Here is a 133658-nt window from a genome sequence, read left to right as displayed (position 1 = left end):
TTCATGGGAATTTCTGTTAGCAAAGCAAAACAAAACAAAAGGGAAACCAAAACAAATAGTGAAGCAGTTTCAGTGGGTGTCGATGGACGAGTTCCTCTGATGTCAGGGGAGGAGCTGATGAAGAAGACAGAGAGAAATTTCAGTCTTGACTAAGCTGCAAAATCTGAAGGATGCGTGCTTGACTTCTGTGTGTGCTGCACACATCTGTGTGCCCAATGTCATCTGAGACGTGCCTGACACTATTTCGTATGGATTAAAGATTAGTGATACCAGGCTATGGGTGCAAAAAACCCCGGTGAAATATAAGTCCTTGGGGCAGAAAGGAATCTGAGGCAATTGGCATAGAGATTGTAAACTTTCTTTTCCTACTGCAGGATATACAGCCTTTATTTTAGGCTCCCTTTTGTAGTTTAAGGCAATCTATGTTAAGAGCTGACAATGAATGTACATTAATCTAGTGCAGAGGGCCAAGCATGATAATAGATGCAGTAGGAGGACTCTACAGTGTTTTGGGAAAAGGAAGCCAATTCAGTATTCAGTGTTCCTGAAAGGGAACATTTAATAAAGCAGCCAGAGAGAAGCATAAAATTGGGTGGCAACTAAATGGGAGAGCAATTCTGTGGAATTGTAATCTCTGTGAGGGTTGCTCATGTGGGTTGGACCCTGGCTTTTCTAGGGGAGAGGGTTTAGAAGCAAGCCCTACATGCTTTGTCAGTGACATATGGGGAAAAAAAGTTTATGGCTTCTATTTTTCTGATAAAAATAATCAGTGTCCATTAGCAAGGGGTATATTTAGCAGATCCTAAACAGATACTACACTACAAAAAATAAAATGGTACTGTCCTTTTTTTGCTTTCTATTTTTGCTCACTGGTGTGTATACATATACATCTAATAAAAAGCCATGAAAGATATCTAGAGATTCTTATATGTTTTATTTTAGTGTATATTATAAAGATATCATCTAAAGACAACAGAGATGTCCCAGTGTAGCTATTCTGAAACAGAGCAGTTTAGAAACCTGAGAATTCCTGTCAGTGTAGAACTTTTATTTATTTCAGTTAATTCACAGTTAGTAGTTAAATCTACTAATCAGGTACATTTATCTTTATAGGTTTATTAATTACACAAATGTAAATATGATGTAAGACTTTCTTCATCTGGAAGTGACGTATTCCCCGATGGTAAGACTTGGGACTTCAGGCATATGGAGTGTGATAGTAATTTACCCGTCCTTTTTTGTTAGCATTAGGAACTAGCTGAAATAACGAATGATGCGAGTGATTCTGTATCGTGCTCTTTGAACACAGCGATGCACTAGATGGCACTGTTGGTTTTAGTTTTACTGCTGTCTTCCTCTTCTAGGGAACTTGTCTTAATTAGCTTCCTTTTGAAAACAAACATGCTGTTTCAACAGAGGGTCAGTGTACATTGTTCTGGGCTGCTGCTTTTATGTTTATAGTCATGTAATCAATATGTTGGAAGGGTAATTAATTTTTAACTTCAAGCCAATTGTAGATCAAATGCCAGTAGAGTTACTGGGTGGAGACAGTTTAATTTCTTTTGAAGCAATGATACTGATTAGCTGTAAAGGGTTTGCAGTGAGTTGCTAGAGATGCAGAAGACCTTCTGCTTTGAAATACTGGTGTTAACTTTAAAGTAACATTATTACTGTGATACAGATTAATGAGTTGTGGTATAATTCTGATAAAGTTCCTGTCATGTACTTGCTATATTTTGTCCTGTCAATTCCTATTTCAAAGCAGCTTTATTTGCTTTGACTATTCTGTTCCTATCAAAGGAATGGTACAAAGTCAACATTAAATTGATCAAACTCACTTTCTGCTTTTTATCCCTTTTCTCTCATTATCTGTCTTCAAGGGACTCTAGAGGGCCCACGGCTAAGGATGAGATGTGACCCTCTGTACAGCAGCGTATAGGATACTGTAAGAAGCTGGGGGATTTTACAATCTCTCCAACCCATGCTTGTGGAGCACACTGGTGTCCTGGCCTCCCTTCCCTTTCTCCTGCTGGCTAGGGCAGCTCTGGCTGTCTCTCAGGTTCCTTACTTGGAGATACTTGCTAGCTCAATACTTCCAGTGTTTTCAGCCCATCCCCTTGATGCTTCCTTGTCCTCTGAGCTGACCTTTCTGGATGATATTTTCATCTATTCTCTCTCTTTAATCTTCTTCCTTGCCTCTGTTCTTCAACATTCAAACAAATTAGAATCTCAACACTCAGCTCTCCATCCCTGTCTTACGACTTTAACATCTTTTTCCCGCTCCTTTTTTTACAATCAATAAATGGGCCATTTTCATGGATAGGCTATTGATCACTTCTCCAGGTGTCTGCTTTCTTTCTGATCTAGTGTCTGTGCTTTCCATTACATTAAAATTTCACTACAGGCTCTGGCTATCCATTCTTGGGCAAGTCTCAGAGCCTCTCTGCTGTCCTCATCTTCCTTGATCTCTTGGCCAACTTTTGATACTTTGATCATTTAATTGGATTTCATGCCAAGTAAAACCATGAGCACTGGTTTAATCTGAAATTAAACTTTTGTTTAGTCTAACATTAAAAAAAAAAAAGGTCAATTTCAAAACAAAAAATATTTCCCTTTCTCTGAAAAAAAGCCAGCCTCTCGTAGTTTTGGGCTTAAACTATTAAATAAATTCAGTCTGGACTGAACAACAATTTCTGTCCTTTTGAGTCATACTTTTGAGTAAATCTTATCAGTTAATGGGACTGTGTTACTGAGCTGTGCTGCAAACGTCTCTGATTTCTGCTGGAACCAAGAATAGCCCTCAGTATGGATGGGCACAGCCATCAGCTATTGAGACTTGTCAGATTTTTAACCTTTTCAGGAAGACAAAACATCGTAAGTAGGATAATGATCAGCAGAGGTTAGGATCCACGGCATTACATTTTCTGTCAGAAATGAATATTGTGACTAATAAAGGCAAGACTGCAGTTACTGCAGCAGACTGCTCTGTAGACTGTAGTCTACAGTTGTTTGTAAGATATTAGATTAAGATCATGAAATTTATTCTAGTTTTGAGACAAACTAGAGATGGATATTTGCAGCATACAAGAAGATTGAAAACCCAATTATCGTAACCACAAGAACTGAAAAGAAAAATCCACCCTGTCTTTCTGTCTGTCGGTTCTGCAGGATGCATTTTGGCAGTCATCTTAGTCACAGTGCTTCAGAGTAGTACTTTTATCAAAACTGACCATTTTGGGAGGTGATGGGGTGGCAGAGTAACGTATACCGATGTATTTACAGTAGAGGGAGCTGATGTTCAATGAGTGCGTGCATGAGTTTTTACTGCCGTGCCAGTCTTTGTACACTATGAGCCATTACCAGTGTGTGTGTCAGCACTGCTGATGAAGTGTCTTCTTCTCTCACCAGTTTGAGGGGGATACCTCTGCATCCCTCGCCCGCTAGCTGCAGTCATGTCGGATCCCTCTGGTAGGGCAAGTGGCCTCAGCTGGTAGGAAGAGGCACCTCCTGGGGCCCCGGGGCATTTTTCCATGCGTCAGGTTTGACACGAGGGAGAGAGTAGCAATAGTGTTAGTATAACATTGCAAACACGGAGCCTCAGCGCACCTCCTCCCTTACCTACCGAAGTCTGATGTTTCCATCTTTCCAAATATCATAACTTCCTATTACACCGCAAACAATGACTCTTCTGTGCTCTTACCTTTGCTCTGCTCCCTGGGCTTGGCCTGGTTTCTGCCTGACCCATCTCACGAATAAGTGCTCAAGAAATTCTTTGATTTACAGCACTCTTTTTAGAAGCCGGAGATCTCTAGTTCTCTGGCACTGCCTAGCTGGATTATGCAAGTTATTCAAAGTTAATTGATCAAAGTTAGTTAAAATAGAGATAAAGTAAGTGTGAAACAACAGAATACGTATGCACTCAAAAATATGAAGAGTTATCATTCTTTTAAGTGAATTTCATTGGGTAATGCAGGCTAAGGGATTGAAGGGTTGGGGTTCCAACTAACTTGAGTTCCTGCTCCTGGCTTTGCCGTAGCTCTTTGGGTGAAAGCTGTCCTTCTGGTGAGGCAGCTTTCCTGACTGCAATGGTTCAGCTAAGGTAATCATAAAAGAAATAGTTAGGGAAGGGACATTGTCCCAAGACAAATGTAGGATATACGCTTAAAAAAGAGAGGACTCGGAGAATTGCAGACCCATCTAACTTGTATAACCGGAAGGATCCTCGAGCAAGTTACTAATTTGCTTTGTTAGCACCTAGAGCTGTAGTTCTCAATCTACATCTGTTTGTGGACAAATCCTCTAAGCATGTAATGTGCTGTAGTGCCTTGCTTTTCCAGACAACTTGGATTATATTACTGGTGGCTTTCTTTAGCCATGAGCAACAGAGCTGCTGACCTAATCACTCCACAAAGTAGTACACTTTGAGAGTACCGAGTTCATCCTTGGCACCACACTTAAGAAATGTGGATAGACTGGGAAGAACCAGCAAGAAGAAAGTTACGATGTTTAGAAAATAAAGGATCATAGATCATAGAATCATAGAATGGTTTGGATTAGGAGGGACCTTAAAGATCATCTAGTTCCAATCCCCCTGCCATGGTGTCCTGGTTTCAGCTGGGATAGAGTTAACTGTCTTCCTAGTAGCTGGTACAGTGCTATGTTTTGAGTTCAGAGCGAAGAATGTTGATAACACTGATGTTTTCAGTTGTTGCTCAGTAGTGTTTAGACTAATGTCAAGGATTTTTCAGCTTCTCATGCCCAGCCAGTGAGAAAGCTGGAGGGGCACAAGAAGTTGGCACAGGACACAGCCAGGGCACCTGACCCAAACTGGCCAACGGTGTATTCCATACCATGTGACGTCCCATCCAGTATAGGATCGGGGAAGTGGGGGGGGCAGGGATTCGCCGCTCGGGGACTGGCTGGGTGTCGGTCGGCGGGTGGTGAGCAATTGCACTGCGCACCATTTGTACATTCCAATCCTTTCATTATTGCTGTTGTCATTTTATTAGTGTTATCATTATTAATTTCTTCTTTTCTGTTCTATTAAACCGTTCTTATCTCAACCCACAGGTTTTGCTTCTTTTCCCGATTTTCTCCCCCATCCCACTGGGTGGGGGGGGAGTGAGTGAGCGGCTGTGTGGTGTTTAGTTGCTGGCTGGGGTTAAACCACGACACATGGGCAGGGACACCTTCCACTAGACCAGGTTGCTCAAAGCCCCATCCAACCTGGCCTGAACACTTCCAGGGATGGGGCATCCACAGTTTCTCCGGGCAACCTGTTCCAGTGCCTCACCAACCTCACAGTGAAGAACTTCCTCCTTACATCTAATCTAGATCTACACTCTTTCAGTTTAAAACCGTTACCCCTCATCCTGTCACTACACTCCCTGATAAAGAGTCCCTCTCCAGCTTTCTTATAAGGCCCCGTTAGCTACTGGAAGGCTGCTATAAGGTCTCCCCAGAGCCTTCTCTTCTCCAGACTGAACAACCCCAACTCTCTCAGTCTGTCTTCATAGGAGAGGTGCTCCAGCCCTCTGATCATCTTCGTGGCCCTTCTCTGGACTCACTCCAACAGGTCCATGTCCTCCTTATGTTGGGGGCCCCAGAGCTGAACACAGTACTCCAGGCGGAGTCTCGCGAGAGCAGAGTAGAGGGGGAGAATCACCTCCCTTGACCTGCTGGTCACACTTCTTTTGATGCAGCCCAGGATACAGTTGGCTTTCTGGGCTGCAGATGGACATTGCCGGGTCATATTGGGCTTCTCATCAACCACCACCCCCAAGTCCTTCTCCTCAGGGCTGTTCTCAGTCCATTCTCTGCCCAGCCTGTATTTGTGCTTGGGATTGCCCCGACCCAAGAGCAGGACCTTGCGCTTGGCCTTGTTGAACTTCATGAGGTTCTCACAGGCCCACCTCTCAAGCCTGTCAGGGTCCCCCTGGATGGCATCCCTTCCCTCCAGCTTGCAGAGGGTGCACTCAAACTCACTAAGGGTTGAAAATAACTTTTTAGCTTAGAAAAGATGAGATTAAGGTGGGACATCTTTGCTTACATTTTTTCTATAAATAACGTGACAGTCATTTGTTGGCTATGTAGCCAGCGTTGCGGCAAAAAGAAGGGGGTTGGGTCTTGTGCTGCAGCAAGGAGAACTTTAGCACTGTACAGATAATGAAGCCCTGAAATCCTTGTAGCTTGTACAAGTGTTTTTTAAAGAAAATGTTAGACAAATGTTTGCCAAGGCAGCTTGGGTGCATTCACCCTATCTTAGTGACATGGGATGGACCAAATGATCTCCTGACATTTCTTCCAGCTGTATATTTCTGTGCAAGTGCTTTGAAATTTATTGATAAAACGCACTCTTTCCAAACTGAGTAGTACTATTCATTATACTTCTTAGCATAGTTACAAAGGAAAACTTATCTCCAAAATTGGTTCTTTCTGCTCATTCTCTGGTCAGCTTTCCTTCTCAGGCCTTGGCGCTAGGCATTATCATAGCAGGCTGAAGTTATCACTGGCTGTTTAAACAGAGGAGTGTTTGATTAGAAGCATCAAGAAAGGAAACAAGGAGGCTTTTATGATGACATTTCTATTAGGGAATTCTCTCAATGTTTCAGTATTTCCTAATCACGAGTAATTTTGGTATTAATTTCCTTAACCAGTCTCCTCGGAGTGATTGATTTTTGAGCTGTATGCTATGGTCCCTGTTACTGGATAATAGCTTCATGTTGCACAATGTACTGATGTTATCTCAGCTGATCACAGAGGTAGGATGGATTTGCCTCTTTTTCAACAGTCTTTTATCAGTTTTCCCTTGTCTTGAAATATAAATTATTGTAGGCTGAGGAACATCTCTCATATTCTCTAAGTGTAGCTTGGGTCTGTGGGAAGATGTATGATATATGCAATTTGTATCTAAAGAAAAGCCACTCCACAGCATAAGTGTCTGAAGTTGTGGATACCTTTCACGTGCATGAAAAAATACAACACTGGCATTGCAAAACATAGATAATCCAAAGCAGCAGCCCTCCTCATTCAGATCCCTTATATCCGACTGACACAGCTTACCTCTCAGTTGTGCTTTACCACTAAATAGAAGTTCCCTTGCAACTGTGTAAGTCTGTCACTTTATGCTCAGATATTTGGAACTTGCAATACATCTGGGAAGCGAAAAAACACTGGGAAGCATTTCAGATCTTGAAGGAGTTGAATGCTTCAAACAGATGGCTTCTTTCCAGAGAAAGCTCTTCCAGCTTTCAGAAATACTCCTCATAAAATTTGACCTAGCTGTTAGGAGTAGTATATAACTAAGTAAGGGGGGCGGGGAGGAGTGATATTAAACTTGTAGAAAATAGTGTTGGGTACCTTGAGCAGTAAAATTCTTTGATCTCATTGCAGTCTCTAATTTCCTGATTGCGGCTGAATGTATGAATGATGGACAAAATTTCTGTGTTCTCATTTGGATGGTAAAGGAAGTTTATTTGTTTTAGTTTCTACTGAAATTAGACCTTGTTAGTCTGAATTCAGGTTGAAAATACCAGAGGCTTGCTTCTGTATGTTGTACTTCGTGAATGAATCTGTTTTATAATATCTGCTTGGTGGACTAGTGTGTAAGTATAGTATGACAACTATGATCTAAACCAAGCATTTCATTAAGGAAGGACATTTGTTATTGGCTTTCAGTATGGGCTGTTAACCTTCACGGACACCAATTTCCCTGCAATGAAGTTACTATTTTAACACCATTCAAGGTTTTATGCAGTAAAATATAGGACTACATGAATTTTAATGCAGTCGTGGTAAGTACTATAGGGGCTTTGGAAGGGCTTGCATGGGAAAAGTGCTGTGTAGGTAATGATTTGTTCAGTGCAGCAATAAGGATTTGTTTATATTGATCATCAGCATCCAGACATTATCTTCCTATTCAGGATTGTCTGCAGAAAATAATATTGGATAGATATTTGCACACAGAACCTCCATATCATGATGCCTTCTGGTAGTGTAAAGATACTAGAGACAAGAAAAGAGATTAAATATTTGGTAAATCAGTTCTGGTGGACAGAAGAACCCTCAAGTACTGCAGAGAACTCTAGTTTCTGCCAAATAATCCAAAACCAGTTTCCCTGGACTCCTCCCCAACCAACTCAGCTTTGAGAAGAAACAAAACCTATTTCAAGATGCCCAGAATGGCTGATAGAATTCGCTTCATCTATCCAAATAGGCTGGCAGATGTGTTTTGAAGGCATTCACTCTCCGAGATGTATGACATAGAATTAAACATATTTTAAAATAATTTACTTTCTATTTTTGTGACAGTCTTAAGAAAACCCTGCTGCTATAAATTAGTATCAAGATACCTAGCAAATATATTTTATCATTGTTGTTGCAGATGTACAAGTATTCTTCCAGGATATTTTTGAGTAAACTTAATATTCACAAAAAGTAGAAATAGTCCTGACATAGATGCCATTTATTTACCTGCATTTCATACAGCAGCCCAGGTTTACACTTGTCAACGAGGTGAGTTTGTTTTCATCACTTCAGTGACATAATTCAAAGTTCATGGGGACTGTGTGGGCCTGACAAACTTTTACTTTCTTCCTATCCAATTCAGAGCTACTGTTCGAAAGTTCTGCCAACAGCTGCAACAATTTGGTGCTCAGAGGTGTACAGAGGACACAAGCAATGCTGGAGCATTTTTACAATTATTGAGCCGTTGACCTTTGAGGGAAGTACTTTGAATGCTGCTATGGCTCTTGTGGCCCAGTGGCAGGTATATTACATAGGCATGGCTAGTAATTTAAGAGAAGCTAGTTTCAGTAGATACGTTTCTAGTAACTGAAAGTGAATGAAGAAGCTATTCATATAATTACATTTCTCTACAAAATGCAAAAGTTACATGGTGAGAGTGTTTTTGACTTATGAAGGCAGTTGTCCTTCCTGTAGCAGTAACCTGTTCTACGAAAGAGCTTTTCTTAAGAAAACCATTAGCATACAATTGGAGTTGGAAGTGATTCGCCCCTTGTTATGTCCCCTTGCTGACTAGGGTATATGTGTTGTCACATCATCACACGTGTTTGCCATGAATTCTGCACCACGAGATCCAACAGACTGCAGCTCTGCTGTCTTTCTTAAATTGCCTTTATTTTTTTCTGAGCCACCAATAGAGAGTGTACCGCTGTTGTCTGAAGGCCTTTTTTCCTTCCTAATTAAAGCTCAAACTGTATTTTTAGCGTTTGTGCTGAGTCTCATTGCACTTGCGAAGCATGCCAACTGCCCCAGTGAGCTGCAGCCTCATGGCAGCTGAGGTGTCCATGTTTGGTCATGCACCCTAAAGTTTTTGGCAATAACACTTTTCACATCCTAAAGGAGGATATTCAGCTGTCATTTGTACCAGAGAGGGGCTCAACGTGTGCTTGGTAATCAGAACTCTGGCAAGTGTTAATACATAGCGTTTGTAGAAACACACAGGGCCTCACAGGCCTGAGAGAGGATGACTTCCCTGTTAAGTTGTCGTAATGAACGTGAGAAGACGTTCGGCAGATACTAACGAACCTCCTAATGGCACTGGGCTGTGGCAAAGTACTTACTACTCAAAGAGAAAAGCGTATGGAAACCAGATTAAATAAATTGCCCTTCTTTGGTATTCTACCTTGGATTGTGCAAACAAGATCCTATCAAGCCTGACCTACAGTTTCTGGCGATATTCACGTAAATCCCTAGCTACAACCATGCTCCTTTGTTGAACTTGGGACCCTCGTAAGGCTGCAGACCCAGAAGGTCAGTCTGCTGCCCTGAGGCTTTCTGTGCCAACTCCAGACCCAGGGAGGAAGGAATGAGGTGACAGCAGGGGGAAAAGAAATCTGAGCGTGCCTCTCCGCCTCCCTTTAACCCCAAATAAGCTAACAACTGAGAAACTAAAAGCCCAGCGTGGTCTGCATGTCAGAGTCTCCCGTTTAAGCCTGATTCAGCTGGACTGCACCTGATGATTGCCATTCAGCCAGGAGGGTCTCCCTGGGCTGACCCTGGCAGGGATTTACCCTTGGCTGAGGGTCTCTTCCCCAGGCACGGTGTGTGGTGAGGAGGCTGCCGGCTCTGGAAAGGAAAACTCCAAAGTTAATAGTAACACCAGCCAGGGAAGCAGTGTGTCTTACAACAGAGAAACCTTTTCTCTCTGTCCCCCAGGAGGTCATGGAGTGGCTACAAGTGCTTGACCTTAATCAGAAAAAGAGACTTTTGGCATCTTCATTGGAAGTGATTACACCTTGCTCATTAGCAGGTGGATGGGGATTTCAAAAGGCAAATTCAGGTTTAATGTCAGAGCGTGCAGTTCCAGGGCGAGAGACTGATCTCCTCCAGGCTGATGTCTGCTGAGTCAATCAAGTTGCTCTGAATTCTCCCTGCTGTCTGTGAGATCACAGTTTCTTGTAAATGTTTTTACTAATCCATCTGGCAAAATCCTAAGATTTCCTGTGTCTTTCTTCGATGCTCGGAATACTCAGTTCATGACCTATTTGTTAAAAATAATGGAAATTGGAATTTCTCAGGAATGGATGTTTTGTTTAGTGAGTAGAAAACCCATTAGGATTTGTATTTCATTTATCTGCTATGACCTTTTCCCGTGATACAGTGTTATGGCTGAATTCTAGAAATGAAATTTCTGAAGGGGGAGTTTCATGTTTAGGTTTGAAATTATTTTGATGCCCTTTTGCAGTTGTTCACCTGTACTGCTTCAGCCACTATAACAAAAATTGCAACCTATTTTTCCTCTTCATTTATTTACATAAGGCATGTAGGTCCATTCTTCATGATTGAATTTAACACCAGAGACAGAAAATTAGCAATATGCAAAGCCTTAGCGACCCAATGGTATAGTGTACCGTTTTCCTTGATTTTAGAAACCTTTAATATTGTTGGATGTATTAAAAATCTTTCTTAATATAGGCAAATTATTTAAAATGGTTGAGTTAATAGCACACTAAAAAAAGTTTGTGTGAAATCAATAGGAAAATTTCTATGGGGTGAGGATATCCCTCCCTATTTTTTTGATCTCTTGGCTTTTGTGTAGGGTGTCTGTTATGCAACACTTTGACCATGGGCCACATCCACTGTTAATATTCATGCGGAGGGGGGAAGGCTGCCAATGTCAGTCAGTCAGCTGAAGATCGGCTGCAGCGTGTACCCGCTATAAACAAAGTTACTAGGATGAAAAACTGAGCATGGGAAGCTTGTGATTCTGTTGACCCTTTCAAAAATGCAATATATAGCATACCTTAGAAATCATGAGAAGTAATCACAGGAATGTGTTACAAATCTGGTATTTAAGTAAGTTCAGACTATCATTTGGCTGTGTTATGCCGGTTTAGATTGAAGACCCTGGTCATTAATAGCGGACTGTGGTAAAACCTTGGACATTTTTTTACTGACTTTTCAGGGAAATTCTGAAAATGTATCAGAAAATAAATTAGATGTAAATAGTTAGAATAAAAAATGTCAGACCTTTTAGCTGGATTGGGCTTGTGACACAACAGAAGAATGTTTTCATCCTTAGCTGCTATTTCCAATGCCTTTTTTCCCCCAAATACTCTTTGAATTGAAACTGAGCATATACATTTTCTGTTAAGTAAGTGTGTCTGGAGAAAATGTGTTTTGATGTTGGTTTGCTTGGTATTTTGAAATTATGAGAGCATATAAATGCTGTTTTTAATCAGCTGAGACTTTGTGCATTAAAAAATATTTCTGACTGAGTTAAGTATAAAATGTCCCTGAGGTAAGCTGCTGGAGAAATGAGCTTGTAGCGTCGTCTGGCTTAAGTGGCACAGGACAGTGCCTGTTGCAGCGTTTGTGGGGTACCCGCTTAAAATACACTTCCCAGAAGTGAACTTGTGAATTCGGTGGGAGGTGTCTAATGTAACTGGGAGGAAATGCGTGGGAGAAGAGCAGGGCTGGGTCCTGTTCCCCTAGAAGAACCAGGACCCCTGGGGACTGCAATGCCTTCTCTCTTCAGGTGTCAGATACAAAGCACCTCGCAGAGATGAAACGTGTGATGGATGACCATGAGGGACATAGGTTCAGGTGCTTGAAGTTTCTTGTAGATCATGACTGATTAGGGAGCTTGGATGCTAAACACAAGCGCTGGCATCCTTGTTGAGCCACGCAGGTACTCTTTACAATGCCTAAATTGCGAGCTTCAAATGTCACCCCCAACTCTTAAGTGCATGAAGAATTTTAAGGCTCTGCATGGGCGCAGCCTGTGGTTAGGCAAGAGGCTTCCTATTCAAACAGACTATGCCATAGTTGTTCACAACAAATATTCTGCACCTTTCTCTGATCTATTAATGGGTTGGAGGCTGACAAACTGCATGTTTGATTTATTGGTGCACTCTCCATATTTTTACGTTTCTGAGTTGCTGCTTCTCTCTCGCACAGTTCCACAGGTTGCTCTTCCCATGTTAGTCAGAAAAAGCATACAGACTTTTATCAGCTTAACAGTCAAATGTTAACAGTCATTACAGCACTTGGAGCGTAAACTATCACAATAATTCATTTTAATAACATGTTTATTAGGTCATAACAACAACTATAAACGTAAGTACCATTCAGCTCTTTGCAGATATATGAACTTACTAACATCAAATCTTTACCAGAATCATGTATTCTTACAGGTGTCCCAGACACAACATTATCAAGCAAAAGTTCATAAATAGTAAAAACGTCCTCTGTTTCACATTGCAGCGTTCCTCAAGCATGTATGTACAAGTTTGGAGTATCTTCTCCAAATCTATGTGTCATAAACTTCCTTAGCTGTTTTAACAACCATAGAGATGATTTTTTTTTTGCCTGCAGCAAAGCCTTTTGTCCTTGAGCAATTTACAATTAGTATTGCTCTCAGCAGACATGAAAGTTTGTTTCTGAAATGAAAGTGGTGACGAAACACAATACAATAGTATCTGCTCATAGTTTGCCTACACACTCTGCCCTCATTATAAATCTTTCAGTTATAACACTGTCTCCCAAGAACAATGTATCTCCCTTATATCAGCTCTTTATCTGCACTACCTCTCTTTGAAGATCTTAAAATGGTTGGCTTGCAGCAACGGAGATATTATACTTAGGGTGGAGTGTGTTTACAGTTGGTTCTTTTCCTTTTTAATATTTACACAGTATTTTTTTAAGGTTGCTACAATTTATGAATCATGTACGTTGACATACATTTTCTGAAATGTTCACAGTGCAGTATTTTGTGGCCTAACCAAACTTTGTAAATGTCATTAAAAATAAACTTTTTTTTAATATAAAAATAGAATACTTTATGTGTTTACACCAACAAACCCAGTTCTATCCTATACTAAACAAGCTATACAGTAGTATGCACGGAATTCCACAGGAACAGAAATGACATGTGATGCTTGCCCTAAAGCTATAGTACTCTTCTCTAATGAATGAAAGTTTTACTGTCTCTTTTTAGAACTGTTTCTCTGGTCATAATTTAGAAATAAAAGTAGGTATCATAATTCACTGGGTTGTGTGATCCAAGAAGAGGCTGGGGGGGCCTAAAGCTGTTTCTTCTTTTGATCGGTCTTCTCAGCTCTTTAGGGCTGGCATGAAGAAGTTATCAACATTCCTGCTCTGGCAGTGTCTTTTTAGGTCAGGGCTGGCTGCAACGCCTCCACTCTTTACTCACCTTTGGCGGCAGCTCCACCCAAGGGTAGGTGGCAGAGCTTCAGCTACTTGCCGTGTGACTCACCAGACAGCAGCTCCGTAAGGTTGCCAGCCTGCCTGTCTCCTCTTCCTCTCTAGAATAATGCCGCCCATATTACTACATCCCAGGGATTAGCCTGGCATTTAATATGGATGCCTTCAAGTTTTTATTCTCAGAGAGTGGTTAATTCTTTACTGAAAGAAATGGAGGCTTTGCATTTTTCAGCAAAAGATCTGTCAATACGGGCTGTTTGACTCAAAGGAGTGGTTGAATGTTGGAATAAAGCTGACACTAGGAATGCTATAAGCTAGATGATTTTCCCCTCATTTTATGTACCGTCTGACTATACCAGAGGACTGGCAAGGCTGACATACCTATTTTACTGCACATCATTTTTAGATGTTGATTTCTGTTAAGACATTTACCATGAGGCTGGGTGTCTTGGCTGCCTATGTTCTAAGAAACCTTGTTGATGTAGTGCAAAAATCCAAAATTTGGACTGTGCGGGAGGAAAATACATTTTAAACTCTTGCAACTCTCATTGTTTGTCTTAGCCTTTTGTGTGAAAACCATTTCTGCACTGCTCATTATCCTAAAGTACATGCAACAGTAATCGTCCTTCCAGCCGTACTGATTGGTATTCTACTTTCTCCTTCGTGGCATTAATGATGAATCTTTGTTCTTGGGTCTGAGCACACATTAATGAGAGCTAGTGGGAACTAGCTCTGGATGGTAGCACACAACGTTTCCATTTGGTAAATTGATGCAGTTGTCCAAATACTTGGAAATTACTGTGATGGTTTATAGAATCCCATAGCCTTAAACAATATGATATCATGTCCTTGTACTAGTGCAACTTGGGCAACAACATAAACATGTGCAACAGTGTTCTCACAAAGACCGGGCAGTAAAAACTAGTGGACAAAATGTTTTGCTTTTTGTTCATACAACTAAGAATGGATTTTCCTCTACTTCAGACACCCGTCATGTGTCAACATCCATGTCTGTGTTGTCTTGTGATGATAAAAGAGAAGGATACGGAGCAATGCACTTCACGTTGACATAAGTAGCATTGACGTGAACGTAGTGTTCCCCAATAAAAGTGGAGAAGATTGTTGATATTTTTGAAACAAGTTCAGAAAATGCTGGACGCATCTCAGGTTTTGGATGCCAGCACTTAAGCATGACTTCATACCTGCCATTCAAATAAAAGAAGCGATCAATTATGAAATAATGTAAAAAGAAAAAAAAAACCAACCCTCTTTCTTCCCACAGTCTCGCTTACTATAATAGCAGAATCAGCAGCATTGGCAGAAGGCTTTGCAAACTATTTACTTACAGTGGGTCGGGGCAGTATTCAGGTTGTAGCAGCCTTCTTCCTTGTAATAGGTAAACAGTTATATCAAAAGAATTTACATCAGGATAAGGTGGTGCCCCTCTTGTCATAAGTTCCCATAACAACACACCAAAGGACCACTAAGAAAACAAAGAAAATAAATAATAAGTTATAGGGTTGGAGGGCTTTACATTCCAGTTTTAGAAGATGGTTTGACAGATTTAAGCATTCAAATGCATGGATTTTCCCTTTGAAAAGTTATTTTACTGCATTCAGCTTTCTTTTAAGTGGGCTAATAAATGCTGTAGGAACTTGAAGAGCCACTTAAATTAGAGCCAGAGAAACTTAACTAAGTAAATGAAAGAAAATAAAAGCCTATAGGCCTGCTACTTAGCTGGTATAAATTGGCAGACCTCCTTTGAGGTTAATGGAGCTCTGCCAATTTACATGAGCTGATGATCTGACTAACCCTGTGTAAATACATACTGAAGAGAATATACATGGTGAAAATTCTATGCATCACAGGCTAATTTGAATCTGGATTGAAAGGAGAGCTAAAATACAAAGTGATCCAGCCAACTAATGACTTCATCTTATAATTTTTTCTTCATAAATGGCCAGGTAATACTTGATATTGCTGTAGGCAGTCAGTAAGTATTTATAAAGCAAATAAAGTATTTTGGAGAACTATTAAATTTTATGAGTCTCAAAGTTAACCTGTTTTGTCAAGCTTTCCAGAGCCCCTCCTATAGCAGGGTTCAGCTCCAATTTGGCTTCTTGGAATGTCCTTAGTCTCTCTTGGAGTGGGATTAAACTCCTAATTCTTCCCTGAGCAGTAACAGATAATCAGGTCAACAACTTGTTGCTTTGTGATTGGGACAAATACATTTTCTGGATGTAGAAACAGTCTCTTATTCTTATGTGAACTAAAGTTAGATTCAAATGGAAGTTTTGGTTTGGAGTTAGTCCATTCATTACATACTAGAGAGATGCCCCAGGCAATGTAAGAGAAATTAATAGGTGATACAAATATGTTTGTACATTACCACATCTGACTTTGTTGTGAACTTCTGAGTTTGTAAACTTTCTAAAGCCATCCATTTCACTGGCAGTTTCGCTCCTGTTTTATTGTGCACACTGTAGTATTCTTTATCATAGACATCTCTAGCAAGACCAAAATCAGCAACCTTGACAGTGAATTTTTCATCCAACCTAGAGAAATGACAAAAAGTATTATCTGCAACTGAGCGGGCAAGATTTACAGTGATGGTGGATTATGAGTGACTTGCATTTCTGAGACCGTGACTTTGGAAGGCAGTACTTTATCTTGGATCTATTAACGAATGTAACAGTGAAACAAAAAGTGCAGCAAAGTATATTTGACACCCATTTAACACAGTGAATGAACTCAGGAAATTACTGATACTGTTTTGATAATATAATTTGAATTACAGTTCTTTTAAAAAATTGCTCTGTATAAAAAGATTTTTGCTAATAGCCTATACATCCTGATTGAGTGCTACATCATTTCTTCCACAGCTGTTTCTTCTTCTGTATCCTTGGAAACCTCTCATTTTTATTTCCAAGTCAAGGCATCACCTTTCCTATTCACTCTCAGTTTTGATAAGGAAGGACCTATCATTATCTCAGTGACTGCCCGTATATAATAATGTAGTCCTGTAACTAAGGATGTGTTTGGTGTCGGTACTGGGAAAGAATGGTGGCATAAGGAAAGTTCTGCTGGGGTTACAGCTCAGCCATACCAGAAGATCTCCCTAGCCTGGCTCCTCCTAAGCTTGTTGTTTGTCCTGATAAGCGGTATCATTGTCAGAAAACAGATAGAGCATGGGTGTTGGCATGCTTAAGCCTATCCTTCATTACATGTGCAGACCTAGCCACAGCAAACACCTGCTTTTGGGTTTCTTTACAGAATCATACAATCACAGAATGGGTGAGGTTGGAAGGGACCTCTGAAGATCATCTAGTTCACGACCACCTCCCGTGCTCAAAGCAGGGTCAGCTACTGCAGGTTGCCCAGGACCATGACCAGTTGGGTTTTGAATATTTGCAAGGATGGAGAATCCACAACCTCTCTGGGCCAGTCATCCTTACAATAAAAGCATTTCTTCTTACGTTTGAATGCAATTTTCTCTATTTCAATTTGTGCCCACTGCCTCTTGGCCTGTCTCCGGGCACCACTTAGAAGAATCTAGCTTCATCTTCTTTATTCCACCACATCAGGTATTTATACACTTGGGTAAGATCCTCCTGAGCCTTCTCAAGGCTAAACAATCCTGTCTCTCTCAGCCTCTACACGTGGCATTTCCCTGTCTTGAATTTATGAGGTTTCTGTCTGGACAACTCTCTGGGCTGTTGAAGTCCCTCTGAATGGCACACAACCATCTGCTGTATTTACTGATGTAATAACTAAGCCAATACCAATGGAGGGAGTAGGAGGGAACTTTGATGGGTCAACAGGGGACAGTTTATGTCATAGCAGCTTCCTGCACCTTTTCAAGGATAGTGGAATAGAGTCAAGAGTCCACGGGGACTGTATTTGCACCCTGGCTTCCTTTCTGATGGACATCGCCATTGTGGCAGGGGCTGTGCTTCTGAGTGCTGGATCACACATGGCCACTGGGGAATGTGGGTCTTCAATCATGCATTTTCCTCTCACGTGGCAGCAGCTCTCCATGCTCTGAAGTACTTAGCCACACAGAAGTACAAAAGCAGCCATTCAGTTAGCAATGTGAGACATCCCAATAGCTGTTCTCTCCTCACCCAAGGAAGAGACAGTAGGCCAGAGGGAATGTCCTGTTGCCACTATTTGGACTTTGATTAGATGAACCAGGACTTTTATCCAATAACCTAATTACTTTCTTCTTAGGACACCTGAAAATCATGTTGCTTGTGGCTTTTCTCCTCCCTTCAAAAACCAGCAGCTGTAAGAAAACATTCTTTTTCAGAGGCTGTTCAGCTGCACGAGTGTGCGCCCTTTGAAAAAAGAATAAGAAATCTGATGTCACAGGTGAATAACCTTTTTGCAGCCAGAGTTCCAGATTATGATGTGCTAACGTTTAATCCTGTACCTCATTTATTCACTACACAGGTGATGAATCAGCGTAATAGTATCGGCAACTCCTATAACAGTTAGTCTTTGTGTGAACTGAACCGTCTGGCTACCCAGACACTAGTAAGATTCTTTGCATGCTCTGATTTTTTAACGTTAATTTGTGTGTGCAATTGAGCCAAAGTAAGCTCATACTCATGTAATGAAAGATTACTGTCAAGAGGTCTCACTGGTGCTTCTTTGTGTTCTTGTTTTTCTCACAAAGTTCCCCTGTGTTCCTCTCCCTCCTGCTAGGTGCGGCAGCAGAGACGTGCTGCTTCTGAAGACGTTGGGTAGAAGCACAGCAAGTTGAGACAACAGCAGTTTAACTTCCCTTAGGAGATGCCTTTTAAACTCTCTAACCAATGATTTTGAGAGGCTACACTTTCACCTCAGCTTTTCTTATTTCCCACACTCAAAAAAAGCTTATGTGTAAGAAGTGAGCCCTTAGCAAGCTGAGTAGCTCATCAGTATGCAAGACAAACATCAGTATAATTACATAACAATGAAAAAACCACCCTATTATGACTAAAAAAGCAGAATCCTGCAAACTTTCATTTATCTTATCTCACTGTCTTACACAGAAGAGTGTGATAACATGGCTAGAATTAGGTGTTTGTACTTACATACAGTTTCTTGCTGCCAAGTCTCTATGGACAAACTTTTTGCTTGCAAGGTACTTCATCCCTTTTGCGACCTGAAGGCCAAATCCAATTAAATCTTTTACTGTTGGGTTCTGTAAAATACAAACATTTGTGATACAATGAATGCAGAAGCCCAAGGAGCAGACTGTTTTTTGCTGTGACGCTCAGTTTTTGATACACTTATCTTGCCACCAGAATGACCGAGACAGGTTGATGCTTGTAGTAAAATTGGCATAAGTTTAGGTCAAGTTCTTACCTCCAGTGAGGAAATAATACACTTTAAGAAATCAAAAAAGCTGAGAGACTCCAGAAGAGTAGAGTTTGCAGCATAAGCAGCATGACCTGGGCTGGGAAGTGGAACAGTATGCTGAAAACCCAGCATCACAGCTGATACACAAAATTCACATTTGTGAACTTGAGAGTAATAGCATGTAACTCAGTAGAAGGTGCTAACTATGAACTTGGAGCTCATCAGCTGGAAATGACCAAGAAAGGAGAGAGTCCTCTTTGGGGCAAAATAAGTGCAAGCTATCATCAGTATGATGCCATGGAAAAGGTAAATGAGACCTTAGCAGTTACCAGAGGAAGATTTTCCGCAAAGATTGGTAACTCTTTCTGCTAGTCTACAAGGTGAGACCTTACTGAAAATGTTAAATATCAAAATAAGTGTAAACATAAACCTGTAATTCTTTTATCCAACAGCATGAATTGCTATGTAGTAGTAAGGTCCCACAGATTTTTGTGTTGCTGACATTGCTCTGTGTCATTTTCTTCTGCGGAACAATCTTGTTCAACTGTGGTCATTACTGTATTTACTTCAGGAAGGACCACGGCACTTTTCACAGACAAGGGCCCTGGTGCTTGTAAAATGAAAGAAGCTCACAAGGGAGGAGGTCCCTACCTCAGAAAGCTTAACTCCCCCAACAACTTGTCAAGATGCGTTTGGTTTTTTTAAAAATTGTACTGGCTGTTGTTGATTGCCATAGAGGCAGGGGCAAAATCCTATTGGCGCAGAAGTCACTTTATATTGTCCTAGCACTGTGAAATGGGTGAAATACTACAGTATAAAGTGGGCTTACACTACTTGAGGCAAGACCTGTGGTCTCATACTTGAGAGAAAGCAGTGAGGCACATTTGAGAAATCTGCAGTCTTTCAATGGAAACGGGAAATCTCTGATAATAGAGTACTCATAGTTTGTATAACAATTGCTGGTTTTCTTTCTTAAGATAAGAAGAAAAAATATTGATAATAATGGGACTGTGACACTAGCTGGACATGAAGATCCCTTACCTAGGAGTTGGAAGAGCAGATGGTGACAACTAGCACAGCTGTGCTGAAGTCAACAGAGAGATGCCAGTTCAAACCGGCAGATGGTTGGGGCCCTTGACTTAGATCTCATAAACACATTTGTTTATAAAAAGGCTTATGGATGGGAAATGAGAAATACTTATTGCTGATAATTTCTGGGAAACATTCTAGAGAGGAATTTGAGGGGGAAGGGAAGGAGTGGCAGCGCTGTGGTCAGGCTCAGTGCCAGCCTAAGCAAGTGCTAAAGGTTAAGGTGTAGTAACAGCAGCAAGTTACAGACATAATGTAATTATCAGAGCTTATAACCTGTGGTGTTGGAGCAGGGTGTGGCTAGACTTGCATTACCGTTTGGTAGACCTCACCACGTACTTACATGAGTCTCATTCCTAATGAAGTTTCGAAGATCTCCGTGTTTCATGTATGGAAGAACAACTAAGGGGGATCCTTCATTGGGCAAACAGATTCCCAGGAGTGACAGAACATTGGGATGAGTGAAATCTTTCATGATTATTCCTTCTTTCAGAAACTGAGCTACTTCTTCCAGGTCGGTAATCCCTGAGAAATCCAGTAATAAAATGAGTTAATTAAAAGAAATCCAAACAAACTACAGTTCATTTCTGTACAGCATGTCACTGCACAACAAAGTGATAATGAGAAGCTACAAACATGCTCCTCACCTCCCACATTACAACTAGGTTATGTGCATTGGTTTTCTTACAATGACGAAATACAGTTTGCTGGTGATTTTAATTCTGTTTCTCCTTTTCTTATTATGAATTGTTTAGAATTGAATAACAAGACTTGAGTAAAGCCTTTAATAAATGTTATAGTTTCTTCCTGTTTTTCCAGCATCTTTGCCCACTCTTTAGCAATTTAACTTCCAAACCCAAATCTTCAGTAGTCAGTTGAGTAAAAAAATGACACTGCCTTTCCCTCATTTTCCTGTGTCTTTTTCTTTGTAGAGGAAATATATGGGTATTTCATCTGATGTACAAATATATACCAATGCCTTGTGGTAATCTGGAAATGCTCCAGGGAGAAATCTGATCCAGGTGCAACTAAGAATCTTTATTTGTGAAAGTACACTTCACTGCAATTAATTAGTTCACCCCAGTTATCTTTGGAATTATGGTAACGTCTCACTATTAAACATGTAACTCACTATTCAGTGACTTCACAGCACAATGAATTTTCCTGCCATCGTTATCCAGCAATGTCCCATGGTACACACACCCAAAATGTCCTGCGTAAAAAATGAGCAAGATTAGCTTTAATGAGTAAAATTAGCTTTCTGGTATTTTCCACAGGGTAACAATTATGCTTTAAGAAAGTGATCACACTCTGTTTCTGTCCAATTCCCAACACTTGTAATGTATACTTCATAACTAACACGTAAAACTACCATTACATAAAACCATCATTACATAAAATGAAAACTCTATTTGCAGCATAATTGATATTTCTTGACCTAGATGGAGATTATAAATAATGACAAGGCTGGCGCCACAACTGCTTCATGTTCCTGTAATGACTATGCACACAAAAACCATGTCAGCCCATTCCCACCATACTCTTCTGTGAGATACATGTTAAAGGATGGCACTGGAAGGCACACGGGAGCAGTTAGAAGCTGACATGACCACTGGAGCGGTGGTTCCCAGTGGTCTGCAAGCCCCTGCTAAGTGGTCCACTGGATTGTACAACCTTGATGCATCTTCACTGGAAAGTTGCATAAGGATGGTCACTGTGGGCTTACAGTCTCTCAGGTCTTGCTATTCCATGGAAAATGTTGAGTGCTACAAGTGGTGTGTTGGCCATGAACACTTTGGGAATTGCTCTACTGATCACAGACTCACCACATCGCTAGGCGGCAGTCTATGGTCTCTGCTATGGCATAGTTCCGAGTGCAAAATGTCACTAAAAGATGATGAGCAAAATTTGCCTTCTTTCTCATGGTCTCAGCAGTGAAATAAACTGTCAGGGACACAGAAGTCCTTCCTGATCCTGTGCATCCTGCCAAGCAAATGGGGTAGCCTACAGAAACCTACTATGGGGAAACCCACTATGACAAGTCAGGTGGACCTGTTTGGGAAACAAAGAACTGTGACCTCCAGGCACGTGCATTAATTTATCTGAATCAAATTATGTACATGTAATGGTGGCTTTCCTTCACAGATGTACTATTTACTGGACACTTTAAAAATACTAATATTTGCAGTTAGAAAGCAAAATAGTTTTTTGCCAAGTGTGAGTTCTGCAGAGAACAAGACTATCTGATTAATTCTACCAGGTTCCAGTCATAAGTGCTGGTCAGAGCCCAGCTGGCTTTGCTTTTGGCTTGGGGTAAAATTAATGCAAAGTTTGTTTTATAAAAGCAACTAAAATCCCATCAGACCACAGATTGTTTGGAGCCTGGGCACAAATCCTAAAGCTTGGATTGGGTGTGTCTAAAATATTTTTGGGTTTGGCCCATTTCTAGTTATGGAGGAGAAAATTAAAAATGGTTAATTATATTGGTGTCATTCCTGATATTTTTCAACATTTAAAAAATGGGAAATTACTTGGACTTCCCTGAAACAAGAAAGAAAAGAAAAAGGCCCACCCTTGCTTTGGGGATGAAGAAGTGTAATACACGGAAGGGAAACACACTGACTGTTTGTTTGATTTGTGGCTATTTTCCTGCAGAAGAGGCATTAGCAATGTCATTTATGGCCAAATTCTTATCAGTATTCTGATAGTCAACAAGAGACCTCTCATGCATGATGTGTCAAAGTACTGAAAATCCAGTTTCTGCTTGGGTTACTAATAGGTATTCAATAGTACAGAGTTTAATAAATGCTCCTAACAGAAATACTGGCTTGGGCTATGAAACAAGGGTGGAACCTACTTACAGAAATGTAGAGGAATAGGAGTGATGGGAGAAATTCAGAAAAATAGGCAACTTGCTATATCAGGGACAAAAATAAGGGGAAGTGAATCAGGAGCCACACATTACTGCAGCTGGAGTGAGAGAGGAATGAGGGGGAACAGAGAGCCTGTGGTGGGAGGAAACAAACAGCGAATTCCTCAGAGCTGGGGAAAACTTGTGGAGGGAAAAGGGTTGTGTGCATTTCACTTGGCCCATGGGGGTCTTTTACTGAATGCACTAGTGACTGCAGGAGTTTTCTCTGTCCTGTAGCAATCCTGCCAGCTCTCAGGCTCTGAATTTAACATTGCTGGTGCCTCCGCCTCAGAATCCCCTGCCATTTAGGTGTGTGCCTTAGGCTTGTGCAATATTCTGCAGCAGCCTCACTCCTGCACCGCAGCCTCATGCATCAGAAGCCCTGGCTGAGCTTTTCTGTAGCCTGGAGAAGGGTGCGAGTGAGATAGCTGAGGGTGAACCAGCAAGTCTCTGAGTTCAAAGGAGCCCCATTAATCGACAGACTCCTTCCTCCCTCTGGTGTCTTCTCTGATCAAATGCACTACCCTTCATCTGACTTCAGAGGAGATCCCCTTGGTTCCCCCCTTGATTTGGTGCATGGGATGCAGTGCTGTAAGAGGTAAAAAGCTTGAAAAACCTCCGTGTAGACACCTTATTCAGAATGGTTTATAATGAATGCGTGTGCAAAAAGAATTGTGGTTTGCAAGGTAAGAGTTGCAGTACTCACCTCTTCCTATTACTTCACTGAAGTGCACAATCAGGCTGTCAGCACCAATAACCACATGCTGCACTTCTTTGACCAGGTCAGGATTTAAGGCACTGATGTCAATGTGGACATTAGTTTGGAGAAGTGGACTGGCTAAATCGGAGTCCCCGCTAGACAGAATTGGGGAGAGGTCAGAGTGAGGATACTGGGCAGGTCTGCATGATCCATTCTGAGACATGCTTGGAAACTGATCTGCAAGATGAACAGAAACCGTTATAATCCTATCAGATTTCTCCTTGGAAAATGAATAGTTTTATTGCATTGGTAAGCAAGGTTTGAGTTTATCAGTTTGGAAGTGGCTTGGCTTTGCAGAAGTTTTGGTCACAAAGGGAAAATGAAAATATGCATTGCTAATCTGCCAGACTCCAGGAAAACCATGTCACTAGAAACTTATGCTTGTCTCAGCTCTACTTTTATGAAAGTAAATGGCAAAACTTCCACATTCCTGAGGGGATGGTTACTTCTTGCCAAGTGTAGGTTATAGCATTTCTAGTAATTGGGAGTAACAAGAGTAAAATGGAAAAATGACAGTGATATGGGAGGAGGAAGTAGTGAACAATTAAAAACATGAAACCTTTTATTATTGTCATGTTCTAATTTGGTAGGGAACTTCACATTTCATGAAGGTTTCCAAATGGCTGGTGACTAGCTATATTTATCCAATGGTAAATATTCAACCAGGGAAATGCCTAGAGGTGATTCATATCCTGTAACTGCTGAAGATAATACAGTTGGTGCTACTCATGAAAATAACATGAGCCAGCTGATTTAAAATAGCAGAAATTAAAATGGTTAAGTCAAGTAAGGAGTATTTATTTGAGAAAATTATTTTTGTCAACAACATATTGTTCAGGTATTTTAAATTGCTTTTGTTTAAAAGATTCTTTTCTAGTATTTTGTGTAATAGAATCAAAGAACTAAGTTTAATTTACACCAGTTTGAGTCTGGGATTATTCCAGTGGAGTCAATGAGCAGAATTTAGGCCAGGGTCAAAAAGAAAAAAGGGAATAAATTTAACAACAGAAATTATCAGATACTTTATCACAAAGAATAAAAGATGTTGTACAGACATGCTTTATATATTTATGCATAAAACCTGGAAAATTTTCATATATTGCTGTTATCACTCTAGGTGCTGAGAAAAACACAGCGCTGCTCTATCTAGAAGTAAAAATACAAACTCTTACATTTACAAAGCCACATTTATGTCACCAAGGGCAAATATCTATTTCATAATCATGGTAAAATACTCTAGCCATGGCTGCAAAATAATTTTTACAGCTGCTACATGTAAATCTGCATGTTTTCTAATGTTCCTGTTATTTTATTCTTTCACAGTAATTAACATAAACATTCCTACAGGAACATTAAGTGACCACACCTTCTTGGGTGCACTCTCTGCTGTGCTTTGCCAGTGCGCAGTGGCCCCAGGGCCACTGTGGATTTACCTTCCACCAAGGATCTCTGCACCGTTTTGTCTCATGTACCACTATCCCTTCTAACCAGTGACACAGGCTTTCCTTTTCCTTTGGGAATCTTTCAATCAAGAAACTTCCCGTGCGACCTTGCGGCAGCAATTAAAGGATAATAACAGAAGCTGGGAATGGGCCTGGCTCTCAAAGGCTCCATGATTGGGGATTACAAAGGTGGAATAAGGATTTGGAGTGATTTCTGTTGAGTTGTATATGGCAGTACACATGGACGTCTACTCAAATTGTCACAGTTTTCACATCCCTTTAGCTTAGTTTTTTAAGTCAACATTTCTGCGTCATACAGTGTGCCATTTTATAGGAGGGGCATGAACAGACAAAAGAATATCAGTTTACCAAGCTCCATGTCCCATGCTGGGCTGAAAGAACTGCTTTATAATGACTGTATGAAGTCACTGAGACACACTAAACCTACAGCCACTCCGTGCTATCCTTAAAATCACTTTTTTTCAAAGCGGATTTGCAGTTGGTGTGATGGACCTTATGACAACACAGAATCGTTACATCCACTATCTCCTAATAAATTGTGGAGCATACTTAAAGAGAGTTTTTACTAATAGTATTTTATATATTCCTCCAACCTGAGTAAAAGTAAAAATCCTTTATCTTGGGAAGCACCTGAGAAGCTCAGTTCAAATAGCAAGCCTGTGAACACATGAAAGTCCCAAACAATGCAGACACAGACAAACCAGATGCAAAATTGAAATTAAGATACTGGTCAAAATAGCTATCTGAAGACATATGAAAAGCAAGATGTATAAAATATCATCCGTGCAGATTCATAGCAGAGCTGTACCTTCTAGAAAAGTTGATCTGTAGTCTACAGATTCACTTGAAACCATTTCTGTTGTTGGACTTACACTCCTCGCGCTCACCAGCCTGTCCAGGTGAGGAGTGTGCACTCTGCCATCATAGCGCACTAGGTCACTTCCCAGATCTGAACGGGACAGAGAAAGAAATATTAGAAAACCCTCATGTTTACTGTGTGCCAACATTCATTTAGTTATTTATTGAAGTTTAGGCGTTCTGCTCTGCTGGGAAGAGGGTTGGGTTGTTGCTGAAGCAGACATGGGCAGGACTTGAACTTGAGCTATTTGTACAGCCCAGGATTTGCTGTAACTTGGGTTAAGCCCCACTCTTGGCCACACCAGAAGACTGAAGAGAGCTTTGAAGCCTCTGGGGTCAGCTTCATGATCTGACTGTGATACTGTGTCAGAACAAGACCTGCTTATATACTAGCTCCCCTCCTCCTCCCCCCTTGGGTAGTGCGGCAGTTCCCACTGGAAGGAAACCCAGACATGGGGGCCAGAGAGGAGGCACACTCTGACCAAGTTCCTGATTTGGGTGAACAGGAGACCAGGACACTGCAGTGCTCTGTGTCTTGCACAACTTAGGCACAGCTGGGAGGACTACAAGGCAACGGGATGAAGCTGAAGTACTCATGATTCCACGCATGTCATTTACTCGTCCCCTCTTCCAAGGCTGATTGGGGAAGAGAAGTTACTAAGTTTTCCTAATAGCTCAGAGTTCCTCTGAAATCCTTCTCCTTTAGGCATAGTGTGGCCCTTCACCCAGCTCAGGCAAGAGCCAAGGGCTGAAATGCAACTAAACATTGGACTTGATTGTGAAACCTCTGCTGACAGGTTATAACAGGGCATTGCATGGCAGTTAAGCAAACCATAAATTGATGTCAGTTTTTAAAATCTAAGATATAATGGAGTTATTTGATGGAATTAACTATGATGGACCTTTAATTTGTTTCTTCTTCCTTCTCCAGAGGAAAAACACCAAAAAGATGAAAATTAAAACTGATGTTGAAACAACTCCAGCAATTAGTCCCGTGAAATTCTGATCTTGCCGGATCAGCACTTTTCCGATAACTGTTGACAAAACTTCTTGCTTCCACTGAAAAAAACCAAAGAAAAGTAATAGTGTAATGATTTCAAAAGACAAGTAAGAAGTAGATTATTAGTACTAAAGTATGAGCTGGTATGTCCCACATGTATTAAATCTTGATTTTGTGATGCTGTACTACGATAAGACACTGGGAGTGGAGAAACTGTTCTATTGGTGCATGCAAAAGCTGATCTACATTTTAATGATTTATTACATGCCTTCAAGAGCTCTGGTACTGACACAGCTATGTATGTGCTACACCACACACATAGCACGCATTCACACACACACTTTGGATAATGGGGTTTCACTGCTACCAGATGTTAATTCAAAATGCTAAATTCATATTTTTACTCAAATGGTGCACAGAAATGTATGGGCCTATGAATATATGGGCTGAGATGTACATTAAAAAAACATAGCCCAAATGTCTTTAATATGTGTCCTTCTGGCATAAATACGCTGTAACATCAAACTCTCTCTGTTGACAGCATGCCTGCATTTTAGTTCCCAAGGTCACGTGAGCCAGTCCCTTGCCAGCTTCTAGCTTGTCAACAGTTTAAAGAAACAAAACAAAAAAACAACCCCAAAAAATCAACAACCAAACAAACACCAAGCAGCTAACAGGGAAAAACTGTTTTAGGTCACACAGCACTAGCTCAGTCAGTTGGAATGCATTTGGCCATCTTTTCTCTTCCTCCTGTGGAATTCATTCCTCTGGGTACTGTAATGATGGATTTGCCCGTCAAAAGAGCAAATTTTCTTCTTCGCTGGGCAGACTGCAATTTCTGAGGCTCCTTGCCAGTAAACAAGCAGAAACCTTATTTAACCCCTTTATGTTGTGTTCTTTTCTATGCACAAAATACATGTCATGCATATCTGTTTCTTAGAGGTTAAGGAAATATCACATAGTAGAAATGATTGAATGTAGTGCCAGTCCCGGTTGCGCATGTAAAAATACGAACAGGTACAGAATGCAACATGTGCACAAATATTATATGAAACTAGGCATTTACAGTTCTGGGAAACAGATACACCAAAAGGAGAGCTGCATCTAATTTTATACTTTGCCTGATACATCCAAGAAATTTAATTTGTACTTTTCAAAATAAATTAATATTAAAATAAATTAATATTTACTGTATTAATAAAGCCAATTAGTTATTACTATTTACTTAGATTGCAGTAGCACATAGGAATACCATTCCCAGCCCAGGATCCTATTGAGATGAATGCCATAAAGACACAGAAAAAATAGATGGCCCCTGCTCCAAAGATCTTACATAGACTTTGATCCTTATCACACTTACATGACTGGCAAAGTCTCCACTGTTTTCAGTGAATCAGAGTCCATGATCAGCAAATTTCATAGTTTAAAGGTAATCCCATTCCGCTGTGATTTTCTTTTTTTATACTTAAAGAAAATACAGATACTGAAAGATTTGTGTCTTATTCTATGAATCAGTAGGTTAAAACTGTCTACAATTTGCAGTAGTACTCTGAATGACTCTAGTGAGACCACCTTTAAAACAATAGTGGAACTCAAACATTTGTCCTAAGTGTCTGCATCTTACAAAATTAATTGAAATGGAATTATAAAAAGCAGACAAAAAATTCTTTCAGAAAGAATCGGTCCTCTTGATGGCAGCAAGTTTTTTTGCTGAAAAAAGGGCTTGTGAGCTCCAAAGTAAACCTACTCCATTATAGCTTCCTGTTCTTCCCCATATGATTCCTCTTGTGTTTGGATTAATAACTATCATTTTATTTCTGTGCTTAGTTTAGGTCCTACTTTGTGCCTAAGGCTCCAGAAGGTCTTTGTACAAATAGGTAATAACAACGACGATAATATTTCTTTTAAAATAGTCAATATTATTTGAATTTCTATCCCAAACAAACAGGGATAGAGATATCTCTGTAAATACAGGCTTAGGCTTAAATTTAAAGTTTATAGGTTCAATAGTGACATTGGTAATGATAATAAAAATGGCATTAATATCTCATGTCTGGTGTAGCTGCCTCACCTCTATATTTAGCTCGCTGTTGGATTTCAGGAGATCGCTGGGAACCGTACACAGAATTGATTCTGACTGCAGGAGGAGGTTTTCGCAGCTTTTATTTCCAACTTTTAGCACCTCTCCTTTAACAGCTTCTGAATCAATATAATTTCCCTTGGAAAAAAAAAAAAAATCAATTTCATATTACATAACATCTCATAAAAGTTAAGAAGTCCTTTTATTACCTTGGAAAATGTTTTTAATGGAAAAACAATTGTGAAATAAAAGACTAATGCAAATTTACATTGCCCTGTCAATATGTGTGTATCAGGTTTTTTTAATGTAAATGGGAGTTTGACAGACAGCCCAGAAGGGGATGATAAAGTTTACGGATAAAATCTGCTGTCACTAATACTCATACAACCCATACAGACTTCTAAAAATGTAGATGTTCGAGGGATAAATCCTGTTGGTCTTGTTTAGATTTTTGCATAATTTGCACAAGAAGGGAGGCATTATGTGACCCTGTTGTTTATACAAAACTGGCATTATATTATCCACAAACTAAAGGCATCTCAAAAATTTTGTTTTGCAAGTGGTTATGGTAGCAGGAGTGAAGCTTTCAAAAAGAACTAATTAATTATAATCACAAAAATGCACAAATCTGTAAAAATCACATTCCACAAACCAGAAAGGAACAAACCCTGGTAAAGATGACAGCACGAAAAGTGCATTCCCTCCTCAGAAACCCTGCTTTCACATCCCAGATTTGGATGAAATATTATTCCTTCCGGTATTGTGATAGTAGTGTCCAAAGGCCAAGTTGGGATCTTTTGTGCTCAGGACTGCACCAGTATTTAAGAAGCTACCCTACCCCATGTACAGCCCAGCTTAAGATTAAAAAACAGGCATATTAAGCAGGTTTAAAAGGGGAGAAAGGAGGATGGGGAGTAACGTTAATACAGGCTATTTATGTGGGCTGGATCTGGGAGGTTTTCATGAGAAGGGAGGAAGGTATCATGGCTGACACTGCTATGAGGCCTCATATACTGGAAAGAAAACAAGAATCCCATTCTGAGGGGCTAAAAAAATCTTATTTTGGCATATGTTTTAGGTCTGCTGCAGAATCAGACTGAGCCCTGGGAAAATTTTAATAAACATACAGGAGAGCCAGTTTAATGTCCTATTTTGACTGGCAAAGCCACACCCCAGGTAAATGCTCTTTAATCGCTGGCCAAAAAAAGTCCATTTTGCACCCATCTTCTGTCTACTTGGAGACATTCTCTTTGGTGTTAATTAAGTAAATATTCAGTGGGCCAGGGAGCATGTGATTGACTGCTTATTGCTTATTAGTATGGAGACTTGCTGCAGATTGTGAGCCATTCATGTCCAAATCTTTCCTCTGAATGATGTACCTCAAAAGACTTGAATTTGAGTTTTCCATCTTCAGGATAAATATATTATCCTGGAGAGTGTGGGTAAGTGGCCTCTTTTCCTTCTACACCAAATCTTACCATTTTTTTCTCCACCAAAACTGATACTTACCCAAAGGGGAAAAAAAATCATACTGATGTTTCCTAAGGTGGTCCTTAGTCAGTTTTAATGATGATAGTAGCTTTTACTTACTACCATTACCATTACGTTAGCATTAATATATTATAGTTTCAAATATATTCACTATAATATCTCTATATTAAGAGTTTCAAAACTCTTTCAGCAGTGGTTTTGCTCTCCTCAGGACCACAGAATTTGCCTATGATTTTAAGAAAAGGAGGAAACTGGCTCTTGTGAGAACTGGGAAACAATATTTCCTATTCTAAAATGCATATTACCCCTTCCTTGCTAAGCAATGCACTTGTATGCGAGCTAGAGAAGCTCATTACTGGACTGAGTAGTTGTTGCAAACCAATCTGATAGATCAACTACCACACAACTTTAGAGAGAGGGGAGTAATTTAGGTGAAAGTCTAGAAGCAGTAGAAGGACCACAAACCAAGGCATGGAAATTCTGAGATTGGTGTCAGAAGAATTTCTGAGGTTCCTAAGCAGAGCCGGTTGACTTGGGAAGAATGAGGAGTTACTGCAGCTGCAAAGCTTCCACTTCAGCTTGCTCAGAAATACCAGGGTTTCCATATTGCACTCTCTTGGACCAGACATTGAGAGAAACATAATTTTCTATGTAATGTGGAAGAAGATTGAAAATAGAGTGACCTATAAATACAAGAACAATTCCTTAAGATTGTCTCATAAAGAATGTGTTGTACTGGCTTAGGAATAGAGTAAGTAATTTAGTAAGTCTTGTCCTACTCTGAGTTTTAGGACAAATGTACCAGAGGAGAGCCAAGATCTCAGAAGTTCTGTGTAACATGAAATGACAATTGTACTACTTATTTTTCTAGTGGAAGATTTGTATTTATAAATACACTTTAGTCACCTAGAGGTCCATTCCTAGGCCTCCTCTGGAAGCATGCAGAGAGTCCCCACACTGGCTTGGTGCATAAGCACAACCCCAGACCAGGCCAGGCCTCTGGGCAGACTGAAGCAGGATGCTGTTTCTTTCCTTATTTATTTGTTTGGGTTTTTTTTCACAGCTAGGACACATTGGGCTGTCAGCAGGCCAGCTTGCAGATCTTGGGTCAGTGACTCCTGTGGGAGGCAGCAAGTAGACTCTGTCCTCTTCAGTAGATTCAGGTCTTTGGTTGTCCCCAACAGTGAAACACCAGAATTTCTCCTGCCCTGAGAGCTTCCCGTGTTGGTGGGAGACAGGAGCACTTCTGAAATGCTGTCTTCACAGTATTGAAGCAGAGAAGTGCCTCAAGCTACTCTGCCATGACCCCTCTGACTAGGGCATGGTGGGCACTGAGAGACTTCAAAGAGCCACATACTTGGCAGAGGAAGACAGTGATGATGTGGGACCTTGAGAGGCTTGGTAGTGCGGAAGACAAAAGGGCTGGCACTGAAGACAAGAAGGGCTGGCATTTGTGGCACACAGTGCCCTGACTGTGTTTTAGACAGAAGACTTAATGTTTTCTTGTGTGTAACATTTTCTTACAAAAACATCTTATGGTCATCAGGGGAAACCAAACAGAACCTTTCAATTGGTACCTACTGTCATTTGATGAAAGCCAAATATGTCACACTAGATTAGTTTGATTGAAAAACTTGTGATAAAAGCTCCCTCCACCCCTCTGAAACTAATTAAGAAAAAGATAAAAGAACTTTGGTTTGGTAGAACAGACTGTTCACTGAAGCAAGCTGCCATTTAATTTCATGCTGAGCTTGCTTAATTACTGCACAAAATATGACCATGAGGCATGTAAACTTGTGTGTCTATATTTTTGAATGTGGGTATGGGGCAAGAGAAAAGAGTTGCCAATATGGCTTGTAATGATCTTTTGGCTCCCGACTATAATTTCTGAAAGTCGCCTCACTGTTTTGGTAGAAGCATCCCACTATAACTAATTCTATTTAGAGGAAGATGTTAAATTGGTGCTTGTTCATGCTTTGTTCTAGGAGACCAGCTTTCACTAATGTTATCCTCCAGTCGGTTGCCAGGAAATAATCAGGGCATTAGGCTTAGGTAGACATCTGCCTTGGGTGCCATGGCTACAGGTGACATCAATGCTACAAAATTGTGACATTGGTCAGTTGTCAGTGGGACAGTCCTCAGCCAGCCTTTCTCATCTGAATGGCTTCTTCCCAGCAATAAATAGCACTAGGAACTTCTCCTTAAGGGAGAATAAAAGGTTCAAGAGTAAAAGAAAGAAGAGAGTTAAAAAACACCTAATTTTTAACCTCAGTGCCTGGGAAGATTGTGGAGCAAGTCTTCATGGAAGCTTTTCCAGGGAGAGGAAGGACAAGAATGCAATTGGGAACAGCCAGCATCGGTTCCTAAGGGTGCATTTTGCCTGAGCGGCCTGATTGCCTTCTACGAGGAGATGACTGGTTCTGTAGATGAAGGGCGAGCACTGGACAACGTTTAGCTTGATTTTAGCAAGGTTTGCAACACAGTCTCTCCTAGCACTGAAAACAAATTGGGATGATAGGGACTGGATGGATGGACCATAAGGTGGGTGAAAAACTGACTGGCCATCAGCTCTAAGGTTAGAAGTCTAACAAGTGGCATTCCGCAATGGCTGATACTGGGACCAATACTGCTTAAAATCTTTATCAACAACCTGGACAAAGGGACAGGATGCACTGTCCTTGCACTTTCAGATGTCATCAAATTTAGGAAAATTACTAAGATACTGGAGGGCAGGACCACCACTCAGAGTGACTGTGGCAAGCTGGAGGAGTGGGCCAGCAGGAACCTCATAAATTCATAAACCTCATAAATTCAACAGACACAGATGCAAAGTCCTGCACCTGGGGTGGAATAACCCCCAGGACAGGCTAGGGACAGCAGGGTAGCAAGACACTCTGCAGAAAAGGACTTGTGGTCCTCATGGACCACAAGGTGAAATGAGGCAGCAGTGTGCCATTGTAGTGAGGAAGGCTCACCACGTACTGCAGCAGCAGCAAAGCCAGTAGATTGAAGCTGATTGTTTTCCTCTGCTTGGCACTTGTGAGACCACACCTGGAGAACTGTGTCATTTCGAACCCCACAGAACAAGAGAGATACTGACAAACTGGATGAAGTACAGCGGGGGGCCACTGAGCTAGGAAGGGAGCTGAAGCAGAGGATGCATGATGCAAGGCTAGTGGAGCTGGGTTTTTTTAAGCTGTAAAATCTCCATTCTTGGAGATCTTCAAAACTCATCTAGACAAGGCCATAGGCAACCTGATCTAATTTTTAACTTAGCCCTGTTTTGAGCAAGGGGGTTAGACTACGAAGACCTCCAGAGGTTCCTTCCAATCTAAGTTATTCTATGATTCTTCTCAAATTAGTCTTCTTTCCAATTGGTTTATATGCATGACCTGGAAAATACTGGAAAACACTGCTGTCACTGCACAGAGGCAATGAGCCATGCAGCAGCTATATATTCCCAGCTGTCCGTTGACACACACACCAGAACTCTTTCTAGCATTTCTCCGAAACCAAACAGGACAATTGCTCTGCATTGAGGAAAAGGTGATTGTACGGCCACAAGTTCCAAGTAGAAAAACCAAACAAAAAATAAAAATCAGACTGATTATTCTTTGTAATTTCCCCAAAACACTGTGTGGAGACAGATCAATATTAAGAGAGTTTGACTGGAACCCAGCATGGCTGACAGAGGCTCTGAGGTAACTCCCTCTGATTTCCTGCACCTCAGGAGCTGGCCCACTGGACCATCTTGGGAGTCAAAGACCTCAGGGCTTCAAGATTTCATGACTGTCATAGGGGAAAACAGCTTTGTCTTACAGAACTATGGAGGAGCTACACAAAGAGATGACCCCAGCATTAAGACTGACTCTCTTCTGTAAAGCATTTTTTATAATTATATTCTATATAAATTACAGATATTCTATATAAATTACTTGTACATAATAATACATTTTCATAAACATCCATTGTAAATTAGAAATATCTGTATTTACACTGTTTCTATTTGATACTCTCAGAAAAGCACTAGATTTCAGGAAATCGGACTCTCATGAAATGGATTTAACTTTCTCCGCAGCACTGTAGTAGAGAGCAGCCTGTGCCTGCAAGGGCCCTGAATTCCTAAGAGATGTTTCTCAGTGCCATGTAGGCTATTCTCAATGCTCTTTTAAAAAAGCACTCAGCATCAACTTTGCATTTTTCATGGATCCATAAATATTTAGGCTACAGTGGTGACTGATCCTCATGAGTGACTTTGTGCACAGGCCAGAGTTTCCCTCAGCTCTAGAGAGCCAAAGCCACTAGGCCACTTTCTAAAGGCAACTCCACGTCTTTCATGAGGAAGGACACAAACCCATGTGACAGTAAGAGCCAGGACTCGCACGCAGACCACACACTTCAGGTTCTGGGCTGTTGGCCATGTTTGATACTGAACTGGTGACGCAACTCATTGCAATCAGAAGCTGATGCAGCATGGTCCTCCCACGAGGACCAGGAAAGCCCCTCTTTCACCTCACCTCATGCCAACAATGACCCTGGTATATAAATTTTTTTTCAGCTCTGCATCTTTTAAGTTGTGACATCTGGGGGCTTGGGTGAACACAGTACTGAACACACTGCTCTCTCTGCCCTTGCTTCCTTGGGGCTTCTGTTATTTCATCAAAATATCTGTTCCACTCTGTGCTGCTGATATGTGCTTGCAAATAATTGAAAAACTTATTTCAACATTTCTTACCTTAATTTCCAGAATGTTTTGGTTGCCTCTTGAGATGAACACCGGCTTTTCAAAATGCTTAAATACAGGATTATTTACATAATCAAAATCAAAGTACAAAGAGCTGACACCATCAAAAATAAAGAACACTTTGGTTACAAAGGGTGGTTGGAGATTGAAGGCTTTCAGTGAAGGAGTTGTGCAGCAGATTATCTCTGAGCTAGAGCGGTGGCTACATGCCTATAAGAAAGAAAGAAAGAGGTAATTGCAGTAAGTACGTGCATAGGAAGTCACTGATGAACATTACTGTTCTTTAACAATATGCGTATATTGAAAAAATAAACACCAGGGGTCTTGTTCTTCTTTAACCAAAGCAAAATCTTGATCACTGCTACACAGCGTTTATTTAGAGCTGGGAGAAAAGTATAAAAGCTTCATGTCAATGGTGTTTGCACTCTTGTTGAGGAAATGTTCAAGTAAACAAGCTTCCTGGCCTGATTGTTCACAGCACTTTTAAAGTAAATATTTTGCAGATAATTAATGGAAAATTATTTCCAAAGCCAAGGACCGTTAGGAGGCTAGCCTGATGTACTGAGCAGCCATAATTCAACTTATCCAGCCTATATCAGAGTGACTGCCACATGGGTTTTTCTTCCTTTTTTACTACCAAAGCAATAGCAAGGGACCAGAGGAGAAGGTAAAGACAGGGCCAGTGAATCTGACTGAAATAGCGGAAAACAGAAGTAAAGCACCATTTACCCACAGCATAGCTAAATTGCTATGCTTCCAGAAAGGCACTACAGAGTCTGTGAGAAAGTGCTTTAAAGCCAAAGCCCCTGTGGGATTCTGGGCCACGAAGGCTCAGCAAAGTGTATCTTCTTTCTAAAAATGTATGTGTAAGACCCCGGACATGCAGCATTTGGTACTTAGTTACGCAGGTGTCATGCAAGTCCCTCCTGGGAGTGTTGACTGCGGGACGTGCTTCACATTGTCTCTCGGATCAGCGGGGATGAGATGTTTGCCCCTCACTGCAGTGCAGGAGCTGCCTGACAACAGGCATGAAGCCACGCTTGCCCCTCACTCTGCCATTACTCCTCATGAGGGCCTGCTCTGGAGGTGCGTCCTGGGGGAAAGCTGCTGGTGCACCCCACGCTCGCCCCTCACTCTGCCATTACTCCTCATGAGGGCCTGCTCTGGAGGTGCGTCCTGGGGGAAAGCTGCTGGTGCACCCCACGCTCCAGAAGACCTGCCAGAGCATGGTTTGTGCCGTGGGGGTGTGATCCAGTGTGAAATGTCTGGCCCGGGTGCTTCCCTCTACCCCATACTGCCTTGACACAGGACTTGTGAGACGGACAAGACGGACCCAGGTACTTCCTAAAAGGACTGCTGTGTTGCAAGCAAGGACAGAGGGGATTTGCAGGCAGCCTGATCTGAAGCTGAGTTTAGGCAGTTTGCAGGGATAATATGAATCCTTGCAGATGGGATTCATCCAGCCTGCATCCAGACACCTGCACTGGAGTTAGTTGTCTAAACTGCCTTTATAGTCAACAGAGGGAAACAGGCTCACCTAGAGTGGGATTCATCTGATCCATTTTAGACAACAGCTTTAATTAGATTAATGGTGCTCTAGAAGGGTCAACTTGTCTTTCTTGACTGTGAAGGTTTCTACATGACTAATTTGATTATAATGTCAACAGCACATCTACAAGCGTCGATGGGAGGCACGGTGGGTGCTGGGCAGCATCACGCAAGCTGCAGAGCGGCTTGTTTGTGATTGTATTGTGTACTTCCTTCTCTGTGCCTCCCTTTCACGCTGCCTACCGTGGATATGGTTGAAGGAATTCTGGCACAAACAGAGTTGCTTCAGCTCCACACAAGTATTTCTCTTCCAACTGTATAAACCTCCTGTAAGTAGTTCCGTGTACACTGTGCCCTGACAGCAGAGATTACACTTTTTTTTTTTTTTTTTTTAAATAGAAATAGAGTGGCTGACATGTGCCCCGGTGAGAATGGGGCTTAGCTCCTAGTCATCATAAATCTTAGTTTATTCTACCAGCAATTTCCCTGGGAAACCCAACAGTGCTGTTGAATACCTTTGCGCATCTAGAGAAGGCCAAAAAAATATATATTTTTCTGTTTTGTTTTTCAAATTAAATTGGTTCTCGTTATAAAAAGCTGCCTGAAGGAGCTGTGAAATTAGTTTACATTTGTCTCTAATATGCTAAATTAATGCAATGTAATTTTGGTGTTTCAATTCAGTAACATAACTGTTCAAGCTATATCTGTTATATACTCACATTAGCTTGAAAAGTGGGATTAAATTATCTACAAATCAGCACTTTCAGTTATCACCACAGCAATTCATGTTTCTGTGCATAATATTGTGAAATCTTGAATCTGCCGAGGGAAACATTTTCAAGGCTCTGAAACTGAGCACTAGAGTTTTAGAGCTTTACTACAAGGGTTACCTGTCTGTGAGCTGCGAGTTCGGCACTCAGTTAAATAACTTGGTGTAGCTCTCAGTGATGTTAATGGGACTTGCACCCATGTAACTAACAGCCCGTTTAGGTTCCTAGCACAAATTCAGAAATATTTGTGCACACCCCATGACAACAAGGTAATCTGTGGGACACAAGACAAGGCAGAATTTCGTTCCATTTGCTTACAGTATTAGACTGTTCTTCCTCTTCGTTCTTCCTCTTTTGAATACCTTGTTATACACCATTGACTATATCTCAGGCTTGGTTATATCACAGGGATCTAGAAATTCATTGGAATCAGTATGGTAATAATAAGATGCATCATTAGTATAATGGATGGTCAAGCCATAGTTTTCCATTATATATGAATATTTGTAAAGATATCTATCATATCGTGTCAATTCTAAAAAGGGATTACTAAAATATATATAATTATAAACCCAAATATGTCCCAGGTAATCATTATATTTTTGATTAATGTAAATTCATTAGACTTTTTATCTACTGTAGAGTAGTGATGTCCCTTAAATGAATAGCAGTGGTATTCATAACTTTGTTTGTGGCTATCTATTAGAATCAGATACTTTACTTTATCAGGCTGGTCTCTGAAGAGGAAGCTTTCAGAAAATGATAAAAATCTAATAATACTCCTTGGAGGGGATGCAATGTGACTGATTGGTAAGGTCAAGAAAAATCTTATTTGCAATGCCCTTATTGGTACATGATTTGACATGACATTTTTACCTTTAAATTGGTTTTAGCAATTGAAGAATATGACGGTTTAGTTTTCAAGAAATATTGGATTGACGATCTATAAGAAAAAAAACCCTAATTCAATCTATTGCCTTCTCAGTTAAGATACTGCCTATCACCCAGCACCTTTAACTTTTATTTAATTAGGCTTTAAAGTACATTCACTTTAAAAGCTAAGCCTACATTCTTCTTGTGACTAGAATCTACAACTGAAGACAATAAGGAAGAAAAGATGTAAAAATTATGGAACATTTCACAAGCATAAGTAAATACTAAACCCCAAAGGGAATAATAATCCATTGCACAATGTATATGACTCATCACTTAAAGGTATGTATTCTTGTTTCATTTGTAAAATATGACCCTTGAGGGAATTAATTCAAACCTGACCTACAGAATCTGAACTTCAGTGCCCAATTCAATTTTTTTCATCTGATAGAACAACAGGAAAAGTATGAGGGAGGATCTCTGAGCGCCAGAGGTCTCCCAGCAGCTGACCCAGATAAGAGAGGGGCAGTTGGATGTGTATTACAGGATCTGTAGCAGTCAGAAGGGAGAAAAGAGCCAATTTGTCCTTTCATAAAAAGTAAACTTTTGGAGTTCCAGTGAGGAATGAAAGATGAATGAGGTTAAATACAGACCGGGAGACTCTCCAACTGTCTTTGCCAAAGGATGATTTCTCAACAGAAAGAGATGAGAATTCAGGTCTGACTTGAGGAAAGCCCATTCAGAAAGCTTTTCTGTGTAGGTGAGAAACTGAGCAGTGACACTCAAGCAGGGTATCTTGAAGATTTTTCAGAGAACTGGTTGGCTTTTGCTGCCATTTCAGGTAGCGCAATGAATGGCCTAATGGATCAGTAGCACCTTTATTCTAGTTGTCTTCTTGGATGAAGGCATGGGAGATGATACTTCCAGTCTATCAGATCATTAGACCAGAAGGTAGAGTAAAACCTCTCTTGCTCCTGGGTCTGAGAGCCAGCCCTTCGCACAATACGACCAATACTGACTGGTAGTCTGAATTCCTCCCTGGGCTTGGGATGGTCAATGTACCTGCTAGCACCACATCCCTGGCACCCTGGTGATTTCACAGTGTGGGCTTTTCCCTGACACCCCCTGCTGCACTTTTTCCTTGGCAGGAGATGTGCAAGAGATGCAGATTCGGCACAGAAAGAAAGGCCAGTGGTTCCCCTTCATGAGGGAAACTCTTTGCTGGGATTCTGTGGCAGCTTTATGCCACAGAGTCAACACAGACAGAGGATCCAGCCCTGCGTATCTTTGGATAGGCAGTCAGGAATATCTTCAGTAATCACATGCTCGCCATCCACAGTTTCCAAGGAATTTATTCTATCATTATTTAATAATTCTAAGGTAGCACTTGCAGGTGAATTCTAGGCATTTTGATGAGTATTGTAAGTATGGATTGTTTGTAGACTTGTAAACACTGAAGAAACTTTAGGGTATTATAAAATTCTCCTGTAATACAGAAGGAAAGGGCAGGGAGCAATTAAGAAATGCTAAAGATCATTCAACAGACTACTTACTGAAGAAATAATTAAAAGTCTGTGGAAAGAGATGATCTTGCGTAGCTACAAGGTCAGTTGTTGAAGGTCATGCATTAAAAGGTGCTTCTCCCTAATTTTGCAACCTTGCATATCTTGGGACATTCATGGTTAGAAGAGATTAAGCAGTGGGAATATATATCCAAATTAGTTAATGGATGGAATATTAAAAATGTTACAGCAAAGAATGCCCAAATGACCACTTGTTCACTATTGGGGAATCAATGCGAAGTACAGTCTTTAAAAGAGAAAATATTGGCCTCAAGTGCTTCAGAAGCAGAAGAATCATCTAGCACAACTTATAGCAGAGGTTAGAAGACACTTATTTTGTAAACAGGCTCCTGATCAAACACCATTCCAAACTGTGCAAAGCTTTTTTACAGGCACAATGCAACGTGAAAAGAAGGAATGAGCTGCTTCCCTCCTTGTGCACCTCACATAGGAACTGGATTTGTGAGCAGAAGTGAGAGGGTTTGTGTATCCTTATGCATTACCTAGAGCTGTTGGGAATTTCTAAAGTGCCTAAATTCATATTTTTTGTTCCTAGTCAGAACAAACGGTCAAAAAACCTCATGAAATAGAAATTAAAAAGAAACACATTGCAAGCATTGAAACATATGGTTCAATAACTCTAGAACATTTTTTTCACTCATTGAAATACCAAACTTGAAGAAGGCAAAGTGTATTATTTTGATAGTGTTAACATAGAATGTAATATAAACACAACTACTGTGAACACAGTATTGAATAAATTTACAGAAATTTAAATAAATATGAAATGAAAATGATAAAGTTGAAGCAAGGCATCTTTGCCTTATAGAAGAAAAAGTTTCAGAAATACTGAACTTCAAACATGAAAGCTGAAAAGCTCAACTTAAATGTTTCTTCTATAGGGGGCTGGCATATTGCCCTCAAAACTTTTCAGTCTCAGTGAAACTGCATTTCTTATGGGGAGTTGTTCCAGAAAAGCTCTTTTACCAGTTGTACCGCTCATCTTTTCCACCGGGATGGAAAGAAAGAGGCAGAGAAGAGTAAACGCCCCAGGGTGTCAGCCGGCTCTGCTCCCTGAGGCTTTGGGATCCTGAGCATGCCCAACAGCTCCTGCTGCTTACAGAAGTGACCCTCCACTCACACTGTGACTCCAGCCGGGCTCTAGGCCACAGTTAAGCCTGAGGGAGTGAATTAAGGGCCTGGGGACAGATAGCTGACAGGAAAAGGTGAGACCTCTTTTGAATCGGGCACCACCAGTTTTAGGCAAATGGGAGAGGGCCTGGGAGGTGGCAGAAAGAATGAGCAGAGCTCTAGGAAACAACACTTACCAGGAGAATTTGGAGCGGTTTGGTTTGTTTTAACTGGAAAAGAGAAAGGCTGAATCATAATGTAGTGCAAATATGTAAAATTAGCAGGAGAGACCGGTAATCTGTTGTTTATGTCCACTGAGGGTTAAACAAGAAGATAGCAAATTAGCAGCTAGGATTTGGGTTAATTATTAGAAAGAAGTCTTTCCAAACCACTAGGTAAGCAGGTAGAGCAGCCCTCTCCAAAGCTTGCTTAAGCAAGGTTGTGAAATTTCTTTCACAAGGAGCTTTAATAACAGCCTAGACAAATATCCATCAGGCAGTGGTCTGGGTGCATTTGCTCCTGCCGCAGGGAAGCGGGCCAGGCTAGGCCTTTGTGGTCCCTCCCAGCTGTACTTTCATTTGATGCTTTGGGATGTGTTTCAGTGCTGGCTTTGGTTTTCCCAAGAGCCAGAGTTTCTGAATGCTGACAAAAGCAGCTTCTTGGAGGAGGCTGGTGAGAGAAAACTGAAAAGAAAAAGGGCTTAAATAACAATTAAAAAAAATGACTCAGTTAGCTCTCCTCTTCCAAACTAAGGAAGCAAAAAGATATATAACCTCAGCTATAGGACTTCTTAATCATTTTGGTTTGTATTGTACTGTTTGTCTGGGTTTGGTCTACTCAGGACCACAACGTGTTTTCTCCTTTACAAATGGGATAGCTGGTCATTGCAGTGCTCTGGATCCCTGCTGGAAATAGTTCCTCATCGTTGTTTATTCTTGTAATGACTGGATGAAAGTTTGGTTTTTTGGCATATCGCTCATGTATAGGGCCCAGAATCTCCAGTGTAGGATGGGGCAGGCTGCAGCCATAGGCATCCTCTGCCAGCAATTTCCTCAGTTACACTGTGCAATCCTGTTTTGCCACTTATAAATCTTTGCTCCTCCCTGAGAACTAATATCCTTCCTTGAGAAATAAGCTCCAAGTAAAGACTAGTGGCAGAATAAATGGCAAGCAGAGCTGAGCTGCCACAGAAGCAGGGAAAGCCACTGAGTGCCAGAAGCCTTTGATTTCAGTAGAGCAAAATATATTGCGTGGGCAGTGTCAAAGTATAAAACACTCTGGATTATAATCTGTTTGAGGTTATATTCCACTCTCTGCAGGGAGAATGAACTTGTGTACAGCTGCTTTTACACTGGGGCAGATTCTTAGAGATCAGCAGTGGTAGGGGACAGATATCCTTATGGAAAAGGAGGGTCAGACCTGCCTCTTCTGTGTGTTGGCAAATATCACATGTGCTGCAACGTATGAAAAGAAAAAGAATGAGGGAGATGATTCTGACTGTCTATGTCCATGTCTTTTTTCAATAGGAGGTTAAAAGGCAGGATGGCAGCAAACCATTGCTCAAAGGAAAGGTTGCTCCCCAATATTTGGGGGAGAGAGTAAACTCTACAGTGTTCATTGCCTGGAGTTGCCAGTCACTTTTGGACAGTGGATTTAGTTCTTTAAAACTTCAGATCCTTTCAAATCTGTTCAAATTCTGAGGAAGTCCCAAATATTTGACAAGCAAGGTATGCAGAATCAGGGCCTGAAGAGAAGTAATATTGCATATTCTCACAGGGGAACAGAGAAAGCAAGTGAATGATCTTTACTTCAAAAGAAACACTGCTCAAATCCACACAAAGGAAAATCTAAAGAGCTGATTTCAGCAATGATCTTTTCTTTGGAACTCTTTTGTACTTAGAAATAATCACGCCCACATTACTCAAAACCTAATAAATTTCGAGTTTGGTTGATTTCACTGAAATGTTTTGCTTTCCAACTCATGGGTAAAGTGTCTTTTTGATAACATTGAACACCATGTTTCATTGCAGGGGCACTGATTTTCAGATTAATACCTGAACCCATTAAATTACAAGCCACGATTACATCCAGCTGAAATTCAGGTCCCGACACTCATAATACTATACAAATTAGGAGCATGAAGAATATTATGACCTTGAAGCTATAAAAGACTGCAAATTTGCAGACATACTGTTTAAAATGCCTTGAGCAAACCTAGGCCTAATACTTAGAATTCAATACAGGAAATAGTGTATGATGATCATTAGAAATAAAATGAGAATATGAGCAGTAACGGAGCATGTCATAAAGAGTGTAGCTCAATTTAGCCTCAGTTAGGCTAAACAGACCTTACAGGATACAAAAATGTTGGAGGTGCAAGACAAATGTGTAGGCAAAAGCTTACAGGAAACAGTTCCAGTACAACTAGCCAATAAATGTCATCTTTGCCTTATAAAAACTAAAGTAGATCACATGGTCATATCTGAACACCTTATTTAGATTTAGACACTGTTATCAACTCAGGTAACAAAAGAAGGCTCAGATCCCTGACTGACCCTCTGTTCATGCAGAGGTACCCAACTGCAAAAGTCCAAACCTCTCTTAAAACTTAGTTGCTGAACTTCGACAAGTTAGGAAAGATTTACCCTAATAGGTAATTTGGCAATCAGAAATTCTTCAAAATAATACTTACTTTTGATTTTACATATTTACTTTTCCTCTTTCTTTGACACTTGTTCCATTTTCATTTATATCCACAGTCATCATTTGAATATATTTCCTACCTATCACAGTAGCACTTGAATTTGACATGTGAGCTGACATACCTGTACTGCATTGTTCTGCATTTAGTCACTGAATTTGCATTGTTAAATTGCAATATAAAAATCTTGTTATCAGATACTGTAAAAGCCTTATTTCTTTCGAAGACACTCCTTGGAAACTGTTGTTCTACCCCCAGCTTAATTTCAAATTTGTTGTTGAGTTTTGCCTATGCAGTGGAAACAGTCTGTGCAGAAAACACCAACATGTCTGTGGAAGCCCTGAAGTTTCAAGGCAAAAATCAAAGTATTTTGACTGAAAATTCTGTGCCATTCACCACACGAAGATGTCAAGATAACAGATTGTCTTCTCCAAGACTGACTCACCACAGAGAAGTTCATTCCCAGTTTAGGTACAGTAATCACCATCTGAGGAAAGCACACTGAGTTCAAGTTGATTCCCTGAGCTGTGATTGTACTTCCACCACTAGGAAAAATGAAAAAAAAAAAAAAAAAGGAAGATGAGTAGGATAATGATACATCTGCTACGATAATCTTAATTACAAAGTATATTTTAGAGTAAGTGACAACGTAAAACCAGAATTAGGGATATATGGGGTGAATGCAAATACATAGCTCTGAGCAGTGAGATTATTTTTCTGGGAAACAAATTTCACACTTGCTATAACAATTAAACAAATACAGGAAAAAAGAATTAATTTAAAAAATGTGGTATGCCAGGATATAAAACAAATGTGTACATTTTAAAGGAGGGTGTATACCTGTACTTAGCATTTGCTAACTTACTTAACTTATTGCTTTCAGTGGTGCTGAAAAAGGTGTCTTCTTTACTGCTGACATTTTTTTGGCAAAGGCAGATGGTTTGGATTAGAGCTACTGAGACCATAAATGTGTCACTTAAAAACACACACATACTACCGTACATATATATTCATAATATTTATGTAGCACTGGATTTAGACTATTTTAAAATCCATTTGCTCTCCTGAGTACTGCTGACTTGTCACATTAAATGATTTTTCTCACTAATCAGTGTAATGTCCAGATGCAGTATAGGAGACACACTTAGCTGTACAGTAGGTATCTCAGCAGGACATCACAGGTACACTCAGCAGCAGCTAGGAGTTAAATCACATAAAGAAAAGAGGCGCCCTTCCCCCTTCTCCTTCACCTCTGAAAGGAGATATCTGCCCTCTGCAACTGCACCATAATAGAAGCAATTGGCATGGCAGATAGAGATAAAAATGCAATTTCTTTTGATAGATTGCTGCACAGCATAGCCATTCTTCTTTCATTCATTGCTTTTCTTATTTCTATAAGAAACTTTTACTCACCTAAGAAAAGATTTGGCCGGATGAATTTTTAAAACAACGGGGTCTTCTCTGTACGTGAAATGACCACTCGCATCTCGAATAGCTTCGTCAATTCCCACCCTCACACGGTATTCCTGGGGAATTCGTTGTGCTGGAGTGTAGCACTCCGCAGTGCTCACCGATACTCTGGAAGAACAGAAAAATGCTTTCTTGTCAGCATTATGAAACATGTACTTGGTTTAAAACACTGTCCTCTAGTGAGCCCCAACCCTCCTAAGGATCTGCTTGTAAAAAAAAGTCATTAATTCCCACGCTGGATGACCATATTGCAACAAATAAGCATGGTGTGAGGTAGAAACAGCAACACCACTGCTTAGGCTCAAGATTCATCTTAATTTGATTGACTTGCACCTTGCCTGCTGGAAGGTGTTTCCCCAGTGCTGGCAACAGCCATATCAACCCCTGAACCCTGCCGAGGCAGCTTCCAGCCTGGAAAACAACAGCAGGGTCCAGGTTTAAGGAGAATGGCTTGTTCTGCTGTAACCAAGGGATAACATCTTTCTCTTTCCAATCCACAGGATTTACCCTGTGTTAAAAACCTCAAGAAAAGGTGCTGGTGTCGGAGATGTCCTGCCCTGGGGGCACCTGCTGACTGCAGGCGCATCTGAGGGGCAGGCAGAGGGCAAGGAGAAGGGAGGAGAAGGTGAAAATTCAGGAAGAGCTGGCTGCATTCAGCACAGAAGCAGAGTCTCTGGGATATTCACCTTTCCCTTGCTCTCTCATGCTTGGCCCTGGAAGTCCTCTTCCTACACTGAGCTCAGCGGGTGAGTGGGCAGCAGAGAGGGGGAAGGATCCTGAAGCTTGAAGCACATGAAGTATGGCAGCAGGGACCAGGGCATATCAGAGGCAATTGCGGGTAACAACTGGCTGGAGAAGCAAATGTAACTCTACCAGCTGGTTTCAGTAATTTGGGCCCAACCACATCCAGGAGCCCTCCAGGTGAAGCCATTCTCAAACGCTGTGAGAGATCGTCTCCAAATTAGACAAAAGGGGCATTTGCTGCCAGTTCTGAAGCTTTCCAGGAAGGTGGCATTCACTGTGTGCTGTAGGGGTTAGTGATTTGTTCCTATGTATCTGGAAACTTTTAACCATCTTTTAAAGGAAAAAATAAACCCTTGATCTAGCTGCCCTCAGAACTGGGCAAAGCTGCCAGTTTAGGTGGAGAAATACCTGCCCTGAGAAACTGGTTAAGACCTGTGTAAAAGTCTCCAGACGACTTGGCTGGTGAGAAAGAGGGGTGCTGGGGCTGCTTACTGGATAAGCCCCAACTACAGGTCAATAACACAAAGTCCACCTGACCAAAGCAGATGTCTGCCTCTGAGCTGGCTGTCATCTCACCCCCACAGTAGAAGTCTCAAATGGATCAGATGAATCATTCCCAAAAGGTTTATATATTTGTCCATTAGTTGACCAGCTGAGATGATGACATCAGTAAATTCCACCCTAAACTATTAAGTAGCCACTGAACAGAAGTGCTGAAGATCTTGGTAGTGATTAAATATCAGACCTGAATACCTAAATCCCTTTCTTGATTTAGTCAGACTTAGCTGATTTGATCAAAAGCATACAATACATCATTTAGCAGCAAAGAATAAAATTTAGCTGTCCTGACTCTGAGTCTGACATTAACTAATAGGCTACCGCTTGCCCACATTCTCTGCAAGTGTGATGCTTCACCACTACGACTTTCCATAATTATTAGGAGAGACTCAAAATTCAGAGGAATTGTGGGACATCCTGTTCCTGGAACACAGTGGGGCCAGATTCTGCCCTTGGCTGCAGAGATGACAATTCTGGAGCCACCCTGCTGTATCTGAAAACAGGACCAAGCAGGATTTGCGCCATGGTATAATGGCTACCAAATTCAGAACGCTTGTCTGCCCATAGCAGAGAATCCGTGCTTGGTATTTAACATTTATATTAAGCTGGGATTCAAGGCATTTCCACACAGAGCGTGTCAAAGATTCTTGACCTAGCTCCTACTGGATCCAGTACAGAGCCACAAGAAATTCTGTCTTAATCCACAAAACAATTTTATATATACCAGGAAAAGTCCCAAACTGATGTTGCCTCTGGTTTGGAGGCTGTTCGCTGATAGTAGCGCAGAAATAGCTGCTCCTCTGCATGGGATACACATTCCCACACTGGTCAGGTTTCCACCAAACAAACCAGTAGGAAATGGTAACCCGCACCCACTGGACACTCACTGGGAGCTGCTGGATGAACAGCAGCTCTTGCTAATACAAGAGAGAGCGGGCTGAGCGTGTGGGAGTTGGGGTGACAGAAATGATGGGAAATGGGCAGTTTCTAGTCCATTAGATGCTGATTTGCTACTTCTCTATGCAACCTTTTAATGAGGTTAATGAAGGCATTACAGAATAAACAAGTCTTCTCGGGAACTGTAGTCCCTTCTAGGAAACTTTCAGACATCCTAAATTGAGGATGTAATCCAGAACTGCACGCTTATTGCAGTATCAGTTCTCCAATATGTAACACGAGGAAAGCAATGCATGTGTGCATTTTTTTTACTCCAAGACATTTTAATCAAGCCTTTTCAATATTAAAGGCATCACTTTTTAGTAAGTGCATTACCTTTTCAAGGTGCATGGTTTCTCACCAACAAAAATACTTCTGGATTTTCCACTGTTTAGGTATTTTCCAGCTACAGTTAGCAATGTTCCTCCAGATTTGGGGCCATAGGTGGGAGAGATACTTGTTATTACAGGATTCTGAGGTGGGGTAAAAATAGGAACAGTGAATTGTTAGATTATTTTCAAAATGTGAAGAGGAAAAATCTTAAAACATTTATTACCATTTCCATGATGTAATAATAAAGCAAAGAGTAATATGGAATTACCATACTGGATTGGACTCATGAGGAGTCTCCTTCCAGTTAATACTGAAGTTAATTTTGACAATAAAGTTTTAATCATAGTGCTTACCACGTACGAAAATGTATTGAATAGTGTTTTGCCGTGCCCAACAGAAACACTACTGGATATATTAAAACTTGGATTTTTTGCAGCAGGAACTGTGCATTCCAGCCTTTGGAAAACAAGGAAAAAGATGGGATTACATGTTTTTTTCTGGCTTGATTTTTTATATTAAAATAGAATGACTTCAAACTCATAATAATGGAGGATCCATACTAAACAAATCATCAGTCTATGCATGTCAGGGACATTTCAGAAATAACAGCTAAAAGAACTGTGGTCATCTTCTTTAATACTAAATACAAACACTGTGGTGTTTATACTTGGCCAGAGAAAATAACTTTAGTATATCAAATACATTTCGGAAAAAAAGGAGTATGCTAGAGAAAACAAATACCTCCCATTCAATGGCTGAGTTGGTTTTTGGAATTTTCATTTAGTGCCAAATTTTGGCAGACAACAGGATTAGAAAAAAATGCATCATATACACGTTTGTTGTATAAATTTAAATATTACCAAAAAATTAAACTTGAACTTTTGTGCCAGCATGTGTCAATGTATTACATTACATTTACACAGTCTCATATATAAGCTAGTCTCCTTAAATCATTTTGTTTGCATTAAGACTGTTCAGAACAGCAGTTAGGAGAGTGCTCAATACTTCTGGAGGGTGACCTTTTTGCTGCTATATATATGAATAGGGAAGCCATGCCATGATTTGCACATTGCTTTGGTAGTAGATAGTCATATGCTTTGAACTGAGAGAGGATATTCATTGAACTTCCTATTTCTTCAAGATAACAACCAGAATAACCTCTACCTTAAAGTTAAGCCATTATCCCACTGTCTCAAATACTTATTTCTGAGAAGGAGGAGTAGAGGTGCAGCTGAGGGTCATAAGCCTCTGGATGACAAAATACCTGCATCTTCTCGCACTTCTCTCCAGCAGCTTCACAGATCAGGAAGACGGAGGTGACATAACTGAGCCTGGCAGGATCCTGGCGAAAGGAACCTGTCCCCTTTTCAAACCTTTGAATAGTTTCAATCTTGCCAGCTCCCACAGATGTTGAACAGCATTTCTCAGACAAACCAGAAAAAGCTGCTGCAGGAGCTATCGGCATTAACTAGATTTATTTGATCTCCTTTTCAAGCACTTTTTTCTTGGGGAGCTTATCAAACCAAGGGATTGTTTCCTGTTTGAAATTTCAGAATTGGAGATGACACTTATAGAGTGAATGTTTATACCGTAAAAAAATCCATACCACATAAAGAACATCTGTATAAAAGGAAATTCTTATTTTAGGTTTCTTACTTGTTTTTGTTGCTAGATTTTGCTTCCAGAGCACAAATTTGTCCTCCAATATGGACTACTGTATTTTTTAATTCAAATCTACTATTTTTGCTGAATCCAAAGTCCCATCCACACAGTGTCAGTTTTGTCCCGCCTTCTAAGGGAGCGCTGCTCGGGAGAATCTGTTAAAAAAATACTGTGTTAGTTACATCAGGTTTCTTGAACTTCAAATGGAGTTAAAGAATGTGCAAAGGAATAATTTTAGAAAAGCATTTCTTCTGGTAGACTATGTTCTACCATTCATCTTAATTGTTCTTCACCTTTCATTTATCACATTATGAGCTTTCTCTGACAGTAGCAATAAATAACAAAACCTATACTAGAAAGCTTTGAAGGATAGTGTTTAGGGGCACTGAACAAGCTGTGCATTGTAACAGTCTTTTAAATCCTGCCGTTCTTGTCTTTCACATCTTATTTCTGGCATGTTAAACATACAATGTACTTATTTTGTTAGAAGCTGAATGCTAAACACAAAAGAGCCCCCAAATGACCATTTTTTGTCAGCTTGATGAAAGTCAGGTTCAGAGTGAAGTAGCTTCAAAGATACCATAATCCGATATTGCATTGGCTGTGATAAAGTTAACGTGACTTCTGCTATTCTTTCCTTAAATCTTTTACATGTGGTCACCTCTAATTCCGAGTTAAAAATAAACTACCCCTCAGAAACACAGAGACAATCTACAAAGGAAATGCTTTTTTTTCTGTATATTGTAAATTGTCCTGTAAAATATAACAATGGTGGGAAAAATGTAGGAACACTATAGAAGTCTTACAAAACTCAGTAAAAGTACTGGTCAGTACTGACTGTAAAAAAAAAATAAAATAAAAAAAGACATTGGTTCAGGGTTTATGGGGACTTTTAACAATACTGCATAATTTTGCAAACTTACCAGTACCACTGGACAAACAACAAAGAACGAAAGACTAAATTTATGCTTGTGGTCATAATGCCTAAATGTCTTAGACTTAATGCTTTAGTGATAGTAATTTTGCCCCTAAAATGCAACACAGCTGTGCCTTTCAAAGGACCCGACTTAATTTTCAAGCTGAAAGGAAAGTGTTTGAGAGATGCTTGGCTATTATTTCATCTGGAAATCCAGTAAGACAGCACATTTCTTTTCAACTCTCTTGTAGCTATACTTCAAGACTCTCACAAATGAACTATTGTAGATAGAAAGGCAGCTGAAGAATACTTCAAAAGAATTATACCATATATTCTATATGGGTAAATTTACTGCCCCCATTAGAAACCAGACAAAGAGTCTAATCTAAAATGCACTGAAGCCAGTAGGAATCTTTCCTATTTTAATGAGCTTTGAATCAGCTCTCAATGAGCAAAGAAGAGGGAACCTATGCAGGAACAGTACCTTTGCACAAATCCCATAAAAAAGGAGTGATGCTTGCACAGCCCCAACAGACAACACTGCAGCTAAGAGCGTGGAACAGTACTGTACCCTGTGGAGTCTGTGTTATTCCCAAGTTTAACTTTCCCTTATTTCTTTGGGTTTTGTCTTCGAAATCTGGATTGACTTCAGATCCTAGTGTTCCACTCTACTTCATATCTCAGCACACTATCTATTTTTGAAGTAACAAAACCCTAGCAGAAACTGAAACTGCTCTATGGGGGTACAGGATGTCTCGATGTTTTGTACAATAATGCATTGACATGTGGCATTTGAAGAGTTTGAAATGTGATCCATAAGTGAGCAAAATAAGGGCGTTAAAATCAGGCTTGACAAAGCCATACAGAATAAAAAATGAAGGCACTTAACTGGTTTTGAGCAATCTTATCTGCCAAAAGAGACTTGTGATAGCAGCCCATGTGCCTTAATTGAGGGAGAGTAAAAGCATTTACTACATTCTGCCAGCAAATTTAGGAGGCAAGACCTCTAAGTAGATAGCAAAAACTAAACCATATCTCAAACGTTTGTATTTAAGTTCTGCAGAAATTCCCCCAGAGTGTTTTTTTTCGTGTCTTTATTTTTGTTCCACTTGTTCTGTATGATGAAACCTCTGAAAGTCAATTGGTTTCCCAGACTTGTTCTTGAGAGAGTCGACAGGAATGAATAGTGAACCTCCTGGACTTTGAACTGAGGTATACGTCAGCATCTTCTGTGTGCTTATATCGCACAGGTAGTAACAGAAAGTAAGCAAAACCTAAATCAGTCATAAATGCTATGATTCTGAATTCAGGATTCAGAAGTTCTCTATGGAAAGGAAACTCCACTGATAACATGGAGCTAGTCCTGCTGCAAGGCCTGTCATTCTGCTTGTCCCTGCCACTCTCTGGACTTTGGGTTAAGGGAGAGAAAGTTAACTTCTCTTTTTCTTTTTGGAAAAATTCAAAGCATTGTGTTTTTCTTTTGTTTATGTTGACAGCCATTATGCTAATATCCACTCACATATTTTATAAATCGTTGGAAGAAAGTATCTATTTATTAAAGTTTCAACAGCCCATTCATTTTAATTAAGAGGCAAGAACATGTACAGACCACGTGTGAAATTTCCAGCAAAACCTCCAACCTAAACAGGCAGCAGAAGGCCTGATGTTCTTGATACATCTGAGACAAAAGCCAGCTAAAATGACTCACTTTAAAAACAACAACAAACCATGTCAGGTTTTTAACCACAACAAAGAACCAAAAGGGAGACCAATTTATTTCTTCTTTTACGCCATTCACCTTTCAGCATGACCTGAATGCCGCACGCAGATGCCTGCAATTTGTTCCAGCACCAAGTCATCTCCCAGGAGACTCCCTCGAGTCCCCCAGCTTTCCTCTAGCACTGCTTGTCCAGGCTGACAAAACACGTGTCATTGTTGGCAGAGGCGGTGGATGGGAGCGGGGTACGGTGCTGACGTGTGGGGTGGGAGACGGGCTGTGGTGGGGATGTGTCCTGGTGCCAGCCCTGCTGTGCTGTCTGTAGCAGGGGGGTGCTCGGGCAGAGCTGGAGCCCTGTGCTCCCCGCAGGGCTGGGGTGCGGGGCTGCTCCTCGGCACCCACAGCTCCAAGGAAAAGTGCTTAAAGCAGGGCAGAGAGACAAAGGATCTGCAGGACGCCATGGCAAAATGCTGGGTTTCTTCTCTGCCATCCCTCCTGAGAGGAAAATCTCGGGGTTGTTTTTTTCCATCGTGCACTACTCTGCGTAATAACCTGGGAAAACTCTGCTGAAGGCTTAGCTACCTAACATCCCCTGGACCAGATCCTCAGAGAAGCTCTCTGTTCCCCTCAGGTTAAAGTGATCGTATGGCATATCTCAAGCAATCTGCCCCTCTGAAACTGCAGAGTATTAGGGGGAGGTTCAGGCTGAATTTCAGATACTGTGCAAAGCAGGTCATCCTCTGTTTGCTAGGAACAAAACAAGCTTGTTTCTCCTATTTTATGCATATGGGTTTAAGGACAGATCAGAAGATGATGAATAATCTGTTTTATATTTTTTTCAGTAATCATGTTAAATGTCATGGTCCAGTAGAGCATGAAATCTGTCTTAACAGCTAGCAATCCAAAGGGATTTAAGTACTCAGCTGCATTTTTTTCCTTACAAGCCTTCTAGAAGCAACTCCTACCAATGCGAGCACGCTGTAATTCGAGATTCGCTTTAAGATCCATCAGTGCCACAGATCCATATTTATTACAGAGGTAGACTGGGCTTGTGCTGAGCAGGCAGGGCTGAGCGACATGGGGAAGGGGAGCACCCGGCCAGCCCCACGCATCCTCCCACTGCCCCACATCCAAGGTGTGCTGCCCTGGATGAGTCCTCCCACCGACTTCAGAGGGACTGCAGAGGTGGCCTTGGGGACTCACCTCTCGGCCTAAGCATCTCTGCATGGGCTCCAGGTGCTTGGTTCTTAAAACTGCTGAGTGCACACACTCATAATTGAAATTAAACAGGGCTATATGACCTCAGCACCTCCGAAAATCAGAAACCAAGCAGTTCAGAGCCTTAGAAATCTTCTTGGAGGCATGGCAATATACAGCCACTGCTGGAGAGTTTTGCCAAGAAAAAAACATTAAGGGATGCTAGTTGTGCTTGAGCTCTAGGAAGGAAAACAAGCTCTGCAGGACAGGTGAGTAGCTTGGGCCTCCAGAGGTATATAAAAAGTATCAGGACTAATTCTCAGTGTATCCCTTTGAATTGGTGATTCATAGTCTCATACAAACCAAGGCCCGAAAGGACTATTTGATCATCTAATACAGCCTTTTTGAAATAAACGTGTTCTTGTATAAAGCGGAAGTAAACTATTCACATTCTGCATTAGCATTTTTTTTACATCTCCTTTGCCCAAAGGTAAATGGCAACAGAAGGCAAGGCAAACACACACACACACACCCCTTTCCATCCATTTTGGTTTTGATTCCTATAAAGCTTCATTGTTTTTTCATTGAATTTTGCCTGTGTTAGTCCTAAATTTTGTATCAGAAAGGTGAAGATGGAAAAGAAAAAAAACCCACTGTAAACATGTGTTTCTAGATTTGTTTCTAGATTATTAGCAGTTTTGCCTGTGTGCCGTTTAAAAAGTTGTTGCACATGAAATCATCTGCCCGGTTGAAAGAAACATAGTGTTTAATTAAAAATCCCTTTTGTCTCCCTTTCTGAGAGCTTAGCATGTTGAATTTTCATCTCGTTTATGGGCTGTATGCCCATAAAGGAAAATGTTTTTTTAACTACATGGCGTAGTTTAAATGCACTAACAAAAGCAAATGGGTATAGGCGCTACCAGAAAGTTTTATGCTTGTCCTTCCCTCAGTTTTCTAGTCCGTTAACTGCCCTATAAACCTCCGCCTTCACAGCCATGTCACACTTCACACGGGACGATCCGGTTACACGTACAGCCGGCCAGTACAAACCCTGCGTTAACCATAGCTAAGTTAAAACAGGAACGCGCCGGCGCGGCTCTCTGCTCGTCCGTGCGGTTTCGTTCTCGCACACCCCTGATGGTCTTTGGCCGGCTGGCAGCGGCCTCTGGCTGTCCTCTGTCCCAGGGAGGGGTGCAGCTACCGGCTCGTCCTCCTCGGCGGCGAGAGGGCCCATGGGAACAAGGAGCTGGGGGGGGGGATATTGGGAAAAAAACATCTCCCCCGGGGTGGTGTTTTGGTTGACAGCTCTGTCGCAGAGCTTAGGTAGGGAAGAGAGGGACTTTTCCCCACCTGGACGCACCGCCCTTTCCTCCAAGGCTGGAGCCAGCGTGGGGATGGAGGAGGCGCGGGGGCCGGAGGCCTCCTGCGCTGGGTCAGGCTGTGGCGGCTGTGGGCGGGAAGTGCTTTCCTCCACCTCCCCGCTTTGAGAGGGGCCTGAGAGGAAGGGTGCTGCCTTTTGTGACTGACCTTTCCCGCCAGACGCCTGCCGGGCTGGCTCAGACCCCTGTTGTTTCCCCACCACGGGTGCTCTGCAGGGCTGAGGCTCTCCCGTTGAGAGGAGAGATGAGCAGACAGACCCGTCCACCGTCAGCCCCTCAGCCCGCAGCGTTCCGGGAGAGTACGTGCATCCAGCCAGAGGCTTTATGGGCACTGAGGCCGAGGGGAAGTCGAGAAGAGCAGACACTTCATTTATCATAACTGCATACAAATAAACAGAAAATGTCCGCAGAGCACAGACGGCATTCTTCCCTCAGAGATAAATACGAGAAATCCACTGTTTTACCTCATAAACCCTAGGCAAGCAGGTCTCCTGGGTCCAGGTGCCGCTGGGGCACTCGGGAGACCTGAGGCACTGCTGGCTGCACCAGCCGCACTCCATGAAAGGAGGGGCCAGCAGGCACCGGCTGCAGGACCTGAAGTGATGGCAGCCCGGCCCCTTCAGCGGGATCTTCGTTATCTGTTGACGGAAAGACATGATGCGCAGATCCTTTTAATACATACAGTAAGTGGCAAGGAGAGTCTCTATTTATGCAATGCGCTCTGGTGCCACTCAGGTTTCAGACGTGCAAGCCGCGGTTCGGCTTCTCTTTAGCTCAGTAATTATAGGATCTTATAAGTAATTTAACTGACATGATTTTAAATTCGCTTGGGAGAAACCCTAAAGGCATCTTAATGTTATATACAGTTACTACCAGCATCTGGTGTTTACAGCAAGATAGCATTTTTTGCTGATGGAAAAAGAAAACAGCAGTGCACTCCTCCCAATTCTGCACTAGTTCTTGGAAAAAACAGTGTATCTCAGTATGTCTTAGTTCATATGTTTGTAAAAATAGGCATGATGGCTATTTCAACTTTGGCGAGGCTGTATTAGTATCTGTGACACACTTACAGCATGTGACGGCCCAAGTACTTCTTTTTTAACATCTATCATCAAACCCCCTATACTATACGTAAAACATGAATTAAAACATGAATTAAAATTTATGTTGTTTAAAATATCAGGATAGTTACGATAATAGTCACTCTAAATATATAAGAATTATTTTCAGTCAAATTATTAAAATTAGTATATCATTACATTACTATATAAGTACATCATACTTCTTTACACTTCAGTACCTTTCTTAAACTTATTTTGGACATTTTCTTGAAGATTACTCTTATAAATATCTCATACATTTCTAGTAAATTATTAATAACCATCTTTAGTAATGGCTGATGCATTTCTGTAAATTCTTATGGAATCAAGGGGTCAAACTATTGCTTATGATTCTGGTTTAGGATTATCTGTGATATTATCTGCTGATGTTTTAAACCTATTCTACAATGCATATCTACTTATTACAACAGCATATTTATGACAGCTCTTCATCTTTTATTAACCCTTTGTAGACTACATGCTAAACTAATTTTCAAGCCTTACTGTGAACACTGACTCCCAATTTTAAACACAGCCATGTAACTCTTGCACACACAACCCTCCTTAGAAAGTTATAATGTTACGACAGAAACCAACAAAAGCCAGAAAACTGTGAGCACCATTCTTTTCTTAAGCCATTGTGTGTTTTTAATTTGCAAACACTTGAATTAAGGACAGGGTTTCAGCCTTAAAATTTGCATTTCCTGGCTTTTGTTGGTTTATATCACAGCTCTTACATTATTTAAACATTTCTCAATATTAGGCTGTCGGTTTGTTTAGTAGGGGGGAAAAAAAAATCTTGGAGGAAACTTGCCCCTCCAATGTTCCCAAGGGAATGGCAAGGCTGGGAGGATGCAGAGCATAAAGCAGCAGTGTGAATAGTTGCTCTTACTGAAAGTTGCTGCTCTGAAGCAGGTTTACACAGTGCACAGAAGGAGCAGATTATGTACCACTCACCTTTTTCCCAGTCACTACCAGGGTATAGCCATCATCTGCTAATGAATTCTCGACAACAACTTGGGGAGAGACGGGGTGGGAGTCTAGCTGAAAGCTGACATGTGGAGCTGTGAGTTCTGAACGGGAAACCACTATCTAAGAAAGAAAGAAATTGGGAAAATCAGCAGGCAGTGTGTGACACAAATGCATGCTGCTCAGCGGTCTCACATTCCTACCACTTCTCTGCTTGCATTAATTACTTTGCATTACATTGCATAATATTTTGCATAATGTTCCATCATGATCTGATTAAAGCGCTATAAAATCTACTTTATTTAACACAGCAAAATTATGGCTGTTGGAGGATCCTCAAAATACATCGTATTTATTAAAATATGAAGGAGTTATTGCATGTTTTCTAGTCCTTTAATTTCAGGTATTTATAAATCAACTGTAAAAAAAGAAGATGGGTCATTTAGTCAGCCCTGTACATTTAAGAAAGAAGAATTTTATTTACATCGTCTATTTAAAAGAATCTTAAAACTCCAGGCATTCAAAAGCCGAAGATATTTTTATTTATTTTCACTTTGGTCCTTCAGTTTGAAAAGTAAACTTTACCCTGTGTCAACAGTATCTGGTCTTGATGCACATGGGGCCATTAGAGTGCAAAGCTATGGCAGGCACAGGTCGTCGCTGTGAGCAGCACTACTGAACCACAAGTACACGGCGCTCGATTCCCAGAGCTGGTGAGGCGGCTATGGCTGCAGACAAGCTCCATGCAAGAGGTGGCTGAGCACCCTGAGGTCTGGCTCCTGCCGATTTCTGCGGGAGCTGGGTGTCCAGGACAGAGCACTCAAAGCACCTTTTAAAGGACAGGGAGAGCTGGAGACTTCTTTGGAAGATGCTCCAAAACAGGAGCCTAATTTAGTTGTCCTGAAGCCCCTTTGCAAGAGCCCCCCCTGCCCCGGTCTCTCTCTTGATTTTAGGAGATCTTAGGGAGATTAGTCACACCAGTATGAAATTCCCCCACTAGTCATCTCTCTGCATCTTGAGTTACCTAAACACTTCTGAGAATTTGGGCCTATTCCTGCAAACACACGCTTAACTTTACTACTGTAACTTTGTTGACTTTAATGGGATGAGTCATGGCTGTTAAGCAGAGGCATAAAGCATCTGCAGATTGGGGTGGATATTCGATAGCAAGATTTTATAGGCTTGGGCCTGCAATCCACAAGGATGTGCACCCAAATGTGATAGCATCAGGCAACAAAGGCAGAGGATTGTTTACATGAGGGAAGACCATGTTTCAAAAGCTGCATCATGTGTAGGTTACTTAAGGAATTTAGATAATCAACATTTTCTGAGAAGTTGATATTCAATGGTGTTCATTATTTAAAAAGATTGAAGCCATTCTGGAAATAACTTCTATGTCAAATGTTTAATTTTTCACTATAATGAAGCTTTTCTTCTGACTCCGAAGGCAGCATCAGAACAGCTAGGACATTGACTTACACGATTTCACTGGCTTTTTGCACTGCCAAGGTCTTTCAACAAGATGGCTGACTCCAAAACTAGACTTAGAGATGCTGTAATTACAGCTGATGTTTTGTTGTAATTCAAGACTTAAATAAAATATATGAGCAGTTAATTCATGGCAATAAGTGTTTCACGTCCCAGAGGTATTTACAGCTTGGGGTTACAAGAGGTTTTTTTCCTTTAAAATGAAACTGGCTTTGTTAAAGACTTTGCTATGGGTTTGTTTCACACTACAGAAAGTGCAGCTTTTAGAAATCAATAAGGTCTGATCATTTTCGGTGACACAGAAGTATGGTCTCTGACTCAGTGTATTAGGGCATGAGCTCTGTTTTTATATTCAGGACAATGAAAAATAGAATGGACTGCAAAGCTGCATGAAAAAGCTTGATTAATGTTGGCATTATGGGGAGAGGTAGCACCACAGCTGCAAATACCTTTTTAGTTGATCATTAGCCATGTCTCATCTCGAATACCCACTGCTATAAAATGCTAAGAATTCTTTTCTATCATTAATCCAGGCTTCCTCTTATTGCCAAGCATTCTTTCTGATTGAGCCACAATGTTAACCCTTTAAACACATCTGCATTGCAACCTCAGAGCAATACATGAAAATTTGGATTTCATCTCTACAATCTTGGAAAAATTATTCCGTACTTTAAACACTGACTGACCTTTATTTTACTGAGGCTGATAGTCAAATCACCTGCTCAAAGCCAAAGTGAATAGCCTTTGACCTCATGACATCCAGGGAGCTCAAATTACACTTCCTAACTCATCTGGGACTATGGAATAAAAGTTTGGAGTTTGCTTAGAACTAATCTACCAGCCTACAGTGCTGCTGTAATAGATACTAGATGCAAAAATGCTCTTTTTGGTCTATATAACTGTGTGGTTTTTGCACGCGTCAGCCCAGTCCTTGAAATCCTATCTTACCATTATCCAACATAATCCTGAAGAAAAAGGCAATCTGAAGACAGCTTCCACAGCAGGAAGAAGAGGCTTCTTAGGACTCCAGTGTCTTTCTCAGAAACCTCTGATTTTTATTGCTTGGGACTGGGCTGGTATGCGTACAGGGTGACTTTAATCTACCATGGACACAGCACCATATAGGGGCTACGTCCACCATGGAAATGGTTCAGTACTACAGAAGGATTCATCTTTACAAAGACTGTAAAGTGCTGGTTTGGTTTTGTTGGGTTTTTTTTTGGGGGGGGGGTGTTCAGGGTTTTTTTTACGTTTTAATAATTAATTTAATAACCAAGCATTTCTCCAGAGCATTAGAGAAATGAAAGTATATCTATGTGCCTGCACCCAAGCAGTTAGGAGAGAGGGAAGGTCTTGCACAGATAAAAATTGACTAAAAGAGAACAAACAAACGTTAGCAGTAAATGGTCAGTCCTTGCCATAGTGAGAAGTCACCAGAGGTGTTCTGCAAGGTGTCTGTGCTGGGATGCATACTGTTCAACATACTCAGAAATGAGTTGGAAAAGTGGTTGAGCAGTCCTGTGACAAAGTTTTCTGGTGATCTGAAGGTGTTCTAGGTGATAAGGATGAGGACAGACTGTGAAGGATGCCAGAAGGACTTTACAAGACAGGATGTCAAGGCAATAAAATGGCAGGTAAAATACAACAAAGAAGATTAATTTAAAGTGGTATATGATAGATAGTTCCATGAAAACATCATCTCACTGCTCAGCAGCAGTCAAAAAACCAAATAAAAACTTAGGAATTATTAGAAAAGGATAGAGAACAAATCAGAAAACATCCTGATGTCATACAAATTCATGGCTTGCCTGAACGTTGAATTCTTTGTGCAGTTCTGGTTGCCTCATGACAAAAAGAGTACGTTAAAATGGGAAAAGGTTCAGAGAAGGGTAACAAAGGTGATCAAAAGGCTGTAATGAACAACAACTGAGTAGCGTAGGTGTGGAAATGCTATGAAAAAGGCATACGGAATCATGAGTGGGTAGAGACCGACCATTTACTCTCTTCTAATAAAAGTACTAAACACCATCAAAAGACAAAAGTGAGAGTCAGGTTCAAAGCAAACAAAAGAGTAAGACTTCCTAGAAATATGTGATGACCTATGGGACTCCTTGCCAAAGGATGTGAATGTAAGAGGGATGCACATTCAAAGGGAAACTCCACATGTACATGGAAAGAGCTAAACAGACAAAACCCAATAGCTCAGGAAATTCCCCAGAATGGAAAATAGTTGGAGGCTTGAAGCAGAAGTTATTATATATGTTGCCTGAGTCCCTAGGCATCCACTTGTCACCACTGCTGGAGACAGAGCACTGAACTACATGGACCCTTCGTTTAAACCCATGTGGCTCTTCTGATGTTCTTACAAATAACACTTTGGAGAATCACATCCATTATCAATAACTACAGCCCCAGACATTCTTCTTAAAGCAACGTCCCTCTTTTTAAGAGAAAAACAAAAAAGTATGTGGTCTTTCAGCATAGCTCAAAGTGCATCCATGAAGATAACAGCCAACAGTTAATTAATTAATTAACAGTTAATTAATATATTAATATATCCTTTATACTGTAAGTCAGTGATTGCTTAGGTCCATGAACATTAAAATAATTCATTTAAATATTCTTTCATTGCCATCAGCTAGTATTAATGTTAAGTAAGAAGACTTGACTCTACATTTGTTTATGCATAATATGGCAAATTAAGACTGTAATAACTGAGTTGAAAAACAGCATGCAACAGCTTCTTTTAAAAATCATTCTGATGCTCAGTTCTGCTAGTCAGCAGGATTGAATTACAAATGTTACTGTCTACATATTGAAATACCTTCTGCAAAAATGAGAGGCCTTCTAAAAGCAATCCCATCTAAGTATCATATTGTTATTTTTTTCCCTAGATGTCTGGCAGGTGTAGGCCATTACCCAGCAGAGATAGGCTCAGGGTTAACTTTATTGTGTAATGCCTCAAATGCCCTGGGATATGCAGCGTAGCCTTGCAAAGGGCACATATGTAGCTCTAAATGCTGTATATCATTCTAATCCATGGAGAGTATAACGGATCTCCTCTGAAGAGTGTAAGTTTTTCTACTCAAACTGAATATTAAAACATGTGTGCTCTCAAAACAGTTATTTGGCACCAGGTGTTAATTTTAATTTGACTATATGGATTTTGCATTATGCAACATTCGATATTTTTTCCGGGAGCATCAAGATACATTCTCTACCACAGAAAGAACAGCTATTATAAAACTGTTAAAAGATATGAAAATGTTACTTATCAAGAGTTTGCCAGAGTTTTCTGTTGGTTTAAAAATGATAAAGTGTGAAGGATTGCAACTATTCACATTCCTACAAATGCACATGTGCATAGTTTGCATTTAGCCTTAAGTAGGTCAGACTGCCAGTATTGAAAAGCCAGGTGAATTGCTGGACCAGAGAGGCAGGACAGCGGTGGGCACTGAGGACAACCCTTGCAATGACTCCATGGGCATCCCATCACTCTTTCCTCCTTCTGGCTCTGTAAGGTTTAAGGTCCATGCTCATGTATTTCTTGACCTCCTCGCACTTGCTTCCAACATGGCTTGCCACTTGCACTGGTGAGTTTTGTTACAACTACATTTGTCTAGTGGGACAGGAACTAGATCAAAAGGAGTCTGATCAATTTGAAGGTTGAAATGGCTTCCATTCAACTGGTATAAACTGGATTTGAATGACCATGCTGAAAGATGCAAAGCTCTGTATTTCTTTGCTCTCCGTCAACTCATTTTGCTGATAGGCACCATGGCTTTGAGCCTCAATTGCTGGAGTGGTGAGACCTTGCCACTTTGCTGTTTGCAAAAGGAGAGTAATGCTGAAGGCTTGGCTCTCTTCTTGCTGAATTCTGGGACAGGTTTTTCCAAGCCTTGAGTGAAGTTACAAATAAAAAGCAGATGTGATTATTTTTGTCTATACTAATTTCTGTAGCATGCATTATGTTCCCTGGCATGTAATCCATGAAAGCAGCTATGACACATGCTAATTTCTCTCTTTTCAGGGAAATGAGATGTGTGTTAATGTTTGGTGGTGGTGGTGTTTGCTTTTAATCGTAAGTATTCCTGGGAAATGAGTGTGACTATCAAGTGTTCTGTCTACTTGGATGTGAAAGCCAACAGGTTCATGCTCAGCATGTGAAAATTTCCCAAACCATTGATCTGTGAGAGCCCTGTCCCTATTCCTCATCAGACAGAATGAGGGGCACCAAATGAAACGATAAAGCAGCAGGTTAAGGAAACCCCAAAGGAAGTTCTTCATCATTGAAAGCAGAATGAAATTATGGAAGTCATTGTCACATGGAAGACAAAACAACAAATAATTTCAAAAAACAATAAGCAAAATTGGTAGAGAAGAAGTCCGTAAAGGACTATTAAATGCCAGATATGGGTGCAATTTCCAGCTCAGGGAATCTCCAGGCCACTGAGTGCCAGAAGCAGGAGGGTACTGGAAGAGGTATCGCTGTGTGCTTTTACTTACCTCATGCCTCTCCCTTATCCATCTTAGCCCCTGCCAGAGATAGGAAGCTTTAGTCTAACCCCATACATCCTTTCCTAGAATAAGACTTATTATTATTCTGTATTGTTTCGTGTCTAACAAGTGCAGAGAGGCCCTGAGGAGGGTGAGTGCCCTGTTGTGTGATGTGCTCTACTCCAGGGAGATCTATCTGTGCCATCATGCTTTGGTTCTCGTGCCCCAAGACATTTTCAGTCCAGAATCTGTTCAGACATGTGAGTGCGTGACCATGTTTTGCTAACGCTTGGCTTCTCAGCTAGAGCTGGCTCATGTCCAGCTGGATTGGACAGGACTGCAGCCAGCATGTGGCTGACTGCATCTCACGGTGTGTGTATACCCATGGGAAGACCTTTTCCTTACCTCCAGAAGCAACAGTATGGATGTGCTACTGTCCTGTGAAGATGAGAGGGCATGTGGGGGAGCTCCTCACTCCACAGCCAGCGCAGTGCTACCCCACTGTGCACTGAGTTTCACTGGTATAGTCAGAAGGATGAGATGGCCCTGCTGCCAAAATTGCATCTAAGGAGAGTGGTTACCCATAGTATTTGTAAAACATACAGGGAAAACTTCTCTATCCCTCTCTTTCTCAAGAAGGTCACCAATAAGCAGTGCATTTGCTTGGGCTTTACCTCGGTAAGGCCAGCTTCAAGTGTAGGGACTACATGCAGTATTCTGCTTCCAAACATAGCATTATGCCGAGTATACATCAAGGGCACCAATCTCTTGTTCATTGTTAAGGCCAGACCAAATGTGAGCTTTTCAGAATAAATCTTGTAAAACTTTCCCATATCCCACTCTCCCCAGAGCTATCAGAAAGATTTCCCCTTCCTGAAGAACTTTGCTCTTTTCTTCATCACTCAGAAGTCACTCTCTGAAATAATACCAAGCTCCAGGCAGAAAAAAAAAAAAAAATCACCTTGGAACTGAGCAAAAATAGAAGATATTTTATCTCAATTTATCATGGGGGGTTGGGGTAGGGTTGACAAACTATAATTTCCCAAAATACTGGCTAGTAATGAAAGTGTCTTTTGCAGTTGTGAGTTGTATTTTCAGCAGGGCTTCTTTGGCTTGAGCAGAGTAAAGCTGCTTCACACCAGCTGAAAATCTGATTCCTCAACTATAGCAGTGCGACTGGGTGCTGTTTTCTAATCAAATAACCACTGTGAAATACCTGATTCACTTTGCACCCAACAGCTGTACTTTCAGCCTGTGTTCCCAGTCACACTCTGAAAACAAGCACAATAAGAAAGGCTGAAACAGCTGCAACTTCTCAACAGAAAAAAAAAAGAAGGGGGGGGAAAAAAAGCTTGTTGTCAGGCTCCAGCTTAGGAAGGAAGTAAAACCATTTTTCTTTTCTGTCTCATGCATGTCAGCTGTCTTAGAAAAATTATTACTGCTCTGTTTTGTAACAGAAACTCCACAATATTTGGTAAACTACAAACTCCAATCTATTCATGGCCAAATACAGATTTAACATTTCTGATGCAGCCAAAACATGCTCAGTATGTCAATGGGCTGCAATTACTCTCCAGGAGAGCTTTGGAATTCACCTCCTGGCCTCAATTATCCTCCTTAAAAGAACTCATGAATCTTCTGTATTTGGACCATCCAGATCGATTTTATTTTAGTTTTAGATTTTGGCTGAAAAAAATAAACATTTAGTGAAGGAGGCTCTATTTCCTTTCTAGTATTAGTGTTTTCCAGAGCTATTTAAGTGAATAATTCTATTTAATCAAACTAAAAGCACAAACAGAAAACAACAGGTGACTATTCCTTGGTTGGATAAAACATACCTACTTTTGCATTCTGAATATTATTGGCTCCCCAGATGACTTGTTTTAAATAAGAGGAATACAGGTTATATTCTGAGTTGGGTCATTAGCACAATTCTGATGGGTAATGCCATAAGCTTCAGTGGAATCACTGTAAAGATAGGAACTATTCATTGTGATATGTCTCTAAAAACATCAAAACCCCAGAATCAGATAGCCACCACCTACAGAAGGAAAAACTTTGTTCTCAGAAACTACATGTTAAACCTTCTGTTGACTTCTGCAGCAATGCTGTGCTATAGTTGTGTGGTAAAGAGACAAAAATGGATGGAGATGGAAATAGAGATGAGGAGGCGGTAGGAAGGCAGAAAGTGATGAGCAGCAGAAATGCAAAAGGAGATGGAAAGATGGCAAGAAAAGGGAAAGAAAGAAAAGAAGGAGAATCAACTGGTTGGCTGCTGATCGAGTATAAGCAAGTATAATGGGAGAATATGAGAAACATTTTCAAATAAATTTCTCTCAGGTTGAACATCAATAGCTTGCTGCTGCACCTACTGGCTTCCACAGCACAGGCTTGGAGCTTCAATTCAATTTAGGTGACATCATCGCTATGTTTTAAACATCTTTTTTTTTTTTTTCCCCACAATATGTTTCATAACAATTAAAGGAAACCCTAAATTAATACAGCAAAAATGTGAATTAAATGTTCATTACTTTCACCAAGCTGTTTCATATTTGGGCGCTTCAGGGTGTGGTTGTCAGAGACAGAGGTACTGTACTATGATTTCTTTTAATCTCACGGATGACTGCTAGTGCTGAAATTTATGTCACAAACTAAATTGTCTAAATATGGTAAGGTTTGGTATTTCAAAGAGGATACAAGATGAACTGGATTCACTGGAAGGGCTGAGCTGATTTTCTAATTTTAGAAACCTATATATGAATATTTTTTCTTTTGCTTTTGAAGAGTTAGCATGAAAATATGTTTGCAAGATATTAATACAATATAACCAGTTTTAAAACAGGTTCCCTGATAGGTAGAATTTTGCAACTAATTTTCTCCGAAAGCATACCTGCCTCTGAAAGGATATAGTCAACTCTGAATAGCTACAAGTTACAAGGGGATTGCACAGGAAAATTCAATATTTGAATGTACAAAGAGCTAAAAATATGAGTGCAAATAACTGTGCAAAAGTGAGGTATGTAATAAGTGAAAAACTGAGGATCCTTTGCAATATGTTCAAGTAGATTTGTGAATGAAACAAAAGAGAACATCATTACATTTCTTTGCTAAAAAATGTGGGGGAGTGTTTGGGGATATCTTTTTGATAAATTAAGTCATTGTTAGATTATCCTGATTTTTTTTAACCCATTTTACTTCAGTAATGGTCGTTTAATAGCTCAATTTTTAATGATCTCCATCTCATTGCAGTTAATAGCTATATTTCCATAGAAACACTGCAAATCTGCTTTAGCTGGGCATTTGCTAATGAACATGTTTGAAAGCACTTCCTAGATAACTATTAGTGGAAAAAAAAGATTTAATGTAAGTGAACATTAAATTCTGCAAAAAGCTGTGTCTGCTGTATCCTATAGACCTAGTATCCCTTCCAAGATCATTTAAAGGCAAAACAAATTCTAACCTTTTTATTTGGAGGTAGTGTCATTAAAGGTAGTCAGTATGCTTATTCTCCTGCTGGTTGCACAAAACCCTCAAAGAGCGAGCTCCTATTTATTACAATATGAGCCCAATGCTGACTTCCCCCTGTAGCTCAAACCAATCTAATTCAATGATGAGAATATTTCTGCTAATGGCAATGTGCAGTTTACACAATAGCCTTTCTTTTGATTTGTAACTGAACGTGGAATGGCAAATGTATTCTGGAAATATCTTAATTGTTCCTTGAGTTGGGCAAACGTCTGAATGAAGTGTGTGGTGCAGAACTTGAATGAATAATTTAAAGAATGTTACAAATAAAAATAATGCTGCCTTGTGCTTTCCACCAAGCCTCCCTAAAAGCTTTGTGACAGCCCAAAAGAAATGCTGCGAGTAAGACAGTAGTTGTTATTAACTGTATTTTGTAGATAAGGAAATGGCTTCAGAAAGGTTAAACAAATTGCTCATGTTCGCTGCATGAACCAGCATCTACATTTAAGAACAGAGCGTAGGTTGGTCCTGTGCTCTTAGCATTTGCCTTTCCTGTGCTGAAGACAAACTGCAGCTTAAAGTTACCACGGTCATTGTGGGAAGTTCAGGTAAAACTGGCAGGGTTGTCATTGAACATTTTGTTAAGTTCCTATCTTTTAGGAGGAAAGAGAAACATGATTTTCTCCAGTTTTTAATCTGTCCTTTGTGGTAAATCACTTTGACCTCCTTCCCTGTAGGAGCATTATGGATTTTGCATTATGGGGCAGGTTCTGTATCCAGTCTGTGCAGAAGACAGAAGTGGAGGTATAGGATTCCCTTTGTCCAGACAGGGTGCATATACGGGGGACAGTATGTAGCCCTACTTACTGCATGTGGTAAGGACAGAGAATGAGGGGAAGGGAGAGAAGAAAGGGAAGGCTTGTTTTTATGAACAGTTACATCTGCCCAAGCATTTTCTAATGGAAGGTTATGGGAAGCGGCAACACTGGGAGGGCACAGCAACTGATGGCCTTCTCCTCAGGTTTCTGTTAATGATGTTTGGGGGACAACACTACTAACTTTGATGACTCTCTGCAGCCTAGAGAGCAAGAAGGGCCAAAGACTGCCAATACTTCAGGAAGCCCACTAGAAGACAAGTAATACTGGCAGAGTAAAAGGACAGAGGTCCTTGGGTGCAAGAGGGATCCAGGCTGAGATGCACATCCAGGCTGAACACTGTAGCAGCTGGAGAAGCCAAGGTCTCCAAGGTGGTCATTGCAGGATGACAGTGCTTGAAATAAAATGGGTGAACAGAGAGAGCCCTTGGTGCTTTCAAAGTATTTTGCTTTCTGATGTTTGATTTTGGCTGCCAAGTTTTTAAAAGACTGTTGGCTCTGTGGGTTAGATTTATTTCATTAGTCACCTACAAAGAAGTCATATAGTATAATTTACCTGTCTAGATTAGTTATGTACTCAGTGGAGGGAGACAGACTTCTCAAGAGGGTGATTTACCACTTATTACGGAAAACCTGGTTTAGGACAGGAAGAATTGCTGTCCGAAAGAACAGAGTGAGACGGGAATGAACAAGAGCCTGAAAATCCAAGATGCACTCAGAGAAACTTGAAAGTAGTTGGAGGAGGAGCTAATCTCAATTCTACAGCTGTGAGTCATAGGCTATGGGTACATTAGCAAGTAATTTGGTGCCAGAGGAGTGGATTGGTATGTAGAAACAACTAATGCTGAGGCTCCTGCTTCTACATTATAAACTGTCTTGGCATTTTACATTGAAGTAGGTTTAATCTGATCCTCTAGACAAACGCCCATATGAAGTGTATATCTGAAGCTGTTTGAAGAATCAGTCACTCTTTTGGACATTTCTGCCCCATCTGAGTTTGGAGCATATTTGTTATGTATCCAAGACAGAGCTTTCAGTTTAGTTTCCTTTGAAAGAAATCTAGTTTGTATGGACCAAAACTGCTCTGTGAACTGAGCCAGCTGGACTAAGTGGAGATCATGGTAGAATTTGCTCCAAAACCATTGCTCCAAACCGCAAAGCCCATGTAAACACTTAAAATGCTAAGTGAACTGTGAAGGTGTCATAGTAATATTTACCTGCATGAAGCGGCCCTCCAAAGTTCCCAGATTAGCAACAGTAAGGTTCCCTTTGGTGAAGACAGATATCGAAGTTAACAGGACACTGTTGAACTGGCCCATGAACAAGTCAACCCTCTGCAAAGGAGTCGTAACTTCTAAGCGATATTCATCATCTTGTGCTCTGCAGTACGAAGCATTTCTTGAAAAAGCCTGTTTGAAAATGAAGTACAGATGAGTATGTCTTTATGAGTAGGAATAGATCTTTGTCAGAGTGAAGTCATTTAGCACAAATGCATTTGACCAAAAGTATTTTAAAATGTTTCAAACTTAATTGCTTCATCAGTTATGATGTTCCATGAGGAAGGCAACGACTTCTTAATGTTATGGGAATATTTCTTTTAACTTTTTTTTAATCCTGTCTTTTGGAAATAAGACGTAGGGGTCTTTATGTAACCAGACGATATGTATATAAGCACATATAAGAACATATGTATATATCAAGGTATCCTTTCTCTTAGCTACTTCTGTAATGCTGCTTCTCCAAGGGTCTCAAAATTCTTTGACTGCAGAGCCTGCCCAGTGACGCACCTGCTTCTAAAACAGTGATTCCTAGAAAATGATTTTCTAAAAACATTGCAATTTTTTTAACCTTTTTTTACATTAAAATAATAATTTCCAATATTCTTCTCCTTCTAGTCTGTTTTCACTACCTTCTTCAGTGATAAGACAGAAAAGGGGAGAAAAAGATGGAGAAAGAGAAAAGGGAGATAAGCCGGGAAAAATATGTTTCTGATTGTATATTTAAATGAAACTATGGGGAAGACAGCTTTTTATAATCACTTAGGCTATTGTATTGATCATCTATGGCTCATGCACTATTTTGTCCAATCTCTGTATGTCTTGAGTGTACTATAATAGTTGCTGCATTTGCAGTATTTTCTCATTCAGTTTGGGAATAGAGATTACATGTTTTTAATTTTCATTGGAAAAATTCTTGAACAATACACTTTAAATTATTCTCTCGAGAAGAATATAACCTGCTGTCCTGACAATTCAATAGTAATCTATTAACTGATAATTCCATTACTATTGATACTACATCATCTGTTTTGGTGAGATCGTACAGATAATAACCAGGAACCCCTGAAAGGATCTCTAACCAGTTTAAATTTGGAAGTCATCTAGCGTGTTCCCACTGTGACATACTTTATGAATAAAGATGTAGGGAGATCATTAAGGATCTTATGGTGGTTCCCTCTGCTGAAATCAAGAGAGTGCTTCATTTTTCCTAATTTTTTTATTGATTTGTTGTTGTTACAAACATGTTTTAAAAAAATATTTTTAAAAGGTGGATTAAACCTTTTAAAGACAGGCAGAGTCTTTCCACTAAATTCAATAGATCTGGATCATACCCTTAAAGAACACGTAGGAGTAAAATTTTATTTTCTTGTTTTCTAGATTCAGATGTTATTCCCTCAAAGTACTATGAGAAAGCAAGCAATGAACCAAGAATTTCATGCTGGCTTAACTCTGGTGAATTCTGGAAAAAAACCAAGGCATTGAAAATGCTGTTAACAAAATGTTCAACCTAATAGCTCAGTCCTTTGCTGTTGAATTGTAACATTTCTGAACTGTGCAGAGCAACAGCACTAGCGGGCAAAGTTTTATGTGATCCCTAGGAGTTGCAGTGAGCACTGGTGCCAGCTTTTCTCCAGGTGCCCTGTCAATTTACTGTATCATTTAGGTCAAAACCTGAGTAAGACCAGACAAGAGCAACTGAAATCTCTGTGCAGTGCCTTAATGATACAGAAAGAGGGCTTCTAGATTAGATCTGATACAGCAGTGACTTAACAGTTCGGTTACCCACATACTAAAGGGTTTGCTGTATTAGTTTTGGTATTATCTGTTAATGTATGGTGTGCTTTGCTCAGCAGGAACTGAACTAATACTTTGCACCAGGAACACTGAATACACTTTAAATATTTTTTAACCCAGTATTTGACTGGGTTAAATCATCAACAGACAAATTTAGCTTTTCTTTGTTTTGGCCACCAAACAAGCTAAAAGCCTTATTCTTTTGCACTCATATCCTACCCAGTCTAAAAGTATTTCTGAAACATCTGTGCAAAGATTACTCATACAATGAGTATGAGTAGTTCAAGTGCAGAAAGATGTACAGTTTTCATGCTTTCTGAAATAAGGCAGATTTCTGAATTTACCCTCCCCCAACCTGGGATCTCTGCTCTTTGCTGTAACTCCTTTTTTTCCATAAGCAAATGACTTTGGGGAGAGATGTTTCTGTGCTAACCTTAAAAAAGGACTTCCTCCGATGTAGTCATCTCAACACAATTTGAACATCCTGACATGCCTCATGAAACCCTGTTCAAGCTCTTTTTAACAAGTGGCTAGGTTTTCCTGCTTGCCCTGACACCCTTCCTAGCTTCCCCGAAGTCAGTTCAGCCACAAAGTCAGCTCAGCCTTCCTCAGAGATGTTGTAATTTTGGGTATTTGCCCAAGAACCTGCAGGTTGTTCCACATATGGCTTTCTTACAAAACCTGGCACTCCATGGATTAACCATAATGTAAGGTTAGCTGTTTAAGAAATAGGAAGGCTTTGATCTTTGAGTAGAAATGCAGAGATTAAAAGGCTACTTAGAAAACTAAAGGAAGATTGATAACACAGAAAACTGCGGCAAAGAAGCTGCTTTAAATTAACTCTTTGAAGCCTGAATGTCTCCCTCCCTCCCTCTGTCTCAGTGTACACATAAGTATCCATTTGGCTGTCAATGTGGAAAAATAACTGATGTCAGATGATGCACTCTGGGTATTATGCCAAGTTCCAGTGACAAATCACACAACTATTGAAATGGACGATTAGAGCATGGGTAAGTGCTTGGGTTGGGCTATACTGCTTCTCTTGTCGGAAGAGAGGTGCCAATTCACCTGTGATTCATAGCGAGGGCTTTGTGAGGCTGGTGTAGGTGTGCCACTGGAATGCAATGAGGTGTGGGCAAGTCCTGCCTTTCAGCAGTGTCCAGAAGGGTAGGAGATAACCAACGTTATCTTATTTGTTCAGAGGGGAAGTTGTGGTGTTTCAGAATTTACCCTGGATTGGGTCCACAGAAGATGAATGCGCCAAAAAAGGCTCTAGACATCATTGAGCTGGGCTATCAGGAGCTGTCACTGTTTGGCAGTTAACTGACAATTTATATATCCTATTCAGTGAGCATGAAAATAATATTTCAGACAGAGCTGCACATTTGAAGCCAAAAGCCAAAATCTTAAAGCCACTAATGAAAATCTCAGAAAAATACCCAGTTTGGTCAGTGTCAGAACCAATCATAGAGTCTAGTCTCTAGTCTGAATATTAGACTCAGGGAAAAAAAAAATCAAAATTTTAACCAAAGACTTTTTGTGAGCTTTTCTGTTATTTGCAGCGACTGCAATTTGGAGAAACACTCCTCCAGGCTCGTCCTTCTACAGCTGGCCAAAACCTGTTCTTCTTAGTTAAGTGCAGTGCTCAAATAGAAAGTGATATTATGTGTAATGTCTTAATGTTATGTTTAATGTCTTGAATAAACTAGAAATTAATGACTTAATCACTGCAGAACATCTCATCCTGTCTTGTGAGTGATCCGGAGGACATCATTAAAATTAAAACTTAATTTGACAAATTGGAGCAATGGTCTGAAAGCAACTAGGTAAAATTTCCTAGTGTCAGTTATAAAATACCACAGTTATGAAGATGAACTCAAGTGAAAGTAGGAATAAGCAGGAGTCTTATTTCCTGCTGGTTTGTTTATATGACTTATAACTTGTTGGCTGTCAGAAATCAAAGTCCTAAGGATCGACTTTTGTTTTCTGCTATGGATCCTAGGAGTCTCCCTCGAGAAGTGGGCACCCACAATTGCTGACAACGTTTCTCCTTTGAGCATTTCTATGGCATAACGTGAAGCAGGGGGAAATGAGCTACTGCTAAATGAGCTGGATCCTGGTATCTGCAAATGGCAAAAATCCTTTTTTAAAGAAACTGCTGTAGAGTGAATGAATAGATCATTCTACATGACAAATTGATTCCCAGGACAATTAAAAACAGAGAGGGTGTATGAGTTGCTTATCTCTTTTGTTGTAGGGGTCAGTGAATTAAGCTGAATAATAAAACTACAGTTTTCAGGAGTGTGTCCTATTGGAATCAAGCACATAATGGTGAAGAATTTACATATACAGCACACTCTGAACAGGAAGAGTAAGTGTGAGGAACACAGAAGAGCCTTATCAGATTTTCCTTTCTAAATTTTCTTGTATATTTTTAGCCAACACGGTTTTGCTGTTCTGTAATACATTTGAATTTTCTGGGTAGTTTGCAGTATTTCTCTTCAGGTGACACATGCATTTGATCATTGCTTCTCTCCATGTGAAATACAAGAAGTGAAATTCTGGCCCCAAGAACTCAGTAAAGCCCAGGGTGTTGCCTGAAGAGGGTGAGTGATTTCATCATCATCATGTTGGAGGTCTGTTAGAGGGCTGGAGTTAGAACCTGTATTGTCTGTTTCCCAGTCCCATGTAAATAAAAGTGAGGGACATTATAAATTTGGCCTATCATTGTTGTCTTTGAAAGGAATTACTCCTTAAATTTCATAAATCTCATAAATCTTCCCAGCTGTCACATATCAGTTTTTTAAATTCTGGGCTCAGAGATGACTACTAAGTTCCTTGTACTTATACCTCTTTGACAAAATGGAGAGAGGAGAAAAATAACCAGGACAAACTTTCTGGCTTCTGACACCTTTACAGACTCTGTTCACTTCATGCCTTTTTCTGTCAGTTCCCTTGGCAAAGGGACTATCTCCCTCCTCCTTTCGCATGTGGTTTCATGCCATAGCTGGTCAGGGTGAATAAAGCATAATGGAGAAGAGGTGAAATATATAAATAGCTTTCTACTATGCTATCACAAAGGAATATTTTTTTCCTCTGTAATTTGCAAGATGGAGAGTTTGTGAAATGGACAAAATTTTACTATTAGCAATTCTAGAAAGTCATATTCACATTTAGTGTTCTCACTATAAACAACTGTCACAGGGTGTCTGAATTCTTTATGGTTATGAGCACATTCAATGATGATACATGGAAAAAATATGGACACATTTATTTTTTGGAAGTAATCGACCAGAAAAGAATCTCTTGTGAACAAACTCCAGCGCTGTAGGCCGAAGAGAAGCCAGCCAGAGTTGAGGAACATGAGAAACAGAAATTCTTTGGATGTAGCATGTTGGCTTTTGCCAACATGATCAACTGCAAGTCCACAGTGAGACTCCTCACCCGCTGGGTCACTGTAACTGCAGTCTGAGTTCCCAAAACTTACTGCTGCTTTCCAAGAGAAGTAACTGTGGATAACTAAATAGGGTTGGCCATACATCACTACTAGTCATATGTACTACTAGTCATAGCAGGCCAAATGCACATGAATAGTGTTCCTTACTGGCACCAAGATTACATTACATTCATATTCTCCCATTTCACTTCCTTTATCAAATATTATCAATTAAGAGATCGGGTCTTTCATATTGAACTATTGCACATATTCGTATCGATAGGGTCAATAAGTCCTCGGAAGGAGGTATCCCGAATGGAAGAGTCAGCTATTATTTGCAGTAGGGACTGCACGGAAGCCAGACTAGAGCAGTCTGCTGGGGATACGCAGTGCATACTCCACCTGCTGCTCTCACAGCACAGAAAGACAGCTAATTTCCATGTTAATGTGGCAGTGATTGGTACTAGGTATGCTGAATTTCTCTTTCAAGCCCTGTTTTGTCAAACAACTAACTTGTTCTTCCCAAGAACTCCATGGGAAGTGGAACAGAAATCACTCAGAAGTCACATCACAAAAGAAAACTATTTGAAAACACAGTATTCAAAATGCTATGTGCTTTGTAAAACAGATTTCTGCACAGTAGCACCAGACATCGTTACCAAGCACTTGTAATCCTCAGCAAGGGAAAAACAAGTAATAAATGGAACAGCTCAGTTTTGCCAGTGGACACAAATTTATGTGCTAAACAACTCCCATAGAAGCAGATCCACCATGCTTCTGGTTTCTTCTTGACCAGTGAAAGACACCTCGAGGAGATAGGTGCTGTGAACTCAGTGCAGCGTTCATGAAGAACTGAACATGCATGGGGCAGGGGACTGGGTTCTCCTGTTTCTAAGAACTTCTGCTGAGGCATTGAAGCTTTACTCTAAAAGGTGAAAGAGTTTTTTCCTCTTTTTGTTTTAAACAAAGAATTGTTTCTCTCTTCTTCCTTCCTCCTCTTCCCAATATTCCTCAGGTATTTGAAAGCAATTCAAAGATTTTTTTATAAAAACAGAAGAATTATGTTCCCTTTCTGAGAATAAACTTTTCAAATCTCAACTGCAAAGTAGGAGATGTGAAGAAAAAGCAAGCAACTGGAAATGGCCCTTTAAGATGGAAAGAGTCAGGCAATTGTAACGACGCAGCGGTCACTACTATGTCTTGCTACTGCCTGGAGATGGTCCGAGTTACACAGGAAAACAACCCTTCAAAATACTACTTGTTGCAAAATAAGGAACAATTTAGAGGGAATTACTGAAGGATTAATTACCTTTAAACTACACTTTCAACTTCAAGGACTTGATCTAGAACTTGCTGAAGTCAATGGGAAGATTACACAAATTTTTATGACCCCTAGAAAAATTTTTTAAAGAACTCCATTGATGTAAAATGTCACATAGTATCATCCCACTAATTCTTAATACTTGTTGCTTTGATCTACTTCACTGCTAAAATGAGAAGGGGCAAAGGAGTTACTGTACTGATACTCCACTTAAGTTAATAGGTAAAAAGACATCCATGTTAAATGTAATTAGTTAATACAAATTAAGATGATTACAAGTTCTATTGTCAAGATCATTCAAAGAGTTATTTGCTTTTGTCATCGAACAGTGCTGCATTACTTCTCATAATCTGGTTAGTGCATTAGCACTAAGTAAATCCTATTGATTCAGCAGATAAAATGGACCTAAGTAATCTTGGTATTTTGCTGATTTCCCTTATATTAATTTAACATTTAACTCAGTATACAGATTATCAAAGGAGAGGTGTTGACTAATTACACATTTTGAAGAAATAAAATAATGCTGTGTTGATAAAAGCAGTTTTGCTGTACCTTTGTAGTGTACATCAGGTGCATTTTTCACAGAAGTCCTTATTTACGTGGAAGCTGTGATGAAATAGAAAAGCTGTGAATTGCAAGTAGACCAGTTATCCTAAGATAATGCTGAGTGCGGAGACTCTTATTCCAAGATAACATTGCACAACCACTGCCTGTCTAGCCAAAACAGTGGTGCAAGAGATGTGTGGGATAGAAAGGAGTCCAGAAAGTAGGAGAAAATCATGCAATTTGCCCTAATTTCCACAGGCTGTGTATAAAAGCAGGGTAACATCTGCCTTAAGGGAATGAAGCTCTCATTATCACTTCCTCCAAGATCATTCTTCCTCTAACATTTCATTGTTTTCACCCACTCCATAGGCAGTGCAAATAATATTTCTTTGTGACCTACACTTGCTTTCTGAACCATTTATGCCATGGATCTTCTTCCTTAGCAGTATTTTTTTATTTACTGTGGGATTTGACTCTGGTTTTACTTGTATGTTTGGAAATGTGGAATAATTCCACTCTGATGCAAAAGCTGGCTGAGATCAGAAACCCACATGCCACCTAGAAAGTTCGAGTCACACAACACTGTCCTGGATAATAATTACCTACTGTTGCTTTAGTGAGCAATAATGACGGCAATATGTGGTCCTGAGTCAGAACAAGTAGAGTACGTAGAGGAACTGCTGAGGTAAGGTTGGTGCTGAGTGAGCTGAAAGGCAGATGTCTGCTTTGCCAGGATTTATGTGTCTCTCCATTGTTTGGCAGCAGAACCTGAGGAAAATTCATTGCTTGCTTAGATGTCTCAGCTACCTACCAAAGCCAGGTGGGATGAATCCAGAACTTAGATCTGCATGCAGTGCACTGCAGAATCAGCTTCTCTTTCTCTGGAACATGGAATTGTTTACAAAGAAATCCCAGCAGATCTTTCAGGAGGGTCTGCCATGGTCCCATTGCAGAATAGCCATCAGCAGACTAGACAGGAACTTAATCTGGGGCAACAGAGCCTTAGAATTTGGTCTGAACACAGGAAAAGAAGCTTAGATCTGAATATTACACATCTCTAGTGAGTGTCCTTAACGTTACATACCTGCTAGTCTACATTTTGGACATCTCTTCCCGTGGGACTGTAAAGGTTTTCAAATTTGCAAGGTTACATAGGGTAAGAAAATTATTCTTCATCCAGTTCTAGTCTTTAGAGTTACTTAAGGGCCTTCAGAAACTCTGAGACAGAAAAAAACACGTGACCAGATATCCATGTTAAAAAAATTAAAATTACTTTCTGCCTGAAATGATTTCTGTGCAATTCCAGAGAAAAGCAGGACAGTCACTCTTCCACACTAATAACCAATAGGGAACCCTGCCTTCAGCAGCAGAATTTGATTAAAAAGTCTGGAAATGGAACATTATTAGTAACTCTGGCTGATAAATCAGTGCCCTTTGCAGAAAATGGTAGTTTAATGGATACCACTTTTTCACAGAGAAATCCAGCTTTCATCAAGAAGATGATAAAACACCAAGTAGCAGCGCTGGGAAGCAGAGACAGGCCCCTAATCAGACATCAGGAGAAGGAAAACTGTAGTTTTTGCAGCACTTGGGGACTAACAGTTTGGCCCCCAAACTCCATAGCTCCTGGGGCTCAGAAGAGTCTGCAAAGATATCTACCACTCGGGGGGGGGTACAGTACTTTCCAAAGAAACACCCTGACCTGCCTTTTTCCTTGCCTTGCCTTTTTCTTGGGAACTCCCTTGTGATGGTGTCCACGTGGCCGGTCCCAGGGACAGAACAGCCCTTACCTCTATAGTCATGTGTCTGCTGAATCTGGCCCAGTATGAGCTAACCATCCCCATACCTATGCTCATACCATACCCCCTACACACTCATACCCATATCTCTACCCGTACCTGTACCCATACCCATGCCTCCCTCACGTGCAGCTTAACCGGAGTTCAGACTCTTCCTGCAATCCCTTACGCCATGTCATTTGCCCCAGTCAGGTCTTGCGTGGCCAGGTGGGCAGATGGCCACATACCTAACGGCAGAGGGGAGCTGGGTGGTGAGCACACCCTGCCTTGCGCTCCACCGTACAGGGCACAACGGGGACCCTCGGGTACCGCCTGGGCTTCCAGCAGATAGGCAGCGAGCGCAGAACAGGAAGGTGGATGCAGCTTGTCACCTTACGACTGTGGTTTAAGCCTGTTTTAAAGGGTGTCAGTGCACATTGCCCATCACCCAGTCCCTCTTCATTTATTCTCCCGAGACGTCAGAACCCCGTAGAGAAGCTTGCACAAAATCTGTACGGATGGGAGCAGGCTTTGTGCCCAGGCAGAGTGCTGTATGCCAGTTGATATAGCATTTCCAGAGGAATAAATGACTGAACTGATCCGATGGATTCTGGTGCTTGACTTTTAGGGAAAATATTCAGGCACATTCTACTCACAATATAAAAAACATTTCCTCCGTGCTGTGAGATTATCTAAATAAGCCATATCAACCCTTCCTCATCAGAGAGATGTGGTGTTATTTTTAAACCTGCCAAAAAATTTTAAGCCAAATGGTGTGGGATATTACAGTTACAGGGCCTCAAAAGAGTTATTTGTCTCTGTTTATTTTATTAAATATTCCTAGACGTACCCTTAGGATGACAGATCAATAAGTGCCTTTGCGGTTTCCTGATAGAAGGCAGCAATTATTTTCTTCCATTACAATATAAGCATAACCCAATTTTACTCATCTATCATGTGTGTAATGGTAATAAAGAAGCATCACCATGTGTTTATTTTACTGTCACTTTATCTTTTGTTTTGGTGATCTTCTGTTTTCATTTCACGTTCTTCCAACAGTTTGTGCCTTTCATTTGACAGGAGCTGTGACCAGTTTGAATTGCTTTAGGACACTTGTTGGGAACATGATGGCAGAAGCCTGTCTGTGGTTTCTCCTTTCCTGTAAGGCGAATGGAGTACTTTAGGCTTTCACCTGAACCTATCTGTAGAAGAAACAAAGCCACAGGATCTTTACAGAGCTGAATTTGGATTTCATTTTTAGAGGTGCTGTTCTATAGAAGTCAATAGTGATTGAAGTTAGGTATCAGAGGACAATTGGGCTCACAATTCTTTAGCACATACAAGATGCAAAAAGGCTAAACAAAGCCCATAAGACCGTGATCTATCTAGTGACAAATGAAATGTATAGTTGAGATTGTCAAGGCTAAACTCAACCCATCTTCCTGACTTGGAGAATCACATTTAATCCATGATAGAGGTGCGAACTACTGGACTATGTCTGCAAATGAAGTAAGCAGCATTTGTCTCCTCAAGTACTGCTCTGCTTTGAGGACTACCACACCAGGGCTCACAGTGACTAACTGTGACCACATAAACTCTGCTAAAAGCCTACATCCAGTTTTCTCTTCGTTGTGGGTGAGGAGATTCCTGAACAGTGATTCAGAACCCTCCACAGCAGCTACCTCTCAGATATCTTTGTCCTGACTTGGGCAATAAAGCCCCTTTACTATGACTCCAACTTTTTTCTTTTAATTCAAAGCCAGTTCTCTTTCCTCCTTGCTGTCATTGAAGTGAAGGAAAGTCTTAACTGAAGGAAACGAAGTGAAGTGTCTTAACTGAAGGAAATTATCAGGAAGTGCTAACCGGTCACAGCTCCACTGAGGTACATCTGATAGCAATCAGATGCACCATCGGATTCACTTTTCCTAACCCTGACTTCAGTGAGCCCAGGCTTTTGCTTAATCTGTATTTCACTTAAACACAACTGGAAATGTTTTATTTCAATTTTATAAAGTTTTCCATGAGCTCTGGAATAACTGAAGCACAATTGTGTCTGGATTTATATCTTGTGGTTAGTTGACTTTGCTGTCCAACTAAGCTCTGACAGAGACTTTTCCCATGGGTGAGCAATACCTGCTTTGGTCCCTGTGAGTCCTTCTGATGTTTATAAAGGGGCTCCTTAAACTTCATCGGTTTCCATAGCCTGAGCATATATTGGATCTGTCCCCAGGTTCACACCTGGATTCACATCCTTAAGATTTCTTATTGTTGAGGTTGTCAGGACAACTAACAGAAAGACAGGCATACAATAGCATGACTACATAAACTTCATTCCTTTAGGAAACAAGGCTAAAAACTAACAAACTTTGTCAACCACATCGAGATGAGTTAAAGTATTTCTTTTTAAATGCTTAAAATCTGAGAAGAACGAGTTGAGGAAGTGTTTTGGATGTTTTATTCTGGTTTATTTTGGTGTAATTCTACCTTTAGCAGCCTCAGACTAAACAGTCCTGAGGGGCAGCCACTTAAAAAGATGGACTACCCAAAGTCCAACAAAATTATGTACAATTGTCTTGTGGGACTTTTTTTGATAACTTGAAATGGCCTTCATCAATCAGACTCTAACTGTAAATTATCAGATAGCACTCCCTTGCAAACATTGCTAAAGGCTCATTTTTCTTTTTAATGTCGAAGTTAGTGGTATACCATATTCACTGCTGTACTGTTTTGACTGTCCTATGACTTAATCTCACAGTGGTCAGTGCCTTTCACTTGCATCAGTGGTCTGTGGTTTCATTCTCTCAACATCAAAGAGAAAGATCGTCTTGGCTACATTACAAAAAGCAAGTTTTGAATTTTGCCAAAATAAACTGAGACATACTCTCAGAGTTTATAAAAGATTTCTTTTAAGTTGAAGGTGAATTACAAAAAGAGGAAAAATGGGTTATGCCCTTATCTACATTTTTATAATGTACAAAAAAAGGCCTAAGAAGAGTTGAGGGCTTGGGGAGTCTTTTTATTATTATTATCTCCAGCACAATCAAGGAGGACCAGATTTGACATTCCTGACAAGCATAAGAAATCATGTTCTTTCCTCCTTCTGCCTGCTCCTTCCCTTCCTTCACTTTCCAACCTTGCAGGTCTATTTTACACACCTGAGAAAAACAGGTGTATAAAGCATGCTTGGCAAATTCTTGGCAATCTCTTTGGCCAATTGAAACTTGAAAAAACTCACAGGACACTTTTTATTGGAGTCTTAATGAGTCCTCTGGAATAAAGCAAAGGAAATGGAATGGGAAAGCTTGACAGTCTTGATATTTCGGTGTTAAGCAAACAATCAGGACAAAAATTTCTGATTGCCTTTATGCCATTTAAAGGAACCACAAGAAATCACAGGCACATTCTTCTCTTTATCAGTTTAATGTAGCAGAAATCAGAGTTCTGATGACATTTCTTGAAAATGGGCAACTATAATAAACCGTCTGCAGTATAAGACATTCAGTTCTGATATGCAAAGCAGCAGCAGACTCTGGAAAAGCTTTTGAAACAGGAAAGTACTTCCCAGCATGTGAAAAGTGGCAAATTATTCTGTCAATATTTTAATGGTATACTTTGCTATGAAAAGATCACCTTATGAAACGGGTGTATAGGCAAGTAAAGAAAGAGATAAGTTAAAGGCCACAAGCTTTAAAGACAGTCACTCACAAATAAAATACCCCAGGAATAAGGAAAAAAAGTACTTTCAGAGAAGAACAAAGTTCACTGTTAAAAACGAACTGAAAAATGAAAATAAAAAAGGATATCAAGACCTGAAATGAAAAATTAGGACAGCAATAACACAGTGAGGAAAGATAAGAAGTTACTGTGCTGAATATTTGCTAACTTGCTTTTAGTTCCTGAAAATTGCCTTTCTCCCCTAAAAGAGGGAATAAAATGCTACATCGGTTGTGGTTGTTCTATCAGGATCCGCTGGCAATGCCTACATCTGTGTTGAACACCTGGAGCCTGCGATAAGCAGTCATCCCCCGACATCACGGCTGTTGTGATGATGCTCAGACTGGGTCGGACGCTACCTCTGAGCACATTCCTGCTACTGGGGAGAAGCCACGGCAGCTCTGTAATGGATGCTTCTCCCCAGACCACTCCATCTCACCCCTGGCAGTGATGAGCAGCCCTTCTCTTTCATGCAAGAGGCTCCCACCTCCAACCAGGGCACGTGCCAGCACCCCGTCCTGAAGCCCTGTGCTGGGCAGCCGTGCTGAGGAGGACTCTGGTGGTATTGGGGTGATGAAGGCCTGTGGTTCCCATCCTCACCCTGAGCCATCCCAACAACGGGACATGATAGATCCCATCCATCTCCCAATGCAGGTTGAGCTGTTGCTCCATCCTGACGCAGGCCTCATCTTGGCTTGCGAGGCTGAGCAGAGCCCTGTGATAACGGCTCTGGCCCTGCCCTCTGGTAGAGGACAGTGTGCCATCTCTGAGCTCCAATTTCCTTGTATTTGTGAAAAGAAAGCTCCCCGGAGAGGACACTTGAGGCCCTGCTGCATAAGCAGGTACAATTCAAAGGTCTAATGTTCCATGTTTCAAAATAAATGTTAAAAGTACCCGACTCCCAGATTCTGTATTTCCTTTACAAGAGCTGACACTGGCAAAGACACTGGCCAGAAGGGAAGAAATAACTTCTGTGCTTCCTCCACTCACAATATTCCAGATGGTTGGAGAGCAGCAACCACCTGAACACATGGTGTACGGAAAGGCAACCCTCCCATCCGAGACTGTCGGTATCCTCATTCAGATACACTTTTCATAGACAATTCTTTCATTAAGAAAACTGATTTCAGTGGGACTGTTTCTGTATCAAGCATGAGTAACTGTATTACTATCTGGCTCTTCATGGCATGTTCCAAACCAGCTCTTTCATTTTTTTCCAAGGAGGGCAGTGATTCAGCATTAACATAGTTTAAAATATGAGTGATATTTCAGGGACTCCTCAGTGCACATGGATACGAATGCTAATGAATAATTTTTTGAAATATTAAAAGAAATAACTGCATAAATGTTCCATTTTTCTGCATCACAGTCTCTCAAGAAAAACAATTACAAATTTAAGAAAAAATCAACTTTTTTTTTCCCCCAGTTCCACTAGTACTTTTTTAGCACCATAAGGACCTCAGTGATTTTCATAGTCAATTTACAGGAACTAATCCTTACAGAGATGAATGATCAGCAATGATAAGTAATCTGAAATGATCAGGGACTTACATTTTGTAACTGAGGGGACGGCTACCTGGCAATAGAGTAGGCAAACAGAGAACAAGAGTCCCAAAATGTAAGAAATTAATTGTTGCTTACCCTGTTCAAGCAGTATTTGCTCTCTTTTCCATAAAAGTGCTGGAGACATTTCATGTTCTGCTTGTCAACGATCTTGTTGAAGAACTCGTTGATGGTTCGCACGGAGACGGCGCAGACAGCAGATCTGTTGGTTGGTTCGGAAGAGTCTGGTTTGCTTTGTGCAAAAACACCATAGAGAATATCATCGTTCAACCCAAGGCCCATTTCGTGGGCTAGAGCTGCACCTGGCTTGCTTACATAGGCAGCTTGCAAAATGTTGAATACCTCCTTTCGGATGGCTCTCTTTCTCCGCTTTTCGGTAAAAATACACTCAAGTGGCATTTCCATGTAAGAACGCATCTCTGAGTCTAAAGTGCAGAAGCGGATAATTCTTGTGTGAAAAGCTTGGGAGTCGAGAGATTCTCTCTGGACAGTCAGAAAATAGACAAAGTGATCGTTTTCAAAGGCATGGACATACCTAATGGGATACGAGCTGCGGAACTGAGGGAGGATATCTATATAAGACTGATCTGTGAGAAATTCAAAACCATCCTGCGTTTCTTTTAACCTTCGAACCGATATTGAGTGCAGCACATGGGGAGGTTGAAATGTACAGGTCACAGTATTTCCAACAAAGAAGTTGACAAACCTGTCCTTTTCGGTCACCAAAACTTTGGTTCCTAAAGTGCTTACAACACAGTCAGGACAATTATCTGTCTCCCCGTCCACCCGGGGTGAATACATGCAGTGCACCTCGCTTTCAATGTCAGCGGGGTTGTCAGGGTGAATGATGTGACGGTGGCAGATGCCTCCGGACACACTACCGCAGCTGATGAGCTGGTCATCATAATAAGTTTCTAAGAGTAGTGCCATATTGACATTATCCCTCCATACACTGTTAGATAAATTGGCTTTATCTTTGCAGTCTTCACATGGCGCACAGTCAGGGTTCTCCAAAATGGGCCCAGTCTTGTACACAGAAATGTTTTGGAGAGTGTCATTTAGTACATAGATCTTGTTGACTGCTCCAATATAAACATGATGCTTGTACGAAACTACATTCTGAATCGGTGTTTCTGCAATGAAGTTAGGAAGATCATATTTTACACTCAAATTCATCTCCGATTTTTTAGCTGCTTCTTTGCATTGTCCATGGCTCCTCTGCAGCAAGGCAAACAGGAACACGATAAACCCAGAAGGATATGCAGTAAAAGGCTTCATTGTCAGGGATTTAATCTGTCAAAATATATTTAAAGGAAAGAGTGGTTATATTTCATATACTAAAACATCAGTTTATCAGTCAACAGAAATCCATTTCTAGGCTGCATGTATTAGCTGAACTATTTCAGCTTAGGAAGTTTCGTAATCTTGCTTAGTGTCATTAATAGCCTTGTGCTAGAAACTGCTATGATCACTGCTCTTCATGGGTACCCACTTCACTGCTTTTAGAACAAGTCACAGAAGGATTTTCTTATGATGAATTTTGCAAGACCCCTCGGTGTGTTGTACAGCAGCAGAAGAGAGCTGACTACTTCCACATTAGCATTAAACCAGCTGACTGATACGGTTTAGAACAAGATGGTGCACAGGTAGCTGAAAGCAAATCAGCTCAGGACACTCAGGACACAACTGCACACAAAGCAGTTGTAGCACTTCAGTGTGTGGATATAAGATATTTGGCAAGTTGCTCAAGAGGCTGAGCTGGTTTTTTAGCGCAGCTGCTCAAAAATGAGAAACAGAAAAGACATGAAATAATGTGAAGATTTGAGCTGGAAGTAGGCTTCTCTTTTACTCTGTTGACATTTTTGATTAACTAAGGAAGAAACCTTTCTCCACCAGACCAAAGGAAGAAACCCTTCTCTCTCCTCCTCCAGCTCGCCAAATCACTGTCTTTCATAAGGGCCTGGTTTGGAAAAAAGAATGTTATTTTCAGCCAGCTCTACTTCTTGGAATAGTCATTTTCCCTAGTGTTGACAAGGTTTTGTAATATATTGTTAGAATATTTTATGCATCATGTGGTGCCTGGCATGTGCAAGTTTTATTTTAGGCCTTGTACCACAGCAGTAAGTCACTCTGGTGAACCTTTACAAGATACAGGCGTATCACTGTGTTGTAAACAAAGGGGTATCAAGTGACCTACAGCCATTAACTGATGAAATCAAACAACCTAGCACTTTTCTTTTTTTTTTTTACTTCTCCACACAATTGTTTGATGTGGCTTGAAAACCCAAAGGCAGATGACTAGTGTGATATTTCACCCCCTCAGAAGATCAATTAAATGAACTGTGGTTATGAGCATTTCGGTGCAGTGTCCACACTATGCTCTGTCACACCAGACATTTTCTGTGAATGTCATGACACAGTTGTTAAGCCAAATTTAGTTTCTTCATGGAGAAAACAATTATGCATTCTAACAGCAATATGATCACATACTTTGGGAAAATACTTATAGTTTGGCTATAGTTAAGCTGTTGTTGCTAATCAAGAAATGCTTATGACCACTGAAAGGATTTAAAATAGGCAACCTTGAAAATTACAAACTAATAACAGGAATCTGTACTGACTTTCTCCTTCATTAAGACTTCAAGCAAAATGAAGGATGACTATAGACCACAGCTGTTTCAGCTGTGTATAAATTCAGTGTTTTCACTAGATTGGTTAAAACAATCCATCAATAATTCTCCTGCCTTCCTTGTGACATTTTATTTCAGTGTCCACTGAACTCTTTCCGTGCCTTACCTCATTAATTACACAAAATAATAGGTTTTGGAAACAAAGAATTGTTCTTCCTCCCTGTTATCTGGTAAGAATCATGACCAACAGCTGGGGGTAAAAATCGGAAACACAGGCTATTTGCAAGTATTAGCTGGTAAGAACAAGTCACACTTCTGGTATTGAGAAATGAAGATCTTCCTTCAAATCAACAATATTTTCTGATATTAATTAGTGACAAAAGAATCCTGGAAACAAATCAAACATGGATTTAAGTTTAAAAGAAAAAGAAAAGAAAAAAGAGCAGGGTTATTGCTATAATTAGAAAAAAGCCCCAGTACACAGAGCGCTGACTTCTATATTGTATAGGGCAGGAAACAGTTTTCTCATCCTCTGAAACTTCTTGCTATTACAGAATTTTTCCTGCTCTGTGCTGGGATGAAACCAAGAACTTTCAAAGTTTGTGTGAAACACCCAGAAGTCACACCCTATCCAAGAGCAACCGTGTTCACGTCCCTGCCTCGCCAGCACCGAGCAAAGGTCCCCGCAATGGGAGGAGTGGGAGCCTGGTCTGGCTGTCTGTCTCCTTTCAGCCAGCTCTTCCACCAGAGAAACTGCTAAAACTGATACACATTCCTGCAGATTCACTTCTGACGAGTCAACATGTTCTGACAAATACTAGATTAAGCAGAAAATTCCGAAAGTGCTCTATTTCTGACACAATGCGGAGGCAGGTATATTGTTTACTGCAACGAGTTTAAACCCACATAACAGAGGTGGCACTGCAGTGGAGAGAGAAAACAATAGGTGGGACAATAGTTTGATGAGGATGAGGCTGATCGACCACTAACACAGGAAAAAAGATGCAAGGTTACTTGACAGGCACCTACTTCATTGCAGTATATTCTGTGCTATGTTCTTGTTTTAGTGTGTTCCCAAACAGATTTCCCACCCAGTATGCCCCTCAGGCTTCAGTTTACAATCCTCCCAGTTCTTCCAGTGTCCAAAAAAGAGGATCCCTAGCTGTCCAACAGTAAATATCAGTGTGCACTGCAGAGGGATTTAGAGCCATAAATACTGTCTGACTTATTCTTTCCCTCAAACCATATCTTGAGATGTGAGGCCAGTATCCTCAGACAGGCTACTATGCCTACACTCGGTGAAACAGCGCTGTTTTGAATCTGTGCTCCAGAGACAGAAAATTCCTCCTTAGACTCCTTTAGCAAGTAAGATCAGAACCAAAAATCTAAACAGCAAGAACAAGGGCGGGATTCAGTGTAATGGAAAGGGTGCCAGGAATAATAGGTACTGTATTTCACCACTACAGGAAGGAAAATATGAGCAATAAATGAAAACCAAGTCATCTTTGCTCTCATATTTGAGCTCCATCATGGTGTCTTCCTTTGTATGCTTTTGAGGTGTTTCAGCCACTCTCCCAGACAGAAATCTGCTGATTCCCACCTATGGGAAGCTCAGGCTCAGATTTAGGGGCAGCTCTAGGGAAGATGATTCCCCAATATGCATGTCTCCAGCACACTGTGAATCTTTCCTCAAGGTGCCTGAAATCAGAAGGCACGTGTTCTACTGTGAGACATTTATAGCTTAGGGAGGACATAGCAGTTATGTGAAGAGTACAACGTGCAACTCCTTTTTTTAGGTATTTGTTTTTTCACAGTCCTTACATCATATAAACTCCACTGTTCCGCAGTGAGACTCCCGTGACATTCGGTGCCTCTTTTTATCTGCATTTGACCCAGGGTCTTTCTCTATTCCACTGCTGCAACCTGCGGCACAGAGTAGCTCTTTCATAACCTCCAGACCGGGTCATTGCAAACACACTTCACTTGAATAAATCCTGAAGAAGCAGGGAAACTTTGGAGAATTAAAAATTCAGTCCCACATCTCTTCAAAGGTCCAATAATCCCAGTTCTCCTTAGCACATACTCAAATTAATTTCAGTTGAACTTAAGCACTTAAAGAGTTTTGCTGAATTAGAACTAAAATACTTAGGCTATAGATAGTCTTTTTGAGTCCAGGTCAAAGAACTAGCTGCTGTCTATCACTTGCAGAAGGAAAACAAGTAATCCCTTTGTTTTTCTACTTGGTTTGAATGACGGATGCTGTTCATTCTTTTGTGACCTTCCCGTGACTTGTGTGTCAGTGTGTCTTTCACGTGTCTACAGAAGACTTGTAAGCTTTGGCCTGTGATAACTATCAGCAAGCAGTAGCTGTGGATGGATTATTCCTTTTGTAAGAGATATTTTCAAAGCCTGTGTCATGATGTGCTCATTTTTCCAACCCTCAGCAGACAGTAGCTTGTATAACTGATGAGAAAATGGATTTTGGTCAACTGCTGCAAGTGGCTAGTAATGATGTGTCATATTAGTGTGCTTGGCAACCTCAAGTGCTATGGCTGATGCTTCCCACCAGGCTTGGTCTTGAGTGTTTGTGTACCGTTAACAGCTTCCCAATGGCAATCTTTTTCCTACAAGCTTCATTCTCCCCAGTTATGGCCTGGGTGATAATTTATAAATATTGAATATCATGTCTCTCCTTCACACTGTTTGCCACCGTACTGACGAGTCAGGCCTGGCCTTACTGTGGAATAATATTTGAGCTGTCATATGCAAGGAAGCCAAAAACTACTGTCATGCTTGTTTTCCTAGCCCTCATTTCAACGACTTGGGTCCCATTTAACTCTCATTACAAAGCACTCCACAGATCTGCACAAGCTAAGACAACACGCTGACACGAAAGCATTTTGTAGGTCGTTTGGTGCATCTCATTTTTCCTTGCTTTATTACAGAAAAGGAAATGACAGGATCCTGTGTATCCCACATAGAGCATGTTCGTACAAGAACACATTTAGTCCTCAGATAGGTCATTTCAGGTTAGGTAACAGCAAAGCCATGTTAATTCGTATTTCAAAAACTCTGTTATCAGCAAATGGTAGCCTTTTCCCCTCTTTAAGGAAATATTTGATAGTATAGTTTTATATTTTTTCCAGTGGGACAGTATGTCTTGTTACTTAGGGCTCTGACAGACTTCTGGTGGCAAATTTATATAGGATAACCCTAGTGATTACTGCTCGTGAGAGTTCAGTTGGCTTTGCTATCGTGGACCAAAATCCATGTCAACTCAGGACTGGATTCCCTGTGGATCAGAGGCTCTGTCATGGAGGCAGCAGCATCATTTAACAGGAGAGGGCAAATGAGAGGGGGAGATGATAACAGCTCCATCCAACTTTAATCTGTTGTTGCAAATCTGTCACAGCACTGGCATCAGCTTCAACAGACTAAGCCCACAGCGGACGTGTCTTCATCAGACTTTTCAATTAATTGATTGCATCTGCAGACAAGATTGGTCATACGTAAAACACTTACTGAGGTTAACCTATTTTCGATGTCCACAGATTAAAAATATTCTTAAATCAGAATTGCTAACCTGAATTAGCTACCTTGAGTTAAAAGAACTGAGAGAACAAGGAAATTTGAGAGTAAATCAGCAACAAACACACAAATAATCCCTGAGTTGAATTCAAATGGCTAATCTGAGTTAAAATCCACGTTCCCTTGTCTTCAGCACTATTTCAACTCTAGTTTAGCTTACTCATCTTGACTAGGATGGGAACATAACTTTCCTGCAGCATGATATGTACACTAACATGATGAATTTTCCCAATGCATAGAGTCACAGGAATTAGTAGCAGTGATTTAGGTCATAAATTCATCCATAACAGGGCTGGGAGTTTTCTATGGTACTGCAAGAGGTGTGTGTGCATGCAGATGGCTGATGGTGAAGAACTGGTGGGCAGGGCACAGCCTAGGCAATTGCTGGAAGATCTACCATTAACTACATCCTCTGCATATCCAATGCAGTTGTGTGTGTCAGAAGAAATTGCTTTCATTAGCACGTTCAACTGATCTGTAAGCCTTTTCTTACAATATTCAAATACAAAAGAAGAATCTAAATTCTCCCTGCATAAAATATACTCTTTAATATACATGGTCCATTACTGGGTCCAGTATACCATTGTAATTCACAGCAGCTATCAACAGAAGCATTTTTGTTGTCTGCCAGGTTTATTTTTAACTGGCATTAAAACACAAGAACACTGACCTATCCTTTGCAGTGGAGAAAATGTTATTCTTATACTCATTTAGCACTATTTTTTTGTACGTGTCCTACAGTGCAGTAAAGTGTAGAGTGTTTTGTTTGAAACTCGGCTTCAGATCTTAACATCCTAAAGCCAGCTCATGTCTTGGGTCTGTAGCACAACTGGATTTATTTAATCAATTTTTGTTGTGATGGGCTACAATGGCACTACAGGTTAGAATCATAGAATGGTTTGGGTTCCTTCATAACAAACCTCAGCAAACACTCACTGATATATTACGAACGAGTGGAGCAGATCGAGAGCTATACGTTGCTCAGAAAGACTAATTCAAAAGGTAGTATACAGCATTTGCTGGGATTCAGGGAAATTTCTCATGTGAGGAAGTGGTACTTATTCTAAGGGATGAGGAATTAATTCCACAAAGAACAGGAACTAGAAAAGAAGTTCAAAATATACAAAGAATAATTGAAAAAGGGGAGGAAATACCCACAATAAGGTAGGTCCTTCGTTGTTTGTTCACGCTTGTATTTCCAGATGGATTTGGATCTTTAAATACATGAGGACAGCTTTCCACATCTGGATGCATAAGGATGGGAGGATTTTTTTAAAAATTATGATAGTGTTTGGTGAAAGCAGGAAAACAGAAAGTAACCTTTGAAAACCACAACACTATTGATCCACTCCATCCATGTGAAATGCACGTCAGCAACTGTGGGGTTTCAGTAAGAAAATACCTGTGATGTTATTGTGGGTCTTTATCACTACATTGGCAGTAATATAAATCCAGTTCTAGCACAGACTTAAACTCGGTATCTGCAGCAAATAATTCAGCCTGATAAATGACATGTGAACAACTTGTTCAGTCCAAGTTGAAAAGGAGCTATGTGTGGGATAGAATAACATTATGCTTGTTATTGTACATGTCATGACGGATAATACAGAGTAAGGTTGGTCTTCTGTTTCAGGTGAATGAATATGGAGATATTTGGGTTTCACTCCCACTTCTTCATGTGTTTGGGCAGACTAATTCGTCTCAATGTATTTTCACTGCATATGCAAAGCAAAGACATGTATTGACTCTAACCAGTTGAGATAAATGCAGACATATGCCCTGGTTCACCAAGGAAGTCATACAAGCTCAGATAAAGATGCAAGCCATTTCTGGTGTCTATAAAAATGCCTTACAGTAGGAGAAAGCAGTTTTCTTGTAGTTCTGAGTCAATCCTGTTGATCAACTTTTTGCATGAGTCTGAGCTTTTGTGGTTATCTGTACAGAACGGGGACAGTGTAATTTCCTTGGAATGTAGTTCCTCCTTTCTTAAAAAGCCAAGTTGGCAAACCTGGCTGCAAGCACAGTTTTAGCTCAATTCCCTTAACTACTCTCAGCACTTACTTAGATTTTCTACTTTATGCTTTATGGTTATAACATCTATGTACCTGAATTCTTGTATTGAAATGCAGAGCAGATTCTGGAAGCCTCTCCTGTCGTGTAAAGCTAACAGCCTTCCATACTGTGATAATTAAAGGAATGGCATGGGTCATAAAATGAAAAAGATTAAAAGGCAGATAGCCATGAGTAACCAAGACAGCATACAGATTTGATCTAAATGTTCTAACAGCAATTATGAATGATCTTGATGCAGGGCATTTCCTGCAGTTTAATTGTCATTTGGTGCTAATGGTTCTTAGGAGTCCCCGAGACAATAACTCTTCATAGCCAAACATTAATGTCTTAAAAAAAAAAAAAACAAAGTTCTGTACGTTAATAGATACTGATGATAAAGTATATTATATGAGAACTGTACCAAAGGATCTACATGCACACCAAATTATCGAGTTTCCTTTTGATGTCATAGTAAATACAAGTATAATAATAACAGCAACTGAAACCCAACAAGTCCCTGAATTCCTCCAAGGTGTGGTACAAATACCTAGGATACCAAGCAAAAGAAATTGTGCTGGCTGTGTTCTTTTCTCTGAAAGAGCTGGCAGGACAGTGTCAGGCAGCAGCTTTTCTGCTCTGTGGGCGCACATAAAGCATGCCACTGGGTGCCATGACTTCACCCTTCTCAGTCAATGTGTCTCCAAGAGCCACAAGGCAAATTAGTGACAAAACCTAGGGTCAAGGATTTCCAATAGGTTGCTGACGCCTTGCTTGATACATAGCTTGTCAAGCCGAGATGTCACAGTCAAACTTTGTGCAGGGTCCCAGTGAGATCAGCACATCTGTAAGACTGAGCCGAGCCCCTGGATTTGGAGAGCTCACCCAAGGGCTGGAATGAGACTGCCAGGTCTCCTTTACTCAGCCTGCTGGGAGTGGCTTATCCAGGTAAAGGAAAAACCGGGAGAAAGCTCTGCTTGTGGACCCGTGCTGGCACTGCAGAGAGGCCTTTAGGTTGCCTCCAAGCCCCCTCCTTGCATCTCGGAGCTTTTGTGAGGCTGCTGAACTGGTCTGGCCTGGCACGGCCCCTTGGGCTGATACTGTGATCTGTCCACATGTATTATATTTAGTGCTGGAAAGTAGACAGACTCCTTCCGTGCCCAAGCTGGCCCCACAAGCAGTATAACCATGATCATGTAATGCTGTGTTTGAGATAAGTAGCCCCGCCAAACACAAACTGCCTCTATGCAAAACTAACTTTTACCCAAGTAAAAACATGGTGCAAACCCTCAGAACAGCTACAATAAAAGTGAATTGGCTGTGTTTGTAAACCGGCTAGTGAAAGTAATGAAGTCTATATTTATGCCTTAGCTTAGCAGAACACATCCTTTATCTGATACCAAAGTTAATAACCTGATGGTCTACTTAGCTTCATAGCAGCTTTCTGATAATCAAACAGGAGCAATGTCAAGGATAGTATTCATTTCCCATCTGTGTTTGGTTAGGAGGTTATGACCTTTTCTTTTTAATGCTGACCTCGCTTTTGTCACTGCAAGTTTATGTTATTGCAATGCACTTTAACTGATGCCCTACTTTCACTCAGTTTAGAAACTGAGTTAATGATGGCTCATTGGCATGACTGCTGCCTTGCTGTGAACCTGTGATTCATGATCTGCTTCCAAGGACTTTATGGTATTGGTGTTCATAAATCCCGAAATGGCCTGGGACCAGTCTATCTGACATCCTGGCTCTCACCAGAGGCAACAGTGTCACAGCTGCAATCAGTAGAGTGGCTGATCTGGAGCAGCCTTAGCTCCTGGTTCTTGGCAGATGTCCCTCAGCGAGGGTCTGTCAGCCACAGCTTTTATTCTGAAATATTGTGCTGACCTTCAGAAGATGCTGAAAAGCTCAATAGTTTGAAGAAAGTGTTCAGGGATGGCTGAGTCGTCTGAGTTTTTTCATGCTAACAGGATCTTTTTTTTTTTCTGAACGGATTTTTCAGCTGCTCCATTTACTTTCTTTCAGCCTGTCCCCTCCCCTTATTTTTGGGAGACCTGAGGACCTTAAATGTGCAACCGCTGCTTTCAGGGATTCTCATTTATACAGGGCCCGGTACCAGGTTTTGGACTTGTTCAGACCCTGGAGTGTCTCTTTTGGAAATCAAGGAGTTTGCGAGATAAGCAAAGAGGCTGTTTCCAAACTTCAGAGAGTATTTGCCTTTCTCATAGGGGTGACACGAGGATAAATTAGCTCATTCTTACAAAACAGCTCCAAAATATGAAGGGCTTAGTGGTGGTGTTTACAACAGGCACAGCACAGCAAGGCTGAGCTGTAGGACGGTGCCTACCATAGAGGGGCTGATTTAAAACCCTGGTCTTCATCCCCGCACGAACGGGTTGGCCAAAGGTCTAAATGTGGGACTAGGGCTTGGCTCTGCCCCTCTCTGCCACCTGCCCTCCCCTGGGTGCAGGCAGCCTCTGCCTACGCTCCCCTTCTGCCGTGCGAGATCCAGCATCCCACCCCGTCGGCCATTCCTCGCTCTCCTCCTCCTGTCCCGGTGGGAAGATGCAGACGGTGGAAGGCGTGGATGTGAATCCTCCTAGGCAAAGCGGTCCTCAGAGCCGAGCGGGCCAGGAGGAAGAGAGGGGATTGAGCGCAGGACTGGAAGGCTGCCTGTCAGCAGCAGGACCCGTCTGCAGTGCCCGGCTCCATCCTGTCTGGGGATCGCAAACGAGCTGAGCTTGGAGCTGTAACCCAGCCAGGGCCAAGGGCCTCTTACTGCTCCACGTGATTTCTTCCCCTGCAGAGCTGGAGCTCAGGTGAGATCCAGGGAATATTCAGCACAAAGCGCAGACACCGGTTAATCTAAGCACCTGAGAGCTTTGTGGCCAGCGAGCATTAGCTTTCTGGATCCCTTTCTTGGACTTATGCCCTGAACTCGCTCTAAACCCCATTTTAGATGCCAAAGTAGCCTCTCTGGATCTTACCCATAATTTTAAGCTTGGTCTGCTTATCCAAAAGGAAAATAAAATGGCAGTGGTAAAATTGGAAAAGTCAGTTAATGTATGCTTTTAATTTAGTACTTCATACTACAACAATTGCTCCTGAGCATGAGGTTTTGTCAAGTAGTTGATACCACTGAATTCAATAGTTTGGGCACTGAGTGAAGGTCAATGTCATTTAACAAGAACATTTTCTTTTACAACCCTGCTCCTACTTAAAATATTCAAATTATATTGTATTGCTTATTAGCACCACGTACGTCATGTCCAGATAAAAAAACTGGACTACTCGTGTGATTAATAATTACTCACTTGATAAATTTAAATTTGAACAAGATACAGCTGTTGGGGGTGATGCTGGGACAGATCTAAACTCTTACACACCTGGACTTTCACATGAAAGCCTGGTTTCAGACCTAAGGTTTGTCAGGATAAGTTACATTCCTTTACTGTGAAGCCACCACCTTTTCCAAGACTTGACTCCACAGTCTTTATGCAAACAATATTCTCATCGATTCCTGTGATAGTTGAGCTGACTAAGGACTAGAAAACAGGGTGCTTAAAAGAGCCTGAAAGGCAGAAGATCTGTTGACATGACAGAATCTCACTATTACCTCATTTAAAATGAGCAATAGATGATACAGGGTAAATACTGAGATGTAGAAGGCATAACTTAACAGGGCTGATAGGTGCAGAAGAGTAAATCTTTAAAAATCTTATATATTGTTAATGAAGATAATCATTACTCTTTAAAGAAAGACTGAATTAACCTACACTGCATTTCCACGTAACTAGCTAATGGACACGGGCATTATCTTTTCATATGTCTTTGAAATCCCTATAAACCATGCCTAGTCAAATATTTGACTGATGGGCTTTTACCCCTTTTAATAGCACGTGATGGAGGTCTCGGCAAATAAGCTGCCTTCAGATTTGCCTTTCCCAGAAGGGAAAGGGGTACTTTCTTATTCTTTAGGCACCTCTTATTGCTCCTTGCTGCTTCCTGAAAGGCTTTTTGTACTGTGAAAACAATTCACTGGTTGTTACCTTTTTTTTGTGCCCCGCAGGGATTTCAGGCACGTACTCTCCTCAGATAAGCAGGAAGCTCTCCCGCTGCAGTCTGGGGAACTTTGGAAGCCATGCGTGCTTATCTGCAGGCAGAGGTTGGCCCAGCTTGTGTTTAGTTTACAAGTGTAGTAGTATTTGCATAAAAGGAGTTCTTTCAAAGCGTGTTATGTGAAAACCTCTCAATTTGAAAACAAACAAACAAAAAACCACTCAGCAATTTTCAGGAAGCAGCAAAGATGTCTCTGAGCTCTCCCCCAGTTGATTTTATCATGGCAGCTTACATCTGAAGAAGAACAAACATACTTATTTTTGTAAATGTGTTTTCAGAAAGAAAGAAGAGTCTAGAGAACTGGTAAACAGTCCTTCTGACTGATAATGACCATACATGGTGTTTTCCCTTTTTAACCCTACAGGAAAAACATGGGATTCAGTTCTGCAATTAGAAGGTCATTAATGATTTTTGTGATTTCATGCACACTGTGCTGACTTTACCTACCTCCTGTCTGGCTCTCATCTCTCCCAACTTCTATTAGCACACTCTGCATTCAGAGCTCCTCCTCTCATGTAGCCTGCTATAGTTATCCAGGAAAAGAAGGTAACTGTTGTTGGTCAGGTCTTTCCGAATATACGAGGAGAGGGAGGGAATTACCCTGTTCTCACAAATGGGCATGCCTTGCAATCCATCTCTTTTGTATACAACAGGTCGGGATAATATGGACAAAAATCCAATGGAATATGATATAAAGAATAGTAACTGAATTCTATGGGATTTAATGGAAGATAAAATGTAATGGGTTTTTAACATATTGCAGTTCTGAAGCATGAACAGAATTGATATTAAATTTCATAGGATAGTTCAAAAACTTATAGTAAGGTTCCCATGCCAGGTAGATTCAACAGGATCTTCCCATTGTAGAAATCTGACTGACGAGCCAAGGTGGAGACCTGGCAAGTTTTGGAAAATGTCGCAGGAGAGGACATCCCCAGACAAGGAGCTATTTAATCCCCCAAGAAGGCAAAAGGACACGGGGAAATGTTGCCACCGTGCCATGTTCTCTGGTGATTCATATGGAAGGCCAGTGTTTGCAATTCCAGGAAAGACAGACATTTGGGAATTTCAGATTCTGACTACAATGTACTTAATAAACACTAAATACTAGGAAATCAGGAAAACAAAGCAAAGCATAGAAATAAAGCCATAGTACAAGTGTGGGTCCTCTACCTGTTCTCAGCACTTGCATAGTTTCCACTGAAGGTAATGGAATTTACTTGTATCCAGACACCCTGAGTTTAATCAAAGGCACCTACATCTTGGCTGGGGGAACACCCCCATTTACTGTTTGGAAGCACTGCAAACACAAACAAGGATAAAACTCATTATCATGCAGCACTGCGTCCTTGAACATGTACAGGAAGGCAACAGCAAAGTGGATGCCAATGTTTTCCTTCATCAGAAGGGTTAAACAACAGTTAAGATGAAGTTTTCAATCATCTACTGTGGGCTAAATTGCATCTTCAAACACCCACAACATCTTCCACTGACTTGAATGGATGGTAAACACACTTTTCAGGGTGAAATTTGGATTATATTCTCTGATGCAGAAGTGCTTAATCACATAGGGAACTCCACATTGGCTCACTGCTTTGCTGGAGTCCAATACTGTTTGCATTCTACCTACTCTTTAAAGCATTATTAATATTGTGATTGTATTTATTTTTATTTTTTTAACTGCAGCTTTGGGCATTTGGAAGAATAATATCAAATACCGAGTATTAACAAGAAACATTTCTCCCCAGGAAAAATATTGGCCTCTAATCCGAAAAGCAAAAGCAATAAACCTAAAGAGTTTAAGCAAAGGTTTTGCAGGACAGTAATATATAACATTTAAAATTTTTACCTACTTTCTAGAAGTAGACAGGAAAACTGAATATAACTCCAGTAATTCATTTAACATTTTCAATGACATTAGGAAAGAGGAATTAATCAACTTTTGACATGAATTCAGCTACCAACACCTTCCATTGTCCTCAGCAAAGCTGCCTCTCTCTGCTTTATCCTGCGTTCTCAGACCTAACTAATAGAATCTGGTATTTTGGGATGAGAAGACACATGTCGTGAAGATGCATAAAAATGATATCATAATACCCATAACAGATAGGGGATATATAATAACAGATAAAAGGATATATAATTCCCATAGCAGAAATCCTAATACAATTTTGGCTGTATAACAGTCTTGAATATAGAGAGAAATCCAAGCCTCAGTTACCCCAGCACATATCTGAAGACAGATGAAGCTTGTGAAGTTATTTCAGTTTTACAGAGCAAAACATGTTCTTCTCTAGTCATGCATTTGGGACAACCCACAGATTTGGGAATTTTCTCAAAGGCTGGGGTTACTCAGAAACCTGCTACCTTTATCTTCGTAGGATCATCCATGGTGGGGGCATGAGGAGGGGAGAAGCAAACCCCAATGTCTTAGTAAGTATCTCTAATGGTCCTGAAATTTTGGTGATTTAGTTTGGGCCGACCAATGCAAAAAGCATTCTTATTCACAATAAAGCTAAAACCAAAACAATAATAAAAAAAGTACGTCTCTAGACACTCACGTGGCACAATAGACCTCTACCAAGCTTAAAACCATGCTAGCTAGAACAGTTTCAATATGCAAAAAGCGAAGTAAATGAAAGGTGAGGTTCAGCATCCAGCTCAAACTAGAAAACAAACAAAGAAACATCTCCTAAAATAAGGGGAAAATAAGTAAGTTTGGAATTCTAACTGTAGGTGGTTTTCATCTGCTCATTAGACATGCTCAGAAAGGATTTCTGTTTCCACAAAATTTAGACAAAAATAAATAGTTCCTGCAGGAATTATCAATTTGTACAAATATCAATGAGAAAAAATTCATGTGGAAAAAGATACCTCAATCTTCTGTTAAAGTTGAAGGAGAGGAAATCCATTTTGCAAATACCATGCAAACGCACACAAAGGCAGAGCTAAACCCAGCGTCCATGAAGGGTCAGTGGCAAAACTCCCAGGGACAACCACGAGGCCACAGTCTTGCTCACGGTTCCTACCAGCACAACCAGAAAAGGAGGTATAAAAAGCAAGTTGCTTAAGACCCACATGTATTGTGGGTTTGAGCCATCGTGGCAGGTGATAGAGGGACTGGAATGCAGCTGAGGGCAATCTTCTGCCAGATGTGGGCAGGGGCAGCATCTGGCACAGCTGGGGCTGGGCACGGACATCCCACACCGGGGCCATGTGGCTCTCAGCCCTAACAAACGCTCGGCGTAATCAGTCCATTAGTCCAGGTTTCTCCCAGTCCCAGACAGTTGTTTAAAATGAGCATCATTTGAAGCAAACCAGAAACCTTAACACTGTATTCAAGAAATAGCTGTAACTTCACTGCCTAAATTCAGGGTGGTCCAGCCTCGTTACTGTTATAGGCAAAATGCCTTTTTGGGTCTCGTAACACCAACTCTCCCCTCTGAAGGGGGTTCAGCTGCGGTGTGCAGAGGCACACTGCAAGGTCACAAACCTGGGCACCCCAGATACCAAGAGGCAGGAGTACTATATCTGCTTTATTTTTTGGTCACCTGCCCATATCTACACAGCTGAAAGCCCTTCAGGTACTGCCTGCAATCCTCCTGCAGCTGGGCTCTCACCTGGAGACCACTTGTTGGGATACTCTTCACTCCATAAAGAGAAGCAGAAGATTTTAGGGGACTCTCTTCAGTCACAACCAAAGCTGTGATTCTAGCCATTTTATAAAATAAATTATACATTTGGCAAATTTCATATCCTTATGCTGAAAGAACATCTGCCTGAAGCCAAAAACTTCGTGTGTGGGAAGTGAGCAACTTACATTTATAAAATTGTCAATAAAAGTTAATTACTTATTGCCTAAATCTAGCTGTCTTTATAACTGTGCCGCCTCAATTAACTGAGTCTGCTTGTAGAAGTGTAACTGAGAGGCCCCTATGCTTCATCATCAACTCCAGAGCCATGCTATTTTGAAAATAAAAGACCTGTATCCTGTCCAAAAAATAAACTCTGGAGGTGACTTGCCATGTTGCCATTTTGGATTACAAAAAAAAATACTCAGCCAACACACAGGGGAAGGCTTAATTCCAGCAAACACACACATAAACAGGAAATCTCTCTCCAGTCAGAAGGTATTTTTCCTTCGTACAATGGGGTTCAAAGATGTGTCATCATATAGTTTAAAACAATTGCTAAGGAACCTTACCATTTCCAATAGTTTAGGAATAGAGTCGGCTTCCACAGTCGAAAGCCTGTCCGAACTTGCATGGGAAGCACACAAACACTAACAAATATATGCTGGCTTAGGCCAGCACAGAGTTTTTAATCAATAAGCATGTCGAGCTGGGGGACGGGGAGGGGAGGGAATCAATTTTCAGAAGGCAAATGGTAACAACTGTAGATTTAATCAAATTGCAGCTGCAATCCCTTACTATTCTCAATATTTTTGAAAGAAAGTAGCTCCATGGCAAAGAATGAATTTCAATAAATGTCACATATTTAGTTATATTGTTGATTTTTTAAATTTATCATGCTAGGTCACTAATCCTTCGCAGAAATGATACCCATACACGTCAAAAAGATTCTGATACTGTTTAGTTGGATAAACGTCAAAATGAAGGAGCTACGGTAGAGGAAAGCAACTTACATAGAAATTGTTATTTCTCTGCGTCTACAGGAAAAAAGATACGCCAATGTGACCCTTCAAAGAGAGGTTAAAGCTGCAACGTACACAAAAAAATGGATAGCTATCAAATACCATGGCGATGGCTGTGGTGTGAACACTTGAGCAAAATGAAAATCTTCTGAAAGCATTCGGCAATTTTCCTTTCACATGCATTTGCAACCAAATTTATCATGAATCAAACAAGATCCCTTCCGCTGCTTTCCATACAAAAGGACAACTGCATGTTCATTTTCTTGGGATAAGCAGAAGAGACTATCATGGAGCCGTAGGATGTGCAAAAAAAGGGATCTGTTTAGGTATTCTGAGCTTATTAAACTCCTCAGCATTACAGAAACTCTTCTGTTATTGACACCTGCTTGAAAAATGAAATGCTCCGAGGCATTCGCTGCCCTGGAGACTGGTGTGCCAGGGGAGAGGTGGAGGAGAGGGGTTTCAGGGCACCCACTACCTCCCCGTTTGCACCGCATGCACTCTGTGCCTGCGTTATAGACACAGCCTCTCCTTAAAATATGAGGGTTATAAAACCCTTAAAATTTGAGGGTTATAAGCCCCTCAAATTCTTTATCTCCACTTCTGTTTTCCACTCTGATATTTGCTGTACTCAATCGCAACTAATTCAAGGAAGGTCCATCTGAGCCAAGGGGACTCCGGTCACCATCCAGCCACATCAAGTGACTGAAAAAGACCACAGCATGACTAAAAAGTCCCAGAACAGATAAAAAAAAAAAAAACAAAACAAAAACCAAACCACCTCAATCTACTTGGTAACACTGTTTCCTTCAAAGGAGTTATATCCTAGACCAATTTGGTCTGATAACTTTACCTCTCCTTTATTTTTCTAACGTTTAAAATTGGAGGAAAAAAATACTTTATCTTCTTGTACAACATCATAGTTTTCCTGAAGGCAAATAGCTTGGCAATTTGCTAGATTTGTTAATGCTAGAGGAAACAAGTTAGCACACATACCGTGTGTTTGAATGCCTTTGGAAATTAGATTGAAACACTGATTTGATTTCCTAAAAGGTATCTTAAACAAGGCAAGGTTAGAGATTTGGAGAGTAATGAGAATTTGTGTGACTTCAAACAGCTCTACATAAAACAGACCTGATATTCCGGGGGGAAAAAGGTCACCTAATTATTTGTTTCCTGAAGGCCCTGTCTATACTACATTTCCCCTGGGTAAGGAAACTGATTTAAAAATGGCTTCTGCTAACGTGCTTGCATCAGTCGCTATGTATGAGATATAGATTTGTTAAAACCATTGCCAAGAAAAACACAGCATTTTTACATGGAGAGAACAACAGAAACCTTCCCGGCTTGGCTGTGGCAAAGAGGTGCCATCCACAGAATCCTCCGCGGTCCTGCCTCCTCGGTGACGGCATGCTGCTCGGGACCATGTGGCATGACCATCAGCAGCGAGCTGCATGGGTTTAACTGCCAGCTACAACCTTTGCATGGGTGGCAAAATCACAGGCTGTGGCCACGGCGGACAAGATGCACAGGTCGATAGCTCAGCTGAAGGTAATGGCCTAATGAAACGTGAAATTGTGCCACTGAGTCGAAGGCCAGCCAGCGAGGCAGCAACGGAGAGGTGGGAAGCCTGGACACAAGGGTGTCACAGGAACCAGCCACGAAGGCGTGGTTGCCACCCAAAATCTTAGGAAAGTTCATTTGAAGTATCACACACTGCAACCCGTTCCTTCTCCATTGCACCAAACAAATCCTGTAACTCCCTTCTGGGTTTCATGTTCCTATAGCGTTCCAGAGAATGCTATTCAGCTACTCTATGGCTTTCTCGTTCAAGAAATGATGTGTGTTTCTGTAGTGCCAACAGAGCCCAAGCAGGATTTCCCTTACACTAGATATTCCACAAGCACACGCGGAGATGCAGAACCTCTCCTTGCTTTCTGCCTGAAGCGAATAAAGTCTAGACACACCACCACCACAAAGCAATCGTGGTACAAAGCAGATCACCCAGAGGTCTGGGACTCCCACTGCTGCAGCTCTGGCTCTCTGGCTACCCCTGCGCAGCATACTGCCGGCATCAGGTTCCCTTTGCGGCCGTGAAGGCAAGGCTGCTGCTCTTGCACTGCAGCCGGCTGTGCCAGTTAGTCTCTGGAGTCCTGGAAGCCAGATATGGGAGGCAGCAAGCTTTGAATTTCTCCTCTGAGTTGAAAAATACCGAGCAGTCGCTTGCAGATCATAGAAGAATGAGAGTAGGTGGGTTGGTCCCTTCAGTTGCATCGGACCAGCAGGAGGAGGTTACAGGTCGTCAGCTAAGGCACCAGAAAACTATAAATGCAAGAAAATCGGGATGGGAAAGGCAGTCCTGGGAGGACAACATTTGCCACTCAGTTTTGCATTCATGAGCTGTTCATTGAGCCTCTGCTAGGTTTTGGCTTTCTGGCTGGCTTGCCCTGACTCAGTGTGCTCCATCCATCTACAGGGAGCTGCACTGCCATCTCCCCTGAGCAAATGACACCTCCACAAACCACTCTCCGGCCACAACATGTGCAATTTAGTTTAGCAGTAAAGAACTACTATGCAGTGGTTATCCACTGGAGGAAAAAAAAAAAAGGGACAAAAAAGCCCTATAGGATAATAAAGACAATTCATTCCCTCCCCACCAAAGAGGCAAAGAAGCTGACTCTCTTTTCTGTAAATAGAGAGATGAATGTTTTACAAAACATTCCTTTTTCCAAATGATTCAGTTTGTATTAGAAGACAGTCAGAAACAGAATCATACAGTGCTGAAGAAGGATTAGAGCACACAAAGAACAAGCGATACAGTCATTCTCTAACTTACTTTGTTTTCAACATGCAGCTCCTGCCAAAGGCTAGCTTTTTGCTCTCGCAGTGTATGATCTGTAAACATTTAACCAGCTCTTAGAGAAACATGTGAGACACTTTATCTTGCCTGATTATGTATCCAAATCCCTCAGATCTCAAAAAAAAAAAAAAAAAAAAGAAAAAAAAAGACACCATCCTCCTTTTGCTGGTGGACAATGCAAAACACCTGTAGGAGGAAAGCAAATGAACCACCACACATGGCTTAGGTTCTTTGGGAAGAGCGTGCATTGCAGCTTGAATAACCTCCCACAGGTTACAAACGCACGGTTTGTTAAACATCGCTGTTCCTTGATTATTAATCCCTATTTTAAGACGTATGTGCAAAACTTCCAATTTCTAAGGAGCGCATTTAGCATTTATAAAGCCAAAGACCACCTAATTCAATGCCGACACGGAAACAGCGATGGCATGCCATTACACGGTGCGAATTATTTACCATTTGAAGCAAATCCTGCTTTTCAAAAATGGGGAGAGAAAAGCCCAAACCGCAATACGAGCGCAAGGCAGACGGTGAACGCCGCACGACCATCAAGTACAAATCCCCAACTTGGGGAATCCTACCGGCTCGCCCCGAGAGCTCCAGCCTCACGGAAGGCGGCCGGCCCAGTCCCCGCGAACCCCCACCTCCGAGCCACCGCTTCTTTCCCGGTTGGAACCGAACTTCCCCGTCGCTCTTGCCGACAGCCCCGCCGCAAGCAACCGCGGGGGCTGCTGCCGCCGCCAGCCCCGCTGCGCGCTCCTGCCGCGCCCGCGGAGCGGCGAGGGGCGGCCGGCGGGTAGCGGGGAGCTCCCCGGGGAGCGCTGCCCGCCCTGCCCTGCCCTGCCCGCGGCAGCGACTTCGCGGCCGTCCGCCGGTCCGGGCGCCCTGTGGAGCCCGGCCGGGCAGGGGCGAGCCGGTGCCGGTGGCTCACCTGCCCCCGCGGCGCCCGCCCGGCGCGGAGGCTGCCTGCCCCGGGGAGGGAGGGAAGGAGGGCGGGCGGGCAGCGGCGGCCCCGCGAAGTTCCCGGGCGGGGCGGGGCGCGGCACGGCACAGCTCAGCTCAGCACCCGGGCCGCTCGTCCCGCTCCCCGCGTCCCCGTCCCGGCCCCCCCCCGCCCCGGCTCGCCCCCTCCTCCCCGCCGTTGCCGGTCCTTACCGGAGCGGAGCGGGCTGCGCGCCGGCACCGCCGCCGGAGGCGCGAGCGCTGCACCCCGGCGGGCTAGCTCCGCCGTGCTCGCCCAGGCACCCGGCACAGCCCGGCCCAGCCCGGGCGGGGCGGAGCGGGGCGCAGCCCGGCGCACCTCCGCGACCCCGCGGCGCGCTGCCCGCTCCCTCCCGCCCCGCCGGCGACAGCCTCCCCGGCCCCCCGCTGCCCGTCCCTACCTGGGGGCGGCGGGGGCTGCGGGCCCCGGCGGGCGGGGGCTTCTCTCCCTCCCTCCCGCCCGGCACCTGGGCTGCGGGGCGGCTCTGCGCGCCTTTCCCTCCGGCGCCTCCGCCGCGCTGGTGGCGGCTCCCAGCGGTAAATCAGCCGGTCCCCTCGGCTCCCTCCGCCCCTCCGGCGCGGTCCTGACCTGCCGGTGACTCACCACATCGCAGGAGCCCGGGTGCGCGGCGGGGGGAAGCGGGGGGAGCCTGCCTCCCCCTCTCCCGGCCAGGCTCCCCCAGCCTGGGGGCAGGAGGGACGGCCGTCGCTCCCCAGACGGGCAGCAGCACCACGAGGGGACCCTTGGTGGCCCTCATCCCGCACCCGGCGCTTTTCAGGCCGAGCGGGTGCGGGCACGGCCTCCCGCGGCGCTGGGCACCGCCGGCTGTCTGGGCCGGAGCGGTGCGAAAGCTTTGCCCTGGGAGGACTGGACTTGGGCACCCCCAGGCTTGTCCCCGGACCCCGCAGGCTGTGAGGGAGCCAACGCGTTCACCCCGCGTTGCCCCTGTCGTGGTGCCAGTGCGGGCTGCGCTCCGAGTATCTGTCCACGTGTAACTGGGAGCAAACGACCTCGCTTCGTCTAGACCATCGAATAGCTGCTTCCGACAGGGTACTAAACGGCACGGGTCGGGGTCTCTCCCTCGCAAGGTTTGCAAGGCAGACGGCGGTTTCATCTTGCGGAGGCGCTGGGAAACCGAGGCACCGTGCCATGCCATGTGCACTTGCGGGGCTGCTGGGGGACTGCAAGTCTCAGCACCGGGGCCTGCACCAGAGGACCCATCTTTTTTTTGGTAATGAGTTTCAGCAGCTACTGATTTAAACCAGATTTTAAGTGAAAGGCTCCATATTCCAATACGAGTTATTGGAGACATCTATTTTCCCTTTGCATGCTTCCTTTTTTGGCCCCAACTCTGCTCCCCTTAATCATGCTGTTTAAACCGATGAATGTTTTGCATGAGTAAAGTAAGAGGAACTGTAAGAAACATTGCCCAGTTTCATGATTAACCATGGGAAAAATGTCAGACCTTACATCAAAACACTTTGGAAGGAAAATTAAATAAAGTATTGTATGTATTTGGTTTAGGCCTGGGGTGTCACCGGGATGTGTATCTAGACAAAGCTGTACATCAGAACAAAATGCTTTTAAAAAGCAGTTAGCCAGCCTCCTGCTAATCTGCATCAGCAGCACTTTCACAATTTGTTTATCTGTCTCCTCTTTCTTATGGGCTTTTTGGCACTAGTGATGAAGACATCCAACCTAGCTATAAGCCAATTCTCTGCAAAAACAAATGTCTGATCGAGGCAGCGTGTAACCTTTTATGTGTTTAACTACTTGCGAAATTCAACAACAGGTAGCAAGAAAGGCAGCCCATTTCAATAAGAAAGATGTAGGAAGGCTACAGGTGAGGTTATACTTATTGCCACCTCATTTCATGTATGTTAGCAACACACTAAAAATTACAGCAAGTGAGAATAAAAGCAGTCCCTTCTCCTGCTCCCTGAAAGATAAAATTGCTAAAAACTGACCAGCAATACAGATGTTCTGACTGATCCCATCTCATTTCTTTGAAGTCCCTGGAAATCTGTCCGTTTACTTCAATGACCTTTACTTCAATTAATACTCGGCAGTAGTTAGAAAAGGAAGACTGAGAAGCAGCACACACAGTGCCAGCCCCCAGAGGGAAAAGCGTGGTTACGGCTAGATTGTACTACTCACTGGGTTTCAGTTAGTGATCAGTTAATCAGTGTGTATCCATACAGTTACACCAGATTTGGAAGAATCTTCCCTATTAGCTTTGAAAGAGAGTGATAAAGATTTCAGTCTGGTGTTCAACCTCTTAAGGACAGCCCTGCATGTTATCAGTTCTCAGTCCGCTCCTCAGTTCCCCGTGCACCTGACCGGGCCGAAGAGCCAGCGCCCGAGCTGTTATCAGTGGGACAGCCTGTGCTATTCTAAAGCTAACAAAAGGATTGTCACTAACATAAAAAGGAGAAACAGATGTTTCCTTTCCATTTTGACCATGCTGATGCCATGTTATTTTAGGTTAGCCGTATGAGACAACTACGCTGCAGTGGGGCTTTGATAATCCTCAGATGCTCCCTTCACTGTGCTTGCAATGATGTGTATGCACCATGAACAGCTTCTCAGAGGCTTGAAGCACCTTTAAGGTGCAGGAACTGGTGAAAAACTATGACCTTCTTATTTATCATCCTGTTTTTCTTGTAACTTTTCCTCGCTTCTCTCCCGTCCAAAAGGAGCTGGGGCTCAGCGCTCTGTTAAGGCGTCTGGCATAAGTAAGACGGTGTGGCACATTTTAGAAAGCTGACGGCAGTGGAAAAAACAATTCAAAAGTGTAAAGGAAAGTCTGTTGGTGTGATCTATTCAGCAAGAGAACTGGAACGCACCGGGGAGAGTATTGGCATGTGCTTCCCAGCCCTGACGTGTTTCGAGATAGGGACCTGATGAGCAAACACTATCACTTGTCCAAGGATACAAACATACAGTTAGAAAAATGAATTGCAAGGCTATGTTTAAGTTAAACTTTCAAACCTACAGATGAGGAAAGAAAACACAGGATGATTTATATTTCTGTGTATTGGCAGTAGCGCATCCCCAATGCACTCAGGGGCCCAGTTCAGTCCTATGGGTTTGATTGTGACTTGTGTTCAGAGCCTAAGAAATGATTTATCATAACTACAGCTAGCAAAATGGAGTCTAAAGACCAGACTCACCTAGGTACCCAACTTCTACTTAATTTCAATAAGGAGAAGATATTTAAATATCTCTGTAAAGCTGGCTCTAACCACTGTTTTTAGACCTGCAGCATCAAACATGGGTCTACTATGCATTTCTGCAAGACCACACTACATTACATGGCACACAGCTATATGGTACCATCAGTGGATTTGCTTTTTGTCCTCTGCTGCAATCATTCACACCTTTGGGAGCAGATATAAAATGCAAATGTCATTGTGACACTCCAGAGACATCTGACTTAGTGGGGCTTACTCATGAGTAAATGACTTCACAAGGAGCAAGACAGTGGAAAGGAATTAATTTAATGCTTAAGAACACACGAGACAAAGATCTCTAGACCTGAGCTTAGTAGTGGTGGGTGTCAGGTACCCTCCTGCCGCAGTACCCTGCAATGTGGACTGACAGTAGCTCGGTCTGAGTCTCCCTGGAGGGTGATACACAAAAAAAGAGCCTTAGATGACTACACCCAACCCAACTGCCTTACAGACCAGTGATCCAAAGGTAAAACATCAGTGCAACAGCCTGCTGGGCTAATGTGTAACTGTAATTCCCGTAGACCCTTGTTTACTGGAAAGCAGCCTGGCTGCAAATGCCGGGGGCAGCTCAGGGAAGGGACTGTGCCTGAGGCACATTTCCCTGTGACTACTTTGTCCCTTCAAGTGACTCTGACATAAGCTGTCTTTCACTGCCTTTCTTGGGCTCAAAAAGCACATAGTGGGCAGGGACAGACGGTGTTGACTGGGGGATTGGGCTCTGGAGAATGCATACCCGTGACGGTTGTTCTGCCTCTCTGGAAACCAGGCTAAATACCACAATTGCTACTTAGAACTGTAGGCTCCAAAGATTTGATCATCACTGCACTTTATGGCTATTTATTAATTATCTAGGCATTTATTAACTAAGCCCATAGATTCTGCAAGCGAAATAAGTACTTTCTTATTTGTTTGTAAGAGGGTCAACAACGGCACCAGCAGAAATTTCAGTCTGTGGCTGAAGGTTGCAAAAGTCCTTTGCAAAGCCAGAAATAGAAGTCCACAGTTAGAAATCCTAACCTCTAACCACTGAGCTACCCTGCGCAGTTCTCCCTTTGTATGGAAACACAGATCGCAACCAAAGGTGTTTCCACTCATTGCACTGTGGATCACAGGTGATTTCTTTTCTCTATTTATTGACTGAGCAAAGGGAAATCCTTTGTTTAACTTAATGGGGTTTTTCTCCGTATTTGTCTTCCTGGTCGTAAATGAATGTGACAACTGAGTGATTCCAAAATCCGAAGGGTGCAGGCAGCAACTAACTGGATTACTTGAGAATGGAGGAAAATATGGATGGGGTTAGTGCATCTGAAGTCTGGATTGCCATGGGTCTGTGTCCCTGTTGTGCCAGCCCCAGAGCCTCAGTGACCACGTGGGAAGCTGGTACCTGGCATGGTACAGGAATCCAGCAAAAATTAATCACTCCAAAGAACAAAGATTAGTTTACAGATAGAGCAGCTCTTCAAATCCATCTGCTATGCAGTAACATGAGTGCTAGTGCCTGCAAAAGGACAAGGTCAGAGACAGAGGAGGAGGGTGGGCTTGCAGCAGCCGAGATTTACGTTAGTTTAAACTGAGGAGGCACCTCACTCTCTGGAAAACAGCAGGGGAACTGGGAGGAGATAGTGTGGATTGCAGCACTGCTCCCCACCGTAGCCCTTGCCTCCCTTCCTAGTGGTGTTAAAATATGTTAGATCCCTGAATGAGTATCTCTGAACGTACAAAACCAAGAAATCATTTCAGGGGTGGAAAGCTGAATGGTCTTTGTGATTCTATGCTCACATCCCTGAAGTGGATACAAGTGCAGTAGCCCTCGGTGCATTCACTGAGCTCACACAACAGAAGCAAAGGCTTTCCAGCACACGCTGTAGAGAACTTTTCTAGCATAGCTCATCGTGAACTGCTTCAGGCAAAGCTCAGTGGCAAAACCCAAACCTAATATCATATACATGCCACTTTGGCACAGTAGATTTGTTTGTATAACTGGAAACGAACCTGAGGGTATTCAAAAGTCAGATATTTACAAAGTGAGGAATTTGCTGTGTATTATATTCATATGTTCACTGGTATTGCACATTTAGTTGTCTTAAAACGCTCCCGTAAGTGTACCTGTTTCTTGACATTCTTTTCAGTACATTTTAAATATACACCCCCCCCCCCCTTATTTTGACTGCAAACCCGTTGCATTTGTCTTGTAGCAAAATCACTCTGCTTATGATATTTCCAGGATTATTTTTGGACCAACTGCTAGAAAGTTTCCAGAAGTCTCTTTTCAGTCTGATCCCTGTGACTCAGGTGCAGCCTTTTTTTTCCTTCAGTTTGCTGTTTGTGTTTACAAAGGTCATAGCAGCCAGATCGTTAGAAACAGAAAATCTGCCTATTTAAAAGCACAGGGACAAATCCTGCCTCCAGCTATGTGTGCACCTGGTGAGCAGGGGAAGGGTGTGACTGTACTAACATACATGTGAGCACGCGTGAACAAACACAGTCCTGGTTCAGCCTGCTTTTGAAGGACATAAGCTTCACTAGAAATAATCAGATGCCTGAAGTTAAGCACATACCTAAGTTTGGTGATGAGGAGTGCCACGGGCGTTTGCAGCCTGGTTTCTGTGGTGTGCTCATCATTGTAGGTCACGAGGCAGCTCTGCAGTGTGCCATTTGCACAAGTATTGCTGTTGGTGAGCTCCTGCAGGTTGAAAGAGAACCGTCACCTTCAGATTTCTCCTTTGTCTGAAAGCATCTCAGAATGCTACTGCCTAAGGTAGTGCTGCTGTAAGTGCTATCTCAGAGGAGTGAAACTGAGACATTTGAGGAAAAAAAAATGCCTTTATTTTCTGCTTACTTACTTCTTGCATTTATAGCACTTTGCCTGTTATCAGATTAACTCGAAGATTTTTCCTCAATAATTTTTTCAACATGTGAGAGAGAGGAAAGCACTTTAAAAACAGAAATTATCATTGTAAAACTTCATAAAATGCCAGGGAGTACATGAAAAAATAGATCCTGTATCGATATATTTCCTTGGCATAATGTTGACCAGGCATCAAGTGGAAAGAAAGGAGAGGCCTTACAGAACGTGTTTGGTAATGAAATCAATTGCATACACCAATGTTTGCAGGCTTGGGAGCTTGCATTTTAGCTCTCCATAACTACCAAAGTGGAGGTCTTTGGCAAAACCTCAGACTGATGTAGCTTATAGTGGGAATTTGCCTGGCATGCTTAGTTTTGGAGAACTGTGTCTAGGTTTCATCATCATCTTTTCACCACCTCTAGGGGCTTATACACAGAATTGTTTGTTGGTTTGGAAAACCTGTTCCATTAGGCACATATGAGTGTATCAAATTTGTCTTCTACATGGCCATGAAGAAGAAGAACACAGTTCTAAAAACTCATTGCGGCTTTTTACTTAGTCTCATTAAATATGATCTATTTCCCAGATGTGGTTTAGAATGTGTTGCATTTTATGTACAGTACCTATGCTGATACATTTTTAAAAATAAAGAAATGTATTCTGTGACCAAGCCAATTTATTGTAAGTCAGACCTGGATTTGGTTCATTATCATTAAAGAATCTGCATTTTAAGTTCACTTTAGAATAACATTGTTGATTCTGTAATGATGTAAGTATATGGTATTTGCCAAAAGCTGTATTTCATAAGGCTGATTTAAGATACAGCCCAACTCATAAGAATCTTGATAGGAGATTATTCCTTTCAATAACTTTCATAATTTAATTAGACACATGTGCTGATTATGAATCTAATACTATGGAGAATGAAGTCAACGTTAAAATCCCATTATTTTAAATTAGGCAGGAGCACACCCATACTGTGTAGCCAGGAAATATTTATGCCCTTAACAATATGTCTATACTGATAGCAATATGTTTCTTCAACAAAAAAAAAGCAAAAATCAGAGTGTCCTTGTACTATTATCAAAATTTTACCATTTATTTTCCTTTGGGAGCTAGTAACACTGCTGCGTAACACCCAGAGAGAAAGCACGTTTAACATACCAGCAAGGACTCAGGTGAGTTTAACGTTTAACTTTGGGAACATTTTCAAATCAAATGAAACAAGGAGTTTCTGGGTAATACTGAGCCAAACCAAAAGTGATTACTTCAGCACTGTCATTTTATGTTTCTCTTTCTACCTGCTGAGAGTTTTTTAACAAAGGCAAAATTCAAAGTTAAAATGTGGGTTTTGTAAGAACACCTTCCTGATTTCGGTCACTTTCATAGATTTAATTTTATCTCTAAGAAGGAACAAAAGCACCCCACCAAGAACTGGGCAGCAGGGAAGAGGGGACCAGTAGGACAAAACCCATCCAGCTCAGGAGATTTAGCCATATAATGAGTACATCAGAAGTGAGGAACTGGAAGGTGATGCTTTTTTCCAAATTAAATTGCAGTACTCGCCCTGCCTATCTATCTGCCCAGCCAGCTGCAGAGGGCCAGGGAAGGCTCAGGCATCGTGTGCTGCTCTTCACCCGGCTCGGTGGTAGCTGTGCCTCTGTGCCAGTCCCTCATAGATATGGTGACTGTGTCTGCCCTCGGTTTGGCAGGGGTGTTTTTAATAGCATGCTCATTATACAGAAATATTTTCATTTGACAGACAATTTAAATGATCCTATAACAGCTGCAATTACCATCAGGACAAATCCAGCTCTGATTGACTCCCACATTAGCTCCCAAAGTTTGACTCCCAACTAAGAGACAAGAAAGATTTTACCCTTTCTTTCTTCTTTCTTACATGCGCTCTTCCCCCTTATAGCTGTCTCCCATGCTAACATACTGAAGAACATCTCAAACTTCTGCTGTCTTAATCTTCCCCCAAAATCACTGCTGAGAAGTGCTATTAGCTTCATTTTACTGACAAGGGACTGAGGAAGAGAGAAAACCACTGTCTTGTCTAAGGTAAGACAGGAAGGAAACTTCTAGAGGAGCAGAGGGAGGAAAGTAGGTCTAATATAGAATTATCTTTCTGAAGGTCCAAAAATCCTAAAGAAAACTTTTTTTTTGGATGCCAAATATTTTTTTTTTACTCAAATAGGTCAGGGAGGTAAGCCGCATGTGAAAATAAAATTAAAAAGACAGCTTTGAAATTGGGACCTTGAGTTGTGAAGCTAATTCTGAATATTTTTGCCAACGTTGTGTTGTTAATCTATACATTTGTAACTTATTTGCTCAGCCAGCTGCTCACATGACTGCTTGTTTGTGAAATCCAGGGATTTTTGTCTGCAACCATTTCTTGAGAAACAGGGAAGAAATCAGAGTTATTTGGATCATCTGCCTTGAGCATCTTGGTCACCAGATGAGGGAAGTCACCTCGGTCGCCCTGGTCAAGTCAGCTTGTGAGGTCAGCTGGCCACTTTGAAGCATCCAGGTCACTTCAGCCCGTCCTCTCAGTCCCCTGAGAAATAAAGGATCAGTTCTGCAAAACTCAGAACTTATACTGAAGGCAATGCAGGAAGATTGGCCATTCATTGGGGGTTTTCAATTTCCTCTGAATGTGCAAGCCTAGACAGATCTTTTACATCTTAAAGTAGTTTTTAATGCTTTTCTCAGAGCTGAAATGTATTGCAAACATTTTGCTGGTATGTGTTAGTGCTCTTTAATGACAATAATGATGTAATAACTGTTAACATTATCTTAGAAGGCTGTGATGTGTCTCATTGCACACATCCTATTGGCATTAATCAGGGAAGAGGCCTAATCTCAACCCAAACATGTCAGGGGAGTGGCTGGGGTGGAGGTGTGGCTGGAGATAAAAAGGAAAGGCTGCTTCTTTCTAGGAAGGAAAGGAAGGTCTCCAGCCCCATCACCCCGCTGTGGGGTGGCCTCCGCGTTAGGGGTGGGTTTGCCTCTGCTCCCAGCCTCTTGCCTCATCTGGGCAAGACTCAGCTCATTTCATGTGCCTTTTGAGGTGCCCAAGGTAGGGATCTTGTCAGTCTGGTCTCCTTTTATATTAAACAGCAGCACAGATAAAAACGTCTGAGAATGTAATTCAGTGCATCTAAAATACAAATCGCTTTATTTTTCTTCATCTACTACATTCAGGATGCAGGACATCTAAGCTTCCTATCTGGGTCTCAGTTACAGATGGGGAGTCAGACAAGAAGAGCCCAGCTTTTTGCCTGGGGTGCTATGAGGGAAGCACCTAGGCAAATGCAAGCGGTGGAAGTTTCAAAACCAATTAATTTAGATCAAGACTCAATGGGAATACTCCTGCTAAGTTTTGTTATCTCCAGTGCTGTCCAAGAGATTTTGAAGCAGGTCATTTTGGTTTTGAGGGAGAAAGCAGACAAAACGTACAGATAAAAACATAAAACCCCAATACTTACACAGCTCCTGAATTTCTCCTAAATTTCTTGGCTCAAGACTGCTGATGTTTTTTCTCATTATGAAAGGTAACATTAGACCTCACTGTAGAGTTCTGTCTCTTTTTTTTAAGATTAAAGATGCGGCAAAGTATACAGGGATAATTTCACTAGTTGTGATAATTAGTAGTTTCATTAAAGGTATGGCTAATGAGATACCCTTGGACTACCGATCTACTTCTGCCACAGTAGTTTTGGAGATAGCTCTTAAATGGACACCAAGAGATGGCAGAGATTTTGGCTCATGGACCACCTTGTTTCTCTTCTGCTGTTCATATCCTGGCAGTTCCAATAGTCTGATCAACATTTACTTTACATGGAGCAGGTTGCCATTTTTTAAATTTGAAAGTTTCCAGTAAGGGATTTCCTAATCAAACCTTGACGTTTTTTCACCAGCTTGAGTGTAAACCTCACATGCCTCTTTCCTGGATGGGAAGCATCCTCCGTGCCTTTTCCAGGGATTCAGAGCTGGTTCTGCCTGTCCTGATACTCCTGCCCAGTCTTAGAGCTGAGCGCCGCTGCTCTGAGCACCTACGGGTGGGTTTGAAAGGCTGCAGAGACCTCCCTCGGTCAGAACCTGTGATTTAAAGGCAGGCCAGGTGTGAGCATCTGGAAGTAGGTCTGAGGTGGCGGCGTGCCTGGGGCTTGCAGCTGGACACAGGTGACGAAGCTCTGAGGAAGGCTGAAAGCTGTGCCTTAACCGGGTTTGACCTGAGCTGCTGGAGACGGGAGATGTTCACAGAGAAGCTGAAAGACTGACTCGGACAGAGGGGTGAGGTGTGTCTTGCAGATGCTGAGACTCATTTTAGATGTCTGCGTGTTTCCTGAGCTGGCTGACGGTATCAACTACACCTCCATGCAGTGTGGCCTGAGCACCCAGCTCACACGCGGACACCTGCAAGTAGGCACCTCCGGGCGGGTGCCTTCAACACTGGGCTGTCTGGAATGGCAAAAGAGCTGGGACCATGGCTGAGATGTTAAGTGTGGGCGAGATTACCCCAGGAGAGAGACCAGAGAAGGGGATTAAGAGGCAGAGCCATGTGCAGAGCTGGAGAAGGAGAGGAGAAGACCACACTGAGGAGCGGTCGGGAGAGAAGGAAAAGGTACAATCTCAGACGTGAGTTTCCGAGAAGAGGACTGTAGCTGCCACGGAGCCTCACCGGTTGTTTCGGAAGGAGGGGACGGGTCAAGCTAGCTAACTGTGCAGCTTTTGCTCCGAGAGGTGGCTAGGAAATCCCAGCGCCGGCTCTGCTGAGAGCAACGCCATTTGTGTGTTCATGGCCCCACATCCCTGACATTTATTGAAGGGCTTGCTAGAATAAGGGAGGAAAGCTCATGTTGGATGTAGAAAAGACTGGAATTGATATACTGTGTTTAAATAAGATCGCATTAATTAATCATCCTCCTGGGAATCCGCCAGATCCCGACGGATGCGGTCTATCCAATCGCATTAATCTTCTCCATGTGACGGCAACTCTGTGCGGGCCACCCGGCTCCGCCGCAGCGCAGAGCCAGCAGCCAGGGCGATGGCCACCACCCCGGCCCTCGGGACGGAGCGGAACAGCCCGCGAGCAGCCTCACGGCTGGTGCGAAGGCAGCGGCAGCCAGGGAATTCAAAGGAAACCACTTGTTGAATTCTGCATGACCTTTTCCTTCATTGGCAATAGGGGTGTTGTGTTTGCTGGGGAAGACTAGAACAGGACAAGAGCATCTCTCCCTTTAGGTGTTCTTAGTAGTTCTGCATCCTTAGTGTTTTTAAAAATATGATGCAGATATGTTTTCATGCACATAGGCACATATTTTGTATTCCACTTTCTAAAGAAGGAGCTTTTTATTGAAGAGATCTGATATAACCAAACATAGGCCCAACATTCAGTATTTTTGCTAAATAACAGACTCAAGGCTTTCTAAATAAAACTGAAATAGGGAAAAATTACCATTAATTTTTTATTTTACTTTTACTACTGTAAATGAAAGTAGGTTTTGAGGACTGGCCGATTTCAGGGTGGGTTGTTCTGATTTCTGTGCAGGATATGATCAAATCTGAATTCAGCATCCTTCACAAGCCTCTGTAGGCACCCCAGCACTGAACACCCAGGAACATGACAGATGCCTCACAGGAAGCCAGCTCCTCATCTTTACACAACAGTTTCTGCCTTTTCTTAGGAAAATAATTTTTCATTGTCAGGTTTTGGAAATGAAGGAGATATCTCAAATACTTCCCCAAATTTTTCAAAACTGAGGTGATAAATATCACAATGACATGCAGATATTTTAAAAGAAAATTAATGTTTCAGGGTGCGATACTAAGAAAACTATGACACTGCCACCTCGTGGATTCTGAGATAATATCTAGATCATATTTTACCATCATTATTTACATACTGGCATAAATGTGTGTCGCACTTCATGGCCAAATAATAGCTCATTTCTTACCCACAGAATTTTGAAATATAGAATACATATTTTTGTAAATATTTAAGCTTCTAGTTATATATACGAGCATCTTACTTTGATTTATGTAAACAACTCTGTAAGTTAAGTTCCTAATGCTTCCTTTCTGTTTGAAAGTTAGGAGGCATATTCTTACATAAGTAGTGCCTTAAAAAGCAACAGTAGTCTAAACTTGCCAATTAGTTCCTCTATAGAATCTACAAAAGCTAATGCTGTATTGAGATGGACTGATTCTTGCACACTGTGCCTGGGATTTAATTCTTCTAAAATTGTTGAAAGCTGCTAATATAAGGAATAAAAGACTTCTCCATGTGTAATTGTTCATTGTAATATAAACTGAATTTCATAATTCACCTCTGGGGTATGTGCGTCCGAGGAATCCTTTCACCTGCGGTCTTCTGGTATATAAACAACATGGACTGAGAAGTGGTTTATTCTATTGGACCCAACGACTCAAGAAAGAATGAAAAAAGCACCAGAATCTCTTTTTTCCTGAAGGATCTGAACCATCCTGCCAGCACATCACCAGTGACTGCCTAATGAATCAAGGCATGAGAAAAAGAAAAAAACATATTATGGCAACTTCAGTGCTGTCCTTGCTTTTTGAGTTTACCAAGAACAGCACCAGGACGCCCAAATCCCAGACGTGTGGGAGCCAATAACTGAAGCAGAGCTTCTTGTAAAACATTACTGCAGCTTGATGTGCAGCATGACTCTCTTCTGAGACCAAACTATTGGCAGCTGTAATAACTCAGTGATATCAATATTTGTATCAAGACAGCTCTTCCCTTTAGGGGAATGAAAAATAGCACTTCTGCATATTTAAAATCAGCTACGAAGACATTTGTGAAAGAAGAGCTGTGGTGCTATACAAAGACAAAGCAGAAGCTAGGGGAAGGGCCTTAAACAAACAATGCCTGAAAACTGCTTTAGTAGAAAAATGGGAAAACAGACACCATCACTGAAATAAACTCCATTATGGTTCATATTTAAGGCTAGACAGTGATTCATACTGTTTCACTAGACTCAGCATGCTGCAAAAGGCACTTGAAATAATTAACACTTAGAATTAAACTACTTAGATTTCACATCATCAAACATTTAACTTTCTGTAATTCCCTCTGCAGCTGTGATTTATTTGCATTTATTATTTTTTCTATTTACCAGTTCTCAGTTGCTTTTTAAGTTGCTCATACTTCCTTCTTCTGTAAGTCTGAACACTGGCTTATTGTTTTGGTTTTAGCTCTTGCATCTTACTCGTACACTTCTGCTGGCTAGTTAAAAAAATGCATTGCATCAAATATGGTCCTCAAATTGCTGAAAGGAGTTTTCTGTTTATTTCTTTTAATCATTGCTTTTGCCTTACTTGTTATTCATAACATGCTTACTCATTACTGCAGTTGGATTGTTTAATATTGGCAAGAATATCACTAAATATATTTTTCCTATTTCTCTCACAAAAAAATATTCATTTTGTTTTGGTAAGGTTTAAGAAAGAACACATGTGAAGAAGAAGTCTCATTATATCCAAAAGCTTGTATCAAGAAATATAGATTAGAGTCCTCAATATGACAAAAAGTCAGTGAATTTGTGGAGACAAAGGCCCGATAGATAACTTGAGAAGAATAGACCTGGGAAATATTAGAAAATTCACCAGCTTTGACAAAATGCACTTTGAAGGTATGGTTTCACTGGGGAACTTCAGAAAGTATTTATAGCCATAGCAATGAAGGAGAGATCCAGGGAGAGGCACTGACTACATAAATATATAAAAATTGCCACTTTGGATCAGGACAAAAGTCAAAAAACCCCACCAAACTTCTGACATTCACCCACAGCATACTTTTGGGGAAGAAGCACAAGAATAAGGCAAATGTACAGGGACGTTTTCCCCAGTTTTCCTGCCCAGTTTCCAACAGTCTGTGGCTGGAGAACTTCCTGAGCCAGCTGCTGATCCCTCAGGCTTTTGTTTCATTGCTGTTGATGGACATTTCTTTCACCCATTTTTCCTATCATGTTTTGTACTTGTGTATACTTCTGGCCTTCAGCGTCCTCTGCCAATGAGTTCCACTGTTCAACTAGAATCTGTGTGGAAAAAAACCTGCAGCACTTCCTCCTGTATGTTTTAACCCCTCTGTCTTGTCATTTTGTTTGATCTCTTCTCCTGTATTTTTAGGAATACTGAATATTTTTTCCTTATATCTTTTTTCTCTGTGATACTTTCATTTCTTTGTACCTCTTACATTTCCCCCTCGTTGTCACTTTTCCAAGCTGGCAAATCCTAATCAATTTAGTCTCTTTTTTGAACATCATCCTTGACACTGTATTCAAAACCTTTCTCTAGTTCCACCATGTTTTAATGTCAGTCCCAGAAGCCCATGAAAACAAATTTTTTCCCAACCAATAAACTTTCCTTAATAGTAATGTAATGTTTCAGATTTTGAGAATATACAGGTTTCTTTTGGAGTATGTTTTCATTCAAAGTTATCCCAAGAGTTCATCACTCAGGTCTCAGAAGCCAAATTAATGCAAGCTGGGTGTGAACTGCACACCCACATGTGCACAATTGTTTCTTCATTGTTTTTACAATTTATTGCATGTATCTGGCTGCATAATTCCTAGCCCTTGTGCTTTCTCACTCAATTTAGGGAGAATTTGTTTATCCCTCAAGGGAAATTATGGGAAAGTACTAGCAGACTATCAGCTTTCGACTAAGTTAGTCAGCATCCTTGCTGCAAAATACCAGGTTAAAAAAAAAAAAAAATACAGGTCTAACTGTAGTCTGCAGTGGGATAATTTACTTGCTCTCAAGGTACTTCCAAGGAGGGTAACATTTTTTGTTTGTGTGTGTAGGTGGACTTTAGGGTTAAAATTTGAATAAGAGCTTTGGTTTATACTGCTGTGTCTTCACAGGCTATTCGGGTGAATATTTTTACTAACCTTCTGAAAATTTTGCTGTTATTACCCTTCCTGTGGTTGGTATTTGTTGAAATAGTTAGAGTGAGAAGCACAGAGCATTCTTGGATTAAACCCTGGAGTAAAGACAAAAGGTGCTGGTCGACACCTCTGAAAGGAGCAGGGGGCTCGGAAGAAACCAAGTGCTTGGATCTGCCTCCTGTGGATACCCACCAGTGCTGTTAAGCTGACATAGGCCCCCTGATTTCGTTGATGAGCTGCTTTTCACAGAGCTCATCACCTCAGGATTCAAAACATAAAGCTCAAGCTCCTGTAATTGCTGAAAATGAGATTCACCGCACCTAATTTTGAGAGTGTGAAAGCCTGGTATGTAATGTAAACTAGTCAAATCATATCCGTAGTCAATGAAAAGAGATGGATCCATCTGGAGAGCAACCATTCTGCCTACTTTAGACTTCACTTCTAGCATGCCCTCAGCAGCCCAGACAACACCTGTAGAGCTGACTTCTTAGAAAGTTGGTGTTGACGGTAGGTGATTCCCATCCTGAGACCCATTGTGGGCTAATACTCAAACGGAAAACAAACTTACTTGCAAAAGGACAAGACTACAGCAAGTGAGAAACCTAAGGGGAAACTTGAAACATAACCTAGCCGGTCACATTATTCTCCTCAAGAGAGCTGGAGTCAGCTCGTAACTGCACTCCTCACTTAAAGTATAAAGTCTAGGAGTGGAAGGATGGTCGTAACTCAAAGTCTTAAAAAAAAGGTACAACCCAGAAAGATGTAAATTAAAAGGATAAGTCAGCAATGATTCTCGGAGAGCAGATACCAGACATCATACGTAGCTGTTTGCAGCTTCAGCTTTTCTTTGACATTTTTCAGAACCGGTACGTATTTACTTCCCAGCAGCTCTGGGAGTGGACGTGTGGACATCTGCTCTGGCATGGTTGGGTTCAGAGACAGGACGAAGTGAGGTGCTCCTAGCAGCATCCTCAGAAGGCTCCAACCCTTCGCCTTCGTTACCTTCCCCCAGGGGCACACCTTACCTCTCAACGAGCAGGTTTGGTCCAGGGCGCTGGGAGGCTGCGCGGCTGTGCTGCAAGGCAAGGCTTCACCATAAATAAAACAGTCGTCGTGGGGCTAGCTTCTCCTTAAGGCAGTGGCTCTTGTTCCAAGGCTGACTCCCAGCACTGCAGGATGGAAACACATCGGTTAATGCAACACTTCACATAAACTGAAGAAACTACCATAATACTTCAGAGAGTGGAAAGATACTATAAAAGTCTGTTTGGAGGCAAGATGACACCATAAATTCCAGAAAGAACCTTACAGGGCAAAAATACAGAAAGAAACTAAGAAAATAAATAAAATGCTTAAGACAAAGTGAAAGCCAAACAAAACTGTAATAACTGTGAGAATATTTTGAATCTTACAACTGTAATTAACTATTTGAAGAGGCACAATGTTTTTGATAAAAGCAGTGAGGGCTTATGTGATTAGACAACCATAAAACTAGTTTGTTGCAGAGTTTGATAACAAAAATTTTCCTGATAGACATCTGGGCTTTAAACAGTATTTTGGAGAAATCTGAGTGCTGGAAATGATTTTGGAAGGGTGTTACAAAGAGATTTCATTGTCTTGCTTCAAGGAAGTCAGCTTCATGATTTTTGTTATACTTGGCAGTGCTTCATTTTAGAAGGGAAACTTTGTAAATTTGAATAAACAGAATCTTTTTTAAAAGTGAGTTTTGAGGAATGATTTAGCAATTTTTTGTGGCTTACCTTTTGTTTTCTGGAGGAAAATATACTGTCTCCCAAGTAAACGTCCTTGGTTTCCTAAAAAGAACATTGTTTTCTGCAAAGATGATGCAAATATTATAACGACGGACACCTTGAGCTTATCACTGCTCATTTTTTAGTTAGCCTAAATATTAGTTGATTTTTTATTACTTGAAATAAACATTAGAGTTTAAGAACAGGAGTGATTACTGTCATCTCAAGTCTCATCTTGCCATTTTGATGTTCTGTTTTAGAAAGAAGTTCCAGGTAATAATTATGCACTTATAACTGACACTTCCATGATACATTCTAACCTGTGCTCTAGAAAACACAGGAAAACACACACAGAATAAAATTATGCAGTATCAGTTGTAACCGGTCTATAATCTACAATACCAAGGGACAGAACTACCTGCAGGTCGTCTTTTTCAAGGCACCTGCATGATGGGCCACCATTATACTCATCACTGAATCCAATCTTTTCTTCATCACAGGAAGGACATCCCAGTTTAAAAAGAAGCTCTTTTTTTTCTGAGTTCCTCTGAAACAGCACCAAGAGACCTGTACATAGGTATTCCATAAAAAGGTTCATAGAGGGTGTTGTAAGACACAGCTTGGGACTAGAGGGATTGTCTTCAGCACATTTACATGCTGGTGTCTTTTTATTTGAAATTACCTTTATGCTTAGTACAAATATATATAAAAAATATATATTTACACACACTTCTTTTTTTCCAGATGAAGGGAATGGTATTCAGTAAATGGCCGTTTATGTAATCTGGCTTTGTTTGAATGTGAAGACTGGAGAGCCTTTTATGTTATATAGGTACATAATCTAATCCTGCCATTATTATTTGTTGGCTTTCTGTATAGCTAAAGTTCTGATTACATTTCAGCTGTAAGGATGCAATTAAGTTCATGGATAAGACTTTGCTGCTGGCTATCCTGTCTTGCTTTTCACAGAAGCATTGCTCTTGTTACTTTAAGAAATACGAGAGATGAACACATATTATTTCAGGCAGCCATAGCATAAGAAGTTTACAGAGTTGAGTTATTTACAGCCATGAAACAGGGAGTGGTTGTTTAAAATTTTACTCCCTGAAGCAATGTCGCTGTAAGTCTGAATTTTTCTTTCTTTCTAAAGAACATAATTACATTCTCCCTAACACCATTGCACCATGAACTGCGATGCTCTGACAGAGGAACTATTTCTCAGAGCAGAAGGATGGCCCCGCTGGAACTGCTCAAGGGAGACGTGAGAAGGTACAAGGTTTGACAGTGTTTCTGTGGTCTGAACATGTTCACTTGAAACCGGGCTAAGACTTGAAATGGTTTCAGAAGACAGCAGTTGATGGATGGTTATACCCAGGACTGAACCTCTTCTTCATGTTTTACACCACACAACTTAATGACCAGTGTTGTCGGCAATAAGGAACTGCCCTTCTTGTAATGAGCTTCATTATGAACTGTAAAATTGCCAAGAACCTTAAATATTTTGACCTGTTATAGTCCATGCCTCCTTAGCTCTGTTGTTGTCAGTACTTGGCATAGCTAATCTAAAACTAGCTTGGAAACAACTCTCAGGACTGGAAACACTCACAGTGAGTTTAGTGGAGATGTATCCTAGGATCCCCAAGACATTCAGAATTCAAATCTTCTTTCTCAAGATGGGTTTTTTTTTTGCTTGATCACATGCATATACAACAAGGTTTAGGAGGACAGCACAGTTCAGTTTTGTATCGTGACAGTAAAAATACACATTTCTGTGTCATAGCCACCTTAACACGATCTTCCGTTCTTACTGGTATAGCTCTGCTTTGCATAATTCTCAAGAGAAAGGGTAAGACAATAATCAATTGTACCATCAGAAGGAGAGAGATTGGAGATAATCTTCCAGAGACTCCTGGCACAGGAGTTGGCAGAGACCTAGCCAGTACTGTACAGCCACTTTCCAGATTGTCCCATCCCTGGCTGCCAGGCTTCTTGCCTGCTCCTCTGAACTTCGGCAGTGCACCCAAGGCTGAGTTACAAGCCACATGCACTCACTCACTGCTTCCTTACTTTCTGGGAGTAGGGAATAGAGGGTGGAGATGGCGGGACCATCACACCCACTCTTCAGAAGTGGCCAGCACACCTGGTTAGGGGTGTTACACACCACTGGTGCATCTCCCTGCAGAGGGGAGGCAGAAGTCAGTTGACTACCTTCTTTGAGATGGTTTGACTTTTCTGCTATAACTTCTACCTACAATGCACATGGATGGCAGTATTATCTGTTTTTTTTGTAGGATGTGCATTATATTCAAGAGGTATTAGCTTGATTTCAAAGAGAAATTAAAACGCAAATTGTACTGCTATAGATCTTACTATTTATGTGATAAAAACACCCCAAATGTGCTGAAACAAAACCAAATGGAAGAGTGCAAATGTTCAACAGTATGTAGCAAAACTATAGAGTACTTGGAGTTTACATTCTGAAGCTGGGAGTCGGCTTGAAGATGGATAAAACAATACCATGACATATTCCTGTTGTTTCCAGTCAAGACAATTTCTTCTGCCTATCCATAGTCTATTTTAAAATGTACCTTTATTTTTTCTCTACTACCAGCTTTATTCAAATGTAAATCTATCGACTTTAGCAGAGTTCTGATATTTATCTCATTTCCTCAGTGTATTTTCCAGTCTTACGCGTGACTTTTCTCTCCTGAAAAACCAAGGAAGAAAAACCCACCAAGGTTTATTATATGCAAACTGAAGCTCAGCATCTGCAAATTGTTGCAGGCTGAGGGGGTATTACTGGGTGCTGACCCTGTTTCAACACCCTTTCACAGGCCTCTGATGTTAGCTTGTTGTCAGATAGAGTGCTGGGCTGGGTGGACCTACCTCTCTAACATGGTACAGCCTTTATTATATTCTTCTGATTGCTACTCTACTGTTAAATTATTTGAATCCTCTGTTAGAGAGACTAATCTAACTAAGCTATTTTTTAGAGTTTGAAAATACTAACATGAATAACAAAACCCAGAATAATTAATGTATTTTTCCCTAGTAAAAGACCAATGACCAAAATAGAAAAAACCGCAGCAAACTCCCTTCGTCCTTATCCTGCAATGATATATGGCTAAACACAAGAAAGAGAAATGGTCAGTCTTTTTACATGTGACAAGAGAGTTCCTACTGGATTTATCACAGCAATACTCCTTTGACGAGCCAGAAATCATGGAGGCATCCTAGGGAAGAATTTTTGTTTCTGGAGAGAATGGTTAAGGTCACTGGGAAAACAAAGAAGAAAGCTTGTATTCATGCTGCTGCTACTAGAGCCTCGGATTAACATTTGGGGCTTTAATTTGAGCAGTGTCAAATACCATAGTGCTTAGAAGCAGAAGTACAAATATTTGTACTTAGAATTAAGGCTTTTATTCTTTTACCAAAGCGTACGCACTTGTACATTTTTAAATATAGAATCACATATGAGATAAACCTGGCAGCCTAGGATGCTAGAAGATTGCAAGGTACCACATCCAGGGTACCACCCTGTGGGCTGGATGCCTGGAAACTTTGGCTAAGTTAGGAGCTGGGGTCCCCCCATCTCATTTCTTGTAACGAATCTGGAGAGCTTTCCTTCTCTTTTTGTTTGGTAGCTTGGCAGTCTGGGGACTCACCTGAGGTGGGGAGGATCAGCACTCAGATCCTTCCACTGTCTGGTGGGATGGGACTCCAGATCTCCCATTTCCAAGGTGTTTCTGGCTGTTCTCTCCTGTGCTTTTTCTTCTGTTCAGCATTGCATAAATATTTAGCATTGTAAGAACAGCAAATAAACCTTTCACGTGGGCTGTAGGAGAGGCAGTCTCTGCCTCCTCTGAATATTTTATGCATGTGATCAGAAGCATCCTCAGATGGGAAGAACTGAGAGCGCCTTTATTTAGATGACCCAGCAGTCCAGTTGATAGAGTTGGAAGGTCAGAGGCTGCCACTGCTGGGGAGAATACTGGTGGCACTGGATCATTCATCTGGCTGCTTATGGCTTTCCTGCAGTTTTACTTCTGTTGACAGGAAAGTACCTCTGCCATCCCAAATAGTTGCAAATAAGTACTTAATCAGAACATTAATTAAGATACCAGCATCTTTATCACAATGTGATTTCTATGGGATTAAATACATTCCTAGTTATCGAGTCAGTTCTCAAAGGATGGGCAAAGACCACAGTACTGTGGTGCTACATATGGAGCAGTGCTACTAAGATTTAAATGAAAGATGTGTGCTCAAACAGAACAGTGTTGCCAAAATGTAGGTGGTTCTGGTATACTCCTCTGCAGAAATGTAGAAAGGCAGGAGGTTTTTCTGTGTGTATCTATCTCTAGTGTTAAATGGAGGTTTGAAGGACGTTAATTTGGGACTTCAGGATTCAGTTAGGAAACTCAGTCCCTGTTGTGAAGATACTAAGTGGAGTCAAAGAGCTTTCGCACACATCATAAGTCAGATTGAGCACCCAGTTGCTTGGACTGTGTGCATGCCTGTTTCACATAATGCAAAGCGTCCTTGCAATTGTACCTGTTCACTTGTGGGCACCAAACAATAAAGAATAGCTGTCTGACGGCCTGCTTGGCCTTTAGCTGTTTTTCTAAGCCTACAAGGCAAATTTGGCCAGCACGGTGGGAGAGCAGCTCTACCCAAGTAAACAGCCTGATTCAGTTTCTCTCTTTTGCCCACATGAAATGTGCATAGGAGGGACTCGGCAACCCCCATTTTGGAAAGCACAGGGTTCACAAACAGCAGCTTGCTGCAGAAATACACTGTGCTAGTGAGGAAGGCTTTTTTTTTTCTTTTTTCATCCAAGATATAATGATCTTTCCCAAAGCATGACGTTTGTTCACCCTTTTTGGACTGGCAATGCTGGCACTCCTGGTTTCCAAAGCTGTTCCAAGGCATAGCGCTCTCATTGCCCTGATGGCTGTGGCCTCTCCCGAACTCCCCGGATTATCCAGGGTACACAGCGCAGGGTCTCCTGGGGAACACAGCGCAGCATCCTGCAAACTGCCCCCATCACCACCGGCCCGGGCTGAGGTTACTTCTGCAGAACAATAGGCTGAGCTGTATTTCACTGTCAGCACGGTGACAAATGGTGGCCTGCTGAGACTCTGAGACATATGTAACTTGGCTGGCAATCAATGGCAAAGGTCACAAGTTGTCGTCTTACATCTTAAAGCTCAATGAGAGGGTTTTGTGCCATATTAGTCTCTGTGTATTAAGTTTCAGCAGAGAGGGGGCAGGGGAGGAGGAAAGAGATTTTTATCTGGAGTTAGGTGATGTTAAATGTTCTGAATAATTAGATAAGATTGTGTGTGTCAAACTCTGTAAAGAACAGATCATGTTTTCCGATAAAGTGTCTCTGATTCCCTCTGCCTCCCTGCCTTCCAGTACATACATGCATGCATGCACACACACGCACTTTTAAAGTGGTTTCAGGGCTCATTAAATAAGCCAGGCTGATAGCTCTAGAAAATGTCATTCTTTCTCAACGGGGCGATGAATCTGTGCTCTGCACATTCTTGGAAGTCTCAAAAAGTAGCCAAAGTAAGTGAAAATTCACTTTCCATGGCTGTTCCTTTTATTCTCAGCACGGAGCTTTTAAAGCCTGACTAAGCACCTATTGCCTGGGCAGCGTCCCAGAGCTTACACCACAACTGCCGCTTCAGCTCAGTTTACTTTCAAAACTCCTATTGAATTTCCAAAGCGGTGTGCAAAACTTACGAGGAACAGGCGTATAAGGATACCCACAATGGACTCCTGGCCCCATTTGAAAGGAGCCTTGACCAAATCTGAGCCATGGTGGAAAAACCTGATGTGAGGATGTGATTATGCAGGGGTGTCCCCATGGGCTGCAGCTCCTTCTGAGACTGGAGGAGAAGCCAAGAGGAGGACTGGCCTTACCCCTTCTGCCTCAAGCCAAGTCCACCCTCACCCCAGGACTTAGCTCCTCCTAAAGGAAGGAAGATACCTTCCTGAGAAAAGTGGCATTTTGAACATTTCTTTTATTCATATCCTCTCACTTCTCTGGCTGCCGTTACATCAGTGTTATTAAATTGGGATCTGTGGTAGTTTATCAGGCAGAATGCCTGAAAGCTCTGGGAAGCAAATATATGACAGAGGTAGAAACACCAGGGAAATCACAAGAAAATCATTAAGATGAAGAATGTTTTAAGACAGTGCCACCACTCCAGAGGCCTACCAGCCTGGGAAGACCACAGGTTAGCTTTTTTAGTTCATCACAACCCAGTAAATCAGGTGTCAGTAGAAGCTAGCAAGTGTATCTAGGGGTAGACTTGCTGTCACTCTTTCCAGACAGATACCTTCTACAGCCAAGTAAGTTTGTCTTCTGCAGCCCACTCCCTGCAGAGGGAAACATGGGGAGCATCAGTTCCCATCTGCAGATTGCAGAGGAGCTGTTGCATGGAGTGATAACCTGAGCATCCTTCTTCCACGGTGTGGGTGACGGCTCCAAGCAGGGAGGCTGTGTACCCCTTTCCCGCAGATGTGTTGGCTGATGGCTCCCACATGCGATGGGGTTACAGAGTCTCTCGCGTGGTCTTGCTGCAGTTTACTCCTCACATATCTGCTTGGCAATAGTTTTCCTTGCTCTGGGGCCTGATTACTATGGAGAAAGGTGGGGTGTTGGACTTTGGTTCAACTGCGTGCTGTGGTGGGCTGTGACAGGAGCCTCCAGGATGTCTGTGAACGAGTGCTCCCCATGGTCGGTGCTGCCTCGTGGCCAATTTGGGGCACCCACGGGGCAGCCGTGCTATGGCTGGTTGTGGTACGTTATGAGATCTGAGACCACCATACTCTACCAAAACCTGATGAATAAGGGAAAAAGTGACAGCAGCCGTCCATATTCCCTTCCACAGTTGTTTTTCCAGTGCAAATAGTTTATGAGTACAAATAGATGAATGTTAGGCATGACATTCACTCCTTCGAGCTCATACTTGCCTGTGAATCACCAAACTACTAGACGAAGAGCCGTATATACAGAACAAATCCAGCACCCGATGGGTATGCAAGGCCCCGGGTCAGGGCAGGCCCTTGCAGCATGCGTGGAAAAGACTGTGAGATGGCACTCATACATAAGCGATTCTCGTAAGGGATGCTGAACAGGAATAATGTCAACCCCTGCTCTTTCCTGACGGGAATTTTGCGCTTCGTATCGATGCACCCTTGAGGAATTGAATACCATTTGGAAATATCTATACATACACGCGTAGTGCTGCTAGGGGAGCAGAGGGAGGATGTGGAGGCGAGTGGGCTCTCACCTGTCCCCCAGCTGCCACACAATGAGACGATGTGAACGAACAAAGCCGGTGCTTACAACCTTACCCAAGGAAGGATAGATTAAAATAAAGAGAAAGATAATACTTTTGAAACCAGGGCCATAATTACTATTTATTTCAACAGCAATTTGCCTTATTACAGTGCACAGCATTTGTTACCTAGGCAACAGGTTTCTGTAGAGGCCCGGCTCAAATTAAAGTAAATCAGGCAAGATCTAAAGTCAATATCAATATTATATTTTAAAGCCAAAAGACTAGAGAGTCAGCAATTTCACCTAAGTGTTGTATTTTTTATTGTTGTCATAGGCAGATACAAGCAGCACAGTTTGCATCCAAGTAATACTTTTCTCTACTGTGCCTGACTGATCTTCGTATACATTTGCAAATAAAGTGAATTTTAGAGTCCTGTTCTTTCCTGAGGAAATAATTGTGGACATGGATGAGTAACGTGCAATACACTGCTGCAGCCGTGTGTAGAAGCACCACTGATGTGTCTAGCCTGTTATTTTCATTCCAAGCCCTTGCTTAAGCCCAGCCTCCACTTTGCTTATGATCAGGTATGTGCTTTGCCGTGGGCTCAGATGGACATTCAGCGTGCACTTGGGGAGGAAGGCTTGAGTCCCGTCCCTGTCTTGGTACCTGCACCCTCTTGGGTGACCTGAACAGATGAGCATGGAGGATGTCGGGCTCCCTGGACCAGTCTGCAACCAGAGCTTATTCATGGATTGCCCTAAGCACGGGTGCTTTGAGTGAAACTAACAGGCAGGGATATGGATGGAAAACATCCATCCATGGTTGCAGAGCATGACATGAGGGTCAATGTCCTCATGCTTGTCTGCAAGCCTGTCTTAATCTCACAGCGTAAGCAGAGGCCAAACACTAGTTTATGAATTCAAAACCGGTGTGCAGTTTGATGTTTTTCTCATCTATCAGTAAATAATTAAAGAACTAAACATTTACAAGTGAGATTTAGGGAATAGTGTGCAGATATGCTCTCAAATGTAGCTTTTGTGTGAGAGAGAGTTGTATTTTAGGACTTTCTCTTACCTGCAGGAACACTGGAAATGTAAATCAGTGAAGATATAAAATTTTTAGGAAAGGAGTCTGACTCCAGCAACTCTTTTAATGTCCAAGGCAGAATGAATATAGAAAGATAGAGTTAAGCACTATGAACTATAAATATATTAATCTCTTTATAAATTCTGCTTAAAAAAATGCTAGTCAGCATTCACTAGACAGCTTGGAAATGAACCATTTACCATTCTAACCTTTTTTTTTTTTTGCACCTTTTCTCATTTGACTTTTGCTTTTCTGTTTTTTGTAAGTACAGAACATCTGTAAAAAACCTGTCTTGAAAGTTTGAATGGGCCTAGAAAAAGTAATAGGAAGTTTGTAGTGAATGGCAATGTAGGAAGGCTCAAATATTCCCCTCCTTTAGACAGCTCTGCAACTATAATCCTTTAATGGGGGATTTTGCCTGCAGATTTTTGACCTATTGTACAGATTTGACCAGCTATTATAGGCTTTCCTCATCGGATTGGGCTTCTACTCTTGGCAAGCCACCGCCTTTGTTATCTAACCCTTCCTCAATGTACCTCGGTCAGCCTTTCTCCATCTCAGGGCTGCTGAAACATTAGGGCTGTTGTAGCAATTACGGACAGACTCCGTGGCTGCCTGTCTGTCCCGGTCACCTGTCCTTCGCACCCCTCCGCCGAAGGCAGTGCTCGGGCAGGGTGCCAGCCCGCCAGGCTGGAGATTGCTCTTGAGACAGTCCCCACCTTCTGGTGACACTCTTGAGGGCTGTGCCATTTCCTCTTATCCTGCCTCTCACACACTCTCTGAGAGTGCTGAAAAATCATGGGGAGAAAAGAAAGGTCCTGACTGTTAGAGCCATTGGGCAGCAAATATTTTGCTGGAAGAACTCCATTAAGATGCTGCAATATGACCCGAAGGTAGTGCCCACTTTCTGAGAGCCTTTACAAGTTCACGGCTGCCAATAAATCTCACAGTGGTAAACAACCCCAGCTGCCTGACGTTGAGGGAGCAAAAGCTTTTTAGTAATCTTAAAGTACTTTGACTTGCTGTGCTGCACTTGGGTTTTCAAACATGCACTTGGGGAAGTTGCTTCAGTTTGTGCTGAAAATGTTGGATGCTTTTCTTGCTAATATGCATCTTGTCTGTTGATTCAGTATTTCTAATAATACCAGCAATCAAATGTAGGAAAGACTGTTCCATCTTAATACAGACGGAGAAAGAGGTACACATGTTGAATCATTCGCTTGTTGGCAAAAGAAAGGAGTTTTACTCAGCTTTGGCAAAAATAGGCATTTATTAGTTGCTAAGTTTCCCCTGAATCCTTCCTGATTACCTCCTTCACATGGTCTTAGGGAGGTGCAGGACTTTGGAGGTAACAGGTTTTGGACGAGGTGTTATCACTGGCATCTGCAACTGTTAATGATTAGCAAAGGTCCCCTGGTTCTTTTTTTCCGAGAATATCCTGGCCATGCCCCAATTTCATAACATGCAAATTCCCCACTTTGGTTTTAATAAGCCATTGAACTGTGTATGCCACTGGACTGTTGTTTTTGGAGCTGCTCAGAAATTATTTTTCTTAATGAAAATTATGCTTTATGATGAAAAATGAAGCTCATGTTTTCAATTGAAAATGGTTTTGTTTTGATACCTCAAGCATCTCATGGGAGCAGTAGTCTGCGTGCTTCATACTCCAAAGCCTTCAGCTGTGTGGACTTCTTAAACAAACTGCTCCTGCCTTGACCTGCTATATGAGTTCCTGGCTGTAGGACTTGTTATATGATATCTAGTCCAGCTAGAAAACCTGGGCAACAAGGGGGACTGGAGACAGCTACAGCTTTCGTGAACCACCACAGGGACAATCTTGAAATGTTTTTGGTTTTTAAGGGAAAAAAGAAAAAAAAAAAAGATTATTTAGATTTCTGGTAATCTGCTTTAAGGAAAAAAAAAAAAAGCTAATTTAGATTTCTGGTAATCTGCTGTGGTGGGTTGACCCTGGCTGGATGCCAGGTACCTACCAAAGCCCTTCTATAACTCCCCTCCTCAGCTGGACAGGCGAAAGGCTTGTGGGTCAAGATAAGGACAGGGAGATCACTCAGCAATTACCAACATGGGCAAAACCAGACTCTACTTGGGGAAAAATTAATTTAATTTGTTGCCAATCAAATCAGAGTAGGGTAATGAGCAATACAACCAAATCTTAAGAAATACCTTCTCCCCACCCCTCCCTTCTTCCGGGGCTTAACTTTACTCCTGATTTTCTCTACCTCTTCCCCCCACAGAAGGTCAGGGGGATGGGGAATGGGGGTTGTGTTCAGTTCATCACCCGTTGTCTCTGCTGCTCCTTCCTCCTCGGGGGAAGGACTCCTCACTTGTCCCCTGCTCCAGTGTGGAGTCCCTCCCATGGGAGACAGTCCTTCATGAACTTCTCCAACACGGGTCCTTCCCACAGGCTGCAGTTCTTCACGAACTGCTGCAGCGTGGGTCCCTTCCACGGGCTGCAGTCCTTCAGGAACAGACTGCTCCAGCGTGGGGTGTCACAAGTGCTGCCAGCAAACCTGCTCCAGCGTGGGCTCCTCTCTCCACGGGGCCACAGGTCCTGCCAGGAGCCTGCTCCAGCGCGGGCTTCCCACAGGGTCACAGCCTGCTTTGGGCATCCTCCTGCTCCGGCGTGGGGTCCTCCCCGGGCTGCAGGTGGATATCTGCTCCCCCGTGGACCTTCCTGGGCTGCAGGGGGACAGCCTGCCTCACCGTGGTCTTCCCCACGGGCTGCAGGGGAATCTCTGCTCCGGCGCCTGGAGCACCTCCTCCCCTCCTTCTGCACTGACCTGGGGGTCTGCGGGGCTGTTTCTCTTACAAATTTTCTCACTCCTCTCTCCTGGCTGCTGTTGTGCAGCAGTTTTTCCCCCTTCTTAAATACATTCTCCCAGAGGCACTACCACCATCGCTGATGGGCTCGGCCTTGGCCAGCAGCGGGTCCGTCTTGGAGCCGGCTGGCATTGGCTCTGTCGGACATGGGGGAAGCTTCTAGCAGCTTCTCACAGAAGCCACCTCTGTAGCCTGCCCGGCTACCAAAACCTTGCCATGCAAACCCAATACATCTGCTTTTTGTAAAAACATGACCTTTTGTCCAGTAAATGTCTAGTTCTCACCAAGAGGTTAATTTAGCTGAAAACTTGTCAGAAAGCAGTGTGATAAAAAGAGTTTGCATATCATTACCTGGTTTCCTTTTTTAAGGAATAATGCTAATTCTGTCAGAGAGCTGATCTATGCCACACTAGAGGAAGGTTTATAAGATGTTGAAGTTATAAATGGCTGCACTTGAGATATACATATACAAAACAATGAACGCAATGGAAACCGGGAGATATGGACTGACCACCTGCATTTGGGTGATGAAACTCTTCTGCTGCATAATGAACCTGTAGCATACGCACTTTACTGCCTGAAAATACTGAGCATTTTACATTAGCCACAACTGCTTTCAAACAATTTCAGGCTGATTTTCAAGGCATTTGGACCAGAAGGTCTTGCATGGGAGGTTTATTTAACTTGTTTGGGTACTAGTTTGTGAAGGTTTGGCATGACTGCCTCTTGAATGTCATCTATTTTCCTGTCTCTGTTCTCATTCTTACTATAAGGTCTTAGATTTTTTTTTTTTTAAATAAATATATTGTCTTTTTAAGTCAGAACCTTGCTTGTTGTTTTGGCTGCCCTATGGTAGCAGCAGGTCCTGACGTTATGTTCTCAGATACATTCCTCTCCCCGTTTCAGCCGGCTCTTCAGGTCCCTCATGTTGCTGTTTGCACAAGTGGGGCTTTCTCATGCTTTTGTGCACTTTGTCACAGGTTTCTGAATTGCCTGAGTTAATCTCTGAGGGTTTTCCTCCTCTTTTTATTGCAATAGTCTACCTCAGCCAGGTTTTGCAATGCTAAAAAGAATAAGTTGGGGAGAAGTTTCTTTCTATCCAAACTGTGGATTTAAAATCCATTGGTTTATGGTATGCTCAGTGCCAGCTTTGCTTGCTTTGTGAGAATCAAGGATTTTCCACCATAATAAGATGATTTGCTGGGCCTTATGGCTTTGTCTAAAATGCTTTATGCATTTATGATCTCTAAACTTGTGTTTTTCACATCAACTGAACTGCTTGGTGAGGTATTCTCATTTCCTAGCTTCCCTGCGTTCATTTCTTTCTACGCCCATTCCCCCCACACCTTTTAACCACACAGCAGCAAAAAAGCTTTTCTTTGGTTAGTGGAAATCAAGCATAAAATTTTCAGAGTTTCAGGCCAATTAAGGACTTCTGTACTGCTTTAGAAGTAACAAACACTGAGGAACAGCGAATTCACAGAAAATTGATGGGATTTAGGCATGTTACTTGATTTTATCCTGAAAACAAACTATTGTGTCTTCCAAGATACCTTATGTCTTTTGTATCTCCCTTCCCCTGCTCCTGTGAGACTGATGGAGCAGACACGATTCATTGACTGACTCCTTTGATGTCAATGGGATGAAAGGCATGGCCAAATTGGGCTATGGGCTCTCAAGATGTCTTGGTGTATTATTTTCTGATTGCCTTAATAAAGCTACTGTAGCAAATCTACAGCTGCTAGGATAATTTTAATACAAGAATTGTCTTTCTCATAGTGGTATTATGCAATTATATTGTGCCCCAGAAAAAAAGTGCCTTCAGGATGTTTCTGGAGGCTGTTCTTCTACAATATTCATTTTGATTGCTAATCTGATAGGTAAACCTGTTAGTTTACCTGTCACGCAGTCTGTCTGGCTTCCTTTGTTATACATGACTATATCATGTAAGATCTACCTTTGATTCAAAGAACTCAAATTGGCTGAGGGGAGATAACCGAACTCTGAAATGTGAGCACCCAAACTGCAGTGTTAGTGCCCATGT

General features: G+C 41.7%; 1 protein-coding gene and 1 long non-coding RNA gene across 6 annotated transcripts; one reads left to right on the top strand and one right to left on the bottom strand.

Moving 5' to 3' along the window:
- Window positions 1-12536: 12536 nt before the first annotated feature.
- Window positions 12537-103928, bottom strand: MET (MET proto-oncogene, receptor tyrosine kinase). Of its 5 annotated transcripts, XM_052790117.1 has the most exons (22): window positions 96314-96415; window positions 85551-85634; window positions 82833-84047; window positions 68540-68731; window positions 56986-57120; window positions 55393-55566; window positions 49714-49874; window positions 48411-48513; window positions 48061-48197; window positions 45430-45594; window positions 44462-44561; window positions 35423-35641; window positions 29188-29334; window positions 27019-27175; window positions 26067-26207; window positions 23742-23972; window positions 21257-21337; window positions 20468-20649; window positions 18768-18877; window positions 16079-16244; window positions 15036-15172; window positions 12537-14891 (listed from the first exon to the last, which is right to left on the bottom strand). In XM_052790117.1, exons 3-22 carry the CDS (start codon window positions 84030-84032, stop codon window positions 14681-14683), a joined length of 4149 nt encoding a protein of 1382 aa, XP_052646077.1. In that variant the 5' UTR covers window positions 84033-84047; window positions 85551-85634; window positions 96314-96415; the 3' UTR covers window positions 12537-14680. The 5 variants fall into 5 exon arrangements, with proteins under 5 accessions (XP_052646077.1, XP_052646074.1, XP_052646078.1 ...); XM_052790114.1 differs by lacking the exons at window positions 85551-85634; window positions 96314-96415 and adding an exon at window positions 103810-103928; XM_052790118.1 differs by lacking the exons at window positions 85551-85634; window positions 96314-96415 and adding an exon at window positions 103586-103607.
- A 6910-nt stretch (window positions 103929-110838) lies between these two features.
- LOC128143553 (uncharacterized) lies at window positions 110839-117358 on the top strand. The gene is made up of 3 exons (XR_008235792.1): window positions 110839-110895; window positions 111639-111781; window positions 117185-117358. It is a non-coding gene; the product is annotated as an uncharacterized LOC128143553 (long non-coding RNA).
- The last annotated feature ends 16300 nt before the right edge of the window (window positions 117359-133658 follow it).

This window comes from Harpia harpyja, chromosome 6 (assembly GCF_026419915.1).
Source record: "Harpia harpyja isolate bHarHar1 chromosome 6, bHarHar1 primary haplotype, whole genome shotgun sequence".
In the NCBI taxonomy this organism is placed as follows: Eukaryota; Metazoa; Chordata; class Aves; order Accipitriformes; family Accipitridae; genus Harpia; species Harpia harpyja.
Note: the sequence above shows the minus strand (reverse complement) of the source record. Positions and strands in the feature narration are given on the sequence as shown.

Coding starts and splice junctions, on each gene's coding strand:
- MET (XM_052790114.1), bottom strand. CDS start 84,032: ATGAAGCCTTTTACTGCATATCCTTCTGGGTTTATCGTGTTCCTGTTT. Junction 15,173..16,078: donor TCACAACAAAGTCAGATGTG/GTAATGTACAAA, acceptor TTGTTTTCTTAG/TGGTCCTTTGGTGTGTTGTT. Junction 14,892..15,035: donor GAATACTGCCCCGACCCACT/GTAAGTAAATAG, acceptor TTTGAATGGCAG/GTATGAAGTCATGCTTAAGT.